The sequence below is a fragment of the Nyctereutes procyonoides genome, unplaced genomic scaffold (genome assembly GCF_905146905.1).
Source record: "Nyctereutes procyonoides isolate TBG_1078 unplaced genomic scaffold, NYPRO_anot_genome, whole genome shotgun sequence".
NCBI lineage: Eukaryota > Metazoa > Chordata > Mammalia > Carnivora > Canidae > Nyctereutes > Nyctereutes procyonoides.
In genome coordinates, this window is record NW_026575135.1 from 59,422,630 (window position 1) to 59,566,808 (window position 144,179).

Genomic DNA, 144,179 nt, shown 5'->3' on the forward strand with positions numbered 1-144,179 from the left:
GATATTTTCCTTGAGAAAGTTGGAAGTGTATCCCACAGGGAGGATATATTTCTTCTTGCCTGCTTAATAGCCCCTAGAGACATAGGAAGTTACCAGAATATCTGCTGTATTTGATTATTATATAAACTTTGAATTTCTGAAAAATTCAATGATTTAATTTTTTTCTTAATTAAGAAGGTTTTCAGTGTGACAAATATAAAATACTTAAAAAAAAATCCCTTGTTATTAGCTCCTTAGGATAGAAAAGGCAACGTACGACTTGACTCAGATTTTCATAAATAAAACTTAATATGGATCAGATGCTCTTCTACCAAGATGGCTGTAACAATTCATGTGGACTGTGTTTGCCATGTCACAATCCATTTTATGTCTGTCATTGATTCTCAATAAATTCATCTTCCTTTATCAAACCCACTGAAAATTAAAGTAATTTCAATTACTTTACTATTACTAACTTTGTATGGATGAACTTCCTTTAATCTTTTGTTCAACTATCTTAATGGAAGTTTTAGTAAAAAACTGTGAAATCAAAAAAAAAAAATCTTAGAATGCCAGATACAGCGCACTAGAACTAATTGGAATTAAATTTATATAGAATTAATTATCCTGGATGAAGATTACTGCTCAAAATGTCTATAATTTTCAAAAAAAATTTACAGATTGGGAGCACTACTCATCATTATTTAGCACATCTAAGAAAAATACTTTATATAATATGTTTAATTACCCCCTACTGAGGTTATGACAGAGCTATTTATAAAACTCTACAGATATCATAACTTGGGAGGGAAAATATATTTTAAAAATATAGAGCCAGTTGGCTAATTGATCTCTCACATGGGAGTTAGGTAAGAAATGACAAAGAATAGGGGTATTTGTCCTGCAGATAATACAAGGAAAGACTGTAATGTATAGATCCTGCAGTGATACTACCCCCTAGACTTGACTGATCACTTATGAGAGGCAAGAGACCAGAAACCAACAGTGACTTCAGATTCACCAGCCTATAGATCTGAGTAGCTGAAAGGAATGTGCTTATATGAACAGAAATAAGGGAAACAGGAATCTTTGGATCCTATAAAGAGTTCAGCTTAGAATCTTTTGAGTTTTCCAGGTTAGGATAGCTAGATGAGAGATGGAAACAGCTAAGAGCTAAAGATGTTGAGGCTGGAAATATAGATGTGGACGTCATCTACATTCACATCTGTTATCTACTGCTTGAGAATAAGAAATGAACACAGATTAAAGGAAAAATTACTTATAATCCTGCTACCCAGAAGTGACCAAATAATATTATAATAATAGAATAACACATTTCTAGACTTTACACACATATACACCCATGAATCTGCTTTTCAGCTACTTACTTGGGTGCATAGCTATTGGGTTTTGAAAACTTGTAAGCAGGTAGCTAAGATGTTTCAACATCAACCTTGTTCCAAACCCTAGAGTTAATTTGTTACCTTGTGACCAAATTGTGGTACTGACAAATAACAGACTAGGAGAACATCCATGCAAATTCCAATATATTAAGAGCTAGTAAGCACAGCTTGTTTTTTGTTTTTGTTTTTATTTTTTAGGGCACTTTGTTTCAAAGAGCATTTGAGGGGAAGAAATGCAGTTAGAAAACACCTCTGTATCTTAGGTTACTATGCCAAACCAAAACTGTCTCACTTGTTCCCTCCCACCTTCCTCAGGCTTCTTCCTCTTCAGTCTCTGACATGATTTCAGCCAAGTTAGAGCAAATGCTGATTTGGATGATCAAATAACCATTTGGCAGAAAAGACTGAATGTCTTTTCTCACATTAAGGAGAAGAAAGCTTGCTCTAAGTTGTTATGCATCACCATTAGGGTGCTCCAGTTTGGACCTGCGATAATGAACGATTTTTACATATAGCCTCACACTGCTAAGTTTCAGATGCTCCACATAGAATTGCAGTTTCAACCTGTTAGGTCTCAATGCAAGTATAGGAGAAGTGAAGAAAAATGACTCAGGGAAGAAAATTATATGTCAATAGAAGGCATGAAAAAATTGCTTTAATCAGTGTTCAAATAACATAGCCTAAAAATACAAAAATCAGTGGGTGTGTGCCTCTCAAGTCTGCAGTGAGAAAAACATCCAAAAGTTCACAGAGCTCGATTGTTTTTCCAAAATGCCTGGTTAGGAAAATCAGTTAACTAGGCATAATGAGTCCTGTGGAGAAACTGCTTCATTTCATTGGAACAGGAAGAGAAAATGTGAAAAAAAAATTTTTTTTCTATTGCTTTACCCTATGAGATAGAGAGAGAGAGAGAGAGAGAGAGAGAGAGAGAGAACAAATAGGAAGATGCCCAAAGGTTTCTTCACCTGGTTGAGCCTCAGCTACCAATACTAAAACCCCAACTTCTTTCTTACAGAATTCTGAGTTTTATGTAAAGCTCCTGGGCAGAGTTTTACTCCTTAGGGCTACCTATGAGTCTTATGGTCCTGGTCTCCTAAGAGTAACTTCCAAATACGATGTGATCTCCAAGTTATTCTTTCTTTAGAAATCTGGAAAATAAATAGGCCGAGACTTTTTTCAGTTTCACTTTTCAGGCTAATGGTGGCTGAAGGGGTAAGCAGCAACAATAGCCAAAACAAACACAAATTATAGTGTTTCCAGAAGTTTTCCAACTTTGTCTTGGTGATTATCCCAGATCCCCAGAGACTCATGCTGATCTATTTTGCACTAGAGTGCTAAGTTAATCAAACACTGCTTTCCTTCAGTCTCTGGACCTTCTCTAGATGATAAAGACTGCTTTGTTATTTCAAATCCAGTTGGTGCAACAGAAAGACCTGGCAAGACCCATTGGTATAAAAATAGGTACGCATCCATACGACATTTATAGAAGCCAGTTCTTAGGAGGATGATTTATGGTTTTTTTGTTTGTTTGTTTTTTTGTGTGTGTTTTGTTTTGTTTTATTTTATTTTTATTTTTTTGATTTATGTTTCTAGGGGTTACAAGACTCTTTTTATTTTATTTTTTATTTATTATGAGAGACACTGAGAGAGAGAGAGGGAGACACAGGCAGAGGGAGAAGGAGGCTCCATGTAGGGAGCCTGATGCGGGACTCGATCCCGGGACCCCAGGATCACATCACGCCCTGGGCCAAAGGCAGACGCTTACCCACTGAGCCACCTTGGCGTCCCGACTCTTTCATCAGTTAGGTGCTTCTCCTTTACAGTTCCTGGGTCCAAGGAGGGCATTTTCTCATGAGGACAGCTCTGTCCTGTCTAAGCAGAAACATCAGATACTGCTTGAATTTTAATTCTACCTCTACCAGATACTGCATGAGTGAATTAGTCTCTCTCCCTTCATGTCTCATCTATAAAAGAGAGATCATAGTATTGTCTACCTTATGGGGTTACTGTGAGAATTCAGTAAGTTAAGAAGTTAAAATGGCCCATAAATAAGTTGCTTTTACATTGAAAGCATTGTATAATTGTCAGGGTCATCTTACAGTAAACTTGTGTCTGGACCTCTACTGGTGTTTTAGGCTGAATTGTGTCCTCCACGAAAATTATATATTGAAGGCCTAACCCTCTGAACCTCAGAATGTGACTGTATTTGGAGACAGGGTCTTCAAAGAGATAATTAAGTTAAAATGAAGTCATTATGGTGGGCCTTAATCCAATGTGACTGGCATCCTTTGAGAAGAGAACATGAGTACACAGACACTGAATGACTCTGTGAAGAAAACACAGGGAGAAGCATTTGCAAAACCAACGAGAGAGGCCTCAGAAGAAATCAACACTGCTGATACCTTGATCTCAAACTTCTAGCCTTCAGAATTGTGAAAAAATAGATTTCTGTATTTTAGTATACCCAAGTCTATGGTCCTTTGTCATGGCAGTCCTAGCAAACTAATACGGTTGGATTTCAAAAATAGGAATGTTCTAATAAAACTTATAATTGAGGATTTTCTTGAAAGCCGAAATATTTTGACAGCAGTGAACTTGCCTCAGCTACATGGAAATAATGGAAGGCAGTTGAGTAATGAATATTGTTATCTTTAGAGAGGAACTGGATCATCCAGTTGACCACAATGTCACCATCTTTCATTTTCTACTCCCAATGCACCGGCTCTGTCGGTATTTATGGAATCTGATCTAAAGGCCTAGTTCATATTTGGTGATTATTTATATTATATCGTGTTCTTCCAAATTTATTTAGGTAATCTGTAGGTAAAAAAAGACTTTCTCCCCTCCTGACACCCATGGAAACCTTCATAGGAGTGATAACATACCATTTGTGGGCTGGAAGTTGTTTACAAGCAGCTACCTCTGCAATTCTACTCTCTCTGCTACTTAGCATCAGCAGTAAAATATACATTTTACAAATTATGTCATGCATGATTGTGTATGTGTGTGTTTGCATATGTGTGTATGTGCGTGTGTGTATATATATATACACACACGCACATACACACACACACATGTTTAAGAGTTATTTTCAACAGGACAGAAAACAGTTCATATTTTAAACAAATTTGGTTATCACAAAGCCAGAGCCTTCATTTGCCTGATTCTGGCTGAAAACTCATCCACTTTTCCATGCGCGGCACATTGCTACCTCATTCTGAAAAGCACCATCATTTCTAAGATACCAATCCAAGGCCCTACCTGACGTGGCCAGCCAAAGACGCTCGGCTGTGATCCCATGCTGAGCAATCTGTAATGAAGATGACTCTTTCATGGGTTGTAGCTACCACTAGAAGAATGGTTCACGTCTGCTGCCGGCTAGTCAAAGAAATACTGTCAGTTTTTCAATAACAAGCTATAAGCACTTGCAAGTCAAAGGGAGGGAGAGAGAAAAAAGCGTGTCCAAAGTTATTTCAATAGGCAAGCTCTAACGCATTCTAAGGTTAATACTGCCTAATTAATGACAGCGCCAAATGGAGCCAAAAGCATGAAGTCTGCAAATGGCTAATAATGAGGGCTAGATAGATATATCCCACTTTCCATGTATGTTCATAGGGCTGGCTGCAAAATGTAATTGAAATAAATGGGGGTTTCTATTTATTTCTTCTCCTGTAATGCTGAGTGTTTGCTGTTCTCGTTTCTTACCTTAAAGCACCTCAGTTAATTGTAGCAAATCTTGTGTCTGATGGTGTCACCACTAGAATCCTTGACACAGAAACCCTTGAAGGGCATTTACAGAAGCGGGGGGGGGGGGGGGTTCGGGGGGTGCGGTGGGGACAAAGTCATATGCATCCATTCAGCATACGTTTATCTCTTTGCAGTTACAGCTGATGGACCCTAACTGCTGGGCTGGGAAGGAGGGGTGGGGAGATTGTTGTTTTCAACTCCTCAGGCTTGTTAAAACCGAGGCTTTCCATTCTTACTGTTAAATGCTCAAATCCAAATAATTTTTAAAGTACCATGACCCTTTAATGAAAACAGCCAATAAGACAGGATCTGAAAAAGACAGATTTTTAGGAACAAGGGATTTTTTTCCCCCTTGTGCTTTGTTTTCCCAGTCTTGAATTAATCACAGCTGTCTTTCACCAGCAAAGGTTATTTTTGTCTAGCACGCTTTAAATTAAAAAAAAACAACAACAACAAAGAAAGCGATCTGATGTTCTTCAAGCCTCCATAACCTTCCACAGAAAGGAGGGAAGCGTGAGCTCTGTGCAGCTAAGAATCCGGCTTTTAATTATATCTTTCTTGTGTTTACATGAACTTTAGTTTGCATTTCAGAAGCCTTATGGAAAGATTCCTGCGGCGGACCCTGGAGTAGTGGCGAATTTCTCCATCAAGTGAGTATTGATGAGCTGCAAAGTTCAGTGAACAGGAAAATTCTGCTCCTTTTATTGCCAATGTGACAGGTTACTTTATTACCATGCCTTTCACAGCAATTTAACAGTTACCCTGGTAACGGATTCAGTGAGGTAATGGGATCACAGGCATTAGAGCAGAGGCAGGCTGGCCGCTCGGAGCAGCCATCTGCTGGCTGCTGTTCCGAGGACTGTCTGCCTGGAGGAGCCCTGACAATCACGGGGTGTGCATGGCAATGAGGCAGGTGAAACCGCAGGCCTGCCCTATTTAGCTGTACTCTGGTGATTTGTCTTTCTAATTCTATTGAAATAATAATCGGGATTTGTTTCTGATTAATTAACTAACCTTTTGGTAAAAAGATTAGATAACGAAATTGCTGCCTATTCAGAGATAATGAGATTTTTATTACTCTGTCAAAAGAAAAAAGTACATTTATGTGTCACCAGCCGCTGTGTCAAGAGGGAAAAAAAAAAAAAAAAAAGGAAGAGGAGGAGGAAAGATTTAAGTCTTTGTCAGATGTGTATGTTCCTCAACAGACAGGGGCGTGCTTCATTCTGCAGGAACTCCCCGGCCTTATTTGAAGCCTTTAGGAAGAGCTTTTAAAACAGCAGACAAAGCCATAAACACATTTTAGGCCAATGGGCTTTTGGGGATGGTGCTAATTTGTTTTAAAATGTCTCCTAATGGAAGAGAAACGCTTGGGAGTCTCGGGGACTTGCCTGTACCGTGTGGGTGTATTTATGTAAGTGTGAGAGTGTGAAGAAAGCAGTAAAATCTCCACGCGAGGCTTTCAAATGACATATGTCGACAGGCTGCTTTTCCTCGGCCTACAGATATGTCTCCGCCTTGCAGTACATTTGTCTTCTGGCAGGAGTTGTACTTGGGCAACGGGCAGGGGAAATCATCGGAGCTTAGCAGGCTGGGAGGTCACCTGTGCCTGTCACAGGTAGGCCGCGTTAGGAAATGAATTATTCCAACGGAGTAAAAAAGGGAAGTGGCCCTTCTTCCCGTCGATTTAACCTTTTCTCTTAAGAAGTCACGGCTCAATCCTTTGTTAGGGGGGACTTTCATTTTCTCACTCCTCTGCTGCAATACAGGGGGAGGAAAAAAAAAAAAAACAAAAAGCAAAAAACCGAGCCCGGGAAAAGTGCTTCCCTCTGATAAAAGATGCCAAATGAGCCCCCAAAAAAAGGCTGTGTGCAAGCAGTCAGCGTTGTAGGGAACAAAGTGCGGTGCATTTCCAAATACAATTCTGCAGAGCGACAGTGTTGTTTTAATTCCTAAAACCTGAGGAGGAAACAGAGTGCGTGTCTCTCCCTGCGTTGCAATAAAACGGAGGAGTGGGAGGGAGGGCCACGTGGTAGGCTGGGACCCAGCTGAGCATTTTGTTAGAGTGAATTTGTGTCACTGCCTTTTGCAGACTCAATGAGACACTTCTGTTTCTCGTGACATCCTGTGGCCTTGGCTGCCTCAGTTTGTGTGTGTATGAACATGAAAAGATTTCAAGTTCTAAAAATGGAAGTTTCTGTTTTGAATTTCATATGGTTCACAGACAAGTTGAAACAGACACACACACACACACCACACACACACACACAGGGAAGGGATTCAATCAGATTTGAACATTCCAGAGCTTACTTTCCTGTGCTGGGGTTCCCAGTCTCCACCCCACCCCCTCCTTTATTCTCACTCCCTCCTGCCACTCCAGTTGCCAGCTAACAGGCTCCATTTCTGATAACAGATGCTTGACAAAGAAAGAGAAATAAGACATTAAAAGGAGAAGGCTGATGCCGGTGTGGGGATTTCTGATAGTTCCTTGCCAATAGCTTTTTACAGGAACTTGCTCTTGTTGGCTCTCTACCAAACTGAAAGGAAAGAACAGGCGGGGGCAGGGACTCTTTGTCTTCAAACTCCTAGTGAAATATAGGGTTAATATTAGCAATTATTATTAAAATTAGCCAAATGTTATTAAATGATCTTTGTATAGAAGAATAAGTATAGTTTTCCCTTTGGCAGACAATGACATCTGCAGCTCTACATTTTCACGAAATGACTATACTTAACAAAAACATTACTTCATTTTCATGGTATTTCTTTTGTGCCTAGGAGCAACCCTGTAATTGTTCACTTCAATTACAACATTACTATTTTAAACTGAAACCCATTTTATCTGCATGCCAGCTTTTTATTTGTTTTACCAACTATATCTATTTCCATTACTGCAAGGCTGATGGTTTGTCTCAAGAGGAAATCAAATCCATTAATTCAGAAATTTCAAGCCCGACTAGCTCTGCCATAAGCAGCATTTCTTATGCTAATAGCAAATGTGCTGAGGCTGAAAGAAACTGACATGGCCCTGTTTTTTATCATAACTTAAGCATTTATGTAAGAAGGCAAATCTAATAGTACTAGGAAACTGTAAGTGTTATTATATATAATTCACTTTCCTGAGATCTGGACAGGGCTCTGGTTTGTGTAGCCATGGTTTAAATCAAGCTGCCACGAGACTTTAACTCACCTGACTTTTCCTATTTAGCCAACATATTGCTTCACAACAGATACATCCAGCATGAAACTAGATTTGTGGTTTTGGGTTTCTTTTTTTTTTTTTTTAACTTTTTTTTTTTTTTCCGGCCTGACTTTTGTCAGTGCAGGGGGAAAAAAAAAATTCATTTGTATTCAAGTGATGCCTGAAACATATCCCTGTTACAGCACCAGCTTGAGACAAACCTGGCCCCATTCTGCTTCATTTTTAATGCACACTGTTTGGGTCCTATCACATGATTTGTGTTCAGTTAGATACTTTGACTCAATAAAATCTGACTGTGACCCAGAAAAAAGAGAGAGAGAGAGAGAGAGAGAGAGAGAGATTGCTCCTGACTCCCACATAAGCTTTTGCAGGCACTGTGACCTGTTTATGTCACCAGTAAAGTGTACGAGATTCCTATCACAGAACCACATCATCTTTTGGGATCTAAAAAAATACAGAAAGCTCTCAAGAACCCCAGCCCTCCTTTGTCACTGCAAAGCCCTCCAGTGCTATAAATCAGTCCTCATTGGGAGCTCTTATATACCAGCCGTCACCGATAAGCTTTGGAGAAGTAGACAAGGCTTTTAGGAACTGCTGAACCATGAAGTTGACCTGCTTAGGGTTTTGTGGTAGGCTATTAAATCCAGGATGGCCGTTTTAAGACGATTCCGTTTTCTTCTTCCCTTGGCCTGGTTAAGGAACTTCACCCCCAGCTCATTATTTGGCTGATCTAAAAAGAGAGAGAGAGAGAGAGAGAGAGAGAATGGAGCAACCTGCTGTCTGAGAATGCTACCTTCACACACCAATTTAATGAGAGTGACTGATGCTGACGTAGTTTACGGGCTCAAACATCTTGCCACCGATTTTGCAGCTCAGAAAAGATTTACTAACTGTACATACTGCTCTGCTTTTGTTGGCATGAGTGCCACGATTCTTTTCTCCCCAAAACGAACTCAAACTCTTTTGTAAACATGCGTTCTTTGCTTAACACATTGTAAATGGATCCCAGTTGTGCTGCGCGAGCGCTCTTCACCGTTATGTAAACAATTATTCACGGAAAGGCTTGCTCTAAATTGTCAATGACTGTATTTCAGCTGTAATGTTGCTTTCAGACCTGCCCAGTGGTATAAATCTGGTCATTTGTTTTTTGCACTCTGCCTATTACGAACCAGTTAGAAATGTGCTGATTATTTGCACAAGCCTTTCACACTGTGAACGCAGTTAAATTGCTGTTTTATTTTTCCTGTGTTTGATGAGTGTTAACAAGAGCGCCATTTGAGGAAACCCAAACCAAATACAGCTCTTTAATTGGGGTTGGGGGTGCTTGGGAAAAGCCACCCTGCGAGTCATTCCACTGTTTAACGTTTGAGAGTTCGCCCACCCCACCATAGGACTTACGGCAAGATTAATTAAAGGGGATTGACAAAAATGCGCCGCCCCAGCTCAAGCCACGGGGATGGCTGCAAATATGGTGCATCCAGTTACTGGGGAGCAGATTCCTTGGTGAGGGAGCTGATTCCCAACTCCCTTTTTTAAGACTTCTCCCAGTACCAAACATCTCCGTGTTTGGAGAAGGCAGTTCTGCATTCTGTATCCCTCCAAGGAAGCACAATTTACAAAGAAAATGATGTAGTGCTCCCACTGGGCACGTGACTTGCCTTCGCAAAGTCTGTCCCGGCTGATGAACATTCCAGATGATGCACAGAACGTTGTCTTCTTCTTCTTCTTTTTTTTTTTCTTTCCCTAAACAGTTATTATTTTTTTTTGTTTGGTTTTTTTTTTTTTTTTTTTTTTTTAAGTTTTCCCTCCCCTTGCAGTTTAATGGAGCTTCTGTAACACGCTGATCAAGCTTTGGAGCTAGAAATATGATGACCTCAGATGGTCTTGTTGGTGTGAACCAGAATGAGTGTTGTAGCTTTATCTAGCTCTGTTGATAGAACTGCAAAACTGTGTTGCCTTAGATAGCATTGACCTTAGATCAAGCCTAGGATAATGGAAAATGCCCCAGGTTCCAGCCCTGGATTTGTCCCTTACTTAGCTCAGTGACTCTGGACACTTCCTTTAACCTCTGTGAGCCTTACCTGTGACATAGCACAGTGAGGCAGCATGACCGTCATTGTTCTTCTGAAACTAAAACTCTAGGATGCGTGTGGTACATAATTTGAGCTGCTTTTTTTGCATCTGTAAATAAATAGAGGATATTTAGTAGATACAAGTAGGAAGCTCCTTATTTCCATATTGGATAGGAAGAAGTAAACCTGTGATTTCCTTGTTAACTGCCAATTCGGTAGAGTTAATGTAGATAGGTGCATTTCCTTCAGCGACTGTTCTTTGCAGCCGTAAAGGACTACATTATCATTGAGTAGACCATATAAGTCATATGATTTAGCTCTAAAATATTTGGTAATCGTATTCTTTTGCATCTTTAAAAATATACTCTCTCCTCTTATGATCAGGATTCAAACTACCTTTTTTTCCTAGTATGCTATTTATTCAGTCTTTTGTACATGTTAAAGTCAAGTTAGGTGAAATAATGAAAGTAATGTGCACATCAATATATACTTGTGAAAATAAAGACAGAAGGCTTCCCCCATCTGAAATTTTCTTTTCTCTAGGTATTGGTTCAAGTTATCACTTGTGACAAGTTGGTTCTGTAATTCTTGAGTACAAAAAGTCCATTTAAGGACCATTACTATCAGCTTTATTGCAGTGACAAATACAGGATTGATTCGGGTCTTTTGCTGGGCTAACCACGGTTTTCTAAAAAAGAAACAGACATGCTCCGACAAAATTTCTCTTACCCACTATATATGTTCCATGTGTGATTCTAAAGAACATACAGAAATATGTTTGAATTACATATGTTTCAGTTAAAAAAACACTTAGAGGGGCACTTGGGTGGCTCAGTGGTTGAGTGTCTGCCTTTGACTCAGGTCGTGATCCTGGGGTCCCGGGATCAAGTCCCACATCAGGCTCCTTGAGGGGAGCCTGCTTCTCTCTCTGCCATATCTCTGCCTTGCCCTGTGTGTCTCTAATAAATAAATAAATAAAATCTTTTAAAAAAAATAGAAAATAGGGATCCCTGGGTGGCGCAGCGGTTTGGCGCCTGCCTTTGGCCCAGGGCGTGATCCTGGAGACCCAGGATCGAATCCCACGTCGGGCTCCCGGTGCATGGAGCCTGCTTCTCCCTCTGCCTGTGTCTCTGCCTCTCTCTCTCTCTCTCTCTCTCTCTGTGACTATCATAAATAAATAAATTTAAAAAAAAAAGAAAATAAAGTTTTTGAAGTATACTCTTTAACAGTCCTGAGTCTTACTAGTTGGTTTGTTTTAAAATTTAGATGTTAGACCAAATTGAAGTATTCTCAGTTCCTCTTTTTATCAGCTTCCCCAACTGCCCACACATGCAGTACTTCCTAGGAAATACATGCATTTGACTACTCACTGCTTTCTTATTTTCTTTCCCCATTTCTGCCCCTGTCCAGACAGACAACTGTGCTGTCATGATTTTACTTTTCAGCTCCTCACCTTATAACATAGTATCTATGAATAGTATACCTGAAAGAAGGAACCACTTACTGCAGGCTAGACATGTAGAGGATTAGTAAAGTCACTTCTGAGCCCAAGTGTGTGTAGAGCAGCTCACTGTGGCTTTAATCACATACTGGTGAGGGGAAAATGCTTCTGGTGTCTACTGTCTGTGGCTACTTAGACAAACGCAGATTTGGTCTCCTTTTTTTCTATCAATCTTTCGTGTTGATTGTACCTAAATACCTGCAAGAGTTCAAGCAAGTTTTCTCATCATTATGCTGAATGAGTTTTAAAAATTCAAATACTCTAATGCACACCTAGCTATGCCTGAGTTGAGACTCCCTTGCTATTGTCAATTAGCCGCCCTAATCTAGTTGAAAAATATTCTGTACCATTTTTTGAGCAGGTGGAACTCCCTTGACATGGCCTGGATCTCAGAGGATGCCCAGCTGTTGAAAAATGTTTAAGATAAAGGTCACATGGCCTTAATTGATATGTTCCTTTTTCAATTACTTAAACTGTAAACTCCCAGAAAGTAGAGAATTTACCTGCCTCACCTTCCTCATCTGAAATCTAGCCATTTAGCAATGGCTCACCTTTAGTAAGTGTTCAATAAATGTTTATTAATCTAAATAATTACGGCATCCTGAATATTCATTCTTCATTCGGAGGTGGTGGGCACAAGGAGTGTAATCATCAGTGTATACAATTCATACGTATATGAAAATGTTCATTCCTACTCACAGAATATTCTGTTTGCGAATTTGCTTAAGCCTAGATAGAAGTTTGGAGACTAAAAAGTCATTCGGGGCACCTGGGTGGCTCAGTGGTTGAGTGTCTACCTTTGGATCAAGTTATGATCTCGGGATCCTGGGATCAAGTCCCAAAGGGAGCTTGCTTCTCCCTCTGCCTGTGTCTCTGCCTCTCTCTCTGTGCCCCTCATGAATAAATAAATAAAATCTTTATTTTTTATTTTTTTATTTTTTTAAAAATTTTTATTTATTTATGATAGTCACAGAGAGAGAGAGAGAGGCAGAGACACAGGCAGAGGGAGAAGCAGGCTCCATGCACTGGGAGCCCGACGTGGGACTCGATCCCGGGTCTCCAGGATCGCGCCCTGGGCCAAAGGCAGGCGCCAAACCGCTGCGCCACCCAGGGATCCCCTAAATAAAATCTTTAAAATAAAATAAGTAAATAAAAAGTCACTCATATTGCAAAAATGATTATTTTCCTAAAATACAATTAAATAATACATCAAGTTGAGATAAAGCGATATGCCAGAGGAGGAGGGGGAGATTATAAGGTACAAATAAAGAAATGAATCTTGGCATTTAGAAAAGTTTAGAAACTGTCTTTCTATTATTACATACGTAGAATATGATATTCTCCGTAAGCCTATGAGAACCTGTAGCTGCACCTTCTGCTTTTAGACCTGTTCTTATCATTTGACAGTTACTCACTTAAATACTTTATTAGCAGGAAGAGAATAATTTTGTAACCATTGCCATATATTATGTTACTCTTCTTAAATAAACATGCACTCTTTTTTGTAAAAACAGCAAGGATTTTTTGAAAAAGAAAACTGGATGTGCCATACTTTCAAATGCAGTGTGCCACGAAACCCAGACAAAAGGAATCAGAAAAGGCTACCTGCAGATCAATGTTACAACTATGCTGTCTTAAAGGATAAGGGGATTTAGCCTGGAGCCCGAAAGCCAGATTCATTTCAGAGGGAAGAGCATACATTGTTCTTTAGCTTTCAGTTTAAATCAGACCACGAAGACATGCCTTTCCTGACTATAAGACTAAGGTTATTTATATTTTGTAGAGATTTGATGAATAATTGAGGGAAATTCTCTACCTCCCCCTTCAAAACATTACTTTTTTAAAATTGAAATTTGGGATTTATAATAAAACAGTTATTAAGTGGTTCAATGTGATCTCATTCATTTTCACTTTTGACAATATTTGAATAATAAACAACAATCTTGTTTATTTGTTCATCTAGTCAACAAAATGGTATTGAATCTACATGAAGTTCTCTAAGAACTGTGGGAATTACTAGGGATAAAACCTAGTGTAAAACCAATGTGTAAAACCAATGTGGTCTCATGTTTTCATGATGGTTGTAGATGTTTGAGGCCATCTTCCTAACCATCATCAACTGTTAGTGGGTCTAGAAGAAAATCTCTAAGAAATGGATACTAATGTATTACCTTTGTGTCTGCTATACACCACATTATCACAAAACTTTGTGTCTGAAAACAATCATCATTTACTATCTCACATTTTCTTTGGATCAAGAATTTTGGAGCAGCTTTGTGGGGGCTGTTCTGACTCAGGATCTGTCATGAAGTTGCAGTCAGATGTTGGCTGGGTGTCTATCTTCTGAAGATCAGGCTAGCCTAAAGGCTGCTTCCAAGATCTCTCTGACACATGGCTGATGGTAGGATTCCTCAGCTCATGTCACTGGGCTTCTCCATAAGGAAGCTTGAGTGACCTCAGGATATGGCACTGGTTTCCATCAGAGCAAACGATCCAACAGACCAGACTGAAAGCTGTGACTCCTTTTATATCCTAGCCTCAGTTACCATACATGATCCCATCCACAGTATTCTATTAACAAGCCTTAATTAAATGCGGGAGGAAACCACACACTAGGGAATGAACACCAGGAGGTGAACCCATTGGGCCTACCTTGGAAGCTGGCTACTGCAATTACTGAGTCTGGAAAATTTCCACATCTCTGAATCTAATTTGTGGCATAGTTGTTAGTTCACCCAGAAGTTGAAGTTAACAGCTCTTTTAGTTAAAATAAAGAATCTATTAAACTTAAGGTACAAATTTTCAGGCAGTACTGAGCTTTTTGTTTCTTTGTTTTCAATTGAATAATGATTCCTAGTACTTTGAAACTATTATTCTCCATCAGAAGGCCACTGCCTGGAGTGAGTCTTCCCTCTGTTCTCTGTGAAGCATAAGGCCTCAATAAAGTATTAGAGCAGTTATTTGAACCATGGTATGTTCTTCCCGAGTAGTGAAACTTTTTTGACTCACCAAGGAATCATTTCAGCTCTTCCATCTGTTTGTTGTATATAATGAAATTCTGAGTAAGATTTCAAGGTTTCAAAATTTCCTGTTGTAAAAAAAAAAAAAAAAATCAAAGTACTAATCTAATTCAAAATCTCACCAAATGCCAGAATTCTTTACTCAACATCCCTTAGAGATGGTCAATGGGTAGATGGACTGTGTTACATGTTGCATGATGGGATGCTCACTTCTTCATGGGAAATGGTAAATCTATATCCAGAAGAAAGCCAGCATCAGCCTGTGATATGTCAGCCCATGGGTCTTAACTCTGCCTTCTGGAGCACTATAAGACAGTCTGGCCGCCTCTACTGTGTGACAGCCTTTCATATAGTTAGCTGTTATTTCTTGTCCTTATAAACAAGTAATAAATTGACTTTAAATTGATATTCTAACTATAAGTCATTAATATTTAATTCCCCTGAGGCCACATTCTATTTATCTACTTTCAAGACATTAGCATTTTTTTTTTAGCATTTTCCTTAAAGATACTGTTTTCTTTTTCTTTTTTTTAAAGAGAGAGAGGCAGATACACAAGCAGAGGGAGAAGTAGGCTCCATGCAGGGAGCCCAACATGGGACTCGATCCCGGGGCTCCAGGATCATGCCCTGGACTGAAGGCGGCACTAAGCCGCAGAGCCACCCAGGCTGCCCCAAAGATATTGTTTAAATCAAAATTTGTCTTTCTCTTCCTTAGTCCAACTTAGTGAGATTCTACTAAATGCAAAAGCAAATACTTGTTAGATTTCTCAGAGATTGTGAATTTAATTTACTGGCCCTCTAGAAATCTGAAGCTTAACTGAAGCAAATTCCTTTCCTGCCTTCACAACGATTTTGCCCTGGAAGGACTTAAAAATCAGACTGCAAATCCTAAATGCTGCTGTCTTCTATCTGGTTGACAGGTATTCCTTGGGTTTGCTTGGAGTCAGGGATGAGATTACTTAATCCCAGGAGTCCTATTTTTCCTTTTGCCTAAAGCCTTCCTGGTGTTAATTAGGTGTAAGGAGAGGTGAGGAATTAACCCTTTCAGGAATAGCATCAACCTTTCTTTGATTACATACTCTGCAGCAATAATGAGGTATAACAATGCCCATCATTTTGGAGGTTGCCATATTTTAAAGGAATCCCTAGTGTTACCTGCGAAAGTTTGTATATCTATTTCTCAGCCGGAGATATACCAGGGAAGGACCGAAATTTCTTGACAGTTTGCCCAGTACCACTATTCTTGGAGGCTAACTCCTTTTGAAAGAATCCCTTGTTGGTGGGGGCTGGTTTGTTGTCTTTTCTGACCTTCCTTATGTTGCAAATGCCTGTCTTCTGATAGCAATATTTCCATCTGGCTCTGTGCTCCTTTGAACTGAGGCCACATGGAAAGAGTTTTCTTTTTCTCTGTATTCCTCAACAGTCAAGAAGGTTAAGTCAGGCTTTCTGGAGAGTTTTATCAATGCCAGTAGCTTTCCTGTAGTTGCACACCATGACAGCGATTGCTATATTTTTTTAAAGTGTACTGTTGTATCAAAGCCTTCAGAATCGTGTTGAAAAAGTAGCGTCTTTATAAAATACAAATAGTGTTTTGGAACTACTAAAACCTGTGTTTTATGCAGGACCAAGAACAAGGCAAACGTGCATCTCTGTGTATTTATTCCGTTAACTTCCTTCTAGTGTTATCCAGGATCAGACTTTGAAGTAAGAGAAAAAGAGATGGCCTTGCCAAATAGCCAAGTGAAATCAATTCTTGCCTCAAATGTTCTGGGTTTAAGAGGTAATTAAAAAGTCTTGCTAAAACAGGTTAGGGAGCTGTTTTGGTAGGTGGAAAGTTAGGCTGTGAGAATTTTGACAGCTAATTTAAAATTTTGGACATTAGTCATGTTAGGGAGATGAAAACTAAAATATGACTCTCAATGCTACTTTTATTTGCCTCTTTCTTGTTTAAGTCATTCATAGAGAGGGTATAGTTCATCATCGTGAAAAAGTCATTGAGTAACAGAAATCATTTGTTTCCAGGAAAATTAGAGACATTTCTCTGGATGTCTTTAGTTTGCAGCTAAACTTTGAGCAGTTTGGGAACTATTTCCCTGTTGGGAGAAATGGACTTCAAGAGAGTAAAGTGGGCTTTTTTACTTTACTTCAGATTGTATCAGAAGAAAGGTATCCAAGGAAATTGTAGGAATAAAATAATACCACGATTCCTCCTCCTATAAAAATTCACTAAGCTCAAAAATTAGTTTTAAAGATAATATTATCCTACTTAAATGGTATAATACATCATGGCCTGAAGACATTATGATCTTCATGAACCCATACACAGTTATCAAAGAGGAAAAAGACAATCCTAAATGCTCTAAATAGATAATGGTTAGATTATAATTAAGAAAACAGGGCAGCCTGGGTGGCTCAGCAGTTTAGCACCGCCTTCAGCCCAAGGTGTGATCCTGGAGACCTGGGATCGAGTCCCGTGTCGGGCTCCCTGCATGGAGCCTGCTTCTCCCTCTGCCTGTGTCTCTGCCTCTCTCTCTCTCTCTCTCTCTTCTCATAAATAAATAAAATCTTAAAAAAAAACACTTAAAATATTTAAAGCACTATATACCACTCAAAATGGCTCCATGTTATATTATCGAAGTGTTAGAGGAATATCATGAAGATACTAAAATTATGTGTTATCTCTACGGATGACGAAAGTAAAATAGAACCTTAATGATGGTGATGGATCTAGATTACAGGGCAGTTAATGAGTCATCTTGTGTACCTGCCATTTTTCCTTTCTAAATCTCAATCTCCCAGGATTCTGTAGCACACTATTATGAAGAGGAATAAAGCTCTCTGGCTGCAATCTTTGTAGTTTTATTTCCATTTATTATATATACTGTAATCAATCATAGTGAGGCTGGTACGTGAGTAGTATAAATTTATATCAACCAAATCAGGGCTGTTTGGGGAATGAAAGAGGATGGTACTAGTAATTATGCTGAAACATATGATCACTCTAGAAAGGAGTACAGGTAAAAAACTACTGACCAAAAACAAGTTTGTGTATATATATCTCTATCTCTATATATACATATATATTTTTTTTTTCAGTTCTGTGTGTTTTGTTTTGCCACAAAAGTGAAAATCCTTTTCTTAGGTGTGTAAGGGTTTTTTGTTTCCTTGCTTAGTTTGTGTGCTTTTTTTTTTTTTTTTTTTTTTTTTGCTAGTAAGGGGTAGCTGAGGAAAACAATTCTCCCCTTAAGCAGGATGGGACATTTGTTCCCTCTTCTTAAGATATCTGAGAGTATTATTTAGGTTAGTCAGACATATTTAGGCCAATGATGCAAAATAATAATTTTAAGGGAAATATTTTTGTCTTCAGAGATTTTCCAGAATATGTATGCATCCATGCATATATATATAAACACACACATATATATGTGTGTGTGTGTGTGTGCATTTGCACATTTATTTTTTCATGCCCTGAGAAGATACATGGGAACAGTGGAAATGAATGTTGAGTGCTATATTTTAATTTTTAGTTTTTTATCTGCAAGGTAGCTAACATACACTGTTATATTAGTTTCAGATGTACAATATAGTGATTCAGCCATTCTGTACATTACTCAGTGTTCATCAAGTTAAGTGTACTTAGTCCCCTTCACCTATTTCAGCCATCCCTCCACCCCCCTTGCCAGGAACCATCTGTTTGTTCTCTGTAGTTAAGTCCATTTTTTGCTTTGTCTTTTTCCCCCCTTTGTTCATTTCTTTTGTTTCTTAAATTCCACATATGAATTAAATCATATAGTCTTTGTCTTTCTCTCACTGGCTTATTTCATTTAACACTGTACTCTCTAGGTCTATCCATGATGTTGCAAATGGCAAGATTTCATTCTTTTTATGGCTGAATAATATTCCACTGTGTGTGTGTATATATATATATATATATATATATATATATATATATATATATATTTACCACTTTTTTTTCCATTTGTCTATGGTTGGACACTTGGTCTGTTTCTATAATTTAGCTATAATAAATAATGCTGCAATAAACATAAAAGTGCATGTATCCCTTTGAATAGTGTTTTTGTATTCTTTCAGTCAATGCATCAGCAGTGTGTTGCTTCATCATAGGGTAGCTCTGTTTTTAATTTGAGAAACCCACATACTATCTTCCTACAGTGGCTACACCAGTTTGTATTACCACCAAGAGCCTGAGGGTTCCATTTTTTCCACATTCTCACCAACACTTATTGTTTCTTAAGTTTTTGATTTTAGCCATTCTGGCAAGTGTGGGTTATATCTTTTTATGCCTTTGATTTGCATTTCCCCAATGAATAATGTTAAGCATCTTTTCACTTGTTTGTTGGCCATCTGTATGTCTTCTTTGGAAAAATGTCTATTCATGTCTTCTGCCTATTTTTAAATTGGATTATTTGGGAATTTTTTGGGGGGTAGAGTGATATAAGTTGTTTGTTTTTGATATTAAACCTATATTGGATATATTATTTGCAAATATCTTCTCCCATTCAGTAGGTTGTCTTTTAGTTTTGATTGTTTCTTTCATTGTACAGAAACTTCTTTATTTTGATATAGTCCCAATAATTTATTTTTGCTTTTATTTCCCTTTGCCTTAGAGAGATCTAGAAAGATGATGTTGCTATCAGAGAAATTACTGTCTGTGCTTTCTTCTAGGATATTTATGGTTTCAGGTCTCATATTTGTATCATTAATCCATTTTGAGTTTATTTTTGTGTGTGATTTAAGTTAAGTGGTCCAGTTTCATTCTTTCGCAGGTAGCTGTCTAGTTTTCCCAACACCATTTGTTGAAGAGACTGTTTCCCTTTGCATATTCTTGCCTGCTTTGTTGATCATTAATTGACCATGTAATTAGGGGTTTATTTCTGAGTTTTCTTTTCTCTTCCATTCATCACTGTATCAGTTTTTGTGCCAGTACTGTACTGTTTTGATTATTATAGCTCTGTAATATAACTTGGAGTCTGGGATTATGGTATCTCCACTTTTGCTTTTTATTTTTTGAAGATTGTGTTTGCTATTCTGGGTCTTCTGTGGTTCCACACAAATTTTAGGATTATTTTCTCTAGTTCTATGGAAAACACTCTTAGCATTTTGTTAAGGGGTTGCATTAAATTTGCATTAAATTTGTTTATTGCTTTGGGTAGTATAGGCATTTTAACAATATTTGTTTTTCCAGTCCATGAACATGGAATCTCTTTCTATTTGTGTTGTCTTTCATTTCTTTCACAGGTGTTTTATAGTTTTCAGAGTACAGGTCTTGTACCTCTTTGGTTAATTTTATTACTAGGTATTTTATTATTTTTGGTGAAATTATACATGGGATTGTCTTCTTGATTTCTCTTTCTGATGATTCAATATTAGTGTATAGAAATACAATGGATTTCTGTACATTGATTTTATAACCTCTGACCTTACTGAATTCATTGATTAGTCCTAGTAGGTTTTTGATGCAGTCTTTTAGGTTTTCTGTATATACTATCATGCCATCTGCAAATAATAAAAGTTTTACTTCCTCCTTACCACTTTGGATGCCTTTTATTTTTCCTGTCTGATTGCTGAGACTAGGACTTCCAGTACTATGTTGAATAAAAGCGGTGAGAATGGGCATCCTTGTCTTGTTCCTGACCTTAGGGTAAAATCTCTCATTTTTTCACCATTGTACATGATATTAACTGTGGGTTTTCATATAAGGCTTTTATTATGTTGATGTGTCTGTTTAGGATTTTTATCACAAACAGATGTAGTTTGTCACATGCTTTTTCTGCATCTATTAAATTAATCATATGGTTTTTGTCTTTTCTCTTGTTGATGATCTATTGTGTTGATTGATTTGCAAATATTGAACCCCTCTCTCATCCCAGGAATAAATCCCACTTGATCATGGTGATTGATTTTTTAATGTATTGTTCAATTCAGTTTACTAACACTTTGTTGATGATTTTTACATCTATGTTCATCATAAATATGAGCCTATAGCTCTCCTTGTTTGTAGTGTTTATCTGGTTTTGGTATCAGAGTAATATTGGCCTCAGAGAATAAATTTGGAAGTTTTCCTCTCCCTTCTATTTTTTGGAATCATTTGAGAAGAATAGGTATTAATGCTCCTTTAAGTGATTGGTGGAATTCACCTGTAAAGTTGTCTGGTCCTGGACTTTCATTTGTTAGGAGTTTTTTGATTACTGATTCAGTTTCATTGCTGGTAATCAGGCCATTCAAATTTTCTATTTCTTCCCATGTCAGTTTTGGGAGGTTATATGTTTCTAGAATTTTATCCACTTCTTCTAGGTTATCCTATTGGTTGGCATATAATTTTTCATAGGATTCGCTTACTATATTTCTCTGGTGTCTGTTGTTATTTCTCCTCTTTCATCTGTGATTTTGAGTCCTCCATCTATTTTGGTTTATGTTTGTTTGTTTTAGATAAGTCTGATCAGGTGTTTGTCATGTTGTTGATTTTTCAAAAAACCAGCTCTGAGTTTCATTGATCTTTCTCTCTCTCTCTCTTTTTAAATTTTTATTTTTTAGTTTCTATATCATTTATTTCTCCTCTAATGCTTATTGTTTTCTTCCTTCTACTGGTTTTGGCTTTTATTTTTTATTTTCTAGCTCCCTTAGGTGTTACCTTAGATTGATTATTTGATATTTTTCTTGCTTCTTGAGGTGGGCCTGTATTGCTATAAATTTCCCTCTTAGAACAGCTTCTGCTGTATCCTCAAGGTTTTGAACCATCGTCTTTTCATTTTCATTTGTTTTCGTATACTTTTTGATTTCTCCTTTGATTACTTGGTTGATTCATTCTTTTTTTTAGTAACATGTTATTTAACCTCATGTATTGGTGGTCTTTCCAGATTTTTTTCATGTGATTGACTTCTGGTTTCATAGTGTTGTGATCAGAAAAGATGCATGGTATGACTTATATCTTTTTGAATTTGTTGAGACTTGTTTTGTGTCTTAATGTGTGATCTATTCTGAAGAATGTTTCGTGTACTTGAACAGAACGTGTATGGTGAGTTTTAGGATGGAATGTTTAGAATATGTCTGTCAAACCCATTTGGTCCAGTGTATCACTCAAGCAACTGTTTCCTTGTTGATTTTGTGTTTGGATGATCTGTCAATCAATGTAAATGGGGTATTAATGTCTCCTACTATTATTGTATTACTATCGATTAGTTCCTTTACGTTTGTTATTAACTGTTTTATGTATTTGGGTGCTCCTATGTTGTGTGCATAAATGTTTAAAATTCTTATATCTCCTTGTTGGATTGCCCCATTTATTGTTATATGCTGTCCTACTTTGTCTTTTGTTACAGTCTTTGTTTAAAATCTATTTTGTCCAATATAAGTGTTACTACTCTGGCTTTCTTTTTACATCTATTTACATGATAAATGCTTCTCCATCCCTTTTCAATCTGCATGTGGCTTTTTGCCTGAAATGAGTCTCTTGCAGGCAGCATATAGATGGGTCTTGGTTTTTTTATACATTCCATCACCCTATGTCTTTTAATTAGAGAGTTAGTCCATTTACATGCAAAGTAATTATTGATAGGTATGTATTCATTGTGATTCTGTTACTTGTTTTGTGTTTTTTTCTAGTTCTTCTCTGGTCCTTTCTTCTCTTATTTTCTCACAGTTTGTTGGCTTTCTTTAGTGTTATACTTGGATTCCTTTATCTTTATTTTTTGCATGTCTATTTCTGGGTTTTGGTTTATAGTTACCATTAAGTATATATAGAACATCTTCTGCCTATAGCATCTATATTAAGTTGATGGTCACTTAAGTTTGAACCACCTTTTAGATAATATGGTGTCATACTTTATATCCTTTCATTTTGTTAGTCCCCTGACTGATCTTTGTGGATACACTTATTTTTACTGCTTTTGTGCTTCCTACTTTTCTTACTCTTACTTTTAGTTTTTCCTTTCCACTCAGAGATCCCTCTAACAATTCTAGTAGGACTGGTTTAGTGTTCATGAACCCCTTTAGCTTTTGTTTGTCTGAGAAACTCTTTATCTCTCCTTCTATTCTGAATGATAACCTTGCTGGATAGAGTATTCTTGGCTGCAGGTGTTTTCCTTTAGCACTTGGAATATTATCATGCCACTCCTTCCTGGCCTGCCAAGTTTCTGTTGAGAAGTCTACTGATAGGCTTCTGGGGGTTTCCCTTATATGTAACTATCTTTTTTTTCCCCTTGATCCTTTTAAATTTCTCCCTTTATTGTTACTTTTTGCAATTTTAATTACTATTTGTTTTGGTGTAGACCCCCTTGGGTTGATTTTTTTGGGGACACTCTGACTCCTGGATGTAGATATCCATTTCCTTCCCCAGATTACGGAAGTTTTCAGGTATTATTTCTTCAAATAAATTTTCTACTCCTTTCTGTCTCTCTTCTTCTTTTGGGATCCCTATAATGTGAATATTATTATGCATGATGGAGTTAGCAGACCAGTCTGGGGCCACATTGGGCTGGAGTTTAGTCAAACTAGGCATTTTCCAGAAATGAAGTAGCAAACTTCAGCATACTTTTCTTGTATTGTCCCCTGAGAAGCTTTCATTGGTGGGTGGACCTGCTGTCAGACTCATTGTCTGCCCCCAGTCCGCTGCTGGGGGTGCAGTCTGACTGGTGTGGGTAGCTGTATTTTCCTCTCCCCTGGAGTAGTGCTGGTTCCTGCTTTGACTGCTTGCACACTGCCAGGCTTGTGGCCATGATTTGAATGGGATCCAGCCAATAGAATATTGGAGGGAGCAGGCCATGCAGGGCTTGTGAAATTTGCATGCTAGGAAGAGGGAACATGTAGCCACTGCTAAGACCTGACTCTCAGGAGGTGGGGCACACATAAAACAAGGTGTACCCTGGTCTTCTGTGGGAGGACCACTACCACTGTTTTTGCTACTAGAACTGAGGCCCCTCAAAATGTATGGGTCATGATGTTGGCAAGGTTTTTGTTGGTCTTCTGAAGAAGAGGATCCAGACTGAGACAAGCTGACTAGAAAGGGCAGATCTGCTCAGTCGTCAGGTGGGCGGGTCAAGCAGGTTAGGTAGTAAGTATTGGCTCTGCTCACTATTTCCCGCAGGTGGCCAAGTGTTAATGCTAGGAGGTGAGGGGAAGAAAGGTACCTGCCAGCTCCTTTATTCTTGGCAGACTCCCCAACGATCTCTGTCTCTGTAGTAACTACTCTAAGATTAGTAAATAACTCTCCCTTTCTATATGTCCCAGGCATTTTTCAAAATGCTGCTTCTATGCTATATCTGCATGGGCTGTTTGTCCTGCTTTATAGGCAAGGACTATTTCTTATTGCTCTCTGGTCTTTCCCAGAATAGAGACTGATGGTTTTTTAAATTTCAGGTTTTAAGTCCTGCTGGTTGTAAGAACTCACAAAATTTGTCCCTTTTGTTTTTTAAAAGTAAATGTTATGGGAATTCATCTTCCCTGTGCAGACTTGCAGGTGTGACAGTGTTTCTTGCTCCTCTAGAGCCTCACAGCTTCCTCTCTCCCGTGGCCAAACCCATGGAGTTTATCTCTCCACTACATCTCCACCCTTCCTACCCTCTTTGATGTGACCTCTTCTCTACCCTTTGTTATGAAGTTTGTTCTGCTCACCTTCAGGCTGTTAATAGCCCACGTTGTTATCTGGATTATTTACAGTGATATGAGTATTATCTAGTTGTACCTGTGAAACAAGGTGAGTTTAGAGTCCTACTCCAGCATCTTCCCAGCCTCTGTTGGGTACTTTCTTAAATAATCAAATGTTACCTAAGTATCTTTACATGCTCATTAAAATTTAATTTTGGAATACTGACCTTTTTACAGTCTCACACTAAATAATCCAGCACTTACATTACCAGATTTTTAAATTTCTTAATAGTAATTACCCAACCTGAAAATATTTGTCTTTTAATAAGGTATTTTAATGTACAATATTATAATTGCTGTCACTAAAATATGTGTATTTATTTGCACCATCCTCTGTTATATTTTTTTTCTGTTCTGTTTTCTGTTTCTTATCATTTATCTTGTTCATTATTCCTTTCTTGATTATTGTTTGCTTGGCCACATTTTATTTGATCCTAATATTTTTCCAATAGGTAATTCTAGCTTTAATTATATTTTATTAGTAATTATTATATACTAGTAACAAAAAGATTTTGGATAAATTTTCCTAACAACATCAGAATTAATTAGTTAATTCTATTAGTCAGCTTTGCTTTGATGACAACCTTCAAACTTCAGTGGTTTTCCATAGAAAGCTCATTTCTCTCTTATGTTTTGTGTCGTCCATGAACATTTGCAGGTTGTCCTTTAGCTTTATGACCTATATCTTCTATCTTCTTCATTTCAGATCTAGGCTAAGGAGCAGTCCCTTTTTAGGATAGACAGAAAAATAAAATAAAATCAAAAGAACTAAGGCACACAAGACTCTCAAAATTTCTGGTTGGATATGGTATATTTTGTGTCTTCTCATCTTTCATTGGCCAAAACATGTCATATCTCCTGATATGAAGGGGATTGAGATGCATGCTCTTTGTATAAGATGGTAAAAGTCACATGGCAATAGAAAAGGTAGAGATTAACTGGAAAGGATGGCAAAGTTTACTATAGTGACTCTAGCCTGTTGCTCTAAGACAACATCAACATGTACTTCTAGGAAAACCTATCAACATCTCCCTTCTAGGGAAACCTATCATTTCAGCACTTCTATATCATATCTGTATTGTGTGAGCATTTCTTTGGCTTTGCAGGTTTAAGTAAAAAAAAAAAAAATTTCCTCTATCAACTTTAGAGATTTCACAAGCTTTCCCAATATTTTTGACCACTTGATGGAACTTAGTATCTTTCTGTTTTGCTATAGATTTAGTATTATTTTTTTGTTTTGGGTTCCCCCACCCCCGTTCCCCAAGTAAGATTTTAGAAGCGAGGAAATGTAAGCTTATGTGTATACATGTACTCAGATATCTTGAAACAGGAGCTGGCAACAGACATATAAACAAGAGAAAAGTAATGGTAAAATAAATTATTTAAATTTAAGGCATGTGGTGGTGGAGGGAAAGATACGAAAGAGAGATAGGACCATAATTACTTTTTAAATGGTCACTGTTTTTCCTTCAAAAATACTAGAAGAATTTGAGGTGAGCATATTTTATAATTTGGAAACAAAAAGTTTTCATAAAAGGAAAACAGAGGTCTTTTCAATCAAACCATAAATAAATAATCTAGAAAAGTAGAGAAGTAAATTCATTTCCATTTCCTATGAGGACTCTAAAGTATTATATAGATTGATTCCTTAGAAGAGAAACTAACTGAGCAAATAAACTTTTAAAGCATTGCTTTATTTAAAAAAATATTAAATTCAGGTGAAAACATAGTCAAAGCCATCCCCTGTCATGCTGTGCTAGAGATCTAGCCAAACTTGCTGGTCTATTTGGCTCTAGCAAAGCCCTCCCCACTGTTCCATTGGCACTTCAAGGCAGAACTCTAAATGACTAAGTTGTGTCTCAAACACTGAGATGTTAAAATAGAAACATATCTACCATTTATTAATTGTTTGATATGAGCCAAAGAGTAAAATACTATCCCACTGCACTCTTACAAGGTAAGAACAAGTAGGAATTAAAACTCCTTATTTTATAAATAAGAGCACAGCTTAGAGAAGTCAAATCACTTGATCAAGATGACAACATATAACATTTGCTGAGCTGAGGTCATGCTCACACCTGTGATCTCAAGCTTCTACTCCCAACTACCATATTCTAGTTGAGCACAGAAGAGATGGGTTTTGTCTATATGGGTGATCAAGTTAATAGTCCAGTAAACACAGAGAAGTAAATAGAGGATCCTAATTGTATCCTTCTTCAATCATTTCATTAAAACCTGTTCATTGTGCATGTGTAACTTTCTGTACTTCGTTTACTCATATATAAAATGAAGTGATGTCTAGGATTTGTAATTCTCTGTTTCTGTGATTACTGTCAACAAGGCATTTGCTGTCAGTAAAACGTATTTAGCGACCCTGGTGTGTGAGAGGGTAAACTAAAAGAATATAATTCAAACAGGCAGATTCTAAGGAAACAGGGGTCATATCCTTAATTTCATGCAGGTTTTAAATTTCCCACTGTCTCCGTTTTCATTCTGAATCACTTTTTTAATGTACTAACCTTGCCTATTTTTCATCTTAGTGATAGAACCAATATAATAACATTTGGCCTTTCTTTTGCTACCCAGCTTTTTATCACGTTTAAAACGTGATGAAGTTCTAGATGAGCAAAAACGCTTTGCTGTCCCATGGCAGAAGATTCCATACATCTCCCAGGGCGGGGGTGGGGAATGTGGCGGATGGATGGGCATGACTTCCTCTCCCATCCTGCAGGAATCACAGAGATGGCCTACTGAGTTTTCCTACCAGCCAAGAAAGTTCGTTGAGCTTTACTTCCTGGAGTTTGTTTTTATTAAAAGCACATGCTGTCAGGGAACTTCGAATTAAAAAAAAGAGAGAGAGAGAGAGAGAGAGAGAGAGATTCCATTTCACAGCCATCAGTCTCAAATTTTAAAAGTACTGGAAAGGATTTCAGGCAACGGAGGCTGTCATAAATTGCTTGGTGGAGGGGAAGGTAAACTTGTACAACCACTTTAGAAAGCAATTTATCAAAATATCAGGAAATTGAAGACATGCATGTCCTAGGACCTAGCAATTTCACTATCATCTGTATGCACCCTGATACATTCTAAAAGAGTTCACTGTACCATCACTAATAAAATGGAAAAACCAAATAATGTAAATGTTCATCAGCAGAAGAGCAGATACATGAACTGTGATGGGGCAAATAGTGGAGTACTATTCATCAATCAAAATGAATGAACCAGAGCCGCATGTAACAACATGAATAAATCTGAAAGTGTAGTAATAAGGGCAGCAAAAACAAGTTTCAGGAGATTCCTGAGTGGCTCATTCAGTTAAGCATCTGACTTTGACTCAGGTTATGATCTTGGGGTCCTGGGATGGAGCCCCACATCAGACTCCTTGCTCAGCAGGAAGTCTGCTTTCCCCTCTCCCTCTGCCCCTCCTCCCTGCTCATGCCCCCTCTCTCTTTCTCTCTCTCTCTCAAAGAAATAAATAAAATATTTTAAAAAATTTGCAGAATGCTACATACACTATGAAACCATTTAACTGGTTTAAAAACGTGAAAAAACAAAATATTTTGATTATGGATATATAATTCAAAATTTACAAGTGACATTCATGGGACAGAGAGTTTCAATTTGATCTGTTGCTCCTAATTCTCAAATGGGTAATGTATACATGGTTACTTGTTATTATGTTTATCCTTTTTGTGTGTGACTTAAATAATTTATGAGAGTAATATATTTTATTTTCTAAGTATAAAATTCTAGTATGAGATTCAGTATGTTATTTCAGATTACACATATTTTTCTCCCTAGAGGTTGATATGTCCCCAGTAAGAATGAGAATCATTGTTCTGACAATCCACACTGACATTAATTTGATCATCCAGCATGATTTAAAGTATGAGCTTAGATCCAACCATGACCTATATAATCAAGCACTATTTTATGGTATTGACCACCATTTCCACCCACCCCCTGCCTCAAACTTTAGGGGAGCCCAAACTTTCTGGGAAATCATGGAAGCCAGGAGAGCGATCTAACTAGCTTGTTGCTGGATTGGTCCCACCTCAAATTTAGCCTGGGCTTAAGGCTGCTGCTGATAGGAGCAGCACTGACTTACTCCAAATCAGAGATAAAGCTTTGGTCGGCAGCCCCTGGAACTCTCAAGTACACAGGCTTGTGATAACCCTTAAATATATAATTCAGAGTCTTTCCCTTCCTGATGTCATTCTTTGCTGCCACCCAAAGTGAAGCTAGGAAAGCAGTGTGTGGCCCGGCCTTTGGTGACTTTCTGCTTAATTTGTTTGTGAGTTTCCTCAGTAAAAGGTCATTAAAATAAGGTTTGGTTTCCAGTGCCAAGATAACAAGAACCATTTTATAGATGGCGTGGCCTCCCCAGAGACCTTGAACTCCATTTCCTCAGATTACTAATATATCCTTGGCTCCCTCACTCTTGGGGTTGAATAATGTCCATCATCCCACATGTTCTACAAGTATTCTCAGTTCAAGAATTTCCAGGATTGTTTTTTTTTTTTAACCCTATACTTATTTACTTAACTCTACCCAACCTTTCCTAGCCATCCTTAATATGTTTCCCCACCCTACTCACCTCAACTACACATTTCATTACCGCACCCTAATTTTCTGTCTTCACAAAAACTGCCTATCAGCTTACCTCATGCACCTCTTTTACTCAGGTACTCTTGCGCAAGCATTCTTAGGCAAGATCTTCAGCCTACTAACTACATCATCACTTTTTCTCTGCTGATAACCTCTTGTTCTCCCTTGTCTTCCCTGGATGGGATTCCAGATGCCTTCATTGAAATACTTCTTTCGCAAATACCCTCAGTTCCCTGGCCTCTCTCTCTGTTGCACCCACTTAGCAAACACTGACTCTGGTTAAACCCAGACATCTGTTTTCTCTCTGGCTGAACCCAAGCAACTAAATATGGCTAGTGAGAAACTGTACAATTTGACTCAAGTCAGTTTAAATACAACACACAAACTTCAGTCAGAATTCAACACTAACCCTGCTTCTGTCACATTTTCCTACTGTGTTCTTTCTCACTCTCCAAGGGGACTATTTCATAATTTTTCCCAGTGGTTCTTAAGCCTCTCATCCCTTCCTCCTCCCCTTTGCATTAGAATCTTGCCTCATACTTAATTGAGAAAAGGAAAGCCAATCAATTAAAATTTCCTAATGGTCCAGCAAACTATCTACAAATTCAGTGCACATCTGCACCCATATGATTGATCTTTTCTCCTGCTAAAAAGATAGGCATGTCCCTCTTTCTTTTAATAGCCAAGGTATCTACTTGTGCTGAATATCACTTCCTATTTTGTCTTCTCAAGGACTTTGCTACTGGGGTGTATTAGTTATCTATTGTCATATAACAAATTCTGAAACGTAGCAACTAAAAACAAGAAATATTTATTACCTCATAGTTTTTGAGGGTCAAGAATCCAAGAGTGGCTACTCAGCTGGGTAAATCTCACAAGTTTGCTGTCTAGCTCTTTGGGGCCTAAGTCATCACACTGCCCAATTAGGGCTGCAGGATCCACTTCCAAGCTCATTCTCGTGGAAGCTGGTAATTAGTAGGGGCTTCGGTTCCCCACCACTACAACCTCTCCATCTAGCTGTTCACAACATGGCCGCTTGCTCCCCCAAGAGCAAGTGATATAAAAGAGAGACAGGTACAGAGAGACAGACCAAGTAGAAGCTGTAATCTATTATAAAATAATTTTGGAAAGAACCACCCCCTCCCTTCTGTTTTGTTTTTCTCTTGGTCACATAAACCAACTGTAATACAAATGGGATGAGTCTACACAAGTGTGTGAATACCAAGAGGTAGTATCCTTGGGAGTCATTTTGGAGGATGAATATCACATGTGGTTACTCTTTTACAGCCTGAATTGTAAATCTCTCTTATCCTGTTGGTCCATTCTGTCAGCACATGAAGTTGCTTCTATCAAAAAACAAAACAAAACAAAGCAAAACTCCCATGTCCTCACATGTACCTCCATCTGCCAGCTAGTCCATTTGCTAAACCTCACTTCCACATTTCACAGGAGTTAGTAACTATTGTCACCTTACTACAAGCACTTCTCATTCTCTAATCTCTTCGTCTGTGTTCTGGCCACACCACTCCCCTAATATAATTCTTGTCAAAATCAGTAATAATTCTCCATTACAAATTCAAATGGACCCTGATCCACCTTCATCTTACCATAACTGCTAGCAGCATTTAAAAAATACTATTCCTGGGATACCTGGGTGGCTCAGTTGGTTAAGCATCTGCGTTCAGCTCAGGACATGATCTCAGGGTCCTGGGATCAAGCCCTGCATCATGATCCCTGCTCAGAGGGAAGTCTGATTCTTCCTCCCCACTGCCTTCTCCCCTCTGCTCATGCTCTCTCTCATTCTCTCTCTTAAATAAATAAAATATTTTTTTAAATGCTGTTCTTTTCTTGTTTTACATGTAGGGATAAATTTAGGTTTTGTGACACTTAAAGCTCATGCATTTTTGGAGACCATTTAAGAAAAAGAATGAAAAAATTATGATTATAATATTTGATATAAAAGCAAATATTTATTTAGAATGAAAATAAATTGCAAAACAGTGGAAGTGTTAAAAACACAAAAAATGCAACCAACACCAAAAAATGGAACAGAAAAGAACACAGCTCCTCTATAATTTTTTTTTCTTATAGGTTTGGCTACATATTTTATTACCTCTTTATATAATAATGATCTTGATATATTATTTTCTATAGTCTATAGAAAGTTAATTTAGCAGAGCACCTGGGTGACCCAATGGTTGAGACTGCCTTCGACTCAGGTCATGATCCCAGGGTCCTGGGATTGAATCCCGCATTTGGCTCCCCTCAAGGAGCCTGCTTCTCCCTCTGCCTATGCCTCTGCCTCTCTCTGTGTGTCTCTCATGAATAAATAAGCAAAATATTATTTAAAAAAAAAGAAAAAAAAGATAATTTAGCTTTTCTTCTGGAGTTGTTAATCAAGAAATCTTTTTTCTTATGTTTAGTATAAAGAATTTGCTTTCAACTCCTCAGTGATTAGAATTGTCAAGTTTAGGAATTTTTTGTTGGTCTTATTCCAAATAGTAGATACAAGATTTTGATGAACTTTCCACAGATTAACTTTGACTCCATACATTTCAAACCTTATTTCTCTTCTACTTTTGGTTCTAGGCGCCATGATAAGCCCTCTGACTCTTCCACTTCAGTCATACTGTGTGAGTGAGTGAACATAGTAGGCATCTGGCACATTCCCAGAGGCCATTCCTACATGGTATGGCCAGCAAAACTGAACAATGTAAGAAAAGAGTTTAGAAACTACCTAAATTTATCCCACTAAATTCAAAATAAATCAATATATTAAATGTATTATATGCCAGTATACTAATATATACAATGTCAATAGATTTTTTTCTGTTGCTGCATAACAAATGAGCAGAACTTTCACAGCATAAAACAATACACATTTATTATCTCATAGTTTCTGGGGATTGAGATTCTAGGCACAACCTAGCAGGACTCTCTGTTTAGGGTCTCACCAAGCTAAACTCAGCATCACCCAGGACTAGGTTCTTATCAGACACTCAACTAAGAAAAGATCCACTTCTAAGAATCCTAAAGTTGCATGCAGAATTAATTTCCTTGCAGCTATAGGATTCATGGTAGCTAGCTTCCTCAAAGCCAGCAACAGAGGGATAATCAAGCAAGACAGGTGCTACACTGAAATGTAGTCTTATACATATAATGACTCATTAGATCACCTTTGTAGCATTCCACTGGTTAGAAGCAAGTTACATGCCCTGCCCATAATGAAGATGAGGGGATTACACAAGGTATGATTAGCAGGAAGTGAGAATCATGGAGCCATCTTAAAGTCTGCTTACCACAGTCAGTCTTAAAGAATAAAGAAAAAATATAAAATAATACTTATCATATAGAATAAAAGTTTAATGAATTCAAAATAATTTGCATCACTAAATCTCAATAACTCTATGAGGTAGTATGTGTTTGCTTTCCACATAAGCAAATGAGAATTTTAACTTTTCCAGATTTCAGAGCCAGATAATTGAACTTCTCAAGATTAAAAAAAAATTATTTATCCATGTGGCAGAGAGAAAGAAGGGGAAGCAGCAGGCAGAGGAAGAGGAAAAAGCAGATTCCCAACGTGAGGCTCGATCCCAGGACCCTGAGATCATTACCTGTGCCGAAGGCAGATGCTCAACCCACTGAGCCACCCAGGTACCCCTCAAGTTTCAACATTAACTTGATCCCTCAGTAATATAACTTCCCAGAAATACTATAAAGTTAAAACTTTTGTTCTTTGAGATACCTTTTAAGTACCAGAATCACTTAGTACACATCTTTTAAGCAAAAATGAATTATTGAGAATGAAGCCCATAGTTTCCATTTGCATTTATTAAAATACATTTTCATCTGTACATAATCTTGATATGTCACCCGGTCTTCACATTTATAAATGCAAAGGTTTTATTTTTAATTTTTTAAAAGATTTTATTTATTTATTCATGAGCAACAGAGAGAGAGAGGCAGAGACATAGGCATAGGGAGAAGCAGGCTCCTCACAGGGAGCCCAATGTGGGACTCCATCCTGTAACCCCGGGATCACACCCTGAGTCAGACAGACGCCCAATGGCTGAGCCACCCAGGCATCCCAACTCAAAGGTTTTATGAACTTTGCTTCATTTTTCTTTCACAGGCACTCAAAGATATCTCTATCACTGAGTACACATTTTTTTTCTCTAAAAACTCATACAGAGATCATTAACTCTATCTTTAATTTATGCAAAAAAGAGAGTAAGAGGCATACCTGGGTGGCTCAGTGGTTGAGCCTCTGCCTTGGATTCAGGTCGTGATCCCGGAGTCCCAGAATCGAGTCCTGCATCAGGCTCCTCACAGGGAGCCTGCTTCTCCCTCTACCTCTCTCTTTCTGGGTCTCTCATGAATAAATAAATAAAATCTTTAAAAAAGAGAGAGCAAGAATATTTCTCCATGATTTTAAGAGTAAGTTTACATTAGCAGTAGTGATAAAGTATAACTTGTTTAATTTCAATGGCCCTGTATACTTCTTCTGTGGTTACTCTTAACTAGGTACCATAACATAAGCATTCCTTGTTAGTACAGCCTTTATCCTCAACACAGATAAGCCTTTGGATTAAAAGGCTATGTTCTTAAAGCAGAGAAAATACAGATGTTTCCATTTGCCCATTACTGCACACAGCAGTGATATTAGCCTTTTAGCAGTATACACCACATTAGCAATCTGAGTGTTTTTTGAATCAAAGCTGAGATTTGTAGTGCCTCTAATGTGTAATGAAATTGCATATTTTTACCATGCATTCACTCAAGCATATGGGTTTTATAATTGAACTCCAGAGATTGTATTTTGGATTCACTTCTGCTCCAGTAGAAATGTACACATACCAATGCTTCTGTCCCTATTTGGAGACACAGTTTGATACAGTTTGGTCATCTGTTATAGTGTAGGTATGCTTTTACTACTCTGTTGAAAGACTAAAGTCAGAAAAACTTAATTATGCAAATTATCATTATTAAATAGCAAACAATTTATATTCTATCCCCATATGGTCATTTTCAAAGAATTACATGATGATATGAACTAGCAGTGTCCAGAACAAATTTCATTGGAACGAATATGCATGCCTAATATTTTTGAGAAAACATAGATTTTAAAAGCATCAGCTTAGTTCTAGTGTTATTGCTTTTAATCAACCAAGCTTTCAAATAAATGTTCACATTTATGTGAATGTTTAAATTGTGGGTTTTAGGCATGCTCAGATTATACTCAGAAGGAAGTATTTCCAGATTTGCTCAAAATATTACTCTTAAAGTATTCTTTTTATTGCACTTGAATGTAGTTGAATTACACATGACAAAAGAGTAGAAATAATCAGAAAATTCATTAAATCTTTTTAGACAGTCTTTAAAGATGTGTATTAAAGTTGGGCTTTTGGATAAGTTCATAGTTTGTGATTGTCATCTATGCACAGTATAATCTCAAGGGCCGTGATAATGTAAATTAAATCTAAGTGGTTTTAAGTTTTTTCCTTGCTGTTACTTCTCTGCCCTTCTGTGGAGATGTTTGTACATCTTTTTCTCACATGTGATCACACCATTAATTGGGGCAGTCATTATTATAGTCTTCCAATCAATTAAAAGACATTAACACTACAGTGATCAAAACCATGAAACATTTTTAACATTTTTTAGTTAAAATTATTTCCTAGAAAGTTAATTTCAGAATATTATGATATTTTATTAGGAAATGAATGAAATATATATTTGTTATTTAAAGATAAAAACCAAAAAAAATCCACTAAAATTTATTGAGCATTTGTTTGTCCAAAATGTTTGTTTCTGTATATTAATTTGCTCCTCTTTGTTAACTTATTACATCCTTACAATAACCTCATAGGGAAGTATGATTATTTTCCAAATTTCACAAAAAGGGAAACTGAGGCATGAGAGGCTCAGTGACTAATAAGAGGTGAAGCTGAGATTCCAGCCCTGGAAGTCTGGCTCTTAAGGACTGACTTATCTCATCTTCAAGAAGTTGGCACCAATTCAAAACTATCCTTTAGTGACAATTTATCCATTGTATTTTCAAGACAAAAGATCTTCTAATTAAGGTGCTAAAATTCATATTTTGTCTTATCTGCTATTGAATTGTATAAAAAATTTATAAGTAATGTCCAAATCTACTGTTTTTATAAGGCAGCACTCCCACATAAAGTCAAAATTATCATGCTGGTTCTTTTGCTTTAATACCATTTCTTAAAAAAATAAAAAAAATTATTAAAAAAGGGCAGCCCTGGCGGTTCAGTGGTTTAGGGCTGCCTTCAGCTCAGAGTGTGATCCTAGATACGGGGGATCGGGTCCCACGTGGGGCTCCCTGCATGGAGCCTGCTTCTCCCTCTGCCTGTGTCTCTGCCTCTCTCTCTCTTTCTCTTTCTCTCTCTGTCTCTTATGAATAAATAAATAATATTTTTTAAAAATACCATTTCCTTTTTTAAAAGATTTTATTTGTATATTTGAGAAAGAGAGAGAGAAAGAGCAGAGAGGAAAGTCAGAGGGGGAGGGAGAGGAAGAGGGAGAGAATCCCAAGCAGATACCATGCTGAGTGGGGAGCCCAACACAGGGCTCTATCTCACAACCCTGAGATCATAACCTGACCTGAAACCAAGAGTCAGATGCTCAACCGACTGAGCCACTAAGGCTCCCCTAATACCATTTCTTCCCTATAACTGTCTTTCTAGCGTTTTTTTTTTTTTTTGTAGCTTTCTTTATTTCTCAGTGCTGAAAATCTGTTTCTTCTTTTTTCTCCATATTCAATGCCACTTCCCTTCCCCACAACTGCCAAGTAATGACAGTAGATATCCTTTAATTGCTCAGCCAACTATTTTGCTCAAACAATTATATTTATTAAAATGACCAAATTGATTTTCTGTCTATAAGAAAAGACATTTTGAAATCTATATGCTTCTTGGTCAAAGGTTATGTCAATAAAATACTCAGTAAAGTGGAGATTTGGAAATCATCCAATTAATGTGATCAATAGAGAGACAAACTCATGTATTAAATCCTAAAGGTTTTTTTTCCTCTTCTGAATCACTGTGTGCAGACTACACTGATACCATCAGCCAGACAATCACTATGTCTCACCGGTGCTTGTGTTCCACGGTTCGCTCACTCTTCAGGGTTGTAAACAATTGATAGGCACCACAGATCATTCAAATTGTAACCCTTCTCTACAGTTGAACAGTTGAGAAATAAAGCAATTGTAAGAAACTTCAAGAAAATATTTTTAACTGAATTACAACTATTATTCTAAGAACTATCTGACTTTAATTATAAGAATATGCCAATTAGAATGAGTGTTCTAGTTGACTTTAATATTGATAGGCAATTTTGACTTTAACAATCTCAACAAGTTCAGAGTTTGGCATGGAAATTTTTGACAGCATCTATCTCACCTGTTTTGAAACTTCACCTTGTTCAGGTTTTAAGCAGGAATTCAAAGAACTGAATGTTAAATCAATTTTAAAATGTTGTCCTGACTTTATAGCTATAGTGGTAACAGAGAATTACTCCATTTCACTCTCAAGGGTCTTAAAACACTGATTATTTTCAAGAAGTTCTCCCAAGTCTTGTATCTTCTGTTTCATGATGATATCATGAATCATCTGAGGTCAGGTTTTGTACTGTAAGCAAGTGCAAATTATGTGTAATGAAGAGTCTACTGTTATTCTATTAATAGCTACATTTTCCCAGGGAAAATAATGTTTTTCATTCAAAGTAGAAAAAAAATTGTTAACTAAGTTGGTTTAAGCCATAAGCCTTTATTACATTCATTGCTAAAGAAAAGATTTGGGCATTAATGCATCATTTTGGACACTTTGTGGCCCAAATTTTTAAAAATCAGCTAAGGGGATTAATCATCTATTTACGAAAGTATCAGTAAATAAAAAATAACATGGAATGACTATATTTAGAATAGTGTAAAAATAAGAGAAAGAGTGAAACCAGTACTTTTTTGCATATATTCATGACACTGCATGATTATTTTATAAATTAAGCTGATTTGAAACTACCATAAAAGCTAATCCATTCCCAGAAAATGAGAGTACCTAGCAATATGAACTTTCTGGGACTATTAATGTGCTGATGAGCTTTGGATGCCTTCCTAATTACTTCTTAATGTTTCATACAAGTCATCAAAAAATACCACTACATCTGTTGAGCCCATGTAGGAAATATATCTATATGTTAAGATACAGCGAGAATACATAAAAATAGATTATATGATAGTTTCTTCTAATTCCAAGTCATTTACCTCTGTAGAACTACTAGAATTTTTTATGTACACATGATTTTTTGTGTTAACATTTTGGTCCAACTTTTGGCCTATTTTCCTGTTACTCCGATTTGTGCCAGAATTATGTCCAAAAATGCCATGTGAATCTTCCATCTGTTCTCATTTAAACTTAAAGCAATTTTCCTTAATAGTATTTAAGTCATATAGATACCTTGTTTTCTTACTTTTAAAGCACATTGCTCATACATATGTATAAGTAAAAGTGTAATTGGTCTACTTGGTAGGTGATAACCAAAGAGATCTTTTAAAACCATGATTTAAGGAAGGAATAGGTACTAAGTTGTCTTGCCCTAAGAACAGATACAAAACTTCATATTTAGGAAAACATTTTCAAATAACAAAAAATTTTCATTTTAATTTTTGGCCTGATAATAATGCTACAATAATGCTATCTGGAATCACTAAAATTTAGGGAGAAAAGAAAAGAAAGGGTTTCTATGACTTAAATTCTTCATTACATTTAAAACAATAAACTAGAAGTGTTCCATTTTCCAAAATATTACCCAAAATACAGAATCAAGGGATAAGTACAAAAGAAAACTAAATTTGTAAATAATTCAATGTAAATGTATCAGATTTATTCCTAACATTTATTGAAACAGGCACTGTACTTATGTGAGTCAGAGACCAAGCAGAGAGGCAGACACCACAATAGGTATTACAAACAGAGGGCATTTAATAGAGAGCATAGGTTGCATAAGTGTTGAAAGTCTGAAAGCACAAAGAGAGAAAGCCGATATGAAGAGCTCAACATTGCAGAGGGCAGACAGCCCTTTTCAGTCTAGAGGAACTAAGTGGGAAAAGTGCTGATACCAGAAAGTAGAAGACTGAAGAAGAAGCCCTTGTGGGACTGGTCCTTGACACTCTTAAAGAGTGGCATCCATGGCTATTGCTCAGACCACTGAGGGAAGTACCCCACAGGTCAGCTGTGCACTTCTGAAATGAAGCCTTGCCAGGGATGCTCAGTCTGGTAGAGACAACATGTGAGGGCACAGCTGGTATTTAGAAGGTGGAGAGTGGGAGGAAGCACAGCTGGTATTTCAATCACTGAGATGCATGACACAGATGGTGCTCAGACCACTGAAAGGCATGGACCAGACAGTGCTGGAAGCACTAAGAGAAATTGGAAGTGGGAGCCTTTACTGTCTTCTGCTGCTGGAGGCATACAGACCCAATTAGAAAATGGATATGGACTCATTGTGTCCATATCTTGCTTTCAAACAACTCTCCAGTTTCAATTCCTTCTTCCTTCCAGCCACAGGTAGCCACTGATCTACTTTTTGTTTCAGTGGACTTACCTGCTCTGGGTATTGTATAAAAATAGAATTGTACAATATATGGCCTTTTATTATGGCTTTTTTCACATAGTGTAAAGTTTGAAAGATTTGTCTATATTATGGCGTATACCATACTTCACTCATTTTTTTGACTGAATAATATTCTGTTATATGTATGCCATATTTTGTTTACCCATTCATTAGTAGAGGGACATTTGAGTTATTTCTAACTTTTAGCCCTTATGAATAATGTTACTATGAATATTCATATACAAGTTTTTAGGTGAACATGTTTTCAACTATGTATCTAGGAGTCGAATTGTTGGATCTTACAGTAGCACTAGTTTAACTTTTGGAAGAACTGCCAAAATACTTTCCAAAGCAGTTGCTCTATTTTATATTCTCAAGAGCAATGTATGTGAGCTTCAATTACTCCACATCCTCATCAACACTTGCTATTGTCCATCTTTTTTTTTTATTGTAGCCATCCTAGTGCATGTGAAGTGGAATCTTACTGTGGCTTTGATTTGTATTTATCTGATAACATTATTTTGAACATCTTTTCATGGGCTTATTTGTCATTTGTGTATCTTTTTTGGATAAGTGTTTATTCCTTTGTCTAATTTTTTATTAAGATTTACTTATTTGAGAGAGAGGGAGTACACAAGCAGGGGGAAGGGCAGAGGGAGAAAGACAAGCAGACTCCCTGCTGACCAGGGGGCCTGATACAGGCATATCCCAAGACCCAAGATCATGACCTGAGCCAAAGTCAGATGCTTAACAGACTGAGCTACCCAGTTGCCCCTTCTTTGTCTATTTTTAATTGAATTGTCTTTATTGTTGAGTAGGAAAGGTTTTTTATATATTCTGAATCCTAGATTCTTATCAGATAGATGATTTGCAGATTTTTTCGATTCCATGGGTTGAGTTTTTTCATTTTCTTATGTGTATCCTTTGAAGAACAGAAGTTTTAATTGTGATGAAGTCCAGTTTGTCCATTTTTTCTTTGGTTGCTTGTGTTTTAGGTGTCATAACTAAGAAACCATGACCTAATTTAAGGTCATAAAATTTTCTTCTAAGAGTCTTATAGTTTTAGTTTTCTTGCATCTTTGATCTATTTTGAATAAATCTTTGTATATGGTATGAGGGTAAGGGCCCAACTTCATTTTTTTTTGCTGTGGAAATTCATTATCTGGCCCCATTTGTTGAAAAAGCCTATTCTCTCTTTCCATTGAATGTCTTGGGATTTCTTACAAAATCATGTGACAATAGATGTATTTGGAATTTCCCCCTAAACTCTCAGTTCTAGTCCAGTGATCTTATATATCTGTCCTTATGTCAGTTCCACTTTGTCCTTTGTAGGTATATTTTTTAAAGTCTTCATCTTTTATAGTTTTACACGGAAGTATATTAAAGATAAAATGATATGACATATAAGATTTAGTTCAAAATAATCCAAGAAATGAGTGATGGAAATGGGTAGATACACAAGTTAAGCAACATTGGTCATATATTGGTAGTTGTTGAGCCTGAGTGATATATGCCCAGAGGTTCTTTACACATCTTAATTTTTATATGTTTTATATTTTTGATAACAAAAAAAGAACGGAGTATCACCACCCCCATCACCTCCATGTTATAGCTCTGGGAGAACTAAGGGAGTAACTTGGGTTTACCTTTTCCATGTGGAAATACTATCCAAGCATATCTCAGGAAATGTATATTTTTTCCTACTCCTGAATCCTGAGAAAAAAAGAGTCAAAAAATCAAGAAAACATATAAGCATGATGACATTCACCTACCTCAAATCTTGTTACAACCTCAGCATATTACCTATCTGATGTGAGAAAAAAAGAATCAAGAAAACAGAAGAAAGGCACTATAATTTTCCTGTAAGATTTAGAGCTTAACATTAGCAGACAAATATTACTGGTAGAAGAAATTGCCAATGTCAAACTGAAAGCAAGAGGAGGAAATGCAGACACAGAAGTGAAAGCTTAAAGTTGACATTTCTGGAACCAGGACAAGAGCACATTGGAGAGAAGTAATTCTGATCTAACCTATCTTACTTGAGGTTGTTGCCATGTTTTAAGTGTGTTCCTGACCCTGACAGGTTTTTTTGCAGATTTTTTTTTTGCTGACAATTTTTTTTGCAAACAGATATTAATAAGATTATTAAGAGTAGTATATTTTATACAAATTCGATGTTCTCAGAAATAAATTTTAGAGCCAAAATACATTCTCAAGTTAGTAATTTTGACATGGCATTCTGTGTATTGCTATTAACTTTGCTAGGGTATTTGAATGTTATGCTATTTAAATGCTACCCAATAATATTCCTTGGCGTTTCCAGGAATTGGATATATGCTGTGGTACTTTGTAAATATCTGAAAAGAAGAAATGCAAACAGAATATATTAGTGTGGAGTATTTCAAGAGGAATTCAGAAACTGATCTAAATCTCTATTAAAAAAACAATATTGATTTCAATGACAAAAGCCAATCCAGGGTAAGCAAACAAAATATTTTTATCATGAAAAAGGAAATGAGATTTATGAAGCAACAGGTATAGTAATCTTAAAGAACCTTGTGGACAAATTTGTAACAATTTGGTCAATGTTGTTGAAAAACGAAAATTTTCTGGACTGAGAAAAAGAGCAAGATCATGTAATAGGGCAATTTGTGGTTTTAAAACTTCATTTTAAGGAAGATCATTTCTTTTTTTTTTTTTTAGGAAGATCATTTCTAATTATTAAATATGTGTAGCATTATCTTTCAGTGAACTAAATTATTTATCATTAATTTTATATGGATGTTATTTTCTTTAATATTTTCTATCATAAAATGTTCATATCAGAAGGAGAGTTTTTTTACGTTATTAAAAGATACAATCGTGTAAAGCCATGTTTTTATTATTATATCATTTTTACATAAAGTCTCTGAAAGTGTAGCATAAAAATGGCTTACAGTTTATTTTCACTCATTACCACAGAAAAAAATATTAGAAAAATAAAGGAGAATTTATGATTTCAGGACTACCTGAGAATTTCCAGGAATTTTGGCTTCTCGTTCCAGAATCTTGAATATTGGTCTCTGTCAGGAATTTGGAAACAATGCGATTTGGAAATACATTCTATTTTGAAGGTGATGAGCTATTGTATGAAGATGAGAAGCATGGAGTTATTGGCATATTATATTCCAGAGAGACAGTGGCGTAAAGCTAGGAAGCTTTTAAAAATGACAAGTGACCACTCAGAATGAGTTAGTGGAACCATTCCTCACAGAGATACAGAAACTCAATGAGGAAGAACACTGGGTAAAAGGCCAGACATTTTGTATTTCCTGGAATGGAAGTTCAAAATACTATCTGGCCATTATGAGGAAGGATGATTCCTTAAAGGGAGAATATTCAAGAACACATGAGATTTGGAAAGAATGTAAGTTCTAAAAGTAAGAAGTAAGTGAATCTTAGACATTCAGCCTACAGGAGAGAAGGAATAAGTCAATTTCTATTATATATGGTGTCTTCTCTATTTGTGTGCTAACCAGCTCTTCTTGACCACCACGGAAAATCTGGTAGAAGGAAGTGGAAGTGGTTTCAATGGAAATTAGGAATCACTATTTAAGTGTCAGGATGATATACTGCTAGTTAATTGTAGAATCTCCAGCTCTAGGGATAGTTAAGAAAAAGTTGAAAATGAATTATTCTGAGTAATAAAATCCATCTGTCTGAAGTAGGGAGGTTGAGCTTTTTCTGTCCTTCCAAAATTATTATTCAATGTATCTTTGTAATAGAATTCGAGGTTGAGGTTTACTTTATGCTACAGGCCTTAATGAGCTTAAGATCTTTTTCCTGTATTATGATCGAATAAATATATCCATACATTTAAACATAAACCGACTTGAAATTTAAATCACAACAAATATTAAACTTAGTTAAGAGTTTGTTTCTCTTTTCTTAGGACATTAGTGGAGGAGGGTTGGGGGAGGGATGGTACGTGTGGCCAGGATGGCAATGCAGGATGTAGGGAAGAGGTGATGTCATATATTTATGTCATTAGCCACTATTAGATAAATTCTTGCTGAAAAATATGAAGTGATACTTTGGAAACACAAAAGATTTAATGTCTCTTCCAAGAGAACAGTTCTTTCCTTATTAGTCAAGATGACGATGCTCACTGACCATTTCATAGATATAGCTGACATTTTACAAATTGAAAACAAGCATGAACAAGCTACTTTATTTTCAAAGGATTTTCAGAGTCAAAAGAGAATACCATACCCATAAATATGCTTATTTGAAATAGAATGTTTCCATTCGTTTTTCACATGGAAAGTTTTGACAGTTGAATTGAAGTGAATTGACTTTGGCAATTTTTCTGTTTGGCTTTTAATACTTGCTGCTCTTTTACAGAGAAACTTAAAGTTCAATTAAGTATATTATACTATGTTGAAATTGTATAACATTTAACTAAAAACCTAAAAGCAATAATGCTTTTCAAGAATGGAAAAGAGGTATAATAGTCCATTAGAAGTGGATTATTTGTATCATTAAGGAGAATGATTATGTGCTTTTGAATGAGAAAACACACTAAAGAAACAGAATTTGATGGTGAGTGAACATTTGGTTAATAGTTATGCAGAATACATTCAAGAAGAAATAAAGATATGTGTATGTGACTAATAGACACAAGAATTGGAAACACAAGTTGCATGTAGCATTAAAACACATTTATTTCTGGAAAACCCATAAGAAGATTTTGCATCAGTTCATATCATCATGTTAATACTCATTTTTCAAATATACCAATTTTGAAATGTAATATGCCATTTCCCTTACTATTAAAAAGTTAAATTGCTGCCACTGAAGGATTTATAGTGGTTAATCCAGTTGCTCCACAATTCTTCAGTCAAAATACAAGTATCTCAATCACAACCCATATGCACTCCTTCTGTATTATAAACTGTGATTTCATCTCCATCCTCAACCAACCATGAGACTTGAAACATAACCTGCCAATTATGTGGCAATGTACAGAATTGTATGGGATTAGAGATGGCTGACTGAGTTAGGTGTGGTGTATGGAACACATGTATAGACACACATGAATGATTCTTTCTTTCTTTCTTTCTTTCTTTCTTTCTTTCTTTCTTTCTTTCTTTCTTTCTTTCCCCTTAATCATTGAATTAAGCAATAGCCAAAATATTCAGGAACTAGTCTTAAGTAAGGAATAATAAGAACTCCATACAAGTGAAAAAAAAATCTCTTAATAATTAGACTACAGGTCTTTTTTTTTTCTTCACTAGACAAATTAACATATCATTGAAGCTAAAACTCTCAGAGTGTACTAGGAGCAGAGAAAAGTATTTTCCTTTTGATATTCTCAAAAAGAAAATAACTAAATCAGTTTATTATCTTAATCTTGTGTGTGTGTGTCCTATTGTCTTAAAAGCCCCAAAGGAGAGAATCACACACACACACACACACACACGCACATGCACACATGCATACATACACAATAAAATGAGATAAGCTGAGGCAGCACAGATATGCATTACCAATTTTTAAAATGTGATGTTTATTCATACCCTGCATTTGAGTGTTACCAAGAAACTGTCTTTTCCAGATTACTTAAATTTCTACTTAGCAATGTCCACATTTGATCATAGATTCTACTATTTCACAACAGCTGAACTCTAAACTTCTAGAAACTTCCCTCAGCCTCTAATTTGTGGCTTCTCATCTGCTGTGATTTGGGAAATCGTATAATATCCTTTGCTCTAATTGTGTCCAATATCAGATGAAAGAGAATAGGTCTGGAGCAGGAAGTCTGGAGGGCTCTACAGTAACTCTGTAACAGTTCTTCATATGGCCCTGGATGATCACTTCAACTCTGAATTTCAGTTTTCTCTTCCGTAAAACATGAGGTTGATTGGATTCTGTGGTCTCTAAGCTCATTGATAGTTCTGGGACTTGTTTGGTTCTTCAAGGCAATTTTTGTTGTTGTTGCTATTCTCTGATCCCTGTTTCTTTTCTTAGTTTGCCAAATAAGTGACCTCCTTCTCAAGTGTTACTGTATTTTAGTCTCTCAATTATTTAGTGGCAAGATCTTTCCTAAGAATCCAAGTAGAAAATGAAGCTTAAAAAATAGATTGTATAAGCCACCCTTCTGTGCCATTTTAAAACATTCCATAGGTGTTGATGCAAAGATTTATAGTAATATACTTGTATTGGCCCAGCAAGTCATATTAAATCATCAATAAATATTTGATGCCTGGATGAGGGAATAAACATGTAACAAAGTAGGTCAGGTGGTATCATGTATCAATCAGAGAATAGGATTTACATTTTAACAGCTATTTTGTCATTCATTCTTCTATCATCCTCTTTAGTTTACAAACAAAAGCATATATTGTCCCTTTCTTCTAAATTCAAATGTAGTTTTCCAATCCATATGGACAAAGAATAATTCTTTTGCTAGAAGTTATTCTGGGTTAATTTATTTGTTAATGGCTTTCCTGAATATTCCATAACTAATACTGTAAATGAGAGATAGCCACTGTTGTGTATACATGTTAACATATATTCATATATTATACAGATATGAATATGAATGAGGAAATGACTAACAATGATTAGCAGTTTATTAAAGGGATTATTTTTTATTAAGTATCTGCGTGCAGTGAACCTAATTTCTTTCTTCTTACAACTTCCCCTTCTATTACAGGCTGTTAAGCTCAGAGCCTAGATCAGCTACGCAGCAGACTCAGTAACAGTAAATGAAGTGCTGTGAGCTTACATCAGACTAATTAGTCTAAGGGATAAAAAAAAAAAAAAAAAAAAAAAAAAAAAAAAGGATGGGGGAAGGGTTTGGGAGGACTTTTCAGGTTGCTTTGTGAAAGGCAGTTTGCTTAATTAAGCCAACCACTAATTGTTAAATATTTTTCAGGCATTAACAGAGCTACTCTGAGTGTAATTAAATTTTGATTTTAGTGGTATTTGCAGGGATTAAAGTCACAATCTGCTGAGGCACTGGGGTTAGTTAATATTCACTTCACTGCCACAGCTGTCCTCCATTATAATACAAAGGACAGGAAAAGAGACAGCAGAATGGGGGTGAAGTAATGAGAAAGCTATTCATTCATCTGAACCAGCTTGTCACTCCACAGCCTTGTACAAATGGGTCTGAGCTGGATGACACACAACCAAGCATTAAATCCGATTTAATTTGATACAATAAAGGGATGTCTAAGCCCTGTGCATTTTTTATTTTTATACATGAGACTATGGAATGGATTTTTTAAAAAGATAATCATATGATTATCATACGTTTCCATCCAAGTGGTATTTCTGGACTTATTAACTCCACAGGGGTCCACCAGGATTGTAAACCAATTCCTGCTAAGCCATTATTTGTCCCAACTGAGCGTGAATGAACCCTATGGAAGGTAGTGGTGACTTTAAATCCCCAGTAAAATCTAAACTGGCAGGATTAATGTTTGGAGTTCTTTTTTTGGACTGAGACAGAGACCCTCCCCCTTCCCCCCCCAAAAAAAGCCCTAAGGGTTTATATACACTCGAAATGGATGAAGCTTAGCATCCTGTGATTGACAAGGAACATTCCTACTGCTGACTCATAATATTTCTGGAGTTTTATGTGTTAGTTTGTTCTTTTAATTCAAATAGCTTTAAGCAATGTCTTCCAGTTATTACTTATCTGAAAGGAGGGTAAGCGTAACATGAAATCATCCTGTCCTCCCTTCCAACACTAGCCTCCCCAAAAAGGAGTCTACCCTAGATTCCACTATTGTTTTGCGTTTGGGGATTATTGGCTATTCATGGTAGAATTTTCAGAATGATCCACAATTCAGAGTCCATATGGAGGCCACCAGTGATATTAGGCTCCCAGTACATGCAAAATACCAGCCTTAAAACTAGCATTTTGATACAAACTTCAGCTAGAAGTATTAATATGCAGCATTTGTCACTGACATCTGGTATTAATGAAAATTATGAAAAAAATCATCATAACCTAGAGTACCCCTAGTGTTTACCTTGATATTTGATAGTAAGGGGAAGGGGAAAGAAGAAAGGGGAGGGGAGAAGGAAAAGGAAGGGAAGTGAAGGCAGGGAAAGGAGATCAAATCTAGTAAAATTCCATCTCAAGGGAATTTGACTACAGCATTTCTATTTATAATGAGACAACTTCAAAGACCAAATGGTTTATATTAATCATGAGATCTCTTCTGTAATAGGGTTGAATTACTCTATGGTGAACCCTGCCATCTGAGTTTGTTCTATAACAAAAGATACTGTCTAGCTGTTTCTGCAAGCAAAGAGAAATAGAGAGATGATGAATGGATTATACAGAGCAATCACCTTGAATTTCAATTTATATTTGCATAATTTAATTCTAGTGTTAAGATGACCCTGGCCCAAAGGACTAGGTTACTTTTTTTAAGGGGCTTTGATTTTTCACTTCACATGAGGTCCCACTCAGCAACTGGGAAACCATTTCTATTAGATAAGCCAAAGCTTCCTATTTAAAAGAGCACAATGCAGTACCGTGGGAAGAAATTTAACAGAGAGCAACAAGCATTAACCATGCAGTTCAAATACGCTATGTAAATGGCTCGTGATGTCCCAGTTTCTTGGGTCTCTAAGTGACTAGAGGTAACAGGGAACATTCTTGTCCTACACTACTTATGCCTCATTGCTATTTCGTGCATTGTGATGCTTTCTCCTACCCTCTAGCTTGGACCACTCTCTTAGTGCCTCAGTAATAGCTTTTGTGGTCATTTCTGCTTGCTGCACTTCCCTCAGTTTCTTAGATAGCTTCAGTGTTCCCTTTCAAAACTTTTCATCTTAGCAGAGAAAAACAGCACTTTTTTTCCCCTCCTATATTGTGATTATTTTACTAAATGATTGAATACAACAAACAAACAAACAAACAAACAAAAAACCCCACTCCCAGGAAGGTCATTTTTCTCTTTAGCCTTTCTTTTGTTAGCGGTCACATGTACTCATCAGCATACACAATCCCAGATAAAGCTGTAATTATCTACCTTATTTTGGTTGCAGTCCATAAAGCTTTCCTCTCTACTATCTTTGCCTATGGGGAAGAAATATATCTTTTTTGCTTTAAAGTATCTCACCCCCAATATATTACCCAAATAAGGATCTAAACATGAGAAACAAAATCTCCAATGATTTCCATGAACAATACTCATAATGTTTACTATCATTACCTCTTTAGATGCAAAGATGAAGCCTGAAATCTACCCTCATTGCTTTTAGTCTCAAGAGACAGAAGCCTAGGTTTAGTATGCTGAATAGCCCACAATTTTCTATTGATTCCTGGAAAAGAACAACTGTGGACAGTTTTAGAATGGTTATTCAGGAATGGGGCATTTCACCACTGTGAAATCACCAAAGTAGCTAGCTACCCACACAATATAGGTAGTGGCCATCTCTATGGTAGAAAATCATGCTTCAGTTAAATTGAGATACCCATTCACAGATGGGATTGAAATGACTCTGGTCTACACTTTCAGATTTATGAAAGACTATTTCCATTTTGCCTATGGAAACACTAGACTATCCAAACTATAATTTGCGGCTACCATCAAGCTATTACACTTAGCAAGTAGGGTTTGCTTGACATTTCTAGACCTATTTCAACCAACTTGATCTATCAGCAGTTTATATCAGTGAGCATGGCACTCATCAGCCAAGACTCACTTATCAGTTATATTCAGGCAAAAATCGATTTGGCATCTAAAACCTCCCAAGAAATTTTTTCCCCACATTAAAAACATGACAACCGTAGAAGTTTGTTCTCTGCCCCACAGCCACCTCCAAATTCTAAAATAAAGTAGCGTGGCAGGTATTGTTGTTATTATCATTGTAATTTGTTAGAAAAATAAAATTTACTTTAAGGTAGGACAAGCTATAAATAAACTCAAATAATTTAAATGATTAAGTCATTTTTTAATGAATTACTCTTTTCTGGAGCTTATGTTTTAAAAGCTTCCCTTTTCTTCATCATCATTAATCATTCTTCATGGGCTCAAGAACTTATCTGGTAATACTTGGATTACTATTACATTTCTTTTTGAATTATTTGGTTAATATACAAAATTGAAAATTGTTACTATCTTGTGTAAATTTACATTTGTTTGATTCTTAAAGTTCTCTAACACAATAACTTGAAAGTAGAAGTATTCTCTTGCCATGTATGATTTGCTAGATGATCTAAAAATGCTTTGGAAGCATTTTGCAATGTTTCAGTTAGGGGTTTTTTTAACAGGTATTTAAGATATATTAGGCCAAAATCATGCAGGAAATTCTTAATAGGGTCTGAAGCTAAAGCTGAATCAATTTTTTAAAAGCTGATGCTCCATTCTTACCAAGAGTTTTTTCTGTATATTCTGACAGAAAAACAAACAAACAAACAAACAAACAAACAAAAAAAAACCAAAACTCTTTCATTGTGATGGTGACACATGATGTGTGCTACTTTTTGTTTTGCAACCAGGATGGGTTGGGGATGGGGCAGCTGAAGTCACATGATGACCTGTGTCAGCCATGCAGTTATATTCTCCTGCTGTTTGTGTGATGCAAATATTCAAACTGCACAGAGACTTTGCCTTTCAAACTCGGAATTCTGTGCTTATAAGACCAGAGCCATTAAGTGATTGCAGACAGCACAATTTGGATCTTGCGGCCACCCTAAAAAATCAAGTTAGAAGAATTTAGACTGTGAGAAAAGCAAATGCTTGTTTAAACATATGTATGATATAATTAAGGGAAGGCTCTAGGGAAATCATCCAAAGCACCTAAGAATCAAACAGATTCACTTCAACAAGGACAAAAATTCTATTCATATAGAAGCTTTTTGTTACTTTCTAAGAGATCCTACTTGAAAAAAACGGGGAGGGGTAGGGATTATAATTCATTCTTGAACTATATAGCATAAGTAAATGAACAATAAAAATGATAAATTGGGCAATAAAAAAGATTACAGAAATAATGCTTTCACATATTGGGCATTCATTAAATTGACTTCTCAGTGTAATTACTTTAACATTTCTATTTCTGATTCAGTACAGATTTTTGGATCATTAAATTAGATAGTAAATATTATACATTTTTCAGGAAGGTAATTTATGGTCTACCAAATTCTCCAACAGCGAGTAAGAATGTCTGATGACCAGACCAGCATTTTCTCTAGTAAAGTGTTAGAACTTAAAATCATTCTTTAAAACCATTATAACAGATATATATTGTGCACCTGCTACATGTGGCATTTTATAGAAGGCTAGCACATAATTGACATGCAACAATTATTTCATATACCTCTGTAGTCACAGAGGAGTCACATAGGAGTTTGTGAGCACTCTCTACTTTCTATATTATATATTTTATATGTTATACATCACAAAATAATTACTTTGGGTATGAGTTTTATTCCCACACAAATTCTAATAATGGTATTGTCACTGCCTGCCAGGAACTCACCTAACTTAGGAAGAAAAACTCATACTAAATCAGTATCATCAAAGCACTAGAAGAAAACAGATTAAGTTTCAATTCTTCTTGATAAAGGTAGAAAGAAAGGCTGTAAGAAATGGTATTTGATCTGTGTCTTTGGAATAGAGGAGTTCACCGGGTGGTGAGGTAAGGAAAAGAACATTCTGGGCAGGCGAACAGAAAAAGACACGGGTATGTGGAAGTGCATGACATATGCAATCTATTATGGAGTCTTGCTAGTCCCAGAGAGGTTTGACCACCTGGGAGCTGGCTAGAAATGCAGAATCTTAAGTTCTATCCTTGAACTTCTGAATCAGAATCTATATATTAACAGTATCCCAGGTTCTTTGTATGCCCATGAAAGAGTAAAATATACTAACTAGTTTAGAATGCTTGCATTGTTGGAGTGTTGGAAGTCTACCCTCCTGAAAAAAGGTAGGCAGAAACTAGATGGGGTCACAGCTAGACCATAATTCATCCTAGAGGCAATTCATCCGAGAGGCATGGCAGACCACCCAAGGTTTTCTGCAGAACAGAATAAAATTACAAAACTAAAATTTCAGGATGCTAATGCTTGTGGAAAATGACGAGAAAGGAAACTATCTAGGGCATGATGAGAAAGGAAACTAGCTAAGGCATCTACATTAAGAGATCATGATGAATCCCGAGTTTGAGACAATGGTAGTCAGAACTGAAAGAATAAGACATGGACCAAAGAAATACCTCAGAAAGGGTTGCCTGGATTTTATTGCAGCTGTAAGAAGCCATATTCAGAGATAGGAGATAGAGAAAAGGAGCTGTGCCAGGAAGTAACTGGTTTCAAGATGAGCACTGTAATATATTGTGCATATATGTTACAACTTAGGAAGGACTGTATCCAGATAAAGTTTGTGTGATAGATGGATAGATAGACAGACAGACAGTTGTTAGATCCCTAAAGGTAAAGAGACTTCAAAACTAGGATACCAGATAGGGCAGTCATTTATACCAATCATTTACTTATTCATTCATTTATTCAACAATGTTTGTGAAGTGTCAGACATATATCTGCCAATTACTTATGAGTATGGAGGAAGTGAAGTCTCTGCCCACAAGGTACTCATGTTCCAGAAGAGACAGAAAACCAAACAGGTAGATGAATGAATGTGTAATATAATTTCTGGTGGAGATAAATTCTTGTTATTAAAAAAAAATACAACAAGGTCAACAGAATCAGAGGTCAGAGAAGGACTCTCTGTGAGCCAGGTCCTCATGACAATAGGAAAAAAGTTGAGGTATTTAGAACTGTCTCGGGGAATTCAACTACCTTTAAAAAGACACTTATTTTGGTTTTACTGTTTTGCAGGAGAAATCTATTCATTATTGTTTTAATGATAACCAAGATATTACCTTAACTCTGTATGATTTTTCACAGTTTTACATTTTCACATATTATCACACTGATCTATATAATCCTTCTGAGGGGATAAGGGACAGGTTTTACAGATAAAAAACCCAAGTTTAAAACAGATGGAGAGATTTGGTCAAAATTACAATTCTAAACATTATGAGATCTCTCTGATCTTTTACTTATAGATGACTTGACAATTAAAGTAGTGATTTATGCAATGAAGTGTTTTAAGCACAAAGAGAGAGCTTCAGGCTGCAGATGTAAAAACATAAACCTCATTGTGGTAGATTAGACAACTGCAAATTCTTCCCTACTGCTCTCACTGAGGAGTAACATCTAATTCTCCTCCACTTGAATTTGGATAGGTGAAATGATTTAATTGCTAATAACTTACAGAAAAAGTGATAGATGATGCCCTGTGACTTTTGAAGCTAAACCTATGGGAGCCTAGAATTTTCTGTCTTTGCTGATTACATGACTCACTTTGGGGGGAAACCAGCCATTACATAAAAAGTCAAAGTATCCAGAGACCACCATCCTCATAAAGAAGACCAAATGAGCCATGTGGAGGAACTACATGGAGAGTGATACCCAACCACTTCCAGCTCTGTCAGCTGTGCCAGCCCTAACACAAGATACATGAGTGAAGAAGCTTTCAGAGGACTCCAGATGGAGCTGCCATTAGATAGCAACCACAGGACAAAACCCCAGGGAAAACTGCCCAGTGGAATCCGGTCAACCCACAGAACTGTAAGAGATATTCACAAATTATTATTTGAAGCTCTGAAGTTTTGTGGAAGTTTCTTACATAGAAATAAACAACTAGAAGACTCATTCTTTTCAAGAGGCATGTGATAGAATACAAAATATTATAAATATATGGATACTGACTGAACTAATGACTTTGAAAGTAATTTGTTCTTCTATAGGTGCCTCATTCTACAACATTGACATAGTCTTCCACATAATCAAAGGACAATTTTTTAAGTCTTGACTTTATTTTGAGTTTATAAAGTGTTTTAAATACAGTGTTATGAATGAACAATACAGCATCAAAGAGAAAGGGAAGGTATAAGAGATTTCACAATTTGCAGAGTCACAGAAACTTAGTGATAAAACTTGGAAACCTTAGAACTCTAAATTCATTTTTTATCCTTTCTCAGAGATTGTTTTAAAAATCAGTATTTCAGCAGATGATGAAATCACCATGGTATTATTTGACTACTAGATTACACTTCATACTGTCAGATGAATCCAAGTATTGTATAAATTGGACCTAACACTTCAGAAAACAGTACTATTTGTTTTTCTGATATGTTGTATTAAACTATATTGGTTCGCAATTTTAAAGCAAATATGCTCACAGGAAAACTAATCTATGGCAATAGGAATCAGAAGAGCAGTTGCTACCTGTAGGGTGAGGAGGGTATTGACTGGAAAGAGGCAGAGAGCACTTCCTGGGGGAATGGAAATTATCTAGAACTTGATTGAAGTGTAGGTTACATTAGTGTACATATTTATTAAAACTCATAGCACCATATTCTCAATATCTAAGCATTTCATTGGACGTAAATTACTCTTTAGTTAATAAAAAATAAGAATAAAAAGGGAGATTTTGTTCCTTCACATAAGAAAATGACGTATCAACTGTTTTGCCAATAGTAGTGAATGGTTTGGGCTTAAGTACCCTCTTTCTCTGTTTTTCAATTATGAAATGGATGGGTGAGTTCAAAGATATGTACATCTGTGTTCATAAAACAAAGTAAAGCTAGTAAAACCACTCCAAGTCTAGATATGTATGACAACAAAACATTGGTGTTAAAAAGGGACCAATAAGTCATTTAATCCAACTTTGTTTCATTTTACAAATAGTCTTGGCCTTCCTAACAATTCCGGTAAACAGCTGTGCTCTCTTAAACCTTGATGGGAAATGAATATGTTGAGCTATTGGTTGAGGAGAAGAAGCCCATTTAGTCAATGAACCAACTGGGACCACTAATGCAAATAGGTTAAAGCTAATATTCAAAAAGAGAGAAACCTAGATAATGTCAGTATCTTTGTTTAACAAAAACGTGAATTAGGTTTAAACATTCATTCTTCACAGTCTTAAAATGATGGACTATAGCATTTTTGTTGTTTCCTCTGCAAGTGGATGTGCCAGTCAGGGAGTTGTCATGGATAGATTTTCATGGATAAGGAGAGTTATGGGAGCACAGTGGGAAGAAAATGGCCTCTGGACAAAGCTGCCTGGGTTCTGAATCTCAGCTCTGCTCCTTGCCAGCTGTGTAACTCCATGGGAAGTTGCATAGCCTCCCTGTGCCCTAGTCTCCTCATATGACAAATGGCATAATATTACCTACCACATAGAGTAGTTATAAGGATTAAGTGGGTTAATATTTCTAGAACACTTAGAACAGTTCCTGGTACATTGAAAATACCATTAAGTGTTTCTTTAATAAATAAAAACAAAACAACTTTTATAATGTCTCAGCTTGACTTCTAGCTTAGTTCTTTCAAATGACTATGAATTTCAAGAGACCTTCTCTCTTTTTTTTTTAAACAGTGATCTAGTCTATTTAATTTGATATCAACTTCTTTTGTCATTTTAACAAATCAACTTTATTGAGTCTTTGGCATAAAATTTCCCTCTGTGGAAACTCAGTAGTCTTTCTTTTACACTCTTATTTGGCCAGTTGGTGTGATACATATTAAATGAAAGAGTTACGATAAGAATTAAACCTTGTGTGATTATAAACACAGTAAATGCTTGGTAGGCACCAATTCAAGAAGTGGGGACAAGTGAACAGATACACCTGAGAAGAGCTCAGAAGCCAACTGCTTGCAGAATACAGTGGCCATTAAGTCACTCTACTTATAGAGGCAATGAGGACTTTGCCTTATCCTCTAAGGCTAAAGAGTTGCTACTGTACTATGAAGCGGTGGTCTTAAGATACTTGGAGGCTTTGTGCCATTTCAAACTTGAACTTAAGAGATCTGTGTTTTTAGTTTATAAATCAAATACTTCTCTCATTCATTGAATCTCTACTTTTTCAGGACATATCATTAATACTAAGTAGTTTAGGGGGAAAATCAAGGAACATTTTTCAACGAATCTTTAATACACAGAGATTACATTTTACAGTGTCAGATGAATCCCAAGTATTACATAAATTATACATAAGACTTAACTCTCAAAGCAGTACGATTTGTTTTTCTGATATATCGTGTTACATTCTATGGCTTGGCAATTAGAAAGCAAATGCGGAAATCTAATCTATGGGGATAGAAATCAGAAGAGTGGTGACCGGTGGGATGGGGGTGGGGAGTTGCCTGAAAAGGGGTACAAGAGAACTATCTTGAGTCCTAGGGGTTTTCTAATTCCGGATTGGGGTGCACATTCCATAGGAATTGGTGTGTGACCTAGATGCCACCCCTGCTACCCCACTCCTATGCCTTTTCCAGTGCTGAGAATGCCCACTACCTTTTCAGTTCATCCTATTCTTTTCTTTTTAATATTTATTTTTTGAGAGAGAGAAGAGGGAGAGAGAGAGAGAGAGAGGGAGCAGGAGCAGCGGCAGGGCAGAGGGAAAGAAGCAGACTCCCCCTGAGTAGGGAGCCCAACTCAGGGCTTGATTCCAGGACCCTGGGATCGTGACCTGAGCTAAGGGCAGACGCTTACCCTACTGAGCCACCCAGGTGCCCCAGCTCATCCTATTCTTGCTACTTGCCCCTGACCCCCTGCCAGAACTGTTCACGAGTAACATGTCAGCAGCAGCAGCAGCAGCATGACTTCCCCACGTGCATATCTGGCCAGAAGAGGACAGGAACAAAATCCCTGATAAAAACGTGTTTTAGAAATTGACACTGACATAAGCTGGGCCTCTCTTTGTGTTTTAAAAACGTCTGTTGGACTACTTCATGCTCACTGAGGGTTGACAGGTCACATTCCGTTTCTTCCATTCTGCTCACAAAAGTGGTGGGCTGCATAAGGACATGGCAATAACACATCACTTGCCTACGTGGGCTAAGCATGCATTTCAAAGATAAATACAAAAGTCTCCAACCAGTGCTGAAAAGCATGCATTTTCCTCCCCAAGACAGGCTGATTCCAGCCTCACCAGCAAGGCTGTGTGTTGATCCCCGTTCAGTAACACTTTGGATGCCTTTGTTCCAGCATTTCCCAGCAGTGAAAACATAATGGAAAAGAAACTGCCAAATGACAGCTCGCTGCTGCTGCTTCATCTGTACACACACACACACACACACACACACACACAAATAATTGTGAAGGGGGAAAATAAAGTGAGTAGGAATATAAAAGAAGAAAGAGACAAGTGTATCAACCAAATTCATATAATCTGAAACGGAGGAAGCTTTTGCAAAATATTTTGTGGTTTACTTTTCTCTTTAAGGAAATGAGCAACAAAACAAAAGTGCAAAGGAAAAAAGTGCTCACGGCAGGAACCACTGCTAAGTGTGAACTGAACGCTTCAGCCTAGGCTTTCCCTCCCAGTGGTGGTCTTAGCCGTGCTTATGGAATATCAGTGAAAATGGGTGTAATCGAGGTGAATACATCCTGGCCACCCTCAAGACTGTCTAACAATAAAACTGCGCTTTTGGGATAATAAAAACACATTCTGCCCCATTTTAAAACAATAATCCTACAAGGAGAAAAACACAATGTGAGTCTTCATAAAGCAACAAGCAAACTGCAAAGGGGCTCAGCTAGAAAGCTAGTACAGTTTTTCATAGAAGGGACTGGATGCCCTCACTGCCATGTGTGTGACACTCACACGCACACTGACTGCATTCATGATAGCACCAGTGCATTGTAAAGGAGGACAGTTTAAAGATATATTTTTTCGAGACAAGTCCACATGTTACAAAGAAAGCCCCATTTTAATTTAGAAAGCAGACTAAAACACACGGCGAAGAGATCTGACTCCCTAGTGCTCTGTGCTCTGAGGATTGGGGGTGGAACTGTCACAGCAAGGAGGCTGTGGGAGAAAGAGAGGTGGAATTCAAAGCCAACACCAGTTCCCCTGGGGTCTGTTGTAATCAGGAGACAAATGGTCTGTACTCAGTAGCATGTATTCATTCTGTTGCAAGAGGCTGCCAAAGTGAACTTTCCTAGGCTTTTGTGGAAATACAGTGTGAGTATTTTTCCCCCTTTCAGTTGCTTTAAGGACAAGGAGAATTTAAAAAAAAAAAAAAAAGCCCACTGCTGACAAACATTGCTTTGGGCATTTGACATTGGTCTTTGATCTAGCTACTCAGACAGTTCAAAATAAACAAATTAGGTGTTTACAACAAAAGGCATTCCTTTTCAGCCTGTCCAAGTGCCAAGCAGGGTGGACGAAGTCTTCTCAAACGGAGCTGGGCCGTCGTAGGGCTGGTGTTGGGACTTGATTTCCCCACAGACATTAATAAATTAGGACATTGCTTCTGTGAATTAAAAAAAGAAAAAAAAGTAAAGAAAACATGGGGTTGAGAGTCAACAAAGCAAAATCTATACCATCTGGAGTTTGGGTCAAGACACTTGAGATCGCTCAAGCTGCAGGCGCACATGGACACCTCTTAGTTCTTCATGGGTGGTTTCATTGTGGGACCAGCACAGAAAAAAGCGTTCATTTTCATTTCTGCCTGAGGACCGTGGCACCCATCCAGTCCACACACCACACAGAAAAGGACAAAAATCTTTATCCTATTATGTAAATTCAGCTGTTAAAAGTATTCTAACATTATTCTCAAAGAGAGGAGGAAAATTGTGTGTCTCTGTGTCATTTCTATTCATAAAAGAGAAGGGTTTTGTTCCCTTGACTTAAGTGTCTGTTTTATTCCTTTTGAAAACAGTACGTCTTAGAAAAGAACTCTTTGCCTCGGTTTCTTCTTTGTGAAATGAAGTGTTTGTACTATGAGATGATTTGTTAAAAGCTTACGCATTCTATGATTAATGAAGGACAGGCTATAAATAGAATGTGTAATTTGTAGCGTGTTTTTCTATTAGGGAACGCCTGGGCTCTTTTTAATAATATTTTATGATGTTTGGAAAAGCAGGCACCATCTGAGCAACTGTGCCCAGCAGCAGTGGGCTCTGAGGTGTGCTATATCACGTAAGGCCTACATACAGAACATGCTGGAAAGTGCCGCCCTAAAATCATATTTCATTTTCAGCAAGTAATGGGGAGTGGGAAAGGGAAAGTGAGTGGAGAAAAAAGAAAGAAATCTGTTAGCACAGATCCAAATATCCTCTAGAATCGAAATGTCAGACTTGAAAATACCAAGTGAACCAGCTTGTCTAATATGTTACCATCCTGGCTTATAATTACCGGAAAGTAGTTATTTATCTGTTGTGTTCAGCTACCCTGTCAGTACTCCTGAGTTTAATTATCAGACTTCACTGAAAGTTCAATTTCCTCGGTTCCCTCCTCTTTTGCAGCAACATAAATTGAAATTTCTCCATGGTTTCTGTTAACTGTTTTGGCACACCTTCTCACACACCCTCCCTCCCCCCACCGCCAGCGCCAGCGGGGCGGCTCTGCTCCCTGCCTCTCTCAAAGGAGGCAGCTGTTTGGCACAGTTTCAACCCCCACAAGCCTGACTGTTTGGTGTATCAAAGTTCACAGCCTCTTGTCCATCAACTCAGTGAAAAAGAGGAGCCTCTCGAAGGGGCTGTTTGTTAGCTTCACCTCCATGGAGCACAAGGGCTTCGAACATCTGCCTGCCATGGTGCAGCCCAGCCAGGAAATTCTAAACCGCTCCAAACAGGGGGCCCCTGGAAGTAAAACAAACAGCTCTAACCATGCCCTCCTCCCTTCACCTTCCAGGCCAGGGATCCTTCCACTGAAAAAAGTCTTGTTCTGGGTGTGATTCTTTCATGCAGTCCATTTGTAGAAACAGAGCCTTGATAGTCAAAGACAAGAACTAGGTAATGGTGGAGAACTTTGGGGCCTGGGTTTAAAAGAAAAAAAAGAAAGAAACAACTATAACTTGGGCAGTTGAAGGTCAGACTCGATTTCAACTTAGGGTCTTCAGCTGAGCCCTGCATCAGGCTTTGCCCTTAGCTTTGGAGTCTGCTTGAGACCCTCTCTCCCTTTCCCTCTTCCCCTCCCACTCATGCTGTCTGTCTCTGTAATTAATTAATCAACTAATTAATTAGAGTAGAAAAAAAAAGAATGGAGATGTTATATACCCCTCTCTCACCAGTGGTAAGACTGGATTCAGCCCTGAGAAGAAACATGGATACTTAAGGGCAAGCTATCATTACAAGGTCTGATAAGAATCTGAACTCATCTCTTGGAAATCATCCTAAATAGAAGTAAATAATCAAATGGTAGTGATGTTTGTTAAAGTTTATCTGTAGCTGGGCTCCACAGCAACTGAAATTTTCTCTAGGCAGTTTGTCGGACTCTGAGGTATGGTTCTCTCCGTGACCAAGGGCTGATGACAGTCATTGAGCACAGACTTTGAATCCTGGCTTTGCCACCCACCACCTCTGGGACCAGAAAATCACCCGACTCTTGCCATTGCCTCAGTACTCCCTATACGGTGGGATAAATAGAAGTTCCAACCTTATGGGGGTGTGAAATATTATATAAATGTGTTATATGCTAGATACTTACAACAGTGTCTGACACATGGTGCCAGGAAGAGTTAGATACTATTATTATTATTAATTATTATTATATTACTGTTTCATTTTCTGTACTGTTTCCCCTTTCCCCATAGTTACTGGCATATTGACTTAATTTATTCAGAGTAAGCTTTCAATAAATACAAACAGATTAATAATGCACAGTGCAATGTCACAGACATTTAGGGAGAACTAGTTCATTGACATATTTTGAGCAAGCATTCTCATAAGTTCAACATCTAACAAGGTGACAGTGAACACTAATCTATAAGCAGTAGAGCTCCTCTATCTACAAGCAAACAAGTGAAATGGACAGAATTGTGCATATTTTACACAATTAGAATCTAGGGGTTTGTTGTCTATATTAGTTTCCTACAGCTGCTGTGACAAATTACCACAGCCTTGACTTCAAACAGAAATTTATGTTCTCATAGTTCTGGAAACCACAAGTCTGAAGTCAACATTTCAAGAGGACCATCCTCTCTCAGGGTGTGCTAGGGGAGAATCTATGCCTTGCTCTTCCATCTTCTACTAGCTCCAGGCATTCCTTGGCTTCTGAGTGCATCACTCCAACCTCTGTCTCCAAGGCCATACTGCCTCCTCCTCTCTGTATGTTTGTGCCCTATGTGTCTGTGAAATTTCCCTCACTCTCATTAGGATACTTCTCAATGGATTTAGGGCCTACCTGAATAACCCAGGATAAGCTCCTCTCAAACCCTTAGCTTAATCATATCTTTTGCTGTATAATGTATAACTCACAGGTTCTGGGGATTAAGAAGTGCGCATATCTTTTTGAAGGATACTACTCCACCCATGCAGTGTCTATTATCAAAATATGCTGAGGATGATTATAAAAGTTGTCTATTTTATTTTAACCAAGGGCAAATAATTGATAAGCTTATAAGGAATATTTGTGTTGGTCAAATAATTATACAATATAATATATATGTGCCCACCCACCAGCTTTTCTCCATTGGAGTGGGAAGGAGATTTTTTATTTTTGTCATTGGCAGAAAACATGTTTCACTGGTGAGAAGCCAAGGTAAGGAGGAAGAGGGAAACAAAAGGAAAGAAAGTGGCAGGATTTCTCCATCACCTCCCATGAAGTAGTTTTCATTCTCTAAGAAGAGATGATACAAAGCAGAAGGCTATGATGGGGCATGTGGTTCCTCACAACCAGTGAAAAGGACCTCGTGAATCCCCCATGCGCAAAGAAAGCTGCTTTGGAGCCCAGCAACCACGAGTAGAATGGAGAGACTGAGCAAGCTATTCTCTGCTTCTGTGCAGAACCAGCAAAGCTCCTGCTTCCTGAGATTCAAAGCTTTGGGAGCATCCTACAGAACCTCTCTAATGTTATATATAAATGATCTTAGGATGTGCTGGGGCATTGGGAAAGCAATGGAAATGAGCAAGCAAACAGGGCCAGAGAAGAACTAGGAGCAACTTTGGTGAAAAAATAAGAGATCCATCCCACTAGACAACTCCACAAAGATCTGAGGGCTTGTAATCAGATGGATGAAGCCCTCTCGGTGTGTGGGTGGGAGTCACATTGCAAGCTGATATTTGCATAAACATTTTCCTGCTTAGAGAAGGAATTGAAGAAAAAAGAGAAAGAGAAATTGAGGGCACCTTATAAACTCTATAAAAGATTGAGAAACTGGGAGAAGAATTTTGACAAACTGGATGTATTAGGTTTCTATTGCTGCTTTACAAAAAACTTATGGCTTAAAATAACACTCATTTATTATTTTAGTTCCATGACTCGGCTGGGCTCTGAAATCATGGTGCTGTCAAAACTGCATTCCTTTCTGGAGGCTCTGGGGAAAAATCCACTTCCAGGCTCTTTCAGGTTGTTGGCTAAATTAAGTTCTGTATGGCTGAGGGACTGAGGTCCCATTTCCTCTCTGGCTGTTGGCTGAGACTTCTAGTGTCTATCCATATTCTCATGACCCCTCCATCTCCACACGGTCTCCTTCCATGGCACATCTAGGGCTTCTTGAGCTTCTTAATCTCTGTAGCTTCTCTTCTCCTCTTAAAGGTTCCTTTGACATTGGGCACAACTGGATAATCAGGGTAATGTCCCTATGTTGTTAATTTCAGAGACTTAGTAACCTTAGTTACATCTGGAAAGATTCTTTTGCTATGTGAGAGAACAACTTATGTGTAGAATACCAGAAGGATAAGGTTATGGGGACCAGAGTTTTGCCTCCCACACTCATAATCTTGCAATAAATCCCTTCCCCTCAAAAAAATACCTTTGGGGTAACAATCAGAAGACCATGTTCCAATTTCACCTCTACTGCCAGCTAATATGTCAATGGGTAGCCACTGCACTGCCCTGTTTGGGAAGTGGTTTCTTATAAATATAAAGTCAAGGAGTCTGCGTAGATGCCATGTAAAGTCTCTGATTGCTCTAAAATTATGTAACTGTTTCTTCAGTAGTGAAAGATTACAACCTATCAAGTCTGTGGTGCAAATATCTTGTATTTTTTCAGCCAAGTGCCAAACTATTGTCAATGCCACCATCGGGGTGCTGCCAAGCTGCCTATGAGCTGAGCATTTATAAGAGTTAACACCGGGAGTGTATGATAGGATAAATGTGCCAGAGAGTTTCCTTTAGGAAATCACTGAATATTCATTCGATAAAATCATGCAGAATAGTGGTTGGAGCTATGTGAGCGTAAACTTTATCAACATTTGTTACTTTTGAACACATCAGTTCATGTGGAATTTCAATGCTACCCAGTTTTTAAAGTAAAAGACAATAGTGGTCCTCTACCTTCCAGCACACTGCAAGTGCAACCCACAGATAATGCAATGACCTCCTCCTACCCATAGCATTCAACTTCTTCCATAGACCTGTCTCAGATGCCCAGGCTCAGGTAGCATTTACCCAAAGGATTGCAGTTTGGCAAACATTGTCAGAGCTTGAAGCATTACCTCAAATCTACTGACTTCCAAATAAGGCCTAAAAAGATCTAAATATGTAATCCTATCATTCATATCTATCACATTAACAAATTTTTGTTGGATTTTGACATGTCAAGTGTATGTATGCAGGACTCACATTTAAATTGTTGGAAATAGGAGGGCCCCGTCTTTTAGGTTCTGTCGCTCTCTTTCTCAACTGCTATCTCTCTATTGCTGTGTCCCTAAATCCATATCCACATCATTTTTGTTCTATTCTGTGTCAGTAATGTTCTTCAAAGACTAAAGAAATTGATATTTTCATGAATTTTCCTAAAATGTTACTAGTAATTATTGAAATTGAACCATTCAAATTTCACTGTACTAAACAGAGATGCTTTCTAAAAACTCATATCTTAGACTACGTATTTCATTCATTCCACAAATAGGTTTTGATTACCTACTATGTCCCATATTTATCTGCTAGAGATAAAATGATGAACAACAGTCCTTAACTTGAGAACTTACATTCCAGTAGAAGACTGTTATCAAGAAAGATGAAGCGAATAGGGGAATAGAGGGTGACTGGGGAATAATATTTTTAGAAAAAGGTGCTTTCTAAAATGGTGATGAGGGATCCCTGGGTGGCGCAGCGGTTTGGCGCCTGCCTTTGGCCCAGGGCGCGATTCTGGAGACCCCGGATCGAATCCCACGTCGGGCTCCCGCTGCATGGAGACTGCTTCTCCCTCTGCCTATGTCTCTGCCTCTTTCTCTCTCTCTCTCTCTCTGTGTGAATATCATAAAATAAATAAAAATTTAAAAAAAATTTAAAATGGTGATGAATTAAACAGGAGTGAACATCATGAGTATGTGGGGCAAGAGGATTCCATGCAGAGATCCTGGGAGGCACATTCAAACATCCTGGAATAAGATGTGTCTGACATATTCAAGGAACACCAATGAAGCCAGTGTAATTCTAGGGCAAGGAGTAAGAGTTGGAGAGGAAAGAAGAGTTTGAAGGGATGGCCAGGGTCAAATCATATGAGCCTACAGTAATGAATTTGGATTTTATTCTAAGGGTGAAGAAGCCAGTGAAGACAGTCAATGAAAACCAAGGAGTGATGTGATTTGATTTACAATTTCAGGTTAACCCTTGGTGGAAGTTATAGGACAGATTTCAAAAGTGAAAGCCAGAAGGTAAGTTAGAGTCGTTATTGTATAGCAAATAAACATTCAGGCAAGAGATGGACCAGAGTGATAGTTGTAAAAATGTGATAGGATTTAGGATTGCTGACATGTCTTCCTGATGGAATGTATGTGGAAAATAAGGGAAAAAGAGAATATTGAAAGCCCATCATTGACCTATATAGGGTAACTTATATAGGTTACCCTCTTTAGAGAGCAGGATTTGCTAGTTATCTTCATTGTCAATCCCTTTGGGAGGACTTGCTTATGTCTAGATGTGAGGATATAATGATGGATCTCCAGATAGTATGGATTCATGCCCAAGGCATACCAGCTATATGGAGAAGAAAACATCCTGGTTCATTTTGTGCATGTGAGGGGGCTACACTGAAGAAGAGAGGCCAGCATAAAAGCATAACTCTGCTTTTTTCATAGCAGTTTTGTAAGGCAGCCACTATCAAGGAGGGCAAATAATCATTTTACTTTAAATGTTAAACTATACGACCTAACTGTGTCAGCTTGCAACCAAGCTGACATTTGACAAAGTAGAATGAAATATGTTTTAATAAAGTTTGTGGGTATTTTACAAGTACACCTTTAGCAGAAAGTAATACTTATTTGTACCTCGAGATCCCTTTTAGATCAAGGTTTGAAGTTTTTGCCACCCAACCCTTAATTTTCAAACCTGTTCAAATTTTGGTACTAAATATATATTCAGTAAGCCAAATGAATAGTTTCTGTATTGCAATACAGTAATACTCAGCTATATAAATGTCTTTAATTTTTTTTTAAATTTTCAGATTCATATGCAGATACAGTATCACTATTTTATTTAGATCCAATTAATTTAATAAATCAATATTGAATTCTAACTGAAGGCTAGAATCTGTTTAGATTCTAGAAATACAAATATGAACCCAGCCTTGTCCAAGCTTAATAGGAAAGAAAGAGACATAAACAAATACCTGTATTAGTATATAGTTTCAAAATAAAAGCATGAAAAAAGAAATACTGATATATAGGCTATAATTATTATTTATGTGAAGATCTCAGGCAAAGTGAATAGAAAAAGCTGACATTTGAGTTGGATCACTAATGCTTAGAATCACAAGAAAAACAAAAAGTTGGAGACAGTACATGTTGTTTATTGTTGCCTCTGTTGGTATTTCAAGATCCATGGGTATGGGGAACAGGATAGCATGATGGTCAAGAGCACGGTCTCTGCACCTGCAGCCTCAGCTTAAATCCAGTTCCACCACTCATCATCTGTCAGTGGGCAATCTACATAATCACTTCGCCGGTCAGTTTCCCCACCTAGAAAAACAGCTATTTCATAGAACTTTGTAAGGATTAAAATTTAATTTAACATTTACTACTTTTTAAAAAGATTTATTTTTTTATTTTAGAGAGAGAGAGAGAGAGAGAGAGAGATTGAGCATGTCAGTGGGGGAGTGTCAGAGGGAGAAGGAGAAAGAGAATCCTTCAAGCAGACTCCCTGCTGAGCATGGAGCCCAAAGTGGGACTCTTACAGGGCTTGACGTGGGTCTCTATCCCACGACCCTGAGATCATGACCTGAGCCAAAACCAAGAGTTCTAACACCTAAGTGACTGTGCCACCCAGGTGCCCCAACATGTACTACTTTTAAGTGAACCTTTTAGTACATAGCAAGAGCTATACAATGTTTATTGTGATTATAACAATAAAAAAGCAAGTTAATGTTTTCTTATGTGAGCCATGTTTATGAAGAAAGTAAGACAATTTTTATGGAGTGATTTAGGCTCTAAAAAATGTTTTTTTGTTTCTCTTAATCTCCAAAATTAAGACTAAACAGGATGGAAACTTTACTTTCTGAAGACCGTGTTTGTGGTTAGAAAGTATTGCTAATGAGGTGAAATGATAGGTTTAATGCCTAAATGGGTCCTGTGGATTCACTCTGCTCTTGGCCAAAGATAGCCTTCAGCCCTCCCTAACCATGAGGCAAATGGATCATGAAGGAGGCAGACCACACAGTGCAAACCTATCTGCATTACTCATCAATTAGCCACTAGAAAAATAATTCAAAGTCATGCCCTAATGGCAGCGAGGCAGTGATGTCATTTTAATAAGTGAATTTAATGCTTTAAAAATTAGAAACTGAGCTACATTATTCTTAAACCTGCAGAAGAGACCATATTTGAATTGTAAGAGTGAAATTCTAGGTGAGATTCTTCTATGCTCACTGCACACTAACTCATATTTCATGCTAACTCATATTGCACAAAAAAGCCCCTCTAACAATGGCTTTATCATATTTTCATTTCCAAAACAATCCAATACCGAACTTGAGAATCTTGAGGGAGACTTAATATGGTCATGGTGCAAGTATGCCATAGAGAGAAAGGGGCGGGGAAGAGAGACAGTACTAGGTTTTGGCCTTGGTAAAGCCCAACTTGATGATGGGCGGTGAGATTGAAAAGAAAGCAGAGGAAAAGCAGCTCTCATTAACCTGTCATTCTAAGCTTCTTCATCTACTCCTTTTTCTACTCTTTGCCCGGCAACCGTGGAACATTCTTCAGTTGCCAAAGCAGATACACAGCCAATGTCTCCAGTGCCAGAAACGCATTTACATGACAATACAACACTTGTTGTTAAGGGGGAACAGCCCGGTGAACTGGAGATGCTTTGCTGAGTTTAAACTGTCCTTCGTGCACCATTTATTCTGAATACATTTGAGGGCAGCTGGAAACAAACTGATGAGTGGGTCTGAATATTGAGAGAGGTGAAGGAATGACATTTTAAAGGCAAACATGGGGTCCTTTGAGCCAGAAGAAGCCGCAGCTGCCACGGATGCCTATGGAGAGGAGGCCACTGGGAACAGCACTTGGGGTGGAATGCCAGTTCGGTGGGAAAGGCCGCCCCCACAGATGCTACAGCACCCAGCTTCTTCTCTCAGCAAGATGGCTTGCTGAGACATAATAGGACACAGGGAGGGGGCAGGAGGTGGGGAGAGAGAGAGGTTGGTTTCGAATGCTTCTGTCTCTGTGGCAGAGGACACATTGTAAGTAGCATTCCAAATCTGGAGAGTAGAGCCTATGTGCTGCTGTTCTCTTCAGAGCAAGCTGTGCACACCTCTTTTGGAAGCTAAAAGATACTGCTTTATGTTCAGTGACCTTAAAGAAACTCTACTTTGGTACCTTTGATTCAAGAATCCTTTGCCGACCACTCTGGTTTGAAATCATTAATGATAGGGACAAGTGTCAAAACATTTGACTGGATGTCCAAAACATTTGAGAGTTTCAAAATACAGTCTTGTTGGTTGAAAAAATGCCATTTAGGTGTCAGTTAACCTTGAGGACTTTCTGACCACTGTCCTCTAAAAGAGTTCATGAAAATAGAAACAAAGAGAATCAAAATGCACCTAACTCAGTAGCTGCAAACCCCATGAAAAGAGCATATCAAAGGATTAGCTCCAAGACAGTCTGACATTTGAAGAACAGCAGGGCTGACATCAGGTATGATATCAAAGAAAACCAAAAAGGAAGTCAGGCAATTGCCTCCTTACCTGGCCCTTGCTAGGAGAGAAAACCTGGAAAATCTGAGGCATCCATTTCTCAGTATTCAAGTCTAATGCTCTCGTACACGACCGAGAAGTTACAGAAGCCCAATTTCCATTGGGTAGTTCAAGAACTATTTATTGAGGCACTACTATGTACCCAGCACAGAAGACTGGGGTGGAAGCACAGAAGATGTAGTACCTGGTTACAGACACATGTATGCAGATATACACTCATGCAGATGATATTTATCAGGGATCTCAATACCTATATGGATATTACATAGATTTCCATGATTTCAAAGGAGTGCAATAAATATTCCCAAGAAAGATTAAAGTGCTTTTAAAATTATGCAGAGAACAGAATATATAGTTAGAATTTTAAAGAATCTCTCAAAGAAGAGTCCAGTAAATAATAATAGCAACAGTATGGGAAGGTGCTCAGGTTTTTGTAGATAACAAAAAGTAGATTGTGCCATTAAGTAAGAGAGCAGGGATGCCTGGGTGGCTCAATGATTGAGCGCCTGCCTTAGGCCCAGGGCGTGATCCTGGAGTCCTGGGATCGAGCCCCGCATTGGACTCCCCGCAGGGAGCCTGCTTCTCCCTCTGCCTGTGTCTCGGCCTCTCTGTGTGTGTCTTTCACGAATTAGTAAATAAAATATTTTTAATAAATAAATAAATGAGAGAGCATGTAAGAGAAGTCGAGGGGATGTGGTGAATTCAGCTTTGACTGCCTCTGTCAGATTTGCATAGGAGTTCCCAAAATAATAAAGAGCCTGAACGAAGCTCCATTTCCTTTTGCGCCACTGTCATCACCATTGACACTATAACACTTGAATAGCAAAATGAACATAAAAGAGATAGGAAGAAAAAAGTGATTTGCCTGTGTCAAGAGAAAGCATTTAGAACACCTGAGAGTTTGGGGCAATCATGCCAGACACTCAGACTCCTTCTGTCTTGTCTTTCCCCCATCTCCCTCATTTCCTCTGATTTCATTGCTAAAAGTGTGAGCCCAGAATCTGCACAGGTTGAGATTCTACTACTTGCTGGCTGGCCAACCCTGATAACTTACTCGATCTTCACACACCTTCCTCCTCTGAGAAATGAGATGAGAGTGCCTAATTCATATAGCTGATGAGAGGGCTGATGCGATCCTGCACATTTTTTTAAAGCTTAAAGCAATGGCTGGGGCATAGCCAGTGCTCAGTAGGTGTCAGCTGCTTTCTTTGCCTACCCTTGTTCTATCCTTGGCCGGGGTGGGGGGATGGGGGGGTATTGCTGGGGGGGGGAGGGAGCAGCTTTGGATTGAGAAGCTCTAGGTTTCTATCTTCATGCTATCATTTATTATCTGTGTATTCTTGTGAAAATCCCCTGACCTTCTGAACTTAACTTTCCCTAACCATAAATTGCAGATGTTGGTAATGTATGGGGATGTGGTGAGGGTGAGCGAGATGTTATGTATGTTGGCTATTCTCCACTTGCTCCTCCAAATCCACTTTCTCCCCTTATACACCTTTCTGTGCCCTGGTTGACATTTATCAACTAAATCTATGGACAGTCTTGCCCTCTGCCTTCTGGCTTAGCTTGGTGGATAGAAGGCAGCAGAAGAAATATAGGAAAACAAGAGAGTGAAGTCAGGGTACTGATTTCTTCCATTGTCTTCCTGCTCCATCCCTGTGGGCAAATTGCATCAATCTACTGAAGGCTGCAGTTCTGGTTAAGCAGCCTCTTTCTCCCTCTGGGTTCTGCTTCGAAGTGTCGGAGTGGGAAAGGCTCTCTACTGTTGCTAGTCTTGATGCACTGCAACATCCCTTGTTTCTCTCTATATAGCCCCAAAGACCCCTTCATAAATAGCCCTTTTATTCAGATTTCCTCAATTAGCCCCATTTGAGCATGGCATCTGTTTGTTTTGAGGATCCTATGTGGTACAACACGTAAAGTCCCCGGCACTGTGCCTGCCTCCAAATAAATAGAGTGAATCCCTAAAAACAATGCTTGCCAATAAGTTCCTCAAGCATTGCCTGCCTATGGAGTGGTGCTCACAATTAAAGGGAAAAGTTCTGACCTTAGGAACATGAATCTGGACAATAATAGAGAATGTCTGAAGAAGTGGGAAAATAACATTCCCTAAAGTGGAAGAACCTATATTCATGTCTTTCTTGGAAACTCAGACCCCAAACCAAATCTGTTGTCAGTGAGATTTATATTTATTGTTCTTGTATGTTGGCATGTCTGTCTGCTGCCAATGCAACAGTGCTCTGGTCATCATTCTGTCTTTTGGGCAGTTCCAGGGCCCTCTAACTCATGAGAAGGAAGAGCAAATCATGAGAAAGAAGAGTAAGTTTGCTTTCCTGTCATAGATCTGCAAATCATTTCTCTCTAAAGGATTTTCACCCGAAGCCACTGGTTGGATGATTGAGGAGAATAAGCACAAGAACAATCAGAAGTTGATTAAATTCTTTAAAAAAAAAAAAAAAGCACTGGGGCAGGTACCTGGGTGGCTCAGTCAGTTAAGCATCTGCCTTTGGCTCAGGTCATGATCTCAGGGTCCTGGGATCCATGAGCCCCATGTTGGGCTCTGTGAGCAGCAGAGAGTCTGCTTCTCCCTCTCCCTCTGCCCCTCCCTGCCCTCCCTCTTGCTCGATCTCTCAAATAAATAAATAAAATCTTAAAAAAAAAAACCCACAGCATTAAAAACTTCAGTAAGATATTACATGTAAGAAAAAGTATCTAAATTTGTTTTCCTCTTTATGACAACTCCACTGTCATCTCCTTTACTTTAAAATCAAAATATTCACATTTTGATCAATCAATCAATCAATCAATCAATCAAGGGATGCCAATTACGCTGCTGATAAATAATCCACAAGTTGGTATTTTTGTGAGGCGCACTTCTACTGTGTTTTATTTTTCTTGTGCTTTGGCTTTTTTACACCTCCATTGGCTTCAGCTGGTGTTTATTCTTTGTATTCAAACATGCTTTTCCTAAGCTTCACGTACAGTAGCCTCATCCCAAATACCAAGTATTTTCAATTCAGATTCTTAAATGTATGCAAGATATGAAATCCTGGTGTTGTTTCCATAACCCTTGACACTGCACATTTAACAAGGACTTAAAAAAATTCTAGTAATTGTCCTGGTTGCGAGAAAATATGTCTCATAGGCCAGCCACTTAAAGTGTAAGTAGTATTTTAAATCATTAGTGTTAACATGCTTAGGTGTGATATTTCTTTTATGTGTTAATATTAGCAATCTCTTTGGATGTTTTGTACTCTTCTTTATCTGCTTCACAAATGTTTTTGCTTGCATATTTTAAGCATTGTAAATCTCAGCGATGCACGGGTAATAAATACTAATGTCACTGTTTTGTTTAAAGTCTTTAAACTCTGATTCCTCCTCTTTTGTCATTTCTTTGGTGGCTGAAAGCCTTAATCTTCCAAGTGCCTCATGTCCAGCAAGATGGTTTATGTTCCTTCATAACAAAACTGACACACAATAATAATGTAAGGCAGCATTCTTTCCCTTAAAGAGTTAAAGGCATATTATTTGTCCCTAGGAACCTATATCTTGCATCTACAAGGCTATTCTGATGTGTTAATTTACTAAGAAGAACCAAATGGGATGCTGACAGATGAGGTAGGGCTATGGGGAAAGATATGTTTTTCAATTTGGGACTCAGTGTTTTCTTTTCCTCTTTTTTTTTTTTTTTTTTTTTTGGTTTTAATTTCTTTTAATGCTGATAAAGCTGAATCGAGATGAAAAACAACTGGCAGTATTAAGACCCCTCAGCTCTCCCTCTCTTGCACTTCCAGCATTGATCGGTGCCTCAAATGTTTGGCTGTGGAGCAGCCATAATGGGTTTTCAACTATGTGCAGTCAGGGAATTTCTCTAGGGGGCTGGATCCGTTCACAGACAACCTTGAGACTTAAGCTTTGCTTTACTTGGAAGAATCACTGAAAAGCCACTGCATAAAACAATATCTTAGAATCAAAAGTTAAAGATACTCTAGGTAGAGTATGCCTCAGTACAACATTGCAAACAAAAAAGTCTTTTAATATAGCAAGTTATTTGGGCAGAGTTTTTTGTTTAGACTTTTAAAATATGCATCCTATCATTTGTAAGAAAGACATTATTACATACTGTCTGGCACGGTGGCCATTGCCCAAAGAAGAAAGAGTCTCAGTGCCACCATGTTTAGTGAATTGTTTGTTAGTCACCAATCCTCATAGACAAGAGGAGGGAAATTGTGATTTTAAAATAATTTCTTAAAATCTGCAATCATTTTCCACCATAAAACAGTTACATTGACTTGCTAAATAGTAGACTTGATGATGGTAGACCTCATTCCCTATCTAAACTCCATGTCCCCTGGCCAAACCACCTGCTTATTTTGATGAGAAATAGTCCTATCACTACAAAATTTAGGATTACATCACAACAACAGCAACAACAAAAATGGGCCCAGTAATTAGAGTCGTAAAGAAAGGAATCTAAAGAATAGTTTTGGAGCAAGCCCTTCTGCTCAATGCATTTCATATAAATAAGGGTTGAGTGCAAAGAATACAGTGGAAAGAGGACAGATTTTGAAGCAAGAAGGAGTTGCAAACTTTTTTTTTTTTTTTTGGAGTTGCAAACTCTTAGCTCCTTATTAGCTGTATGATATTAAACAAGTCAAGGAAATTGAGTCAGCGCTCCCATTAATAAAATGGGTGACAATATATATGAGCCCTGGCAATATGCTTGCAGGTGAGTGCAGAGGTCAGCAATGGAGTTGCCAATAGATGGTTCTTCTGGCAAACTGTAATTTTTCAGTCTTTATCACAGTGTGCTATGGAAGAGAAGAGTTCTAAAGAGCAAGATGTTAATCCCAAGCACACAAAATCTACTTATCTAGTATTGATCTTCTCTCTCCTTCAGAATTGTCCTAAACTCTTTCTTCACTCGTCTACTGACTTGTTGTTCTTTGCTTAGAAGAGGGAAGAGTTCAGTTCTTTCGGCAAACTTAACACTTCCACAGTCACTGTTTCCTCGAACTGTTTCCCTAGCACAGGAAGGACTGAATTATCTCCCACAGCAAGAATCACACTAAGTCTTCCTCTCGCTCCTACGCAGTGTCTCTGCCTCCTGGCTAAAAGTCTGAATCCAAGAATTCGTGACCTTATTTTTCTTCTGATTAACATACCTCAGTCAATATTCTTCACTCTTGATTAGCAGTTGATTTTGCTTTACAACATAAATAAATCAATAGTGAAAGAAAATATCTGCTCTTTCCAATAAATCATCTGGTGAAGGTCTCCAACTCTGCAGCCAGCCTCCCTTGGTCTCCTGGGTTCCCCTGTTTGTTGGCTGGCTGATTGTGGGCAAATGATTAATTTCTCACTTCCTCATTTGCCTTAACTGTAAAAGGAGTACAAAAATAGTGTCTACCTTTAGAATTGTGTTGAAAATTAAATGGGTTAATATATCAAAAGAGCGTGGGGCATATAATAAATGCCATGTAAGTTTGCCTATATTTTCCAAGAACATTCCACTGAACTAATTTCATAGTTAACTGCAATATGAGTATATACATAACTGTTAGCATGTGTGGTTAAGCTGGCTGACTTAGTCCAGGCAATGTAATTGAATCCTTTGTCCAACTCCATGGCCAACCTGGTCCCACAGAGTGAATTGGCTTGGAGAGGAGTCATTCTTTTTATTTTTTTAAATATATTTATTCATAAGAGACAGAGAGAGAGAGAGGCAGAGACATAGGCAGAGAGAGAAGTAGGTTCTCCATGAGGAGCCTGATGTGGGACTCGATCCCTGGACCCTGGGATCACTACTTGAGCCAAAGGCAGACATTCAACCGCTGAGCCACCCAGGTGCCCCAGAGGTGTGATTCTTCAACTCTTTCTTCTTCAATGGGCTGATTGCCTTGGGAGCTTTCTCCTCCCTTTTCATCCCCAAAGCCCAAAATAATGTCTTTCCAATAAAATTCAATCTATATTTCTTTTCTTTTTCCAGTTTTATTGAGCTATAATTGGCATATAACATTATGTAAGTTTAAGATTTGCAGGGTGATGATTTGATGTATGTGTAAATTGTGAAATGATTACTACAGTAAGATTAGTTAACAAACACACTGTCACCTCACTTATAGTTTGTGTATGTGTGTATGTGTGATGAGTTGTAGGAGTTCCTTATGTATTTTGGACATTAACCCCTTATCAGATATGTGGTTCACAAATGCGTCTCCCACTCTATGGGTTGCCTTTTCATTTTGTTGATCATATCTTTTGCTATACAGAAGCTTTTTATTTGATGTAGTGCTATTTATTTATTTTTGCTTTAATTGCTTGTGCTTTTGATGTCACATCCAAGAAATCATTGCCAAGACCAGTATCAACGAGATTTTTCCCTGTTTACTTCTAGGAGTTTTATGATTTTAGGATCTTTATCCATTTTGAAATAATTTTTTTTTAGTGAAATGGGGAACTAGTTTCATTTGTTTGCAATGAATATCCAGTTTTCCTGTTACCATTTATTGACAAGGCTGTTTATTCCCAATTGAGTATCTATACTCCCTTGTCAAATATTAATTGACTATATATGTGAAGATTTGTTTCTGAACTCGCAGTTCTGTTCCATTAGTCTCTGTTTTAATGCCAACACCATACTATTTTGATTATTATACTTCTATAGACAGTTCAAATTTAAGAAGTGTGTTGCCTCCAGCTTTTTGCTTCTTTTTCAGGATTGTTTTGGCTATTTGGGGTCTCTGTGCTCCTTACAAATTTTAGGATTGTTTTTCCCAGTTCTGAAAAAAAGATGCCAATGGAATCTTGATAGGGATTGCATTGAATCTATACATGACTTTTGGTAGTATTGACATTATAACAATATTAATAATTCCAACCCATGAACATGGTATATCTTTTCATTTATTGTGATACCTTCAATTTCTTTCATCAGAGTCTTATAGTTTTCAATGTAGAGATCTTTTACTTCCTTAGTTAAATTTATTCCTAAGTATTTTATTGGTTTTGATGCTGATATAAATGGGGTTGCTTTCTTTATTTCTTTTTCAGATAATTTGATGGTAGGGTATAGAAATGGAATTGATTTTTGTATGATGGTTTTGTATCCTGCAACTGTCTTATATGGTTGGGTCTGTAGGCTACATTCATAAGTTGGGTAGGGCTTTGAATTTGTGTCCCTGCCTGGGGTGGAGGGGGGGAGTGTAATGGTCTCCACTCCATTAACTTATCCTCTGGAGGATAAGGTCTTTGACCAGGGACTCAGTGATGTAGAACTGCTGACTAAATTCCCTAGCCAGATATGGCCACTAGTTGACTCTGCAGATAGGTAGATCCACTGGCTGGGATCTCTGCTTGGGTTCCACTGCAAGCAGAAATACAGTACAACAAGATCTGACTGATGGGTGCTCTAAGATTTGTATCCTCTCTCTGTCTCTAATCCCTAGTGGTTGAGCCCCACCAATTCTCTTATTAATTTTCATGAGGCAAAACCAGAGTGGTCCTTCTTGGATAATCCTGCAACACTAGAGGAGCTAGATGTTCATCTTGGATTCTCTTATCCTACTGGAGAAATCATAGTCTCAAGGGGGCCCTCTTGACATAGTGCTATGATGGCCTAAAGGTTGGGGGTCAAAATGGAACTGTTTTTCTTACCCTTCTAATGCAGCCCTTCTCAGTCTTTGTTGTCCAGAGGGTACCTAACCTCACCCCCAGGTTCTGGGATTTTCACAATGATGCCTTGTCAATAGCTGTTGCTAGTTATTCTTCTGAAAGGAGCTCAATTGAGAATGACCTATGTCACTATCTTGATGATATCACTTCAATCGATATCCTGGATGGTAAAGAGTCACAGGCTCTTCTTTACTATCCAGGAAGAGACCAACTCTAGCACACCCTTTTCCCATTATACTTTCAGGAAGAAGCAAAGAGCCATCAGATTAGGGCCACGTTCCAGGGAGCAGAGGTTGGGAATAGATGAGAAAACTAACCAAGAGTGTTTGATGGTTTGATTTCCAACACTATTTGGACTCCATCTCTTGATAGCATTTCTTCTTTCCTCTCCCAAAAGTTGTCTTTCCTGCTTGATGGGGGCTTTCTTATTCTTGGAAGGCTTACATATCATTGGTTTATGAACCTATTCTGTTCTCCAGGTTTTGGAGCTTAGCTGGCACACTGACTATAGGGGCGCCGGACATATTCTATGGTTTGCACAGAACTTTTAACATTCAAATTAATTGCCAATGTTTAAAACTACGCAGATTTCACATAGAAGCTTAATTTGGGGCATCTTAAAAAATTAGAAGATCTAGGATATTGGGCCCTGCTTTTTTTATGATAATAACGCCTGGAGCTGAGTGTGGCTATCCCATGTTGACATGGTTCGCATATATGTAAGCCTCTACCACTCCTTATTGTCTCAGCCCACAAGCTGTACCCATTTATATAACCTACCAAGTCCCTTAGATGCACTCAACTGTTTGATTCCTAAGTTAAGAAGAACCATTCTTTCCCTTGATATGCTTTTCACCCTCTCCAACGTCTTTTCTCTGCTTCATCATTTACTTCTTCCCTTCTTCTCCTTCCCCTTCTCTTCTGACCACTGGATAGTCTTAAGAGCCATGATAAGAAATGGGCCTGGCTCCGCGGAGGGGGCTGCGGGGCGGGAGCGCGAATCCACCAGCGCAGGCCCCGGAGCACAGGGCGCCGGGACACAGCCCAGGATCCGGCCTCCCCCGGGACAGGCAGAGGCCGGGAGGGCCCAGGACAGCGAGGACGCTCCTGCCCCGAGCTGAGCAGATCAGCGGCCCCGCCCCGGAGCCTCCAGGCCCTGCGGACAGAGAGCCGAGAGCCCCAGCCCCGTAGTTCCTGCGGAGGCTGAATCCAGGCTTCCAGAGTTGCCATAGCAACTGCTGCTGTTCCTCCTGGGGCCTGGCGGGGTAAACAACCCCCGCTGAGCCCTGCAGCAGGCAGGGGCAGAGCAGCTCCCCCAAGTGCTAACACCTGAGAATCAGCACAGCAGGCCCCTCCCCCAGAAGACCAGCTGGACGGACCAGTGATACTCCCCCGTGTTCCAATACAACTTGTTTCTGGCCACTCTGCACTGAGCAAAATGACTAGAAGGAAAACCTCAACTCAAAAGAAAGAATCAGAAACAGCCCTCTCTCCCACAGAGTTACAAAATCTGGATTACACTTCAATGTCAGAAAGCCAATTCAGAAGCACTATTCTACAGCTACTGGTGGCTCTAGAAAAAAGCATTAAGGCCTCACGAGACTTCATGACTGCAGAATTTAGATCCAATCAGGCAGAAATTAAAAATCAATTGAATGAGATGCAATCCAAACTAGAAGTCCTAACGACGAGGGTTAACGAGGTGGAAGAACGAGTGAGTGACATAGAAGACAAGTTAATGGCAAAGAGGGAAACTGAGGAAAAAAGAGATAAACAATTGAAGGACCATGAAGACAGATTAAGGCAAATAAACGACAGCCTGAGGAAGAAACACCTACGTTTAATTGGGGTTCCCGAGGGCGCCGAAAGGGCCAGAGGGCCAGAATATGTATTTGAACAAATCCTAGCTGAAAACTTTCCCAATCTGGGAAGGGAAACAGGCATTCAGATCCAGGAAATAGAGAGATCCCCCCCTAAAATCAATAAAAACCGTTCAACACCTCGACATCTAATAGTGAAGCTTGCAAATTCCAAAGATAAAGAGAAGATCCTTAAAGCAGCAAGAGACAAGAAGTCCCTGACTTTCATGGGGAGGAATATTAGGGTAACAGCAGACCTCTCCACAGAGACCTGGCAGGCCAGAAAGGGCTGGCAGGATATATTCAGGGTCCTAAATGAGAAGAACATGCAACCAAGAATACTTTATCCAGCAAGGCTCTCATTCAAAATGGAAGGAGAGATAAAGAGCTTCCAAGACAGGCAGGAACTGAAAGAATATGTGACCTCCAAACCAGCTCTGCAAGAAATTTTAAGGGGGACTCTTAAAACTCCCCTTTAAGAAGAAGTTCAAGTAACTCTGAACGTGAATGGGCTTAATGACCCCATCAAAAGGCGCAGAGTTTCAGACTGGATAAAAAAAACAGGACCCATCTATTTGCTGTCTACAAGAGACTCATTTTAGACAGAAGGACACCTACAACCTGAAAATAAAAGGTTGGAGAACCATTTACCATTCAAATGGTTCTCAAAATATACCCTAAAAACTACAGAACACTTCTGAAAGAAATTGAGGAAGACACAAAGAGATGGAAAAATATTCCATGCTCATGGATTGGCAGAATTAATATTGTGAAAATGTCAATGTTACCCAGGGCAATTTACACGTATAATGCAATCCCTATCAAAATACCATGGACTTTCTTCAGAGACTTAGAACAAATTATTTTAAGATTTGTGTGGAATCAGAAAAGACCCCAAACAGCCAGGGGAATTTTAAAAAAAGAAAACCATATCTGGGGGCATCGCAATGCCAGATTTCAGGTTGTACCAGAAGGCTGTGTTCATCAAGACAGTGTGGTACTGGCACAAAAACAGACATATAGATCAATGGAACAGAACAGAGAACCCAGAAGTGGACCCTGAACTTTATGCTCAACTAATATGCGATAAAGGAGGAAAGACGATCCACTAGAAGAAAGACAGTCTCTTCAATAAATAAGAAATGGGCCTGAGGAAAATATGCAAATGAAGCTGATTTTAATTCAAAGATAATAGTCCATTTGATCCAAACTAAAGGGATCCTCAGCCGTAGCAGCTGTCCAAGATAAAGTAGGTCACAAGTATTACCTTTTGTGTCCTTTTTTTGTCAAATGCACCATCCTAATGTCCCATTTCCCACTGAAAAAAGATACAGCAACAATGTTATTGTAGACAATGCTGTGCTCTTCAGAACTTCTTTATATTGAAACAGTTTCTTGTCTCTGTAATTCCTTAATCTTATTTATTTGCTATTGGGTCCACCATTTCTCATGACCTTGAATCATCCATTCTGTTGCCTATGAACAGTGGCTTCCAAATGACCATTTCAAAGGTTGTTACTGACTTTCATTGATAGAACCACGATGCATGTGCACTGAGAGTATGTAAGGAAACATGAACATTACTTTATTTTCTGGTCATGTTAAATTTACCATATAGAATTTTAGTATAAAAACATAGAACAACACATCTTCTATAATACCTTTGTAGTCTGTAATCTCTGAATTCTTATAATGTGATTTCTTTCAGTGTTCACTGCTCCTTTGACTTCCTATATCACAACTAACAGGGACAGTAGACAAAAGGCCTATTGGGTAGAGTGAAAAGAATAGTCTCATTCTCACAAGGAATGTCTGTCTTTTGTCTGGCACAGCATAAGACAGACCACGGAGAATAAAATATAAGCACATCAGAAGAAAGAAGTATGTTAATAGAAGGGCCTGTTGGCTTTGTGTAGCACCTGTTTCCCTACAGAGGCAATAAGCCTATTCTTCTGGACTGCCTGATGATGGGGTGGAGTGACCACTCTGGATGCTACTGGCAGGGATGTTTATGTACTAGAGGAAATCACATCCATGGACCACCTTGCCACCTTTGGGTTCGGTAGACTTGAGGTGGCATGGTGGTAAAAACTCAAAGGAAACCAACCCATAGGCTTTCTCATGTAGCTCAAACTCAAAAGTCAGTAGTAGGTGTTCAGTAGCCCAGAGCCCTGATATCATCCTGTGTTTCATTTGAGTGGGAACATGTCAGCTTGCCAGCACCCTTCTCAAAGCTCAGTTTTACATGATCCCACAAAGATATGCCAGGCTTGCCATGGGAACAATCTACTTTCCAGGCCACCATCTGGGAACTGAGTCCTGGCCACAGGACCCTGGAAGTTCTATAGGTGAGGATCATGAAGGTTCTTAGTGCATCTGCTCAACCATTGTTAAAGGTGAGCTGAGGTAGACAGGATGGAGAGAATCCTGAAAGAGAAAAACAAACAAACAACAATGACAATGACAACAACAACAAAACCAGAAAGAAGGTTCATGCTTTTCTGTTCTAAGCTCGTGGTGCCTTGGCCTCACAGCATCATTGGCACCTAAGGGACCCCTTTTGCTTGGTATTAAGGGTAGTATTTGCTGTCAGGCACTACTCTGGAGGCATGTCTAAGACTTTCCTGGGAAAGGCTACTATGTCCCATAACTTTATTCTCTGGTTATTGGTCCCTCTAGAGAGCTGGCATCTTGCCCCATTAATCTAGGCCATCTATTGCTATCATGTAAAATTATTCTCTTCACTCTCAATGTTGGCAATTTTATACAGCCAAGTCACTTTGGTTTTTAAGCTGAAAAACATTCCTTAAAATCTCTAATCACAATCTAAGATTTGGTTATGGGGCTTAATACAATTTCACTAATGGCTTTAGAATAGTGAAGGAACTTACAGCACACACACACACACACACAGATAGGGGGAGCAAATGAATGAATGAAAAAGAGAGGAAGGAAGGAAGGATGGAAAGAAGGAAGGAAGGAAGGAAGGAAGGAAATTCACATAAGAATTCCTGCTCTTGTAGCCACCAACTTCAAAGTTTCTTTAGTTTACCCCTTTAGATAATGCCATCACAGGGTATGTGTCCAACAAATGAACATTAGTTTAACGACTGAACAAAAAGTTTCATGATTCAGGCCATCTCCCATGCCATGGGAGAGCCTCAGACTATGTTCTTATCCTGGAGTTAATGTTCCCACCCCCAAAGTCTTGACTCTCACAGAGAGATTGATAGGCTATTCTCAGACCTGCCACCCAGACTATTATTATCCCCACTGGCTCAAATCCACCCACACTGAAGATAACCTCTTGTATTATTATTCACAGACATTTAACTCTCAGTTTCCATTCCAGAATTAGATCTAGGCTTTATCTTTGTACAAACAAAATCCTCTTGGAGTTGTTCTCCCCAAATATAAGCATCTTACTAAGCAGAATTCAAGTTTTTAACTTTAGCAACACATTTTTAAAAAGATTTATTTATAAAAAAATAATAAATAAAGATTCATTTATTTTAGAGAGAGAAATAGAATGCAGGAGGAAGGAGCAGAGGGAAAGAGAAAGAAAATCTTAAGTAGACTCCAGGCTGGGCACATAGCCCCATGCAGGGGCCCGATACCACAACCTTCAGATCACAACCCAAGTCAAATCCATGAGTTGGACACTTAACCAATTGGCTACCCAGATGCCTCAGCAACACAGATTTTGGAATTGCAGCTTCTTCTTCCCTCTCCCTTCACAGCGCTCCAGTGTTTTCAACCACCAGTCAAGGTTCTAGGGCCAAGCTCCCAAACTTCTCTCACCACCCAGTAGCCCCTGTAAGTGGTGACATTTCCTAGACAAATGGTCTATTTCGGGTAAATGTTGGGGAGTCCACCTGACTTCTCTCTATATTGTCTTCTTTTAGAAAGAGAGAGCTGTTTGCCTGGCTTTGCCCACTCTGCTCCATCCTTGCTCATTAAACCTGACAATGGGGGCTGGTCAGGGATTCTGGTCATCTCTACCTTTTTTTCTGCTTTGAAGATAAGGCTAATAATCACTAATATGCATCATAAGTTAGCTGATGAAAGCTTTAAGTTCTCACTTTAAATATCCAGTAATAAGGGAGCTTTCAGTTTCTAAAGATTGTAATTGTTTAGAATTTACAGCCTTATGTTTAGGCTTCAATAATTTCTTGGGTGATAGATGCTGAACTGGTATCACATTTAAATTTAATTTACTTTGAATCTACATATATAGTCTTACTTAAGAAAACCAGCTTTAAAACTTTACTAAAATTAAATATTAGAGTTTAAACTTGTGCTGCTATTATTTAGCCTTTCTTTTCAAAAATATGTTTATTTTTTTTCTTAATGACCTTTGAAGTCTGGTAGTTAATTGCTAAAATAATTACTAAAATAACCATCATACCTAAGACCCTTTAAGAGAAATTGAGGTGTATAGAGGAAGAATAAATTAATTACTTTGCTTAATAGTAAACCAATACCTAATACCAGAGGTTGCTTAATTTGGGATGGGCTCTTCAGAATCACTTTTCGATAATTTTAAGGATGAAAGTCTAAAGATACAATGGTTGAGGTTAGCATGTAGTTCTACATCATTAAAGAAATCCTGCCATTTGCTTCATATTTATTTAAATAGAGGTAAAATACTGACCTTCCTATCTATTCTATAGACTACTATTAACCTTGCCTGAAAGAAGGTGATGATTTTTAAAGTTATGATTGTTAATGGCCTTTGGATACAGCCTGCACAGGCCTTTAACTCCCCAGTGTAAGTAAGGTTCAGCCCTTTCCAGATGGGAAAATGATAAGGACCCTAGGAAGATAGCCGGTCATTCTTGGACTGCTGCCAGAAACTTGCAACAAAATGAATCATGTAGGGCTATGGTGCTTTAGCCAGCATTTTTCTGTTTTAATTTATCAAGCCCAAGCTTGTTGACATGAAAGTGAATGAAATTGTTATACAGTGGGCTCTAAAAAGTCAGCTCAAGGGTTTAGTGCAAAAGAGCTCTGACAATAAATAACAGAAACTACAGGGAACTGTTCTTTCTACCAGCACCTGCTCTGTTGTTGGAGATGCACCGGCAATTAACTCAAATCCCAATATCAGTATCAACTGGAGAAAGGCCAATTCTTTGAAATATTATAGAGGCTGTTTAATCTATTGTAGATGATTATCAAAGGGCTAATCCTCAAAATAGTCATTTTAGTTTTTGATATGTAGGGCTGTATTTATTTGTTTACCAAATGTAATAAAGTGACAGAAATGACAAAGGAATATTGATACTGCTAGGAGAGTGGCTTTGAAGTTAGAGAAGGTTAATACCATCTTGCTTGAAAAAAATTATATTGTAGTGACTTGTCCAAAAAGGAAAACAATGATATAAATCACTGCCTAGCTTTCATAAATGAAATCCCTGCATTTAGCAGAAGCATATAAATCAGGTTTTACAGTAAAAGCAAGCTCTCTGCAATTTCCACGATGAGTGAAAGACAAAAAATTAGCTGATTAGAGTAAGATGTAGCACATGTGCATTAAGGGGAAAAAATCTTCCTTGATGAAAGAGCATTTAACACTTCTTACCTTTAGTCAATTTTTTTGTACCATAGTGGCTCCAGATTAAATATCTTTCTCCTATTGAAGAATGTTATATGCATTATGGACAGATGAAGTAGGATACTGTTTCTTGTCAGCTGAGGATGGGATAGCACAATGTTTCTATTGCATAGGCTTGGACCCTGTGAAACCTAGAAAAATATATAGTTTGTGATTCCATTTATTTCTTCATATTAATTGTTTATTTATCTGTGCCATTACCCAAAGTATTTTATTGAATGTGCCAGAAGTGTTTGTCATTTGCCCAAATTGACCATGCAGATGATTTGACTGAGCATGGCACCTATGTCTTCTATCAAGGAAGATAGAAAATGTAAATCAATACATATGATACAAATGTAAGGTGATAAATACTTCCACTAAAGTTAAGAATCTAACATAATGCAAGACTTCCCATTATCCTCACCCTTTCTCTAATCTGTGAATTCACTCATATTTCACCAAAAATGTAAGTTAAGTGACTTTTAGTTTCACAAGAATTTAGTCTTTATTTCAAATAATAAAATTGCATGATATTGTAACCCTGTTAGGTCTAGACTGTATGTTTATCATGCTATAACCCCTACACTACAAATAAACCATCAGGCCATTCCACACATCATTATTGAAAGTCATTTAAAATGACTATTAACATTATTTAATGATGATAAAATATGAGACTATTTAACTAACTTTGAGGAAAAATAAAACAATAATTAACATTTTTGAGAGTGTATTATGTTCTAGGTATTTTGCTAATTGCTTTGTACACATTACCAATTTCATCTTTAAATTGCCCTTACAGGGTAAATACTGCTATTCTCTACATTTTACAGATGAGAAAACTAAGGATTAGAACTTTTTTTTAGAATTTATTCATTTATTCATGAGAGACAGAGATAGAGATAGAGAAAGAGAGAGAGAGAGAGAGAGGCAGAGACATAGGCAGAGGGAGAAGCTGACTCCCCCCTGGGGAGCCTGATGTGGGACTCGATCCCATGACTTTGGGATCACACTCTGAGCCAAAGGTAGATGCTCAACCATTGAGCCACCCAGGCATCCCAAGGATTAGAACATTAACTAATTTGACAATGTTTGCATTGAACCCCGATGAGCAGTTTACTATCAGCAATTATACTAATCCGAGAAAGAGACTATCAACATTTGAAAAGAAAATGAAAATATTATTACTTCCCCATAATATGATGACATATGTGAAAAAAGAGATTGAACTAGGAGGTCATTACAAATGGAAACATATAATATTTACTGTCAATGAATATAAATTCTTATATGTAAATAATAACCAATAAAAGCATAGTGGAAGAAAATATTTCAATCATAGCCCCAAGCAGCAATGACTCTATAAGGAATCTCTAGGATATTATAAGGTGAAAATTTTTCATTATCAATTGAAATACACAATAAAAGCCTTCATTAAAATGCAACCTAAAAAAAAAAACAATGCAACCTAAACTGTTCCTAGAAATAACGACTCAACATCGTTAAGACAGAAATTTTTCAAAAAATACAAAAACAATAACCACAAAATGCTGTAAAATTTACAAAACAAAACCATGTGACTATAGTAGCCTGGAAAATAAACGCATAAATCTAGCTAGAAATAGTCCGAAGAAGAAAAATAAAGAGCTCTAACAGATAATAAAACATATGCTTTTTGTGTTTTTGGCCCAAGAGTACACAGAAATGTCAGTGGAAGAGAATGAGTTCAGAAATAAGCCCAAGTACATATGGGAATTAGCATAAAGAGAGCATCTCAAACTAATGGGGGTAAAGATGAATTTTTTAATAAATCTTTGGTAACTATATAGTCATTTGAAAAAATAAAATCACATCTTCAAGTCACTTCTTACATAAAAATAAACTCCAGATGGATCAGCAATTTAAAATAAACAATGAAACCATAAAAGTATTGGATGAAAACATGACTGAATTTCTTAATAACCTTGGGATGGGAATGAACTTTCTAGACAGACACAAAACTCAGAAACCATAAATTTGATCATTTAAACAGCACTTAAAAGGAAAACCTTTTCAGCAAGGTCTAAAACATTATGAACAGAAGACATTTAACTAAAACTAGAAATAAGTGATAGAAACTAATTTATTTAATCTTGAAAAAAATACTTACAAATTGATTTTTAAGATAGATATACAAAATATCTTAAATATACAAAAATAGGCCCCTCTAAATAGTAAGTAAACAAAAAGGGATGCTTCATAAGAAAAAAAAAAGTAGTTAATATATGAAACATTCACAACTTTCCTGACCTTGAAATAAATACAAATTAAAGCAATGAAGAAAAAAAATGTATAGTCCTATCTGCATTGTATATAATATTAATTTAAAATATAATGATGTATAATTAAACAAAAATATAATAATTTAAAAACTGGAAACAATTTAAATATCATTCAGTAGGAGATACATTAAACAAGTTGTGGTATATCTAAATAAATACAATGGGATAGATTCAAATAATAGAAAATATTTTATCACCTAATCATATATTGAAATCATTTTAAAGAGTGATAGCTGCCATGAAGTGAAGTTTAAAAAGGTGCTTATGTGTACAATAGTAGAATTACTTCTAGCCACAAATATTCAAAAAATGGGAGCCATCAAGATTAAGGAGAATTTAGATAAAAGAAGGAGATTGCATTTCAAGCTAAGAAATAACATGCCCAAGACTGAGAGTTGGAAAAGGCTGAGAAATTTTAGGCAGGTGAAGTTTGAGTTTAAGGTAGATGAAGGGAAAAAAAAAAAGGTAGATGAAGGAAAAAGACAGCTGGGGTCATATCACTGATGGCTTTAATTATCTCATTGAGGAGGCTGCAGGCAAAAAGGAATAATAGTCTGGTGTGAACTGACCAGCCTGGCACAAGTAGGTTCTTTTCTGAGATCTATGTCATTTAAACCTTTCAACATGCCTAAGAGATATCATTATTACTATTTTATTTTATTTTTTTCATTATTCCTGTTTCAAAAGTAAGAAACCTAGACTTGGAAACTCATCCAGTTTCTCACAGTAAGAGATGACATTTAAATTGGGTAACCTTGTAATGTATAATTTGCGACACTATCTATCATGGTAAACAAGGGAGAAAGCCAACCCTACATTTGAATTCAGTCTATCTCCCAAACCTACACTGTGGCATTACTTATCTTTCCCAAGTTACCAATATCAAGTATTTTCATTTAAAACCTTCTCACAGGGCACCTGGATGGCTCCATCAGTTGAGCATCCGACTCCTGGTTTCAGCTCAGATCATGATCTTAGGGTCCTGGGATCCAGCCCTGCACACAGTGCTCTGGGCTCAGCAGGGAGTCTGCTGCAGGATTCTTTCCCTCTGCTGCAGGATTCTTTCCCTCTGCCTCTCCCCTGCACTTGCTCACACTCTCTCTAAATAAATAAATAAATCTTTAAAACAAATTTTTTTTAATTAAAACCTTCTCATGACAATGCTCTATCAAACATTGTCCCACATCAAAATTAGGGATGAATGAGCCCTGTCCACTCACCTGACATCTCTCTCCACAAAATTGATCTGCATAGCTTATGTTACAGCCTTTCGCTTGGGCACATCTTAAATAACCCAAACCTCAGTGTTTCCAATCTTGTCCTAGAGTATTGTTCTATAAAACAATGGAGCTTACAACTTCAGAATTTGAATTCCACACATTTCTTTCCTAGAAAATAAATTTTACTGCTATAAAGCCTGATGTTTTGTAGATGAGCGATCTTAGCTGATTTATAATCAACATTGCAAACAATATAAATGACATTACTTAGAAGCTATTTCCCTTTTGCAGGCTAAGAAATCATTGTTACCTCAAAGTAGTTATTTGGAATTGTGCATGTTTTCAAAATATTTCCTATCAGAAATATCTTTGTCAATCAACTATATTGTATCTATTATTTCAGTCCCCTCTTATGTTAAGCCTGTCATCTTTATCTTTGCCCCCTTCCACCAATTTTTTTTCTCCCAGGCCCTGTACATGTTTGTTTGTTTTTTTTTTTCCCGTTAGGTACAGAACCATTGTAGGCATATTCTGAAAAAGTTTCAGTAATTTTGAGGATGATTATATATACATAAGTAGTATTTATTTATAATAAAGATTATATGCTTTCTTTACACTTATAAGGTTTCCATGAATATATTCCATATGGAATATGAAATAGAGAATAAATCCCATAATCTATCTATAGATAAAGAGATACACACACACACACACATATAACAGCAAGGTTATAATAAATTATTATTTTATACCTTAAAATGTCCTATAAATTTTCATATATATATATACATATATATATAATGGAAATTTTCCTTTACTCCTTCATGCCCAATATGTTTTATTGCTATTTTTATGCAATTTATGCCACTAATTTATGCCACTCAAACACCTGATTAATATAACCGCTATTTCAAGAAATGTCAACCCCAAACATTTGTGCAGAGACCATAACTAGCAGTGCTAATTAGTTTTCTTCCTTTCCTCTTTCCCTTCTTTCCTTCTTTCCATTTTTCCTTCCTTCTTCCTTCCTCTTTCTTTCTTTCTTTATTTCTTTCTTTCTTTCTTTCTTTCTTTCTTTCTTTCTTTCTTCTTCTTCTTCTTCTTCTTCTTCTTCTTCTTCTTCTTCTTCTTCTTCTTCTTCTCCTTCTTCTTTTTGTTGGGGAGGAAGAATTTACTCTGCTATTCAAGATCCTTCTAGCTGGACTAAGAATCAAATTAACATGAGATAGATTAACAGGAGAAAATCAAATTTAATAGTTTACTTGTCGGGACTCCACACAGACATGGAAATTCCAAAGATAATTGGCCATCATGAAGCTTATACAAAGTAAGGACAGAGGTGGGGTCTGAGACTACAAAGGGGAAAAAGACTATGAGCAAGAAGGTAAGAGGAGATGTTAAGAAAACAAAGATTGCCCTATTATGTGGAAGAGTTTCTTAGGTAAAGACAAATCACTGTTAATAGCTGTCTTCCTGGTATAGACAGGTGGCTGAGAGAGGAGGTAAGGAGTCTTCCCTGAATTTGGGGGTTTTGATTGCTTTTAACTCAAAATAATGTTCCTGCCAGAGAAGCCCATCTTGAGGTGGCCTGCCTCTCTTCCCTTCTTCTTTTCTTCTATTTCTTTCCATCTTTCTTTCTGCCAACAAATTGGCCAATACTTTGTGACAGGCACAGTTGCAGGTGAAGTGAATACAGAGAAGTAAATAAGAGAAGGCTCCTGACTTCATCAAACTCACCTTCTAGTAGAAGGAAATATGAGTAAATTAAGTAAGTGTTGACATTGTGAAGTACTCTGAGGAAATTTTTTTATTAAGGGGAAGTAGACATTTTTGGATAAACCAAAGCTGAAAGAATCTTTTGTCAGCAAATCTCCCTTTAAGAAATGCTAAAGTTTATTCTTCAAGGTGAAGAGAAGTAATACCCAAATGTAAAGAAAACGGTGGAAGAAATCTGGATATGTAACCATGTGGCCAAATATAAGGGAACATCTTTTCTTTTCTCATAATTTCTTTAAAAGTCAACAACCTTGTCAACATTCATTTATAATTGACAATCTCAGCAGACTATAGATAGATGATAATTTCTTCAATCTGATAAGAAAACATCTATGAGAAATGGCAACTAACATTATACTTATTTTCAATGAAAAAGCGAGCATTTCCCTCAGAGTCAGAACAAGGCAAGGATTTGCACTATTACTACTTTTGATTGATACTGTCTCCAAGCCCTGTCCATTGCGGTAGGAAAAAAATAAATGGAAGGCAGAAACACTGGGAAGGAAAAAGTAAAACTGTCTTTATTTGCAGATGACTTGATTGTTGATGTTAGTAAATTCTAACTTATCTATCAATATCAAACAAGCTACTCACACTAATAAATGAATTTAACAATGTCACCGGATACATAATCAATGTGTAAAAAAAATCAATTTTATTTCTATATACTAACAAGAAATAATTAGAAAACAAAACTTTAAAAATGTTATATTATCTATTATGCTAACAAGTTACTTTTAATGTAATGGCTGAAAACTATAACAAACATATATTATCTCATGCAGTTTCTGTGCATCAGGAATTTGGGAACAACTGAGTTGGGTGATTCTGGCTCAAGGTCTCTCAGGGGGTTTCAATCACAATGTCAGCGAGAGTAGTAGGATTCTGAGGGCTGGAGTGGACTGGAAGATCTCCTTCCCAGAAGACTCACTCACAAGGCTGGCAAGTTGATGCTGATCTTGGCAAGAGGTCTTGGTTGCTACCACACGTGCCTCTCCATAGAACCTCTTGGGTTTCCTCATGATGTGACAGTAGCTTCCCTCACAGCAAAAAAAGATTAAGGCAGAAATCACAGTTTCATTTATAACCAAGCCTGGGAAGTCCTGCTCAGTCATACCCAAAATGTCCTCTAGGTCACTCAGGATAGTTTTATACAGTGGGGAATGCCTACACACTGGCAAACATATTGAGAAGTGAAAATCTACAGGAACTTTCTTGAAAGTGGACAAATACTATTTCTTATAGCCCCCCAAATAATTTTTTAAGTGTAGAAATAAAACATGTGCAAGACTTCACCAAAAACCACAAAACGTTGCTTGGGGAAATTGAAGAATTTCTGAATAAATAGAAAGATCTGCTATGTGAATCAATTGGAAGACTTCATGATGTAAAAGTGTCAATTCTCCCCCAAATTCATGTGTGATACAAGTCCAATCAAAACCTAATCATATTTGTTATGTAGAAATTGACAAGTTGATTCTAGAACTTATATGGAAGTACAAAAAGAAAAAAAAAACTAAAATAGACTTGAAAAATAATTGGAGGAAATATACTATCTCTTTGCAAGACTTATTACAAAGCTGTCATACACATCAAGAAAGTGACAAATAAGGATAAAAAAAATAGTTCAATGAACTATAGAATCCAAAAAACATATGTAATTGTAAATGGGTCTCTTTGGTATTTAACAGAACACCAAGTCAATTTAATGTGGAAAAAACTCTTTTCCCAAATAGTGTTGGAACTACTGAACAAATATATGAAGGAAAAATGAGTCTTAACTCCACCTCCCTTTTCATGTGATACAAAAAAATCAAGATGCATTATAGACCTAAATGTAAAAGCTAAAATGTTAACTTCTTAAACTTCTAGAGGAAAACATAACAGAATATTCTTAGGGACTTGGGGTAGGCAATAACTAGGTACAAGATAATGAACCCTAACCATAAAAGACAAAAATTGAAAATTTGAGATCATCAAAATTATAACGTAAAAGCATGGTCTTAAGAAAAAGAAAATATAAACCTCAGACTAGAAGAAATAGACTTAAGTTTAGAATGTATAAAGAACTATTAAAACTCACTTTAGTAACAATAAATAGATAAGAAATGGACAAAAACTTGAACAGGTCCTTCACAGGAGGAAACATATGAATGGCCAACGAGTACATGAAAATCTCAAAATCATTCATTGTCAGACAAACACAAATTAACACTACAGTGAGATTCTACTTCTCACCTTCTAGAATGGCTAAAGGAACAAATTAGAAGACTAAATAAAATAGGAAATCATTGTGAAAATTCAAGTGAGAGATGATGGTACATACCAATGGAGATGGTGGGAGTAGTTGGATGGAAGACATGTATTGGAGAATACAGAAAAGATTTGCTTTGAAACTGGGTGTGAAGAATGAGGAAAAAGAAAGGAATCAAGGATTATAAAGGTGAGAAGTGGCATCCTCTTTGGGAAGCTTTATCAAAGCATCATGGCTTCCATCAATCTTTCTATATTTTCTTCTGTTCTTTCTTCTTGTTTTTTCTTCTGTTCATCTTTGATGGAAGGGAGCTCACTATTTTCTGATTTGGCAAGTTAGGGCCAGTCTTTGACCCAGTTGCTCTTAAGTCCCTCCCCACCCCACCCCCTGCTTTGTTCTTTGTTATACCATGTGGTGGGGGGTGTTGCTCTTCCATTCAAGCTGTGTCCCAGGCTACTTATCACATTGACTTTTGGTTGGGTTGTCCAGGAGAAGAACTGTAAGGAGATTAAAATATATGAGAAAGAGAGAGATCAGAATATTTCTCCTCCCTCTCCACGGGAGCTAGTGTTTAACAATAACCAAAAAATGGTTGTGTCTCTTTCATGACTCCAGCTTCCAGGAGCTGACTCCTGCCCCTGGGCTCTCCTAACATTGCATTGCCACTTTGGCCCAGCAGCCTTGTAATGGCTCCTGTGGTTGCTGACATACGGGCTGCCTAGCAATTTCCTGTTGGCTTTTAGGCACTACCATCACTTGTGTGCCACATTTCCTGTATTAACTTTCTTCCATTTAAAAATAGTTTGGGCAGCCCGGGTAGCTCAGCAGTTTAGCGCGCCTTCAGCCCAGGGCCTGATTCTGGAGACCCAGGATCCAGTCCCACGTCGTGCTCCCTGCATGGAGCCTGCTTCTCCCTCTACTTGTATCTCTCTGTATCTCTGTCTCTCTGTCTGCCTCTCATGAATAAATAAATAAAATATTTTTTTAAAAAAAATAAATAAATAAAAATAATAATCATAGTCTGGGGATCCCTGGGTGGCTCAGCGGTTTAGCCTCTGCGTTCCGCCCAGGACGTGATCTTGGAGTCCCAGGATTGAGTCCCAGATCAGGCTCCCTGCATGGAGCCTGCTTCTCCCTCTGCCTGCGCCACTATCTCTCTCTCTTCCTCTCTCTCTCTCTCATGAATAAATAAAATCTTTTTTAAAATTTTAAAAAATAAAAATAAACATAAAAATCATAGTCTGATTTGTGTTTTCCTGGCTCAACCCTGACCAGGAAAGGAACAGAGCAGTAGTGGGACCTAGAAACTCTCAAGACTGGGTGCAGTTTGCTTATGGTCTTACTTGTTGTGGATTGGTGCTCATAGGTTTGGAAAACTCAACTGTTATATTTTTGTAGGAAAGGTCAACTTAATAATAACATCACCTTTGCCTTAAGGGATGTTGTAAGCAGCGTTTGAGGATCTAATTTTTCTCTTTAACATGTACAGTAATGAGCTTCTTGCTTCACTCAAAATAAATGTTCCATAAACGTTAGCTATCATCACTTGCAAGGCTTCTTGGACTACTACCCTTCAGTAAGCTATTCTCTGGAATTCCGTAGTGCTGAGGAAAATACATTCATAATTAGCCTCAGACTTAGGGCTTCATGTATAAATGATTATATTAAGAATATGACTTAACCTTACATAAGGAAGAGAGAGAAGTTTCTTAATGGAATAAAAATGTACTTGCTTCAGAATCTGTCTAAAGGTTTGAGATGATGAAAAAGTTCTGGCAGTGGAGAGTGGCGATGGTTGCACAATATTGTGAATGTACTTAATGCAACCAAACTGTACATTGAAGCAGTTAAATGGTAAATTATATGTTTTATATACTTTACCATAATTTTTTAAAGTGACAAAAATAAGCCTAAAGAAAGCAGAAAATATGGAATTGGGGGATATCTGACAAGTGTATTTTTAAAGATTATGATTTAAAATATGTCTGTATAAATGTGTGTTAGTCTGATGTTCCTAATTTCAGATCATAATAACCAAGAAAATGTAAAGGAAAATGAGGCATAGTTTATTTCTTTTCCACTTCTACCATCTGTTCACATTAGCCACAGAGAAACACCCTTATAAAATTCATTAAACTACCAAGATATAATTCAGTGCGGTAATAAGTCTTCAACACAATGTACACAATTGCCAAGTGACTATGGCAATGACATCATTGTAATGGTCATAATTACATGACAATTCAGATATTTGATCATTCAAAACCTCAGTGAAGTAACTATTCTTCTTCTTCTTTTTTTTTTTGCCAGCCTCTAAATACCTCTATTCATTCTTTATGCAAGAATCCATGGCTTTCAGGGAAGAGATAGAAACCCAATCCAGCAATGATGGAGACAAAGCTAGGAGAGGGGGAGGATAAGGTTTTGTGGGATGGCAAGAAAAAACACTGCACCACGAACGTTGAGAGGAGAGGAGGGAGATGAATGTGCATGAAGCCAGCCTAATTATTGGAGAGTGAAAGGTCATCAAAATCAATTTGCAGCATGATGTACAAAGGTCATTAGCAGACTCAGATTTTCTCTGCTCGTTTAAAACACAATAAAAATAAACTGAGTGCTTTAATAACTATGATTAGTAAAGAAAAAAGCATATCATCGAGCCATCTGTTTAAATATTTGTGCTACCTTAGTTTTACTCAAAACAGCATGAAAGATGAGCAGTGAGGCGATTTTTTTTTCTTCTATTTGTTTGCTTTTAAAATCCTGACATTTTCTCCACTGGTTGCTGAGATTTATAACACAGATGAAAGAGCTCCTCTAAAATTACTGCCCTTTGAAATCAATAGCACAGTATTTGTAACGACTTTCTTTTTATTAGAGAGCACTTCATTATTATTTTTATTATAATTTTATGGGACAGTCTGGAACAGAATTCATCATTCACTTATTTGAAGTATCTCACTTACTCAGTGGCACAGATGGCCTGATCTGAGGAGATTTAATCACCCTGTGTTAGGGCCGCCTTGATGCTAAGTAAATGCAAACCATGAGAGAGACAGTAACGAAGTAAGTTCAACAATAACGTTATCCTAGGCACCATTAAAAACTCAATGGAAGCTAATTGATTTGAGAACTTTGGAAGTCGGTTATAAAGCTGGATCTTTTTACTTTTCCTCTAAAAATTAAAATAATAATACTACTTTATGGGGCGGGGCTTTGAAACTTTTAACTATCAGTAAAAAAACACATTTTATAGTAAGACTCAATATACACACACACAAATATTCAGGCATATATTGAAACAAAAGAATTTAAGAAGCAGTATTTGTCATTACAATATGGGAGTCACTGTGCTTTTTTCTAATCTATTTTTTTTAATGCCAGTCATCATCCACTAAACTATTTTAATAAATGGTCTGGGTCCTTATATGAAAAACAAATTCAAGAGGTTCCTTTGTGGTTTAAATGAAATAATGTGTGTGAGTGCTTATTTTGGTATCTGGCACATAGTAAACATTTGATATTTATACAGTGAGAAATGTCCTGAATGGATTTTGTGACCTACTACAGTTTAAAGCAACCAGAAAATTCTTGGTCTACAGAAGTGGCTTCTTCTGAAATTTATTATTTCTTTTTTTCTATTTGTTTTTTCCTGTCCTCAATCCAACTACCTGGTTCTGAAAAATTAACCAACTGACTTGACATTATAGAAGACCTAGACTGGCAGACAGGAAAACCATAAACAGGAAGGAGAGATATCAGTGAAAGACTTACATTTCCTTTCTATTCTCAGCTTCCTGGCTCACTGACTTATTAGATTTTATCTATATACTCTGATATAGGCAAAAAGTTAGAGGTGTAAATTCCATAAAATTGCATCTTTATAAAAGAGTTACAAAGTCAGTAAACTGTGACCACAAAGAAAGACAAAAAAAAGAAAAAAAAAGGGATCAAGAAAGTAGAAACACATAGAGAAGAAAATGAGGATTTGTCTAATTTGACTATGTCTTATATTATTCGCTTAATTTTCATAAGCGTGGAAGTAAACTTTTGAAATCTAATTTTTGTTACTTGTTTAGGGTATTTTCATCCTTAATCTATAAATATATATTTGGGGTGCCTGGGTGGCTCAGTGGTTGAGCGTCTGCCTTTGGCTTAGGTCGTGATCCTCAGGGTCCTGGGGTCAAGTCCTGCATCAGGTTATCCCCAGGGAGCCTGCTTCTCCCTCTGCCTGTGTCTCTGCCCCTCTCTCTATCTCTCATGAGTAAATAAATAAAATCTTTATATATATATATATATATATATATATATATATAACCTATGTTTCTACCATTACAGTCTACATTTTATACATGTTTGATTATTAATTTTAATTAATTGTTAATTAATAATTATTAATGTTAATTACTTTTGGTTAGGAGAGGACTTATCCTTCTTAAATGTTAACTTTTATGTCTCACCTGTCTAAACTAACCACAAATCAAGAAATGTGGTAACACACTGTTTATAAAATTTACTAAGACTTGTTCTTTTAAATGAGAGTAAGAATCTGGAAACCATGATAGCATGAACTTGAAGCAAGAGTAAGTAAGGCAACCTTAAATCTGGTTCACCACCCCTGAGAGTGCATTTTTAGGGAGATCAATAAGCAAAGATCAAAAAGAGGCAATAAAAGTCAATGGGAAAGAGAAAAAAAAAAAAAGTCCTGCCTTTTCTTTTTTTTTTTTTTTTTTTACTTTGCCTTCACCGCCACTTTCTTTTTTTTTTTTTTATAAATTAATTTTTATTGGTGTTCAATTTACCAACATACAGAATAACACCCAGTGCTCATCCCGTCAAGTGTACCCCTCAGTGCCCGTCACCCATTCACCCCCACCCCCCACCCTCCTCCCCCTCCACCACCCCTAGTTCATTTCCCAGAATTAGAAGTCTTTATGTTCTGTCTCCCTTTCTGATATTTCTCACACATTTCTTCTCCCTTCCCTTATATTCCCTTTCGCTATCATTCATATTCCCCAAATGAATGAGAACATACACTGTTTGTCCTTCTCCGGTTACTGTGGCCAAGTTCAAAAAGGGTGTTGCCTGAGTTCTTCTCTGGGATTTTGATGGAATCTTGTCTCACATTTAGATCTTTCATCCATTTTGAGTTTATCTTTGTGTATGGTGCATGAGAGTGGTCCAGTTTCATTCTTCTGCATGTGGATGTCCAATTTTCCCAGCACCATTTATTGAAGAGACTGTCTTTCTTCTAGTGGATCGTCTTTCCTCCTTTATTGTATATTAGTTGAGCATAAAGTTCAGGGTCCACTTCTGGGTTCTCTGTTCTGTTCCATTGATCTATATGTCTGTTTTTGTGCCAGTACCACACTGTCTTGATGAACACAGCTTTGTAGTACAACCTGAAATCTGGCATTGTGATGCCCCCAGATATGGTTTTCTTTTTTTAAAATTCCCCTGGCTGTTTGGGGTCTTTTCTGATTCCACACAAATCTTAAAATAATTTGTTCTAAGTCTCTGAAGAAAGTCCATGGTATTTTGATAGGGATTGCATTATACGTGTAAATTGCCCTGGGTAACATTGACATTTTCACAATATTAATTCTGCCAATCCATGAGCATGGAATATTTTTCCATCTCTTTGTGTCTTCCTCAATTTCTTTCAGAAGTGTTCTGTAGTTTTTAGGGTATATTTTGAGAACCATTTGAATGGTAAATGGTTCTCCAACCTTTTATTTTCAGGTTGTAGGTGTCCTTCTGTCTAAAATGAGTCTCTTGTAGACAGCAAATAGATGGGTCCTGTTTTTTTATCCAGTCTGAAACTCTGCGCCTTTTGATGGGGTCATTAAGCCCATTCACGTTCAGAGTTACTTGAACTTCTTCTTAAAGGGGAGTTTTAAGAGTCCCCCTTAAAATTTCTTGCAGAGCTGGTTTGGAGGTCACATATTCTTTCAGTTCCTGCCTGTCTTGGAAGCTCTTTATCTCTCCTTCCATTTTGAATGAGAGCCTTGCTGGATAAAGTATTCTTGGTTGCATGTTCTTCTCATTTAGGACCCTGAATATATCCTGCCAGCCCTTTCTGGCCTGCCAGGTCTCTGTGGAGAGGTCTGCTGTTACCCTAATATTCCTCCCCATGAAAGTCAGGGACTTCTTGTCTCTTGCTGCTTTAAGGATCTTCTCTTTATCTTTGGAATTTGCAAGCTTCACTATTAGATGTCGAGGTGTTGAACGGTTTTTATTGATTTTAGGGGGGGATCTCTCTATTTCCTGGATCTGAATGCCTGTTTCCCTTCCCAGATTGGGAAAGTTTTCAGCTAGGATTTGTTCAAATACATATTCTGGCCCTCTGTCCCTTTCGGCGCCCTCGGGAACCCCAATTAAACGTAGGTTTTTCTTCCTTAGAGTGTCGTTCATTTCCCTTAATCTGTCTTCATGGTTCTTTAATTGTTTATCTCTTTTTTCCTCAGTTTCCCTCTTTGCCATTAACTTGTCTTCTATGTCACTCACTCGTTCTTCCACCTCGTTAACCCTCGTCGTTAGGACTTCTAGTTTGGATTGCATCTCATTCAATTGATTTTTAATTTCTGCCTGATTGGATCTAAATTCTGCAGTCATGAAGTCTCGTGAGGCCTTAATGCTTTTTTCTAGAGCCACCAGTAGCTGTATAATGGTGCTTCTGAATTGGCTTTCTGACATTGAAGTGTAATCCAGATTTTGTAACTCTGTGGGAAAGAGGGCTGTTTCTGATTCTTTCTTTTGAAGTGAGGTTTTCCTTCTAGTCATTTTGCTCAGTGCAGAGTGGCCAAAAACAAGTTGTATTGGAACACGGGGGAGTATCACTGGTCCGTCCAGCTGGTCTTCTGGGGGAGGGGCCTGCTGTGCTGATTTTCAGGTGTCAGCACTTGGGGGAGCTGCTCTGCCCCTGCCTGCTGCAGGGCTCAGCGGGGGTTGTTTACCCCGTGGGACCCAGGGAGGAACAGCAGCAGTTGCTGTGGCAACTCTGGAAGCCTGGATTCAGCCTCCGCAGGAACTACGGGGCTCGGGGCTCTCGGTTCTCCGTCCGCAGGGCCTGGAGGCTCCGGGGCGGGGCCGCTGATCTGCTCAGCTCGGGGCAGGAGCGTCCTTGCTGTCCTGGGCCCTCCCGGCCTCTGCCTGTCCCAGGGGGAGGCCGGATCCTGGGCTGTGTCCCGGCGCCCTGTGCTCCGGGGCCTGCGCTGTTGGATTCGCGCTCCCGCCCCGCAGCCCCCTCCGCGGAGCCGCCGCCCGAGCCCCTCCGAGCTGCTCCGGTCGGTCCCGCCGTGCGCGCTGCAGCCCTTAGGGAGCTCGGCGCACTCTCCCGGGGCGCAGGTGTCTGTTAGTGTCCCCGGGAGCCCGAGGGCATCCCCGCCCTCCTGGGTCCTGCTCCAACTCCCTGCGAGCCCCTTTCCGCCCGCCCGGGAAGGTTGGTGCAGCTCCTGCTCCTCCGGGACGGGGCTCTCCTGTCCTGGGGACACTCGCCTCGGCCTCAGCCCGGCTCCTCGCGGGGCCCCTCCCCCTCGGAGGCCTTTTGTTCCTTTATTTCTTTTTCCCCGTCTTCCTACCTTGATAGAAGCGCGGACTCTTCTCACTGTAGCGTTCCAGCTGGTCTCTCTTTACATCTCAGGCTGAATTCGTAGATTTTCAGGATGGTTTGAAGGTTATCTAGGTAACTTGGTGGGGACAGGCGATTTGGGGACCCTGCTCTTCCGCCATCTTGCCCCTCCCTCCAGTCCTGCCTTTTCTATGTGGACTCGTGTCATTTCCGTTCAGAGGATGAAAAGATGAAAATGCTTCATTGCCCTTTGCTGTAGACCAAATGCCTATGTCTCCCACAAAATTCTTGTTTTGAAGCCCTAACCACCAATGTGATGAAATTTAGAAATGGGGCCTTTGTGAGGTGATAAGTTTACATGAAGTCATAAGGGTGGGGCCCCCATGACACATGGGATTTGTGTCCTTATAAGAAGACAAAGAGAGGGGCGCTTGGGTGGCTCAATGGTTAAGCCTCTACCTTTGGCTCAGGTCGTGATCCGGGGGTCCTGGGATCAAGTCCTGCATAGGGCTCCCCACAGGGAGCCTGTTTCCCCCTCTGCCTATGTCTCTGCCTCTCTCTGTGTCTCTCATGAATAAATAAATAACTCTTAAAAAGAGAAGAAGAAAAAGAAGAAGATGAAGAGAAAAAGGCCAGAGCTCTCTTTCTGTCACATGAGGCCACAGCGAGAAGATGGTTGTCAGCCATCCAGGAAGAACTCTCTCCAGGAACTGAATCTGCCAGCACCTACCTCTTGGACCTCCAGCCTCCAAAACTGTGAGAAATAAACATCTGTTGCAAGCCACACAGTCTATGGGATTTTGTTATAGCAGCCCGGACTGATCTACACATCTTTAGTATCCAGTATTTAGTAAGAGTTGATGAAATGTTACGTGTTTAGCTTTACTGTAGCCATAAACCTATGAGATGTGTTCTTTACACTGACCTCCATAGTGACAAGAAAGTAGTGACAGAAATTATGAACAGGCCTGGAAAGTTGATGGAGCCTGGCAGAAGCATGCTGTGGCTGATGAAAGGGTGTGAGTTCATTAGGCAGAAATGCAGTATCAGCAGAAGCAATAAGTGTAGGTAGGAAGGGGAACTGTCAAGCATTTTTCTAATTATTAGCTTTTATTTTTATAGTCATATTTTTGCCAAAAGTGGCCATTCTGAATCCTCAAATCCTCATTTAAAAAATGCAAGTTAATAGGAATTCCAACATAAGCTTCCGCTTATAATACACTGCTTGATGAATGTGGGGTTGATTAAATTAAATACTATTGACATAGAGACTTTAAACACTGAAGCCCAATTATAGGGATGAAATGATCATAGAGGAGACACAGGGGAGAGCTCCTCATATGCTCCCCCCAGTCAGCTGAACCAAGGACAGAATTTCTCATGGTGGCAATCTGATGGATAAGAGTTCTGAGGCAGCAAATGTGTGTAGGTGAAAGTGAACTCTTCTCAGATTAAGCCAAGCTACTCCTCACAGCTGTGCTAGCCACCGTCCCCACCCCATGGCTAGTGACTTGATCACAAAAGGCCCGGGTCACATACAGCAGAAAAGATTGGGCCAAGCACAGATGTTCATTCACTGTGATACTTTTGAAGTCTGGCACCCGAGCTCTAGAGCCAAACTGCCTGTATTTGAATCGTGGCTCTGTTCAATATAGTTGTATATGACAACTGTGTCGGGACTTCCTCACCTGCAAAATGGATATACAATATCTCACAAGGTTGTCAGGAAGATCACATGAGATCATCCAGGTAAGCCCTAGATCAGGCCCATCTCTTCTACTTGTTGGACCTAGAAGTTCCCACTTAACATCCTTGAGAAGAAGGCATTGTAGAACCAAGAATTAAAAGAAGAGTGGGAAACCATCTAGTCCAAGATAAAGAGAATAAAGCTCAGGAGGATTCAAATCCCTGCCTAAGAATACACAGTTGTCATTAAAAGTCAAAAGATCGACTCTTCTGATTTTCAGGGTGATCCCCCAAAAACTCCTGTGTGTGGTCTCCACTGATTAGGAACACTTCTCCCCACACTGATGAGAGGAGTCAGTCACACTCCCTAGAGAGTTGCCTGAAAGAAACCCTCTTCCCTCCCTGCTTGTCCATGTCTAGCCTACAACACTGTTCTTAACGAATTTTTTATTGTCAGCAGTTTTTCAAGTTTTGCTAACACATAGTTGTAATCTCAGATGCTGCCTGAAACCCATCAGGTTTGAAGTCAGCAGTTCTCTGGCCATTATTAGGCATTTAATTAATATTGTCATAAAAGGTACTTTCCCACTTGAGTAGAGACTAAGCATGTCCGTGCCCTCGCTGCAGAAGGATGTGTGTGCGGAGCTACCCTCTACCTCTGACCTTTCACACAAGGCCGCCCTATCACTTCCCAAATGTGTTTTCTAGTCTTTCTCAATACTGACTTGGTGGTGAGCCTGCCCTGTGAGACCATAACCTAATTTCTGGGAGCAAATGTAAAGGTTTGGGAACTCTGTCACATTTCTTGATTTTTCTCCGTTGGCACACAGATTTTAATTGTCACAGGTTGCTTCAAAAAAGTTTAAAAGAATTAACAATACCTGCGTACCTTTTGTTTCCTCCTAGCCTGGTCTTTCTGGCTTTCGTGAGTAGCTTCGGAAGGGATAAAGAACATGTTTCACTAGAAAACAGTTGTTTCAGTACAATAATTTGTGCTTTATGTCATATTATAGTGCTGAGTATAAATTTATCTTTGAACCATGTTTTATTAACATTTTCCCCCATAGAGTTACATCAAAAGACTCTCTAAATAAATGATGTGCTCAGCCTGCTATTTCTTACATGCATACCAATTACTTCTATTGGTTTCAAAACACGTAGTCAGTACTTTAAACAACCATGATAATATCACAAACTAAAATATTCAACATCTCCATCTCGGTATGCTGTCATCAGGCAGGCAGACGACGATTAGAATTGGTAATCAGTTCCACCGCTGCTAAGTTGAGTGGCACGATGCATTTTATATCCATGCTTATGTCAAACTCAATTAACATTCTAACACAGTATATTTCAAAGACACTGACCTAATCTGAGTGAACAATGCATTTATTTATTTCACGTTAAAAGCTCTTACATTTTATGAAGGGTTCTTAACGCAAAGATATTTATTGTCATGATAATATTTAAGTTGGAGCTTCTGAAGAAATGCAAAAATAAATATACTTACTTTAAAATTTCCAGTCTAAGTGATGCGGACCATTAGAGTGGAAGGTAAGAGAACCTCACAAGCTATAAATCTTCAGAATTTTAAAATTATACAAAGATTCTGTCTCCTTACAAAGAACATATGAAATAGCCTGAGGTTTATTTTTAATTTTTTTTTGTATACCTTAGCAGAAGAACAGTTGAAATGAATTCATGTAAGAGGGAAATTTTAGGTTATATTTGTATGTATTTACCTACTTGTTTATTTATATGCTAGTGCCATCTCCAATTATTAATGCAGAAGCTAATTAACAGAATAGGGTTCATACATAAAATTTTTAAACTGCACAATGATCTATATAGATATATGTTGAAATGTATGTGTATGGTGTGTATAATACTTTCCTCTCACCATTAACAACATATTAACAGTATTTAATAAGCTTCCCATGTCAAATTAGTTACTTATTCAGAATAATAATGAGTGAATAATCAGGGATTTTTAAAAATCGGAGGTTTCTCAGGGAAAACCATCAATGTAACAATACTGATCTCAAGTTTCTATTGAGTATCAACTGTTAAAACCGGGGAAAGGCTTTGCTAACACGATGGCAGGACATCTGGATAAAAAAATGATTAGTGCTGTTAGATTGTCTGTCTCTTTTGTCTACAGAGTATGGACAGTCATATACTAAGAAACACTGGACCAGTTAGCAAGTACAGATAAAGTGTCCCAATATTTAAAGTTACTTCAGCGTTAACATCTGGTTAGTGGGACATTTTTTTCTTTACATCTATATGTTTGCACATTGCAAAGACACAGCCCTACCATATAAGATTACCGTTGCATTTCTTTTTAAAAGTTTGCCATTGATAGCTCATTTGATACTATCGTCTTTTAATCATATTTGATGAAACCACATGGCATGGAAACACATATCAATGAAAACTAGAGAAATGAAAATTAAAATCTTGTATCTCAGAATAAATTTTATTGAACATTTATGGAAAGGAAATGGAAAAGTCAATAGAATGAAAGGATAGCATTTCACTCCAAACTTGTTTCCCTCACTGAGTCAGTGTTTTGAACCCGGCCGTGACAGCCAGATTTCGGAGACATTTCCCAGTTTGGAGGATGAAAATGTTTAATGCCATGTAGAAAGAATGTTTGTAGAAGAGGGTGAAGACAGAGTTCCTTGGATTTCTTTTCTTTTTCTCGCATGCTTGATGGCCTTATCATCCTTAGAAGCCAGCCTGAAGAATCTAATCTTACAAAGTAGGAGAATATAATGTAATTAGTGACAATAGGTTGATAATATGACAACCTAGAGGGGAAAAGTAATGATCTGGCATGACTTCCCCTGCAGTTTTTTTCCTTTTTTCCTACAAAGTATGGCTGCGGTAAAATAAATTATTTTTCTAAAGAGTCATTGCTAGCAAGAGACAAGAAATCCCTGACTTTTATGGGGAGGAGTATTAGGGTAACAGCAGACCTCTCCACAGAGACCTGGCAGGCCAGAAAGGGCTGGCAGGATATATTCAGGGTCCTAAATGAGAAGAACATGCAACCAAGAATACTCTATCCAGCAAGGCTCTCATTCAAAATGGAAGGAGAGATAAAGAGCTTCCAAGACAGGCAGGAACTGAAAGAATATGTGACCTCCAAACCAGCTCTGCAAGAAATTTTAAGGGGGACTCTTAAAATTCCCCTTTAAGAAGAAGTTCAGTGGAACAATACACAAAAACAAGGACTAAATAGATATCATGATGACACTAAACTCATATCTGTCAATAGTAACTCTGAACGTGAACGGGCTTAATGACCCCATCAAAAGGCGCAGGGTTTCAGACTGGATAAAAAAGCAGGACCCATCTATTTGCTGTCTACAAGAGACTCATTTTAGACAGAAGGACACCTACAACCTGAAAATAAAAGGTTGGAGAACCATTTACCATTCAAATGGTTCTCAAAATATACCCTAAAAACTATAGAACACTTCTGAAAGAAATTGAGGAAGACACAAAGAGATGGAAAAATATTCCATGCTCATGGATTGGCAGAATTAATATTGTGAAAATGTCAATGTTACCCAGGGCAATTTACACGTATAATGCAATCCCTATCAAAATACCATGGACTTTCTTCAGAGACTTAGAACAAATTATTTTAAGATTTGTGTGGAGTCAGAAAAGACCCCAAACAGCTAGGGGAATTTTAAAAAAGAAAACCATATCTGGGGGCATCACAATGCCAGATTTCAGGTTGTACTACAAAGCTGTGTTCATCAAGACAGTGTGGTACTGGCACAAAAACAGACATATAGATCAATGGAACAGAACAGAGAACCCAGAAGTGGACCCTGAACTTTATGGTCAACTAATATACGATAAAGGAGGAAAGACGATCCACTGGAAGAAAGACACTCTCTTCAATAAATGGTGCTGGGAAAATTGGACATCCACATGCAGAAGAATGAAACTGGACCACTCTCTTGCACCATACACAAAGATAAACTCAAAATAGATGAAAGATCTAAATGTGAGACAAGATTCCATCAAAATCCCAGAGGAGAACTCAGGCAACACCCTTTTTGAACTTGGCCACAGTAACCGGAGAAGGACAAACAGTGTATGTTCTCATTCATTTGGGGAATATGAATAATAGTGAAAGGGAATATAAGGGAAGGGAGAAGAAATGTGTGAGAAATATCAGAAAGGGAGACAGAACATAAAGACTTCTAACTCTGGGAAATGAACTAGGGGTGGTGGAGGGGGAGGAGGGCGGGGGGTGGGGGTGAAGGGGTGACAGGCACTGAGGGGTACACTTGACGGGATGAGCACTGGGTGTTATTCTGTATGTTGGTAAATTGAACACCAATAAAAATTAATTTATAAAATAAAATAAAAAAAATAAAGAGTCATTGCTAGATGAGAGAAATTTCGATCTACTTTCTTTATGTGCCTTAAACAAATGCTAATTCCCTGTAGAAAAAAATTATACTTAAAATTTAATACCGGGAAAAATATTCTTTGTCATCTACTATTCTTGCCCAGGAGAGAAAAAAAAATATCTCTTTTATTTCTTGTTCAGTAGTGACATTTCTGATGAAAGCATTTGTTTCACCCAATTTATTTTTGTAGCAAGCTTGATTTTATGTAGCGTCACATGGCTCAGTTCAACTGACATCTTTTTTGGTGTGAGCAGGTACATTTCCAGAACAAAACTAAGGCCCAACTTGGGAACTGAATACAGGTGTCTTCAACTATACATTTAAAATGAAGAAGATCCAGGACACACTGCTCACAACATTAGCATGAATCTCATATAAATCCAAAGCTGTTCACCTGGCAGCAAAGTAGTACAACTCTATGCTGAACCCATTCTAGCAGGAGATTTTATTGATGCAATTGCCTGGGGTACATCGGGCCACTATACCCATAAAAAATAATGATTAAGCTGTGGGATGTATTACACTCCACAGCTTAGCACCTGAACTAAGCTCAGAGCATTGATTAATATTTCTATTTATGTGTCTTGTTTTCTGTTGTTGAGGAAGATACCTACAGGCCATCCATAATCTTTCATTTCCATTTTACTTTTATTACTATCTCTATTAAAAGGGAATCAAGAAAGCAATGAAGTTTCTTTTGCAATAAAACAATAGGAAGGCCTTTTTCCTGACTGTTTTTTTAGATTGAAATCATCTAGGGCTACTTGTATTTTTATTGGAAGCTCCTAAGCTGTAGTCATGCTGACTCCTTGTAGAGCAGGGAGATAGGATGTGAATAACACAGCATCTACAGCTCATCTCTTAAGCAGTGCTATGACTCAACCTCTCATCCACCCAACAAATTCCACACCTTAGTAGGACTCAATGTCCCGTGGGCCTGGAGACTGCTAGGTCTGGATGCTGTGTTTCTCAGACAATTCCTATAAACAGCCAAGTTGTAAAATTCAGACTGACTGGCACCCTCGCACTCTTTTTCTACCCACACTAGCAGTACAGTCATGCCTACCCTGTGAGAATGGAGAGCAACTGGAACAAAAATCCACTGTGCATCCTAGCAGACTGCCCAGAGTGTCTAGAACTCTCAATACAGGCTGGGAAGGAAGGAGTCTGCAGGCTTTCTCTTCTTTCTAATCCTTGCTTTATAAATTTCCCCCAGAATCCATATCACACAGCCTGGTTGAGTTTTCTCTAAGTTTTGCCACATGACAGGTGGCAGTTACAATGAAAGCTGTCTTCCCTGGAAGTTGTGGTCCACATTCCTTTTGAAAGCAACAGTGTTAGCCCTTAGTCCAGTTCTAGACTAAGTGCACAGTCAAGGCAGGGGGGAGCAGTAGATAAGCTTCCATGTCACTTCTGAAGGATGAGAATTTAGACCAAAATCCAGGCTTACTCATCTGCATTGTTGAAGTCTGGTTCTTGTCAAGAGGAGATTTAGAAGTTGCCAGCAGGAGTTCCAAAGGAAGTTGAGCAGAATGGCAGAAGCCAAACATTTAAGTCAGACAAGAGCCTCCAACTGGAAGTCTACAATAACTAAGCAGGATGATTAGGGAATGAAAAGCAGGGAGCAAGACTTAGAAGAATCAAGAAAATCTGAATCACCCAGAAAGCCAATCCTAATAACAACAGATCCTTAAAAGAAACACACACACGTGCATGCAAACAAAACAAAGTATAAAAAGCCAGAGAGAGAAAAAATAAAAAAATAAAATTAAAAAAAAAAGCCAGAGAGAGGACTTACTGTGTGGTCCTTAGGACAGAGGCAAGCATTACTGTCAACTTATTGGCTGGTGAGTATAAAAGCAATAATGAAATGTGCTGGATTTTGACATCTGCTATCTAAAACTCGTTTGCCCATTTCTTCCAATTAGTAAGAAAGTTCCAGGGGAAAAAGATGGAAGACACCTCTTGAGGTAGTATGACCATATGTCCCAATTTGGTGGGACAGTGGCAGATTTTGTCCTCATATAATCAGCAAGAGCATCTCCTTTCCATATAAAAAAGATTACTAGTTTCAATGACAAACTTTATGGTTTACTTAGAGGTAAACCTTTACTTAGAGGGCTCCAATTGGGAAAGGGAGGGAGGAAATAAGGAGACAGTCATGCATTTTGCAACAAATATATATCGATCATTTACTCTGTGCCAGGCTGTGGTGATATGGGTATAAATTAGATAGTTCTATCTGCTCTCCTCACCGAGTCAGCCATGAAACAGGGAAGAGAAATAGGTAAAAGAAAAAGTAAATACCAGATATAGTCTGATTAAAATTAATCTCATAACAAATAATAAAATTAAATTAATTTCATAAAGGACAAGTAGGTGGCAATTAGCGAGTGATACCAGAAAATAACAGAAATATTCCAGAAAATGAAATCTAAAAATAAAAGCTATAAAAAACACATTGCATTATGGAAATGCAACGTGTTTTCTACCTATGTGAAATGAGTAACATATCCCTTATTTGCTCTCTACCTCCAACATGATAAATAAGAATAGGTGAAAATTCCCTTTAATAGACATAGGATTCATTTAATCTGTCAGTCCGTCCACCTACAAATATTTGTTAGTTCCTACAATGCTCAGAATATGGAGCCCTGTTGGGTATGTAACTAGCTGACAGACCTTATCCGCATATAGCTGACCTGGTTGAGCTCCAGGTAGTTGGGATTAACCCAGATACTTAAAGACTAGCATTACCTAATACCTAGAAGTCAAACTAAGCATATGCAGTTTTTGAAAGTAGTTTCTATTTGAAATATTTAAAAAAAGAATTGATGTAGTCATCATGAAAAAATAAAACCATAATTTCTTTAGGCATCCTTGTTTTACACCCCACTCCATTTTTATATTTAAGAACACACCGTAGGTCAGGGTGTAGATGGTCAAGCATGTGTTTTTGTGGTCAAAGACTTGGAGTATATTTTTCCAGCTCCAAGAACTGACTCAAACCTCCTTCATCAGAATTTCTTGTCACTCTCTATTCATTGTCTTTGGCCTCCTGCTGCCTAGGAAAGCAGTAAATGCATCCGTATCCTCTACCCAGTAGTAGTCTTCAAGAGATCAGAGAAGGGTCAGCTATTCCTCCATTACCTCCACCACCGTGGTCTCATTAATAGCATCCAGCCTATCTCCCCATCAACCTCTGCCTGTAAAATACATGCTTGCCCTCCTGTAACAACATCCCACATGGCCAATCTTAAGGATTTCTTAAAATTGAAGTAGAACTTACGGTTATCCCACAGTACCATTATTAAATGCTACTGTTAAAGGGAAAAAAATATAGGCTCACTCCTCCAACAGCTCGCAGCTGATCCTACCCTCTTTTCCCCTGAACCTGGGATTCACCTGACAGTGCCTTAGATCATTGCTTCGTATAACTGTTTTAAATAATCAAAACTGCCAAGAGACTTCAGTATTTCTCTAAGCGGGAAGAGTACTCTAGTTTTTCCAAGTGTGCGCCAAGTGCTTTATGGGACAGTGACATTCTTTGCCTCTCCACAATAGGCTGAGGCTATTGAGAAGATTCTCAGGAGCAGTGATGTATTTCATAGGTCAGTATGGCCTGTGTGTGAAGAATGCATTTCCAAGAGAGCTGGCTCAGGTTAGAGGTATTAGAAAGGACTCTGCCCTGAGATTTTTCTCCCTTACCTCTGAAAGCCTAGCCATGAACAGACACACAGAACACTGGTCTGCAGCTGGGTGACTTTTGTTTTATGTGTTTCCATTGAAAAGTGAAAGGAGATTTTGTTTCTTGGGAAAGCCTGCCCTTAATTTCATCAACCTCTACTGCTATTAGGTAGATTGGGTAGGACAGGGTAGAGATTACAGTCCCCACTCATCAAGTTATCATTGCTGATACCTAATGCCTATCAGGTCCACCAATGCCATTTTCCTGTGCAAAGGACAGATTATTTGAAGAATCATTCCCGTTTCATCAAGAGACTATCAATTTGTCAGTGGCACGACGGTGTTGGTTGACTGATCACACCACAGAACATTGACAAGGTTTTTTTTTTTTTTGTCCTTTAATCCTTTTATCAAAGTTACTTCATAACCAAATATTTTTCAAAAGGCCAAGCTGTCTTTTCAAGAATACAAACATTTGTTTTAAAAGGGAAATCTCAAGCTGCGAAGTGAACAGTAAAAGGTAGAATTGAGCCTAGAAATGAACATGACAAGGTGCAATATTCAGTGTGTATATCAGATTTAATTTTGCATAAGAAATGAATTTCTTCAGCTTATTTTTTAATTAGCTTAAGCAAGTGCTTTCAGGAGCCAATAACACAGACTTACGGGAACTGAATTACTGAAAGGGTTCGGAGCCCAGGCTCTAAATCACAGGCCTTGAGCCGATCCCATAATTAACACCAAGCTGAGGCACTGCATCAAATGCTCCAGAAACACCTTTGCCAAAGAGCGGGTGGGGAACGCAGCGATCGTTAAACCCAGGCAGTAGCATCTCAGGGACTGCAGGGCCTCGCCAAACATTGAGAAGTCAGTTACATCAACGTGCTAAGCAGTTAATGTCCTGTCAGGCACATCTGTGTTTACTACCATCAGATAGTCCCAGCTGTTCACGTTGTCTCTGTTTGATGGTCATTCTGGGACCTGCGTGATGTTGAGAAGCATGTTATTAGAGAAGTAAATTCCTTACTGAGAATTGATCAAGGAGGGAGGTAAACTCTGGGATGCCAGAGTTGGTTCATAAAGTTGAGGACACAGACGTGTACTGGCAATTACAGAAGCGAATTTATTTGGGACTCTTAATCAGGGCTTTTAGGGGTCTGTTATTGCTTTGGTTTAAATTATGCTTTCGAATCACTCCTGTAGTCAGGTTCTTTTAGGGCACCTCAAATAGATATAAAGCATTCCTTTCCTGTGGGCACTGGAAGCAGGCAGGTGCATTGCTACTATACAGATAAGGAAAAAGAGTCACTGAGATGCCAAGAGCAACCTCTCAAACAGCTTGTTGCAGAGGCCAGGTGCTATGGATTTAAGAGAGGAAAGGTAATTTGTCTCTGCTGAGGGTCTTCTGTTTGCCTTTCCCGGTCCACTCTGCCCTTCACAACCCTGCTCTCTGCTCCGAGAGCCTCTGGGGATTGGGAGGCCCCTGGCTTCCCCCTTGGGCTCAGCCCCTGGAGTTCCAGGGCAGGAAGGACAGCAAAGTAAGAAAACTTTCTCCCCCTCTCTGGCCCGTTTTCAACTGACCAGGTGGAAAGGTCACAGAGCAGAAGCTCCAGGACTCTTCTTGCAGCTTTCCTTGAGCCTAAGGTGGTGACAGTAGCTCTCTAATTACCCTGGGCACTCTACCATTCCCTGTGATCTCCTTACACCTTGCCCACATCTTTCTTCTTCTTTAAAGCTTCTTTGAACTATCCCAGTTTGAGTGCGGCGTCTTGTTAAGACCCTGGTGGACATGATATCCCTGCAAAAATGAGCTCGCAGGCTCCTTGGTGAACAGCAAGAAACACTGCATAATTGGCTAGAAAACAGGGTTATTCTGCAAATGTGTAACACACCCCAACTCATGCAGACCTTGATACTTTACCAGGAAACGAGTTCACAAAGTCCATGTCTTTTTCTCCTAGCTCCTTCTGCTTTCCTAGTGTACACTTTGAAGATAGAAAGCAAAAAAGCTAGAAGTCAGCCTCACTTTGAAGAGTTGAACATAGTCTTTTATAAACGTTTCCCATCAATCCCAAGGACTTTATGACACATCTCCACTCTTGTTCTCCATGCTCTCAGCCTTTTCTCAGATTCCAAAGGATACTTGGTCTGGTAAGTCCTCCGGACAAGAGAGAAAATCTGCTATGGCCCAAAATGTTCTGGTTCATACAAAAACTATACATCCATTTTCCTGTGGAACTCAGAAATATTCAAGTTTAGACTCTCCTACTGTGACTGTAACTAGTTGGTCATTCTGGTGCACTTAAGAATTGGTTTAAAGGGTTGACTAAAGCAACTTAGGCTAAATGCAGAAGTTTCACACAAAATGAGAATAAATAACCACATTTCTATTCATGCAATTGTATCTGGCAGCTCGTTATCAGGGGATGAGATTTGGTCTCAATCATTAAGCAAAGTGAAATGTAAAGAATAGCATGATGAGGGAAATGTTTAGTGGTGGTGGTGCTTGTCTTCTAAATAAAACTTTCATTGCTCAGGATGAAGGACGTGTGTCTCTCCTGGAGTGACTCAGCAAAGCCAACTGCCGCAGAATCCTCAGGAAGTGCCTACTGGGTTAAAAGAAACCTCATAGCTGCTCTGTGCTGCCTTTATTACTGGTTATGGACCACCTTCGTGGAGCGACTCGAGGTCTCCACAGGTACAGCAATTTCTTTTTTGGCAACTTTATTGTCAGACAATCTGCCTTCTGGGTATGTTGTTATCGCTGTAGTCAATTGATGTTCTGACATTGTTCCTGGCAGGCTTGGTTTTCCAGGGCACTGCTTGAGGAAAAACCACGAAAAACCTGGCACTGTTTTATACCCTTTTCCTCCCTGTGTATTATATTGCACAAGAATGGAGGTGGGAAAATTGGACTTTTAAAAAATAATGCAGCACCACTGAATGGAGAAAAAGAGTGACATCCGTCTACAAAACTCTGTCATTGCCAGGCTTTCCCATGAGAAAGAGCTCTGAGGTGTATGGAGTTTTAGCAGAGTTTGAGATAGTTTAGTTCACTGTTCTTTTATCTTAGATAGAAGATTGACCAAGTGTAACTCCTGTCAACACTCCGATGTGCAAAGAAAACATAAATACTTTATTTTGTCTTAAGCTGATCTGAGCTTCCAACCCTGTCACTATCCACCCACACTCATACCTCCATCCCCTGCCTACTCCCCATCCCCCACTTAGTGATTAATAGGAAAAAAAAATTAAGTGTCCGTCCAATCCTGTTTAAAGTATAATCCATTCAGATAATTTAAACAGCCCAGTTACAGTGTTTAGTCTTTTGACAAAGCACGTTTTTCTCTGAGGTAGTACCCATTTCCTCTTTCTTTCCTTGTAGCATTATCTGGGTACATTGGTTGAACGAGGTGACTTATGAAACTTTCCAGGAGTAGAAAATAGTCAGGGCCCTTCTACCCACACTTCCTGCTTCTTATCATCCACGTGTTGCTTGCTCTGAAGGAGTTCCCAGCTAAACTCTGTGGCTGGGTCACTTGTGATGTTGATCTACTTCAGTCAGGACCCATTAGCCCTCTCTGGTGGTTTTGACCTCATTTGGGTTTGTACTCTTTCTGTTGAGTTCTGTGAGACATGGCTCTGACTTCCATTTAGCCCCGTCTTGGTTATCTCCTCAGCTGCCCATGCCAGGCATCCATGTTTCCTCACTGAAGTAATTCCTCTAGCCTCTTCTCCAGTGAGGCTCTACATATATTCTGTCTGCACCACTTAGGAACCAGGGGATGCTTGCAAAAGCTGATACCAGGGGTTTCCTCTGCCTGGACCTGGTGCATCACTGGGTTGATGTGATTTATCCTTTATTGGGGTAAGAAAGTCCCCTCTGAAAGTCACAAATGTAGATAAGGGCAAGAAATGATACCCTCAACAGTCCTGTCAATTTACTTAACATGCCTTCTTTTCTCCAAAATGATACCCAAAAAGGAAAACTCAAGATATATATATATAGATAGATAGATAGATATTTGTATATTTATATTTATATTATTTATATATAAAACTCCCCTTTGTACCTCTTCTATGTGTCTCCTCACACAAATTTTCTGGTATCAGAAGAAGAGTCTTATTTAAAATGATCACGAATGTCATCTTAACTCCTGCTAAGCTCCAATAATGTCATAAATATCTTCTTTGGGCAGCCCGGGTAGCTCAGTGGTTTAGCGCCGCCTTCAGCCCAGGGTGTGATCCTGGAGACCCGGGATCGAGTCCCACATCGGGCTCCCTGCATGGAGCCTGCTTCTCCCTCTGCCTGTGTCTCTGCCTCTCTCTCTCTCTCTCTCTCTCTCTCTCTCTCTCTGTGTGTGTGTGTGTTTCTCGTGAATAAATAAATAAAATCTTAAAAAAAAGAGAAATATCTTCTTTGTACTGTATATATTAGATAAAGTGGTGCTGGCTTTTAAAACAACAGCCTCAAATCTCGGTCACATAATATGGTACCAATTTCTTCTCAGTCACCCCACAGTTCAGTGTGGACCAGTGTTGGGGACTAAGATACTCTGTTGTATGGACTTACTTGGGGGCCCTGGGATCTTTCCATGTTCTGGCTCTTTCAACTTCTAAGATATCTGTGTTCCCCTCTGGGTTCTGTGCATTTGGCTGTAGCTGAGGAAAGAGCATGTGCTTGGAGGAGTGTATAGGTTTGGGGGCTAGGCTTAGAAGTGATAAACATCACTCCTTCTTTATTCTTACTATTGTTTAACTGCAGGAGAGATCAGGAAACACCATCTTCCTGGGTGTCCAGCACAATATGAGACAGGTGTGATGAACATATGGCAATGTCTATGTCACAAATTAGTGACACAGTCTATTAACTGAGCCCACCAAGATTGATAGTTGGTATTGTAAGAGTGGGTTAAGGATTAGAACAAGAAGATGAAAGGAATTTTCAGTATCCACTCTCACGCTCTGAGCTTCCATGACTTAAAATGAGTATCTTTTACTTTAGGTTCCTTTAAAAAATAACAATAATTAATCTCCTCTGGAATATGAGTGTCTACTTTCAGCTATAGTGAAGGTCTGGTATGTAGGCATGGGGCAAAATATTTTTAAAAAACTTAAAAATTACCCCATTATAATATAGTTTGAATAGCTTTAGTAGCCCTTCCCCAATAGAAATATAAATATGAGAATTAACTAGAGTGTAGACAAGGGTCATTGAGAAAAGATAAACATGTTGGTCTAGAGACCATTTAGTAAAAGAGTTAGATAAATTCTGATCCACACACAGAGCAGGGGTCACAGACATGTAGCTTGTGGAATCACCTAGAACTCTCACTCATGTTAGCCTCATTGGTTCTGCCATTGCCATCCTAAAATTCTTAATTTTTTAACATGGCACCCGTGTTTCCATTTTGCACTGGATTCCACAAACTGTATAACAAGTCCTGCCCATTTGTGATTATGCCTAGAGGTGATGGGATACATCTAGACTAAGTGTCTCCAAGCTGTATTCTGAGAAGCCCTTTGGATTTAGTGGAAGTTCCTCAGAGACCTTGCCAAGGTGGAGGGGGGGAGGGGGAGGGGTTGGAAATCAAGCAGATGGTCTACCACCCACTTTTATTCATCACATGCATCCGGTGTATGCATGATATTTCATTTGAGGAATGAAATCAGTGCTAAAAATAAGTTGAAAGCCACTGGGATACAAAATTCCTCTCTGCTTTGATAACATAACAGAAAGTCAACTGCCATGAGGTGAAAAAAGATCTAAAACTCTGTTTCAGGGCATCTGGTTTTATTTCCCACTTCTGTTCCTTTTTAACTTTGGGGACTTACACAAGATACAAATTCTCTGTCAGTTTATTTATCTGTAAGATTGAGATAATAATAAACTGGGTATGATTATTGTCTTAATTCCATAATATGTATGTAAATACTTTAAAAGTAATTAGCTCTTGTATAAGTAAAAGACATTATAATAAACTGTATTTTAAATAGGTTTCTTTATTTTTAAATATATTAATTTTTAAAACTTAAAATGAACACAAAATTGCTACTAACTATAAAAAAGTGAAAAAAAGAAACAATTGTGCCTATTTGATTCTACATTCCGTGGCTATTTACTGATTATGGGCCTTACATGACAGGTCTTATTGGTAGACAATGTTGTCAATGCCTTATGTTGTCAATTTAGTAGAAATACTAAAATTAAATGAGCAGAATATTAGTCAAATGTGGTTTCCCAAGAAGTGCTTAAGTAAAGGCATTTAGTACTTAAGACCTTGAGAAACATCACTTCTGCTCCTCAATACTCTGGAGTATATGAACAGAATTACAATCCTGGAATCTGGCAGCAGATCTTTTGAAGAATAGATACTTCAGAAAAGATCCTCTCAGCCAGTGCATTCCCAATTCTGGAGCTTCTGGATCCTCTGTGGCCTTCGACTTGGTGACTGAGGAAGACCCATCCCATTGGTCTCTCTTCCTTGGTTTTGATCCTCGAGGTACACCAACACAGTGAAATGAAAGACCTACACAAGGGAAAAAAGATTCTCTTTCTAGAGCAGAGTTTCCTTTGTTCCTTTCCAATAGATCTCATCCCAGTCTTTCAGCGCCTTTCCATTTCAGAAGGCTCTGCCCAAACAGGAGACAGCTTTAAATCTCTCAGCAGTAGTTTGGGAGAGAAGATGGAGCAACAAAGTAATAGGGAGGAATTTGAAGCCAAAAAAGAAAGAAGAAAAAGAAGAAGAAAGAAAAGAAAGAAGAAGAAAGAAGAAAGAAGAAAGAAGAAAGAAGAAGAAGAAGAAGAAGAAGAAGAAGAAGAAATAATAATAATTCCAAAGAGAAAATAAATCCTAAAGGAAACCAGTTTAAAGAATACTCTGCTAGCAAGGAAGAGCCCTTAACCTCTTTTCTTTTCCCACTATCCTTATTGTAGTGACCTTATTGTCTTTGCTTGATGCACACATCAGAGGTCCCCTGACTGGGGGTGAAAAGAATTGTAAATAGGAGAGACAAAGCCTGAGTTCTCTAGGGAAGTTAGAGTTCATACAACATACATAAATTTCTGACTGATTTTGAAATAGTGTTCTTTTCCTGCCTTCCTCTTATGTAACAGCTCAAGGCATGCAAGTGGTAGACTTGGGGTCACATATGACTTCTAAGAAATTGCTTGTTGGCTTAATAGTAAAGGATTGTCAGAGGAGTTTTATTGAGAGGGAAACTAAAGTTAGAACAATGATAATAATATAAATCTAACATTTTTGAGCATGTACTACTATTGCTTATTAGACTAAGGACTATTACATTAAGTATCTTAACCTTCATGAGAATCATTACTTTAGATATTACTATAATAATTAGTATTATTATTTTCCAAATTTTCCAGTGATAAAATAGAAGCTCAGAAAGGTTAAGTGGCTCATCCAAAACTGCACAGCTCATGCATGGAAAGGGTCCATTCTTTTACCCAAGATTCCTAACCATCAAAGTCCATACCCTTAATCCTGTCTTTACTGCTATTTTCTGTGCATATATATCACATGGCTATAGGAACCCTAAAAAGATAAAAAAAAAAAAAAAACCAGTAGATTTGGTAATCTTAACTTTAAATTTGTATCTCAAACTACAAAAGAGCAAAAGTACTTTGGCAATTTTCTGGTGAATTTGATCTGTGACTAGAGCCGGAGTACATTAATCGGTCCTACCTGCTGGCTTGATGATTCCTAATTTCTTACTTCCTTTGAACAGTGTCTCAAAGCTATTAGAGAAGTCATCACTTCTTGTGGGAAGGGGGTCATTTTCTCAATTCTTCATCCTTCAAACTATAAAATGCTCCAGCTACAATCTGTATATGCTGGTCCTGCAGTTCTACCAGACGTCTTTGTAGCTCACAAGTGTTTTGTTTTGTTACCATAGAACCCGTTCATACCATCAGGAGAGGGCATGTAGCTCAAGCATTCAATATAACCTTAGTCATACTTTGTTCACATTTTTATCAGCATTTAAAAGTTTGTCTTTCAAAGAGTTCTTAAGAAAATCTACTACTTTTATCTTTTGATGTCCTTGATTCAAATATGAAAAAATAACTATAAACATTTATGATCTTCATGTATGCTAAGCATCTAAAGATAATGTACTAGCTCTCCACTAGAATCCCTAGCATATAAAGGCCATCCGAAGTCCAAGCAAAAATTCCCTACTAGAAAAAAAAAAATCCCTGCTAGACTATAAGGTCTATGAAGGCAGGGAGGACATAGGCCTGGATCACCGTCATATGCTCCAGGCTTAGCTCAGGGCACAACGTGTGGCAGACAATCACCAGAGTTTTGAGGATGTAAATACACAGCTACACCTCCTACTCATTCTCTTCATAGCCTCTTTCTCAAATTCTGAGACTGGCATTGTGGGTTCATGGGGAAGAAATTACTACAGTAACTGATTTTAGTTTACAAAATCTTGTCCCAGGGCTATTCTTATAAATTGAAATTTCAGTTTGATCAAATGATTCCATCAACCAGTCTCATTGATGAGTGATGATAGTCAAAGCGTTGCACCAAGTACACATGGCTCTTACCTGAAGGTAGGTAATAATCTCCTCTATGAAGTTTGGTGTTCTTTTTGGCCTGGACTTTGACCTGCTTCTGACAGCCACCTACCTGCTTGCTAGGCTGCCTGTCTAGGTATTCTGGTTTCATAGAGGAAAGTTTTAGCAAATTTGGGATTGATGAGAGATAATAATAATAATAATAATAATAATAATAATAATAATTGGATTTTACATTGTCATACTACTTTGTGTCCATAATTTCTCCTTTTAAGCCTTTTATTTTGGCTTATAAATTCCAAAGTTGATTGAATTTCTTCTACTTCATCATGTGGTACAGAAGCAGAAGCAGTCCTATTCCTCCCCTGCCAAGCAGATACTGAGATGTAGGTAGTATACATAACAGGGAAAAGAAAGAAGTCACAGAGGATACTTTTTTTTGTTTTTCCTCACCAGCTCCTTTTAACAGGCCTGTCCTGATTTTCTTTAGGCCCTTGGCTGCTTTCAGCTATATGTGAGTCTAATAGTTCCTTCTTTCCATGGACTCTACATTACACATTCTAATGCCAAATAAGTTTCTGCCATTCTTGTCACTATGGCTTTCTTACTGGGTTTGTGTGCATCCATAAGTGCAATGGCAGCATCTCATTTCTTTGAATAGCTTCACAATTTTCGTGTACCTACCATAAAAACAAGCAAATTGACACCCTGCCAGGAGTAGCCAGAGGAGATCTTAGAAGAGACTTCGTAATGACACTGTTGCCATATTGCATGCCTGTAAATAATTCATTAAGTCAACCACCCTTTTGTTTTAAGCAAACACAAGCAGATGCCTTTTTAAACTGGATGCAGACAACAGTTTTCAGAAAAACATTATTGTAATGTGACACTTAAAAAGAACATGTTTGCTTTATTGATTTTTACAGTGGTAATACACAGTGATTACTTTTGTTATCCATTTTGTCTTACTCATGGGCTTTGTTCTTCGCTCTTATTATTTTATACTTGTGTGAATATGTGTGAAATTTTACTGTTAACAGCAAGAGTGTGGAAAGGTAATGAGCAATTCATAATCAATCAAGTAACCCCAGGCAATCTTCCTGGTCAACATTATCTGCTGGTCTGTGATGTTAGCACCACAAGCAGAATTCTACTGACCTCTTGATTCAGCAGAGTGTATGTTACCAGATTATTAAAGGAAATGCAACCATTTCCAAACAGGAAGCATATCTGGCATAGTTAAAGGGTTCTTGAATCTTTTAGATCAACCAATATATATGTAAAAGTCAGAGTTAGGGACCAAAAATCATGTTTATATTTTCTAAAAGTTAAGATTTGTCTGTGCTGACAGTACAATTTGCTTCTTGAATTCATGTATTTATTTATTAATATCTGTGTTGTTCCAGGAAATACTTTGATTCACTCCTTGAAATGATTGTTTTTAGAGCCTGTGTCCAATAAACTGACTCATATTGGTTATTATAGGAGTTCATAATCTCAGCTGTACATTAGAATTACTTGTGTGAGCTTTTATATAATACCTATGCCCTGTTCTTAGTCATTTTTGCTTGATTGGTCTGAATGGGCCCTGGGCAATAGATTCTGTAAAAGTTTGTCAGATATTTCTTATGTGCAACCGTCCTGAGAACTGACTCAGATAATCTCTCGATTACCTAGATAATCTCATTTATTTGGGGATAGTCATCCTAACTGCGAAATTCTGAAAGTAACTGAACCTAGTTACTAGCAGACAGTGGATCATAATTGTTATCATCATAAAGATACATACAAAATTATAGGATGATAGAACTAGAAGCAAAATTGGAGAGCTGCCTTCTCCGTGGTATAAATGAATAGAAATCCCAGAAGGTCCCAAAAGATTGCAATGCTAATTAGAGTTAAGTCCAAATTAGAATCCAGATATCTTAGAATTCTGGTCCAGTTATTATTCTATTATACATAGAATTTGCATTGGCTAAAATGGAGATAAATCTAAAGCCATTTGGTCTAATATAGAGAGGTCAAGAGATGTACAGACGAGGAAGGAATCAAGGAACTTTGGGGAAACAATACCTCAAGACTGGAAGGGAACAGAGAAAAGACACAGGAGGTTAAAGAGTTAAGGGTGAGTTACCAAAGTGGATGGTGACCGATAACACTAGGACAGCAGGAACCGAAGACAGAGTCCAGACTAAAAGAACTTTAGACTCTAGGCACATCATAGAGGAACAGGCACAAACTTACAGCAACAATAGTGGGAGCTAAGGTTGCTTCTTAGAATCTGTGAATGACATGTTTCCTGTAAACATTGAGATTAGATTTAGAATGTAGATTGGCTTGGGCCATAGGCAAAGACAGATGGTCAGTCTGGTTTGAGCCAGGCAAAGATGGGTGTGGGAAGCTCTTGTTGAGAGTCAACACGGCTCAGGATGGGCTCCAATACCAAATGTAATCCTTGGAGACCTTTGTAGGGGATCCCCTAACCAGATGTTCTGATTATCACCATTATGAATAGATTGGAATATTAGTACGGGGTTTATTGGTTCTTTCAATGCTCTCATGGCGATTAAAATGAGTGCCAGATGGCTTTCCTGACCCAGATAGCTAAGAAAACATTGCCCTTTGGCTCTTTTCTGTTATTATCTAAAAGAAAAAATAGGAAAAATAAAATTTTGAAAGGATCTGCTATTATTGTCATGCCAAATGCTGATATGATATCTGCTTCATTAAGATTATAGATTTTTATCATTCTGTGAATTATGTACATTGCACATACATATAACTTTTTTGATATTAACCTAATAAAGCTACTTTATCTTCTTTTCTTTGTAATACCTTAGAGTGTACATTTGACTTCCTGAAAAACACAGAAGTCTTAGAAATGAAATATTGTGGGTGAATGGATAAAGATGAAATAGCAGCATAGCTGAATTTTTTAAAAAGTGGATGGAGTAAACATATCCTCTTTCTATATGTTTTATTTTTTTTAAAAAAATCATTCTATATTTAAGAGGAATCATTTGTATCATGTACACAGAATTTCCAATTGTGTGTTTGTGTAGTAATGGGTTTCCAGAGAAGAAAATTTTTGATAGCATCATAAGAACTCTTGACATAAAACTTCACAAGTTAGATGGAAACTTTATACTTACTCCTTTCTACCCACCCCACCCTGCTACTTAGAATCACACCTAATTGGTTGTTTCTAATTCCTTTGAAGAACTAATTTGATAATATAATCCTCATTCTTGTGTAGTCTTATGGACGTTAATGCTTCAAGTGTTCAGGTGGCCATTTGAAATGGTCTTTCTACAGCAGAAAATTTTGTTTGAGTACATTTGGTTATTTAGAGAAATATATAAGAATTCCATAATTCATTTTAGCCCTGGGCATTAGTAAAAGTCTAATCTTGATAGATTTTGAAATTGTGTCATTTATGTGAGATCTATGGTACACTACATTTTTTTTTCCTTGAGAGTAAGAAGAACAAGTGCTGAAATCTCTTTCAGAGAGATTTACAGCATTAATAACCCTAGGCTATTTTAAGTCACAGTCAATCTTTATGGAAAGAAGTACAGAGATTATACAGCAATGCCTTTATTTTTTTCTCCTAGATTTGCAAACTGATATTTCACGTATAAGTTATTAGAAGAAAACAATGCGTTCACCCTTCAAGAATATGCCTAAGGTCATTACTTCCTTTTCTTTATTCTTTCCATCTGTGCTCAAATGTTCAATGAAACACACACACACACACCTCAAAACAAAACAAAACAAAACACTCTACTGAGCTCATCAAGTGCAAGCAGGGCCTGAAATTTAAACTTACTTTGTGATCAGAGAAGTACACAGTCTTCCCCATGAAGAAAATGGGCCATTAGTTGTGTGGAAAGAGGCTGAGAATGCCTGTAGATGGAGTGAGATTCTAAAGGCATACAGAGGAATGTTCACAGCAGCGTTATTAATAACAGTCAAAAATTGGAAACAGCTTTCAAGTCCATAAGCAAGAGAATTAATAAATTGTAGTGTAATCATAACAAAATATCCCTCTATGATAAAAAAAAAAGAGCAAAGTGCTAATATTCCCAACAATATCCTGTTTGGAAGAAGCTCTACACAAAAGCATATATTGTATGATTTCATTTACATGATTTTCTAGGGAAAACAAATCTATGATGGGAACAAAGATAAGAGCAATGGTTGTTTCTGGAGTGCTGAAGGCAAGTATTGTCTGAGCAGGTGCATTAGGGAACTTTCTGCAATAATGGTGATGTTTGAGGTCTTGCTAGGAGTTGTAACACAGATGCATGCATTTTTCAAAACTTAGAATACACATTTAAGCTGTGTTGTTTTCATTGTCAATTTTACATCAAAAGAATAAAACTGTAAACAAACATTGAACTCTAGCTAATGACATGCGATGAAATATTTAAGGGAAAGTGCACTGATGTCTACGATGCACTTTGAAATGCATCAGAAGTTAAGATGGATAGATTGATATCTAGAGGGATGGATAGGCACATGGATATATGATAAAGCAAGTAAAGTATTAATGGTAGACTCTAGGTAATAGGTATATGGATGTTCTTTGTAATCTTCTCTGAACTCTGCCGCATGTTGAAATTTTTCGTAATAAAATGCTGCAAACATGGAGAGAAGAATTGGTCTTGAGAAAAAAATTGCTGTAAATCTATAGGTGATTTTCTCAAGAAATTTTAGCCTGATGACATGCTGTTTCATATATTGAAATACATGGAGATGTCACAAAATACAGAGCTGGAGTATCAACATAGGCTGAGGGTGATTGAATTTAGGACCTTATGCATGTCTGAATTGTGAACCCTACTAAGGTAAAACACTACGATGTTTTTCCTATGTAATGCAAGCATATTCTTAGGCTTTCTACCTAAAGTACACTCCATTAACCGATGCTAATGTTTTCCTAAATTAAAAACCAAAGAGAAATGAAAACATTCTTAGTTCACGAAATCTCCTACTACATACAAAAAAGTCTTTTGGTTTTTTTTTTTTTTAGGAAAGATTGGTGTTTGGCTTCCTGGAAAGAAAAAAAAAAAAGACTGTCTCTTCACCCTCTCCTAGAAAAGAACCATCTAAACAAGTTACAGGTTCTCTCTATTGTTAAAAAAATCTGGTAAAGGGACTTTTCAACAATAAGTAAAAAAATACACTGATTTATCTGGAGCCTGGTTTGTCTCAACATGATTCCTTCAAACACCTCATTACTAAGTTGCTATTTAGTTTCTTAAAGGCTGTTGCCATCTGCAATTTTCATAGCTTTTAGAAAATGAAGGACAGTCCATATGTGGGCTGTGGGATGATTGATAGTAGAGTCACATTTTTGCAGTTTGTGATGAGAATGACAACTTTCTCAAGACACTGTTCATGGTAAGCCAAATTCAACATATCCTTCCCAATGTTGCTTTTGACCTACATTTCTCTGTTGCTGAATGAAGGATCTTTCCATATTGTCTTACAAAATGTCAGATCTTTATGTAGTGTCTCCAACCTTTAAATTTCCCTGGCTATTTTATTGCTCTGACCCTGACCTGCAAGGTCCACGACAGAACTGTATAAGCAGCAACTGGAATCTGTGCCCTCAGTTTGTACTGGTTTATTACTGACAGAATGTAAACAATATGCAGTTTGCTTTGCCATAATTTCTCAAGTTGCTCCTAATAACATTTAGTTACACATCTATTAACAGCTAAGAAATTTGATGCGGATTTACTGATGATTATTATATATATGCCATTTCATCTTTGACTATCCATTATGGTTCAGGCATTTTGATGGTTACCTAATCTACTATCTTTTTCTTTCCTTCACCGTATGTGTACCTTAAAGAGAAAAAGAATTGATTTTTCATCCCCTTTTACCCAGATTTTCTATGCCAGAGAGATAGGGTTCCTTGGACCAAGAAAAAAGTTTCATCAAGCAGGAGATACAGCCACTAATGTGTTATTTATGTGATATGATTTTTTTTATGAGAAGACAGTTGGGATGCCAAAGATGGATAGTCTCAACATATGCTCCATTTAATCTCTTTGATTATTAAAAGCCAGGCTGTAAAAAAAAAAAAAATTAAGCCTTTTTTAGTAGCAAGAGTAGGAACTTCTATACAAATTAGCTGAAATAGTATTCAGTCTCTACAAATAGCTTGTAATATATCCAAGAAGAAAATAATTTCCTTTCATCTGTCATTAAAAGCCACGAACCTTGAGTATATAAATGAATCACATGTGCTTCTTTATCTTTATTCTGTCCTTTGCTCTTTTATCTTTGCTTATAAATAGAAGTTTTTACATGAGAAAAAGCTGCATGATTATTTTGATTTATTTAGTACCAAGTTTATGTCTATGCATGCCATTTTCATGTGCATTCACACAAATCTTTGATTCAATTAGCCATCTGGAATAAAGAGCCTTTCTTTTCTGCAATATCTGGTATATTGGGGATTTCAGTTTTATCTAATTTTATCATTGTAATCTGATTTTCCTCTGTTTATATAATATATATATATATTTATTTCATACCCCCATAAAGGTTTTAAAACTAGAAGAGACCCTGGAAATTCCTAGTACAAAACTCTTCTGATCATAAAGAATGAGATTCAGATCTATGAAGTGACACTTAAAACTTATATATCCTGACTTCTATCTAGTCCAATTCCCTTTTGCAGAGCTATATGTGATTTTAAACTATTCTTATTCATCAACTGCTGACTAATCCACAGGTTAACAGTTTCTGTGGACAAAATTTTCTGTGGACAAAAAAGTTGAGTTAGGTATGCTAGGATTTTAAAGAACTTCCTTAGAGTTTATGTCTCCCTTGGAGTCCAAGAATGTAACTTGAAAGCTCAACTTTTAAAAGTAATTCGAAAGGCACTGTATAATAACACCTCCCTCCTTCTCTCTCTCTCTTTCTTATATTCATTCTCTCTATTTTTCTTCCCTTTCCTCTTTCTCTCCTCACCTCTCCCCACAGTACTATACTAGACATTAAATATACAAAGATGGATGAAGCATAGACCCTGCTTTGAGGAGTTTATGCTCCTTAAGGAAGTAAGTACACAGAGAAGTAAATACATGTGATGTGTGAACTCAGGAAAGAGAAGACTTAGAAGAATAATCTGGAAATGCTTCCTGAATGAGGCACACCTGAGCTGAATCTCCAAGGATGAAGAGGCATTAGTGTGTAGACAGAAGGGAGATCTTGGTAGATGAATATCATTTGCAATAGACAAATGCTAAGCCAATAAATTTTCTTTTTATATCCAATCTGATAGTCTTTAAAGGATTGCCACATTTGCTATCACAAATATACTCACCTTTTTCTTCTCATCAAATATATGTAAGAAGCAGTTGAAACTAAGGAACTGGAGGGGAAGGGGCACCAAATGGAGGCTATGCAGAGATTGCTGAACATGAAGTCAGTAAAACCCACTATCTGCTTCACTCCTCTCTACGTTTCTGATCTTGAAAATAGCATTTAATTCCTCTCAACTAATTTAGTCTGTTCAAACTCTAATTGACAGAATAAGATCTTCTTTGTACCATATAATGATGAATATCAGATGAGAAATAAGAGAGTAATATAGAAAATATATAGCATCGTACAGATAAACTATTCTTATCTACGTGTAATCTGCATTTAATTTACATGTGATGTACATGTAAAATTATACAGCATAACACATATAAGCTGTTATCTACGTAATCTACATGTGATGTACATGTAAAGTATATAGCATCCTTCAGGTAAGCTATTATTTATATGTAATGAAATTTACATATAATGTACATGTAATCAACAGGTGACATGTAAAACATATAGCATCATACAGATAAGCTATTGTTATCTACACATAATGTATCAGCTTTGTACGTGTGCCGTAGTGCTACTGTTCATCTGTACACCTGGGAGATGGAGAAAATTGGTGCCGTATCTCAAACTGATAAGCACATGCCCATTCAGTATATAGGATTTATACTTTTCCTTTACATTTCTCATCACATTGGTAATACCTAATGTTTGCCTTTTCTGTTAGGTCTGAAGTTGTCCTATTTCCTTCCATCTTCCTGTACCTAGTAAATTTCCCAAGAATATTCTGAAAGGCAGAAATCATCCTAACCCTCACTAAATATTTCCTGTGAGAGTGAAGAATAGAATTTGTAAACCTGTGATTATATAACCAACTGATCAACTTTTCACTAGCTCCATAGGCTTAATGTTTTAATTTAGTGTACACAAAACAGTATTTGTTGGAAAGGTGAATTTTCATGGGTGTTTTCAATTGGTATTTTTGGCCACCTGTGATCCTTTCTGAACATGCATAGAAGTACTCTTAGCCACATTCCAGTTCTTCTGTAAATATTTGCTAGATTTGTATTATGTAGAACATAGAGTTAGAGCATTGAATTATACAGATAAATAGGAAGTATCTAATAGGAGTCTCCTATCCTGTATAAAATGATCTGACCATACATCCGTAAGTGTAAAATGAAGAATTTGGGCCTAAACAGCACAGTAGTTTAAAGGGAGGAGAAGTGGGATGGTCAGAGTATAATTTCATAAAGAGTTATAATAATATCTAACTTTTATTGAATGCATGCTGTCAGGCATTATTCTAGGCTTTTTAGATGTATTGATTCATTTAATGCTTGCAACAACACTTGAATTAGGTACCATTATATTCTCATTTTAAATACAAGCAAATTATGGCTGAGTGAGGTTAAATAACTTGTTAATACAGCTGAGTCTGAACCAACACAGTTTTACTCTAGCACCTCCATTTGTGGTTACTGTCCTGTGCCTCCTCCAATACAGCCTTCAGGGGTGAGTCAGGTGTAACTGCTCAAATGAAGGGTAGAGGAAGAGTGAGCAAGAGCAAAGTCATGGAAGTGAGATCAGAACAGCCCAAATGGAATGGAGGCTTCCTGCTGAAGAACAGTGGAAGTCTCGACTAGAAAATTGAGATGAATTCACCGCAGGAAGTCTTGAGTGATAAGCTGAATAAATAGACCATGTTGTTGAGGCAGTAATGAACGCTTATTAAGTTTTCAGTATAGGTTGAAAACATTAATATTTTGGTAGGCAGAGGTTTGCAATAGGATCCATACCTTCTAGGCCTTTGAGTCAGCCTTCAGTTGTCCAGAAAGAAGACTGTACCCATCTCTGAAAACTCTTCTATTGGCCACCTCACCAGCATCTACTGTCATCATCCTAAGAGCTCCTGCTTTCCATTTGGGCCTCCTGAAGTCCCAGGCTAAGCCAATCTGTGACTTTAAACCTTTTAATAAGAGCGGCAATCAAATTTGCATTAAACTTAGGACTTTACCTGAAGGTCTTTAGAAACAACAGAGTTGAGCATGGCTAGGAGCTAGCCTGAGAATGAATCCAAAGCATAAGACAGAGCACAATGACAAGAATAATAAATGGAGCTAGCACCCTCATGATATCATTGGCTTCTGAATCCCACGTGTCTGAAGCCCACCCAACTTCTGGACTTTTCAGATATGTGAACCACTATATTTTGGTTTTTGAACCAGTTAGAGGAGGTCTTATATTACTTGCAATAAAATCACCACCCTAAGTAATACATTGCCCAATGCTAAGGATAGTCCCTTGATTTTAGGACATAGAAAAGCTCTGCCTAAGCTGGTGACATAGCTTCTGATATTGTCTCCCTTTTTTATGACCCCCTCTTCATGACCTCTTCACCAAGATAAATCCCAGTAATTTTTCATAGTTCAGCTCCACAGCCCCAAGTCCCAAGTCACTACCTCCTTTTCCAGGACTGCTAAAGTCCCCGTCAAGCTGTGGATGACCAAGGGATGGCTGTATATCATACCCAGGGCTTTTGCATCAAAGTACCCAGTGGAGGCCTCATCCTGTTCAAAATGACAAATTAAAACGAATCCCAGAGCTTTATTCTCTAAGAACATAAGACATGTTTTCTTTCCGAACGTTTCATTGCACTGTCTTCAGAATCAAGCTCTCTAAAGAATGTTATTATACCTTGAGCTTCTTGACACATTTCCTAATAATTTGAAGCTTCTGACACTTATACAATAAAAGATCGTGCTTCTGGAAAAAAAATCAATGAATCTTTTTGGCAATCGTCCTAAATCTGTAGAGATTAAATTCACTTCCCAGACATTGCTATTCCGTATCAAACCCAGAGTCACGCAGTATAATTAAGATAGTTGTAGAACCATATATTTCATGCCCTAGCTGTCTGCTTTAAACTATCTTGGGAAGTTCAGAAATAATAAGGAAGCTACGTCTTAACCAGAGTAATTACATTTGCTAAGCAGAATGAGATGAGCGAGAGCTCTGTAAAGAAATAAAATAAATCCACCAGAAAACCAAGAATTGCTCCATTCGTTCTGATATATAAGCCTTGCTGATAAAAAAAAAAAAAAAAAGGAAAAGAAAAAAGGCTCACCTCCAGTTACAACTCCCAAGAGGATGGCAGCTATTAAGCCCTATTGGTTGGTACTTACCAGATAGAGCCTGAACAATTCATACAGAAAAATTAACCATAACATTCCTGTTTATTATTACTTGAGCTGAGAGGTGGTGACATTTAACAGTTCTGCACTGCTGCTATCCATCAGCAGGCTGGAGATGTTCTCAGCATGGGAACAGGACTCCTTGGAAACCACGCTCATCAAAGCAACCAGCTGTCAGAATTCCTCAAATTAAACTGTTATTACAGTAGTATTCATTAGTCAGTTACTGGCTATTAAGATATTTTTATATTGGCACCATTGACGGTGGCTGTTGCTTTTTAATATGCAAGTTATGTATAAACGTGATTCAGTAGTTCGTGTCAGGATGGCAGACTCTAGTAGAGCTTGGTGTCCCAGGTTAAAGGCTGTAGCAAAGGGCTCCTGCCTTATCCATGCACATGTGAATTTCTCTGGGAAGTTGGCTGTTTGTTCTGGTGGTTGAAGTGGGGAGAGGGGCAGTAATAATATATTTCAACACTAGTATTTGCCCAGCAAAGTGATAGGTCAACATCAGAAATTATAACTCTTAAAGCTGTTACTGAGCCCCTGATGACAGTGGTTTATGCTTCCCCAGCTTGATGGCTTGGATTTCCTTTCTGTCTCTGCTCCGTGGCACATGTCTAACTTCTGCTTGAAATCTACAACCAAACAAAGGATGTCAAGTGGGGCTCATGGAGAAGTAAGAAGGAAAATCAGTACAGAAGCTCTGATAGAAAAAATAGGATGAGTTGGGTTCTTATTAACTTAGATACCGTCCTTGGCATTTAGAAATGTTCTTAGGCCTTGTTTTTAGTTCCAGGGCAAATTTAATCTAAATCATTTTATTTCAACTAGAAAGAGAAATGTGTGGTAAATACTCATTAAAGGGATTGATACATTACTTATATGCATGGCACCAACTCATTCACACATAGAAACCACAGACACTCTAGTTTCCCCTCCCTTCCCATGAATCTGCACATGGCATGTAGAATACTAGTCTGTTCAGTTGAAACGGAGAGTATTTAGTCCAAATTGTTTATTTTATAGATGAAGGAAGCAAGATTCAATGAATTAGGTGACTAGTGTCAGCTTCAATATTATTTTTCTCTTCTATTTTCTGAAACACCTTGAAGTTCCCCATTCCGCCCAGAAGACAAGCCATTTCCTGGTCCTCATACGCATGATGAGGCCAACAGACAATATATTAAAAATCTCTGCCTGTGCTGTGAGGAAGTGTGGGATTAGTCATTTTCTGTGAACAGGAATGTGACACCCCCAGGGCTCAACAGTGGGGTAGGGTTTGATTTGGTGTGTGGGAACTGGTATAAACTGTTAACATCATAATAATAGATGGTGAAAGCATTCAATTTTCAAGAATTTTGTGTGCCATTAACATCATGCTAATAGCTTTAAATGGGCTATGGTAGGACTAGTTACACCATGGAAATTCAGCAATGCTACAAACTGTGTCATGGTGCCTGTTGTTTCTTCTGGACATTTATTTTATTTATTTATTTATTTATTTATTTTTTTTATTTATTTATTTATTTATTTTTACCCATTTATCAGCATACCACTGGTTTGCTGCTGACTCTCTTGCTACATCCAGACACAGGGGGATATGTTCTGTGGATGAACATTGCCACAATATAAATTCATTCTGTAAACAGTTACTGGGTACCTCCCATTTTTCAGGCACTTTGGCCACCTCCTACCTTTGCACCAAATAAGAACCAAAATTCAAGCTACTATCTGCCTGTGTATCTCAGTGCAGGCCTGCATCTCCCTGGAAGAAGGAGCACATGTTTTTAAATACCTCAAAAGGACTCCTAGAGCTGTGGGTCTTTGGGACAGGGTCTGCAGCCCTTTGTCAAGATGGGTACTTTTTCTTGTGTTCTTAGAGGGAAATAGGGACCAACAGTTGTGCCCTGCATTTGCTGAAGACACAGCAGTGAACAAATCACAGTTGTGGTTGTAGAGCTCACCTTCAAGGAAGGGAACAAAATGAATATGATGATTTAAGACAGTGGCCACACCAGGGATCACAACTGCCAAGGAGGTGGAAGACTGAGAAGGGTTGAAGGGGGGATGTTGGGTGTCAGGAGGTCAAGCCAGACTTCTGTGGTCTGGGGCAAGAGCTCTCCAAGCAGACAGAGTAGAACAAATGGCCAAAGTGGTGAGTGTATGTGCATTAGTCATGAACAGAAGACACCCGGTGTGACTGGAGCAGAGTCAGAAGCACAGAGAAGGCTACAAGCTGGGAACACAGAGGTAAGCAGGAGCCTTTGTTATCCATGGAACAGGATTTGGATTTTGTTCTACCTCTAGTGAGAAGCTACTAGAATGTTTTCAGCAGGGAAGTGATTTGCATTTTTAAAAGATCACTCAGGCTTTGGTATGGAAATGAGATTGTAAGGAAACGGAAGTGCACACAAGAGACCAGTTACAAGACTGGATGCCTGGATGCTGTTCTCCTACACCTGAGTGCACGCTCCCCGAGATGGGACTTCCTCTTTTGTGTTTTAATTTTTGCTTACTTCAGAATCTTGCTTCTGAAGCCCTCCTCTTCAATCACCAATCACCAGCTCGAGGACCCAATTTTTACCTCTGTAAGTGTTTGGGCTTTCCTTGAATTTTCGTCTAAATTACTGCTTATTAAAAACTTATGGTGTGTTTACTGAAAGAATTCAAAAGATAATTTAAGGAGCACAGGACAATTAAAACAGAGCACCACAGCAAAGGAAAAATATGCCTGTGAGAGGCCAAAATTGATTTTAGTTGGAGACCTCACAGTGGCATCATTATGAAATAATAACCCTGGTAGGGTTGAGGGTATAAATCAGTGATTCTCAATCCTGGAGGCATGTTGGTGTCACCTGAAGGACTTTTAAAATTGCCTACACCCAGGCCCGACCCCAAGAGTTTGAAATTTCATTGGCGTGTTTTAAAAGCTGCCAGGTAATTCTAATGGATGACCATGAGTGAATCTGACACTTCTAAATGCCTGGCACTTAGTCAGAAGGAAACAAAAAATGCTCTATATGGAGCAGTTGCAGCAATACCTACTTAGCCTCAAGCCTGGAATGACAAAGAGCAGCACTGTTTTTTTTCCCATGAAGGATGGACAGTTCATTGGCCATGAAGAGCCCAATAATAGAAGAGTACTGCTCCAGTTGAGAGGATGAGCTGAATCCAAGTGTGGTTCACTCCAAAAAAAAGAGGTGCAAGTCATCTCAAATACTAGATTTCTGGAAGTGACTGTTTGCTAACCAAGAGACTGCCTCCACTTCCCTTTAACCCAGTTCAAAATTCAAATCTCAAGTGGAATAATGTGAGCACCCTCTCCTGTATTGCTAGTTGCCATTCAGATACTCAGATCTTAGAAGGAAACACACACCAGAATCCATGTCAAAAGATCTCTCTGTCCTTTCTCAACTGCCTGGCCTCAGTATCTTCACCTTCCAAAATATATGTATTAATTAGGGAATGATGCCCCACAAAAAGTAGGGGAATCTCAGGAAAGGGGAAGGCAATGATGGGCACTGCTTCCCTTCTACCTGTCAAGCATCATGAGTGGAACTTTGCCCAAACGATCTCACTTATCATCAGAATGACCCATCATCACCATCATCTCCATTTCACAGACGTTGGAATTAGGGTCCTAGGGCTAAACGATTCTTTTTTTCAAGGACCCGTATCTAGAAGACAGCCTAGACAGGATCAGTCTCCAGACCCATGTTCTGTTCCTTGTGCTATGCTTCTTCCTCAGACAGAGTAAGGTGGGGCCACAGAGCTGGAGAAACGGAAAACTAGAAAACAGCTATTGGAGTCTCTGGAAAATTAAGGGGTTGAAGAGAGATAAGTGCCAGAAAATTTTTTTTTCTTTACCCTCTTTTGGAGCAGAGGTACAATATCAGGTCTTCTGGGTAGGAATTTCATATGGCATGTGGGGGCCCCAGGCTAAGACTGCTTTCATGGAACAAAGCAGGTGACAGGGTAAGCAGAAGGAAGAAAGGCTGGGCACAGCACCATCTGAGTGATTAGCACAGAGCACCCAGCATCCGTGAATCACCTTGTGATGTAGATTCGCTCCTTGACCTTCCTCTACAACTTCCGGAGCACCTCTGAAATACAGCATTGCAGAGACCAGTTCTCAGATGGCATTTTGTTCACCTCTCCCTTGTCAAACCATCACACTCAGGAAAAGCTCCCATCTTTTATGTAAGAGCCTGCTTGCCCCGTGATGTACCAGAACAGGGCTTTGGAGTGTTTTGGTTTGGTCTGGGTTTGGTGTTGGTTTTAGCTTGCAAAGAGATTTTGAGAGTGCTCCAGGGTGAACCTGTCCTTTTCCCATGAAGTAAACATTTGATGAAATGGACCAAGGAAGGGAAGCTGGTAATTTCTACCTGCTGTAACACGTGTAGCTGGTTTATTCTGAGATACTTGGACAGCCTGCTTCTAATTACACAGCAGTTTCATACAAAACTCCATTTTTTTGTGGTGAAGTGCCATTGTCATTGCTCAAAGGAAGAAATGGCTTCCCTTCAGCTAATGAAAAACTTGACTTGAGCGACTGACTCCAATTAGTAAGTATTCTCGGGCCAAACTAATAGAAATACAATCGTGCCCAGAAGAATCCTTCCATAAAGGTTTATGAATGCTTTCCAGGCTGTTTCTTTTTCATTTTTTAGAACTCTCACCATGATTTTCTTGAAGGCTCTATCAAATTACTTTTCTAAGTCTCTGTGAAATCCAAGTCGTTATGAAGTCAGTCTATTTATACGTGGCTGGTGAATAGCTGTGTTTTGCCCATCCAGCCTGGGGAAAAAGGGTCTTTTTCTTTGTCTAATTTTGAGTCCCAAAGAACCAAACAAAGGTAAAGTTGAAGACAAAGCAGTCGCTCTTTGCTGAAGACTGGGATGGGTATCAGAGGCAGCCAAGCCGGTTATCTGTTAGGGAGGCTATTTGAATCCTGCCGCCTCATTGGTTTCCCGTTGTAAAGGTTGCTTTGGCCTTTCTGCACACTTGGAGAAAATCTTATTTATTGCATTGTCACATCTGTAAAATAGAGCTCTTTGATGACAACACTGCTGTGAGATGGAAGGTAACCTTTGCTTTACTATCAGGCAGCCAGGGAAGTGCAGTCATATCTCAGGGCTGTGAGTGATGTCATTGAAAGACGAGGCTGTTAAAAGAGAAACCAAACACAAAACAGTGGACTCCCACTGCATTCTCGCCAATAGGAAGACATTCCATTCGGGAACAAATGTCATGGCTGGGTTGGATTACTCGTGGAAGTCACAATGCCATGCTGGAATGAGAGGTGTTGATAGCTGCCAGGAAACCAAACCGCGATAGAAAAGCAAGTATGTCATGGAGTAGCTGTGTTTCCTCTCCGTCTGTTCTGTTGCCCTAAGCAAGAGAACTTGAATCCCTGTACATAAAACATTGAGGCCAGAGGACAAAATGAAGAAGGGGTGAGGTTGGAGACTAGTTTAGTTTTCCAAACTGCTTACCCTTCTAAACCACAGGCCCTGGCTCAGACTTGGAGTTGGTAGTTGGCTTACTCTTACCCTATAGTGGAGGCAGTTCATCTTCTGGGATATGCTTAGGCCTCCATAAAAAATAAAAATAAAAAATCAGAAATCCTCTTTATAAAACTGCTGTATTCTGAAATAAAAACTTTTCTTTAGTGTATATTATTCTTAAATTCAGTATAAAAGAAATGTTGAACTCTTGCCCTTCACCAACAATGGGGGCAGGTATTATTCAGCAGTTTTTCAGTTGCCGTCAGCTGTCGTTTCAATTTTCTAAGGGTCAGTTTTTCTTCTACTCATTCTAGGCCCCTGTAGCATGTTTAAGGATTAATTATTTCCTTTGTGTAAAGGACTCTTTCTTCCTTTTTCTTTTTCTTCTTGCTGCATTATCTTGACCGTACTATTCATTCTTATCTCTGTCAAATGTAGTTCAAGGATACAAGACTCAAACAAGCCAGCCTATATCCTTGGAAATAGATACCGTAAAGGGTGAGGAAATCCTGGGAATTCTTGACAGAAATGAAGTTTTAGAATTTCCCATGGATTTTTTGTTTTCTCTGCTCTCACTGTTTCCCATCTAAACTTATAATTGAAATATAACTGTTTTATGTATCCGCATCTGGACACAATGCAGTCTATTTAGGCTAAATAATTGTAAGGATGTTTAGAGTGGTGGAACATCTGGTAGAAAAGAGGGGGTTTGATACTTGTCTAAACTATGGATGTTGTAATTTTTATTTTCCTATCCAGTGTTTGTAAGAGTAGGATTTTCCACATTGTTGATATAAATTGCATGTTGAAATCATATGATTTTTTTCAAAGCATACATATATGATGGCTAAGTCTGGAGGTGCTGATTCAGCAGTCTGTGGTAGGGATCAGGCATGTGTGCTTTTAAAAATCTTCAGGTGATTCTGAACTAGACCCAATGGAGTAAAAACTAATTTATTTTTTTATTTTTTATTTTTTTGTAAAAACTAATTTATATTTATATGTGCTTAAATGGTATTACTTTGATTTTTTTAATTCTCTGTCTACTGTGTATTTTTAAAAGAGAGATGGATGTCAGATCCTTAACTTTAAAATAACATACCATATAGTAAACCAAAGACTGGATTATGAGTCAGAAACATGCAGGGTGCCTGGGTAGTATAGTCAGTTAAGCATCGGACACTTGGTTTCAGCTCAGGTTGTGATCTCAGGGTTATGAGTTCGAGCCCCATGTTGGGCTCTACATTCATCAGGGAGTCAGCTTCAGATTCTCTCTCCCTAGTCCCCTCCTCCACACATGCATGCATGCTCTCTCTCTCTCTCTCTCTCTCTCTGTTTCTCTCTCAAATAAATAAATCTTTAGAAATATGGGTTCTGATTACAACAGTCCCACTTACTCTGGGGCTCAGTATCTGCATTGGTTAAATCTGGGGTTATTTTAGGTGAGCCCCAAGGTCTCTTTTTGCTTCAGCATATGTGATCCCATTTACACCCCAATCTTGCGTGAAATGGACCAGCAGTTGCTAACAGAAATAACACGTGCCTGAGAGGTTGCCTTTGCTTCTTCCAGAGGACTGCTGTAGCTTTGGCATGAGGAATACCCAGGAGCTCAGCTTCCTCTGTGCCATCTGCCCCCACAAGTAATGGCTTGGTTCACACAACCTGCTATCTAGGTGGCAGGTCTTGGACTGTCAACTTGCCTGTCAGTGTCAGTCCTATTACATTCCTGACCCTGAAGGTTTTAGTTGCCTGATTGACTGATGATGAATGATATGTATACACAATTAACTCTTTAGTCTCACTAGCCTTAAAAAGGAGACTCATATGTTCCTTATCTACAAACGTGTGTTAGTCTCTCCCATGGTGAAAACACAATTGGGAACTTTCAAAGAGATGAAGGCCAGTGATTTTTAAGCCCTTTTCCAGTCATGCAGAATTTCTACTATAACGACTAATCACTTAGCAATGCCTGTCTTTTACATGTGATCGTATAGCCATCCATAAGAGATTGGGCACAGAGAAGTACCCTTTCTTTTCTTTTTAGGTCAAACTGTCCTTAAACTACCCATGACAGGGGCACCTGGGTGGCTCAGTCAGTTAAGCATCAGACTTCAGCTCAGGTCATGATCTCAGGGTCTTGGAACTGAGCCTCACATCAGGCTCTGCACTCACCCAGGAGTCTGCTTCTCCCTCTTCCTGTCCCCATGCTCATACACACACACACACACACACACACACACACACACACACACACACATTCTCTCTCTCTCTCTCAAATAAATAAATAAAAACTTAAAAAAAAAGAACTACCAGTGACATAATTTTTCTTCTTCCATTTTTTTGCCTCTGGGCATTTTGTCTGTAAATGATTTTTCTACTAAAAAAAGTGATATAAAATATGATATAAAAATAGTAACAGTATGTAGTTAAATATTAACACATTATGCATTCTATATGTCAACACCTAATTCACAGAATAGTTGCTAATTTGTGTATCTATGGTGTGAAGCAGATACCTCTTGAATTTCTACCTTTAATTTTGGAATGCACCTAATTTCTTGAATATGGTAATGGTGGGTAGATTTTAGACCTAATGGCTCCCTTCTCATTTAAATATATGCCACCTACTTTTGCTTTTAGAATTCTTAAGTGTTGCTTACTTTTGAAGAAGGAAGAAACAAATTGTTTTTTCGTATCATGCTCACTTCCTAAATGTTGTAAATCACTGAAGAAAGGAACAATTGTATCCTGTACATTTATTCTTTGTGCCCCCAAATAACAATTCTCAGCACTTCATACATGTCAGTACCCCAGACAATCACACACTTTCTGAACATTTTCTTACTATTCATTTACCAATTCAACAAACATCCAGTGAGTGTCTACTGTGGATAAACACTACAAGGCAGGTAAGAAAGACAGAAATGGAAAAGAGACACCAGTTCAATGGAGTAGGAAGGATCAATAAATGAGTACATAAAAGAGTACAGAAGATAACATTAGAGAATATTAAATACTAAGAAGGAAAAAAACGGGTGCACTGATAGAGGGAGCCTGGGGGATTACTTTACATCAGGAAGCCTGGGGGATTACTTTACATCAGGAAGCAGGTGCTGATGAAGGGACGATTTACGTTGGACGTTAATGGGAAGAAGCAAACCAGAGGCAACAGGGCGGAAGAGAACCCTAGCAAAGGGAAGGGTAAGGGCTGAGACTTCAAGGCAGCCACAGACACAGGGCATTTGAAGGAAGAAGGGCCAGTGGGGTGAACCAGATGGAGAATGAAGAAAGAAATCAGAGAGAAATGTGAGTCACAACAGCTTAGATTTTTCTAAGTGCAGTGGTGAGCCCCGAGAGGATTCATATACATGTGCTGGGAGTCCAGAGAGCTATCACCTGACTTATATTTTTTAAATCGGCTGTTGCATGGAAGTTAGATTATAGGGAGCAACAAGGGGAAGTAGGGTATTAGTTATCTTCCTTTTAGGGTAGTTATGAAGCATGTGGAGGAGTCTCACACATTTTAAGTGTTCAATAAATGTTAGACATCATTGTGAAATAAGCTTCTTTCTCTCCTTCATCTTTGTTCTTTCATGATAGTGAGTGTCATTATAATTATCATTTCCACAGTTTACCTGGGAGATGATGATGGATCAAACTGAGGGGTTAAAGCTGTAGATGAAGGGAAATGGATATTTGGGAAACAATTTGGGGTTCCTATTTGTAAGAACCCAGATTCAGTCCTAGCTTCTCATGACATTTGCCCTGCAATAGTTACTACCTCCTCAGAATACCTGTAGCACCAGTCAGTTCACTGTTACTAGTGTCATCTTGAGTCTGCTTCTTGTCAGTTCTCCATCTAAAACTTATTTAGGAAAAACAACAACAATATATATGAAGGTGGTTGAAAAGGCTGATTCTCGGGATCAATAAATATCTATTCAGTAAGGAAAAGAAAGAAATCTTCATTTCAAAACAAATGCTCCAAGTGATTCAGGTTATGGTAGCTTGTCAACTCCACTTGGTGAAATACCAGTCAAAAACTTGGAAAAGAGAAAAAGACTAAAAATAAGAGATTGGGAAGGCTAAGTATATGTATATGTACCAATTAAAACCATAGGGATGGATGCAACTGCCCAGGTAGAGTACACAGGAGGAGGAAAGTAGGTTTAGAATTGAACCTGGGGGAACCTTGAGATCTGAGAGACAGGTGCAAAGAGAACCTGAAATGGAATGAGGAAAGAGAAAACTGAGAGTTGTGTCAGGGATGCCTACAGTAGAATTTCAAAAATGTGTGGTTATACATTCATTCCTACAGCAAATACCATTAGAAGGACTTCTCTGTGCTAGGCACTGGAATCTAGCAGAAAATAAGACAGACAAACATCCTTGTTCCTGTAGAATATTGATTCTAGTACCAGATGAAACAGATGGCCAGAAAATCCCAAAATAGAAAAGAGAGCAATTTTAAGGAGTGTTAGATTGACACCCAAATTGCAGTGGGTTGAGGAATAAGTAGGATATGAAAGTGGAAACAGGAAATGTGACTTATACTTTCTAGCTGGCCATCAAGGGGGAAAAAGAACCAAGCCCTGCATGGCCTCCCTGCCACTCACCTCCGAGTTATGTGACCTCTGTGAACTACACTGCTACCAAGAAGGGAAAACTTAATTTTGAACTCAACAAACAAAATTATAGATGTTGAGAGAACTAAAATACCTTCAAGTCCCTGGAATCAGGAAGAGCACAAATAGAATCCTTTATAGAAGGGTAAAAAAACTAGCAAAAAAAAAAAAAAAACTAGGCAATGACAAATCCTTGACTTCTCGAAGGAAAAAAAAAATATTTTTCATGGGTAATTCAAGATTCACGAAATAAAGAATAAAACCAAATCAATAAACAGTAGTCAAGCCATGATAATTTTGAGATGAATATTCTGCAAAGTTGTGAGACTTCTTTAACCCTGTAAATTAGAGGCAAAAGCAATTCAAAACTGATTCAAATATAATGGGGCACCTGGGTGGCTCAGTTAAAGTGTCCAACTTGATTTTGGCTCAGGTAGTGATCTCAGGGTCATGAGATAGAATGCTGTGTTGGGCTCCTCGCTGAGTGTGAAGCCTGCTTAAGGTTCTCCTTCTGTCCCTCCCCCACCTCTCTTTTCTCTCCCTCCCTCCCTCCCTCCCTCTCTCTCTCTCTCTCAAAAAGAAAAGAAAGAAAAAACAAATATAAAAAATGTATAATTCACACTAATTTCCTCCTTTCCTGATTTAATTCTTTATCTTTTCCCCACAAACCAAAAAGAGCACATTACATCAGAGAAGTCAGCTGCGTGTCCATACTGTATTTTCCTTGTTAAACTTTTTAAAACTAGTGAGGAGTGTATAAATGTCATGTATTCTGAAATAGTAAGAATAACATAAAATACAGTGAAACCTTACAAAAGAATTTAAAATATATTTGTGTAGGAAAGAGATGAAATAATTAGAGAACAACTATGTGTAGCATTGATATCAGATTCTAAAATACAAGTGCTCATTGTTGGAAAACAAAACAAAACAAAAACAACTTACAGCTTCCCAAACAGTTCTGTGAATATAAAGAGAAATAGAGAAGACAACATATTCCTGTTTTTATAAAGTACAATGCTTATAATACGAAATACTCTAATACTAAATGTCTATTTGGTTTCTTTTAGATCTCGAGCATATGCTTCAAAGGGCTAAGGAGTAAATGTGAAGGATTGAGTAGAACAGTATCATCTCTTTTTATCCCTTCTTCAATGAGCAGAAATGGTCTGTTCAAATATTTTGTCCAACATTTAGTTTTCATTTGAAAGAAAGAAAATGATTATTCTCCATTGCTTGAATGTTTTCTATGTCATATATGTTATTCATTGCTTACCTATGCCCAGTTAGGCAAACCTATTCCTCCAAATGAATTAAATCAAGCTTTCCAAAGGATACCATAGCTATCAAAAAGTAAGTCCATCACAGTGGCCCTCATTGTTAATTGAATAATTCTTTGCACGTGGTGCTAGCACTCAACAACTATTTGTTGAATTAACAGTTTATTTAGACCTGTAATGGAAACTAGTGTTTAACACATCATATTAGGAAAGCCACATGAAAGGGAAGACAGGAATGCTGAACACATGGTTATGCCGCATGAATCACACTCCTTTGAGGCAAGATCAATAGGTAATGGTTTTGTTTCATTATATATGATTTTGCATTTCTCAACTTTCCCTAGTTTGTCATATTTTTTGGCAAGGGTAAAAGATTTAAAAAGAAAAGATTTCAAATAGTTAAATATAGTCTCTTTTTAAAGAGTTTATTTATTTGAGAGAGAGAGAAAACATGAGTATGGGTGGGGAGGGCAGAAGGAGAGGGAGAAGCAAACTTCCCACTGAGCAGGAAGCCCAACATGGGGCCTGATCCCAGGACCCTGAAATCATGAACCTCAAAACTCTCTACTGTAGAAGCTAATTTCAACTTCAGCCTTTGTTCAAACTTAACAATGACCATAATATTTAAATACCAAAAGTTACTTCAGCATTGCAGTTGTTAGAATTTAAGGAATACCATGAATCAAAGGGAAGGAATGTGTTTCTGTGCAGAGGGATTTACCCTAAATACATCTCTGGCTTCTCCCTGTTCTTTGATCACTCCACACCACAAAAAGTGGAGGGGCCACATGAAGTGAACGTGAGTAGCCCTCTCAGCACTTCTGCCTTCATTCTCAGCACCTCTGGAGGCCTTCTACCAGAAATGGTTGGGGAGCGTATAGTTTCCTGAAGCTACTGAAACAAATTATCTCAAATTTAGTGACTTATATGACAGAAATTTATTTTCTCAGAGTTGTGGAGGCCAGAAGTCCAAATTTAGTTTCAATGAGCCAAGATCAAGGATTTGGGAGAGCCACACTCCCTCAGGAGAGTAGGTGGGGGGTCAAGGCGAGCTACTCTTTGCTTCTTCTAGCATCTTGGGCTCCTGGCATTCCTTGGCTTACGGCCACATCACTCCCATCTCTGCTTTCCTGGTCACATTGCCTTCTCCAGACACTGTTAAAGGTACTTGAGGCCCACTTTGATGTCCAGAAAAATCTCCACATCTCAAGATTCTTAATCACATCTGCAAAAACTTTACCGTATCACATTTACAGGCGCTTGAAGTTAAGATCTCACATCTTTGGATGGCTGATATTCAGGCCAATATGTGAGGAAGCCTGTGCTGTCCAGTTTCATCATTATCGACAGAGCAGGAATCTACCAAATTCTAGTCCATTTGGCCCACAGACTAAGTTACACACTCCAAATTAAATTCTGTCCATGATAAAGCTGATATTTTGATCTCCCAATCTGTCTTACTCATGATTTCTCAAAATGTTTAGGATATGGCAAGGAGGAAGGATGATATTTATTACAGTTCCCCTTGAAACTCAGTAGGAGAAATGAAATGGAAATAATGTCATATAATCAAAGACTTACTACTTGAGAAACCCCCTTCTACCATGTACCATTGTGAGGAAGTGAAGAAGTAAAAACAAAATAACATAAAGGCAGGGAAGAGGAGACAAAGATATAGACCTGATTCAACCGCTGCGTGCCTATTCATTATGCACAGTGGAGAATCTACATATGGCACCTGAAAGATATCACTGAATTAATAATTTAGATCATGATTATGCCTCTAATTTCCTACCATATCCTACTAAATAGACATTGTAATGAAAAGCATATTTTATTTACAATTATAGTTTATGAACCCAAATGTAAACTGACAGTAATGAGAAGATGGTGTCACTAAATCCATTTTAATGTAAATTGCCACATTTAAAATATTCTGAAAGCAGGAAGGGCAGTTAATGAACCTAGTACTGATATCCTTGTCAGAAATGCCTGGCTTACACCCTGATCTTCTGTTTCAAACTAGATGATGATCACCTCCTCATCCTTTATGTGTTTATTGTTTTTCCTCATGATACTCTAATTATAACAGTTTTTCTTCTTTCCCCCCCCCCCGCCCCCTCCCCAGCTATCAGCAAACCTGATTTGAATTAGAAAGGAACAATTCTTTGGCTATAAACACAAATCTGTCTCCCAAGCACAAGCTGGCTTGTTCTGCATATAGCAAGGAAAGCCATGATGTAACAAGGATAATTATAACCTGAGCTGGCTGGTGTCACCGCAGAGAGGGGCCTGTCAGCATTTCACTGTGAATAATGATACCACTGCCTCTGCTCATATGAAACACCAAACTTGGGGTTCTTGGACAGCTTAAAGTCCAAGAATGCAACTTTTAACTGAAGATTTTGTTGCAAAATGCTGTGCTTGCTGTGATCCTGGTATTATAATACACAAAGTCTTTTCTTCCTGATGGTAACCACTCTAGAACTGAGAGCTACACGTAGACTTCAGTCCAAAGTGTTAGAGAGGAGCCATGACATGGGGTGCAGTCACTTAAGCATCCAACTCTTGGTTTCAGCTCAGATCATGATCTCAGAGTCATGAGATCAAGCCTGCATCAGGCTCCATGCTCAGTATGGAATCGGCTTAAGATTCTCTCTCCTTCTTCCTCTCCCTCTGCCCCTCCCACCTGTATACTCCCTCTCTAAAAAGTAAATTTAAAAATCTAAAAAAAAAAAAAAAAAGTAAAGGAGCCATGACAGTGATTCAGACTGGAGGTGAGGAGGTAAAGAAAGAAGCAAGTCTATTTAACCATTCTTTCTTTTTTTATTTCTTCCCTCAAAAATGTGTTCTCTTGGTATTTTAGCTTATGTTGCCCAGAGACCTACAACAATCTGATGAAAAATTCAAAGAAACTGAAGATAATAGTGAAGGGGTCAGTGTTCTTAAATCCACATGGAAAATGAATGATTTGGGAAAAAAAATAGTTGTAATTCTCATTACAGTAAAGCCTACATCTTCTGGATATGTAAAGAACCCTTATAACTTGATTAAATACCAGTAACTCAATAGAAATATAAGCAACAAACATGAAAAGACATTTATTTAATACAAATAAATATAAATGAAAAGGCACTCAACCTCATTCATATTAAGATACACGCAAATTAGAATCACACACAGGTATTCTTCTCACCCTCCCTATGCGCAAAAATCTCCAAGTCTGGCAACATATTCTATTGGAGAAGATGTGTGTGTGGGGGGGGGAAGACTCACCACTTGCTGAGGAGAGTGCAAAATGGTTCAAACCCTATGCAGGGTGTATTAGTTTTCTGTTGCTGCTGTAACAAATCACCATAATTTCAAGGCTTAAAACAAATTTATTATCTAATATATTTCTGCCAACCAGGTGTCTCACACTGGTCTTATAGGGTTAAAAATCAATGTGTCACCAGAGTTTTGTTCCTTATTGGAGACATCAAGAGAGAATCCATTTCTTTAAAGTTCTGTATCTGAGTCACTATTTTCTTGCTCTTTCAGGTTGTTGGCAAAATTCAGTTGGGTACAGTGATTAGCTGAAGGCCATCTCCAGCTTCTAGGGCTGCCTACATTCTTTGGCTCATGACCTGCTCTTTCCATCTTCAAAGACAGCAACAGCAAGCTAGGACCCTCTCATATCACTTCTCTCTCACGAAGTTGCCAGCTTTCTTCCTTTTCCGCTTTTAAGAACTCATGTGATTACACTAGGCTGAGTTAATCCTGGATAACTTCCTCATCTGAAGAGCTGGAACTTTAGTCACATCCTCAAAGTGTGTTTTGCTGTGTATAAGACAGGGTCCAAGGGTTAGAATATGGACTTTTTTTTCCTCCCCCCCACCCCCACCAGCTTTGTTGAGGTATCACTGACAAGACTGTAGAACATTTAAAGTGCACACATGATAATTTGACATATATATGTACCTTGTGCAAGGTTTTTTTCCAGCATTAAAATCAAATGTATTTGAACAGTAAATGTAAGTGCTTGACTGCCCATTGATAGTTTTACTCCCTTTGCAATATTTCCTGGCCTTTCACTTACTATAAATTCCATTTTTTACAAGAAGTTAAACATCATTAATTATAAATTTAACGTTTCAGCCTGGTATGAGCTTTTTAGTTTCTGCAAAGCATGAGAAAAGCAAGTGAAGCGCAGAACAGTGTTTCTGTACCCAGAACTGTTACCCTAAACATCTCCAGTTTCATTAGTGTTTACCCTCAAAAATGAACCAGCATGTAATAGAAATTGCTAAAACTTCTGACTTCTGTCGTGCAATTTGGATCTATTAATAAGGAGTTCAGCATTTTTTATCACCTTGTTTTCCTACAAGCATTCAGGGACAGAGCCTACAGGAATAATATATGGTTTATAGTCATTTGGGTTTTGGGGGGTTTTTTTGTTGGTTTTTGGTTTTTGGTGTTTTTTGTTTTTGTTTTTGTTTTTACCTCTGAGTGATGTGGTAAAGGTCTGAAATACATCACAATCTTGATACAATTGAGAGTATTGTCTCAGCCGGGTGGGATTATTTGATTTTTCTTTTCTTCCATGTGCATACATTTTCCAAACATATCTGTATTACTTTCTGATCAGAAAGAAGAATATATGTTATTTAAATGTCCATTATAAATATCTCATCCCAGCTTTGTATGAATTTTTCATACACCGTGATAATAACTTAAAAACCTATAAACTGTTCTAACGATCATGCCTATCATGTCCTCATACCCAGCTCCCTGACCTGATTCTGTCTGTTTCCATCATCCTCATCAGCCTGCTGCCTATGCTGCTTTGCTCTCCAGCCACGCTCAAGAATCTTTTAAAAGCAGTCAAGAATAAGTGTGTGTGTGTGTGTGTGTGTGTGTGTGTGTGTGTGTGTGTGTAAAGGACTGAAGGAGAAGGGAACAACTAGTTTTCTGTGAAATCCACACCCTACAAACCAAAATATGTCCCAGAGGTTAAAAAAAGAGGAAAAAGAAAATCCTGTGATCAATTGTAATTTGTTAATACAGTATGTCTTATGATTTGCAATGTATCATCTATATGTACGTACTTAGCTCTTTACTGATTAATAACAAAACCAGTCCTCTGGGCGTAAGGAACAAAAGTTCCTAGTGAGGATTCTGCTTAGCATCAGCGTGGATGCTCAGGCATCTTCTTCATTTTCAACTCAGGAAAGCACTCCCTTCATATGACATTTCCTTTCATTCTATTAAAACTATAATTTAAGGAAAGTTGTTTGAAGCCTCTGTCTTCAGAGGATAGCATTAGAACCCTTTGATAGAGTAAAAATAATTACCCCCCATAAAGAAAGAAAAGCACCCCTTCCTACCACCCTATAAATGATGACCAATCATCACCCTCAAAGAGTCTCTTTTTTATAAACCATACCTTCGTACTGAGATCTGACTGTACCCTCCAGTCTAGCAAGAGACAAGAGACCTGCAGACACATCACACACAGTGCAGTGGGAAAAACTGTGCTTGGGAATCAGACCTGGATTCAGATTGCACTCCTTCTGTTCAGTTCCTTGGCTTCAGGCAGGCAGGTGAACCCCTTGATGAGTTTCCTTATCACAGAGAAGTCTTTGGCCTCACAGAAGTATTTTGGGGACTTGAAGAGACAGCCCACGTAGAGCGCCTAACAGTGTTTGACATTCAAGCAGGATTCCTTGCTCTCCCTCCCAGCCTTGGGACTCCTAAAAAATTCACATGGACCCAGCATGTTCCCAGTAATCTGGAACCTATTTTTATGAAGTACCTGCTACCTATAGAAAGAAATTTACCACAGGTTACTTCAAAGCAAGAAACGACCCTAAGGTATTCTCAGTGGGGAACACATTATTTATCCCCATAACCTCAAATGTTCTGGAATCCACATCTGCATTGGCAGCTAGGCCAAGCCTGAGTACTGACGGCTCCGGCAACACTAGAATGGGTCCCATTGCTACTGCTTCTGAGGAAAACTTAAGCATGCGGAGGGTGAGTAGAATTCACATAAAAACAAATAGGAATTCCTCTAAGATCTTAAATTTAAGTCCTAGATGTAAACTACCTATGTTTAGAAGGGAAAGAGGAACCTATAGACCATCTACACTTTTATACCCACTTACAGCTTTTTTAAAAATATAAACCTATGGTGTCTAGATTCATAAAACAAATTACTACTTTGCAGTTCTATCATTCAACTTAAATTTATGCACCTCCATGGATTACTAGGCTAGACACTAGAGTGTGAAGGTGCAACTCACAAAGTAGCCTTTCATCCTAATGGAGAAAAAGAAAATGTTTAAGATGGGCTCAGTGTGTAGATCTTCTTGTACCTCATTATATCAAAGGAAACTAGAAATTGGAATCAGGATGTTTGAAGGAAAAGAGACAAGCTATTTTGGATGTGGACAAACCTTTTCTACTCTATTTTATTCTTTGGGGGAAACGAACATAAAACACCTCATTTAGTCGGTCTGAATCTAGTCAAATGGCCCACCCTTCTACGTAGCTCTGATTCCCTCGCCAAATAAATACCCTCTTGTTTACTTGTTTAACTAAAACATCAAATAACCCAAACTG

At 38.1% G+C, this 144,179-nt stretch overlaps 1 long non-coding RNA gene across 1 annotated transcript; it reads left to right on the forward strand.

Moving 5' to 3' along the window:
- Positions 1-5,584: 5,584 nt before the first annotated feature.
- LOC129495073 (uncharacterized) lies at positions 5,585-120,705 on the forward strand. Its single transcript, XR_008661451.1, has 3 exons — positions 5,585-5,779; positions 109,619-109,779; positions 120,662-120,705. It is a non-coding gene; the product is annotated as an uncharacterized LOC129495073 (long non-coding RNA).
- The last annotated feature ends 23,474 nt before the right edge of the window (positions 120,706-144,179 follow it).